The 144,179-nt window shown below is 45.4% G+C and overlaps 1 protein-coding gene and 2 long non-coding RNA genes across 3 annotated transcripts; 1 reads left to right on the top strand and 2 right to left on the bottom strand.

Annotated features, from left to right (window-relative positions):
* Nucleotides 1-38,139: 38,139 nt before the first annotated feature.
* LOC116966214 (CD276 antigen homolog) lies at nucleotides 38,140-106,568 on the bottom strand. Its single transcript, XM_033012362.1, has 5 exons — nucleotides 106,512-106,568; nucleotides 69,359-69,602; nucleotides 69,023-69,280; nucleotides 40,409-40,524; nucleotides 38,140-38,305 (listed from the first exon to the last, which is right to left on the bottom strand). Exons 1-5 carry the CDS (start codon nucleotides 106,566-106,568, stop codon nucleotides 38,195-38,197), a joined length of 786 nt encoding a protein of 261 aa, XP_032868253.1. The 3' UTR covers nucleotides 38,140-38,194.
* LOC116966286 lies at nucleotides 59,197-61,910 on the bottom strand. Its single transcript, XR_004409972.1, has 3 exons — nucleotides 61,790-61,910; nucleotides 60,121-60,164; nucleotides 59,197-59,334 (listed from the first exon to the last, which is right to left on the bottom strand). It is a non-coding gene; the product is annotated as an uncharacterized LOC116966286 (long non-coding RNA).
* Nucleotides 106,569-109,802: 3,234 nt separating the features above from the next.
* Nucleotides 109,803-114,781, top strand: LOC116966254. The gene is made up of 3 exons (XR_004409943.1): nucleotides 109,803-109,880; nucleotides 113,666-113,765; nucleotides 114,723-114,781. It is a non-coding gene; the product is annotated as an uncharacterized LOC116966254 (long non-coding RNA).
* The last annotated feature ends 29,398 nt before the right edge of the window (nucleotides 114,782-144,179 follow it).

Raw genomic sequence — 144,179 nt, 5'->3', positions numbered from 1 at the left:
ATTCAGATTTAGATTCATATTAGTTTATTGTCATATACATTTGGGTAAAACACATTCATTGTTCAGATAAAGTCAATTATAATAAAAGGTACATTAAAAAATGCAACAAAAGCAAAAGAGCAGAATGGTGCAAGTTCAAGTTCAAGTGAGTTTATTGTCATGTGTCCCTGTATAGGACAATGAAATTCTTGCTTTGCTTAAGCACACAGAACATAGTATGCAGAGATTGCAGTCTGAAGTAATGCAAAATAAAACTAACCTTTATCAAAATGCCCCAGGGGATGATGAGTGTTTGTGGCTCTGGGCTTGGACTAGCTGGAGTTTAGAAGGATGAGGGGTGGGTCTAGGTTTTCAGTTGAGGTGAGATTGAGCCCAGTCATTGGACTTGTCCAAACCACTACTCACTCTGAATCTCATTGATCTGTTCTGTATTGATGCCTACAATATTCTGTTGTGCTGCAGCAAGCAAGAATGTCATTGTCCTATCTGGGACTAGACGTATAAACCACTACTCACTACAGGAGCCTGAAATCTGCAACATCCAGGTTCAGGAACAGCATCTTCCCAACAGCCATCAGACTATTAAACACAACTTCAAACAAACTCTGAACTATAACAGTCTATTGTACTTTATCTGTTTATTTATGTGTGTATATATAAATATTCTATGGTATATGGACACACTGATCTGTTCTGTATTGATGCCTACATTATTCTGTTGTGCTGCAGCAAGCAAGAATGTCATTGTCCTATCTGGGACTAGACTTGTACAAACCACTACTCACTCTGAATCTCATTGATCTGTTTTTCACAGTTGAGGCAAGTCCACAGAGGCCTCTGCTGGGCAGTGACGTTACACTCAGCTGCACCATCTCCAGACTCTCACATACAGTCAGTCTTCACTGGAGACCCATGGACTCATCCCAGCAGAACAGGGGCAACACTGATCAGATCCGCCTGGATAACACGGTCTATCTGATGGTTCGACACGTTACAGTGGAGGATGGGAAGCTGTATGTGTGTGAAGTGCGGGAAAACGGAAACATTCTTCACACAAGTAACGGAGAATTTACTGTAAACAACGGTGAGTGTGTAAACCTCCCATTGGGTATCAAGTAGACACTTGTATCACGGTGCTTCTTGTAATATTATATGTGCGCTCTGTGAAGAACTGTGGCAGTGACCAACTGCTCTCCAGTATAAAATGCTGCAATGATCAGGGAGAAGTTTCCAGAAAGTCTCTGTGTGGAGCAGCTGCCTGCTTGTCTCTGTGTGACAGACACACAGCACAGGAGGGGGATGTATTTCTGTAACCATTGTTCAGTAAAGTATTTTGTCAGTTTATCTTGTCATCAATGCCCCAGTATCTGAGACTGAGATACAGATACAGGGCTCATCTTGCCATCAATGCTCCAGTATCTGAGACTGAGATACTGATACAGGGCTCATCTTGCCATCAATGCTCCAGTATCTGAGACTGAGATACAGGACTCATCTTGCCATCAATGCTCCAGTATCTGACACTGAGATACAGGGCTCATCTTGCCATCAATGCTCCAGTATCTGAGACTGATATACTGATACAGGACTCATCTTGCCATCAATGCTCCAGTATCTGAGACTGAGATACTGATACAGGGCTCATCTTGCCATCAATGCTCCAGTATCTGAGACTGAGATACAGGAGTCATCTTGTCATCAATGCTCCAGTATCTGAGACTGAGATACAGATACAGGACTCATCTTGCCATCAATGCTCCTGTATCTGAGACTGAGATACTGATACAGGGCTCATCTTGTCATCAATGCTCCTGTATCTGAGACTGAGACTGATACAGGACTCATCTTGTCATCAATGCTCCAGTATCTGAGACTGAGATACTGATACAGGACTCATCTTGCCATCAATGCTCCTGTATCTGAGACTGAGATACTGATACAGGACTCATCTTGTCATCAATGCTCCAGTATCTGAGACTGAGATACTGATACAGGACTCATCTTGTCATCAATGCTCCAGTATCTGAGACTGAGATACTGATACAGGGCTCACATCAAAGTGTCAGATAGAAAGTGTAGTCACCAGCACTTGCTGCTCACACACACACTGGGGGTCCCGACCCACACATCAACACTGAACAACAATCCATCCCCTCTCCCCCACACTGACCCTTCTCTCCGAGTCTGGTGTTGCTTGAAGTGATTCCAGCTGCTGCAGACTCGGGCTTGGGATCAGCATTCAGCTGGGAGCAGGACCCGGGAACAGGGAAGGACAGGGAATCAATGGGTGTGAATGGGAGAGGGATGGTGGGAATAATGGGAATGAGCCTGTCCACTTGAAGTGCCAACGTGTCCGGATCTGTACCCGTTCAGGCATCCTCTGGGCTGCTTCTGTCCACAGCCTGAACCAGAACCTGAACCTGAACCTGAACCACCTCCTGCAGACTGACAGAGACATTCACCTCCCACACCGGTCTCGGGAGTCTCCGGGAGGTTTTATTCCATCCCGGGACATTCCCGGACAGTCCGGGTGTGGGGGCCAACCTCATGTTGAAATGTAGAGTGGAATATCCAAACTTCACTGCAACTTACTGCCGTACAGCACATTGTATTTTATAAAGATCTGATGAGTTTAGTGCGGCATTCATGAAAGATGTTACATTTGAAACATGATCAGTTGAACAAAACACCACAAATGTTTATAAGAATACGGTTGAGAATCTGTGTATGGCACAGTAACTGTAATACTGAAAGGAGTTATCCTCTGTCTCTCTGATACAGATTTACATGATGGGAGATACACACTTTACCGCTCCAGCACCGATCACAGTGAACTTCACCTGGTTTGTTCTGGGAGTTATGGTCGTAACTATTCCCGTGCTCAGTGGACCTGGACACCTCATCACCTTCAACAGCAGAAATTAATAGCATCTGCAGCACGTTCTCAGCCCATCACCATCAATGTCAATGGGACCAACTTCGTGAATCGACTGGTGACCTCAGGGAAACTCTACAATGGCAAGGATTTCAATGTGAGGATTGTCCCCGTTGTGTTTCAAGATGCCGGAGTTTACACCTGTTTTCTGGAACGAAATCGATTTTCCACCATTGATCTAATCACAGTGAAAGGTAGGAGTCAGAATGTTGCCACTGAGTTTACTGATGAACTTATTGTTTAAAATGTAAACAACCTGCTTGTTTCCACAGTCACAGCTGAACCGTCTGATGCAGTGACTGAGGGAGACACCGTTACCCTGACCTGCTCTGTGTCTCATGTCATTTGATCAATGAGACTGGTTTGGATCAATGCCGATGGCAAACGTGTTGGAGAAAAGACACTGACTGAGGAAGAGAAATCACCGAGTCTGGTTATTCAGAAAGCTGAGAGAGGCAGAGGGAACTGGAGATGTGTTTTGTTTGATCAAGACCTGCCCCGGCTTTTTGTCCCGTATCAGGAGCCCCGTGGTAAGTGATAAGGGTTTGTTCTTCATACTTAGAGTCATGATTGAGTTTTGTTGTCCTGACATTTGATAGGGGAATATAGTTGTACCTTGACTGTATTAAATACTTGACATTAGAGGCATTTCCAAACAAAATTCTAACCGCAGATTTCACAAGGACCAATAACAACCTTCAACCACTGCTGGAATATTAATTCTACTTTTTCCTGTATCTTCTTCTTCTTGCGTGTGGCGTGCACAGCCTAAAGTTGTTGGACAACTTGTTCTATTTGATCTTCCGTTTGTACACGTCCAGTTGATTGCATTAGTTGAAACAGGGCGGACCATGTGAAGGTTGCAAACTTCCAACCCCTTTTCCCTGTATAATCCTAAATAAAACCATTTCTCTCAAAGTCTCCCATATTTCCATCAATGCCCAATGCTACAGATCAAAGTGTAACTTCACTGGAGCCTGGCAATTGATGGCATAATGTTATATCAGTGAATAAAGCAACAACAAATATGAAGTATTTTGTGTTTACATGTTACAGAGACACAGATCTTTCAAACCCATACATGAGGGTAACATTGAAGCAAGATTACACCTTTATAAAATGGACATTTCTTTAAATAAACCCAAGTGAATGAGACATGCCTCTCACACCTCACTGGGTAATGGATAGAACAGGTTTGTAGGGATATGGACCAAGCTTGGGGGAGGTGGGACTAGTGTAACTGGGACATGTAAGTTGGGCTGACAGATTTGTTTCCACACTGTATCACTCTATGACTCTATTAGCTCCTCAGGCAATACGGCCCAGAGTAAGAATTCAGATCCTGCAGAGTCTCAGCTGTGAATCTGTATCCACGCCCTCTTGTGTAGACACTGGTTGACATCAGTTTAGATAATGGATCAACCTATTTTGTGTATATTCAGACCCAAAACATATTCACAATGTTCCAAAAGTAATGAAGCAGAAACTATCAAACAGAAGTACTCAGATGTTATGGACACGAAATAAAATGTCCCCTGGACTTAGACGTGGCACAAATATTTCTCACTGTCCCAGTGTCTAATTCAGAATGTTGTCACATCACAGACAGGAGTATTTAATTATGAAACACGGTGGAGAAAGGAAATTAAAATGTCAATTTTGTCCTTCACAGGATCATTAGACATTTCGTCCTTCACAGACATTAGGATCATCATAGTTCTGGGCTACTTGGTGATTAAACTGGCCGTTGCTCTTGGACTAATTTGCTGCTCGTGGAGGATGAACAGGGTGAGAATTTCATGAGCTTTTCAATATATCAGAAACCAATGGCGGGCTGTCTCTGACATTGAGGAAATGGATGTTCACAGAACATATTAGAGTGATGACAATCTGTATTTTAGTGTTTTTGTATCGAACAGTGCAGCACAGAAATAGTGTGTGGACGTGGCATCGAAGGATGAGAATCTGAAGCAAAGAAGTCGAAGACAAATAACCGAATGGAAACAAAGCTGAAACGCCAACTCACCGAATGACCACTCTGCCGAAAAGTCAAATAATGGCTTGTGTGTGTGAAAATGACCCCCACCCTCCCGTCTCCACCGGCCAGTGATGTGGTGGACTCGGGGCGTCTGGAACAATTGCTGACAAGTCCCGACCCCCGGCGACATCATGTCCATTATTTAACGTTTCAGCAGAGCGGTCATTCAGTTCGTTGGCGTTTGGGCGACGCAGCCTTTCGGGATATTGGAGTTTCCGCTTCGTATACTTTCGGTTATTTGGCGTTTCGGTTTTGTTTCCATTCGGTTATTTGGCTTCGACTTCTAGTCCTTCGATGCCACATCCGGATACCACAGAATTAGGCCCTTTTGGCCCATAATGTCGATGTTGATCATGATGCTAATTTATACTAATTCCTTTTGCCTGCTCATGATCTAAATCTCTCCATTCCCTGCATATTAATGAGCCTATCTAAAAACCTCTTAAACTAATTCCTTTTACCTACTCATAGAAACATAGAAACATAGACAATAGGTGCAGGAGTAGAGGCCATTCGGCCCTTCGAGCCTGCACCGCCATTCAATATGATCATGGCTGATCATCCAACTCAGTATCCTGTACCTGCCTTCTCTCCATACCCCCTGATCCCTTTAGCCATAAGGGCCACATCTAACTCCCTCTTAAATATAGCCAATGAACTGTGTGGCCTCAACTACCTTCCGTGGCAGAGAATTCCACAGATTCACCACTCTCTGTGTGTGAAAAAAAAATGATTTTCCCATCTCGGTCCTAAAAGATTTCCCCCTTATCCTTAAACTGTGACCCCTAGTTCTGGACTTCCCCAACATCGGGAACAATCTTCCTGCATCTAGCCTGTCCAACCCCTTAAGAACTTTGTAAGTTTCTATAAGATCCCCCCCTCAATCTTCTAAATTCTAGCGAGTACAAGCCGAGTCTATCCAGTCTTTCTTCATATGAAAGTCCTGCCATCCCAGGAATCAGTCTGGTGAACCTTCTCTGTACTCCCTCTATGGCAAGAATGTCTTTCCTCAGATTAGGAGACCAAAACTGTACGCAATACTCCAGGTGTGGTCTCACCAAGACCCTGTACAACTGCAGTAGAACCTCCCTGCTCCTATACTCAAATCCTTTTGCTATGAAATCATGATCCAAACCTCTCCACTCCCTGCATATTAATGAGCCTATCTAACTATCTAAAAACCTCTTAAATGCCACTCTCTGAGCTGTTTCTACCACAACCCTTCATAAAACTTCATAAATGTTGCATTTTATTCCCACTCAAATGCAGACGACATCCTGGTAAATCTCTTCTGCATCTTCTCCAAAGCCTTCACATCCATCCTTCAATGGGGCTACAGAACTCCTCGTTCTCCTAATGAGTGTTTATGTTTACATGAAATGGCCATGTAAATGTTCCCAACTTTGTCTCCAAACTCCCTCTTACCTATCACTTCCAGCCTATTGTTTATCATTGCAGTATAAACGGTGGAGGCGGAGGCGCTGTCCTGAACGGCTGCCTGTCCTGCAGCTGTCCGTTTTTTCCCCTTTTTTATTATTTTGAGTTCGTTAAATGTACAGTCAGGGGGTCTAAATCTTTTATGTGTGGGGGGTGGTGGAGGGGAAGGGGGAAACTGCTTTTCTAAGTCCCTACCTGGTCGGAGGGGTTGCCTTCCTCCGTGCAGCGTCTTCGACCTGTCCTCGCGGCCTACCAGCGGGTCCTGGAGCGACGTTTCCCTGAGGGGACCTGGCCAGAACATCGGCTTTGGCGGCGGCGCAGGGCGTTGGCGGCGGCGCCGGCGGCGCAGAACATCGGCTTTGGCGGCAGTGCAGCGCTGGAGCGCTATTGCGGAGCGGGCGATGCCTTTCCTGGGTCGCCGCGCTGGGACTCCAGTATGCTTGGTACCGCCGAGGAAAACATCGTGGAGCCGCGGTTCTGCGGAGCGGCCAGCTGCGACGTTGAACTTACATCTCGCCGAGATCGCCAGTGTGCGGAGCTCCGTCTGGCGTGGTCTGTTGGCTTGGAAGCCGCAGGCTCCGGTGGGAAGGCGGCCGTTCCTGGCACCCCAAGCTGCTGGGGGTTCTCCCGACGCCGGAGTACCATCACCCGGCGAGAACATCGGGCGCCGTGGCGGCGACTGTGGAGGCCTCAATTGGGCCCGACTTTGGGTGGACAAGGTGGACAAGGGGATGGGGACTGGACTTTGTGCCTTCCCCCACAGTGGGAATCACTGTGGGGGGATGTTTTGGTGTTGAATTTCTTTACGAATACTGTGTTGTATTTTTTATTAGTGTGCTGCATGGACATCAGAATTTCCCCTGAATAAGGGGATTAATAAAGTATTTATCTATCTATCTATCTTTATTTAAAGCATATTTGTTGCTCTTGTTTGATACAGAGCTGCAGAAATCCACGGGAAGTTACAGGAAATGTCACGAACAATTCAAACAAAGCTGTCGCAATGCAGACCCTGAATTCTGACCCAGATCTGAGGGATCAGAATGAATGACCCAGCGCAGAAGAGTCCGTTCAGCCCATCAGGCTCATGTCCAAGGAAATCTGTATTCCTACAAAAATATTGAGACCGAACGGAGACTTTGGAAATAGATTTGTGGGTTTATTGTGCATTTGCTTTGTGCTTGTTTGGTTGTCATCTCTCCGAACTGTCGTAAGTCTGTCTTGTACACAGACCCCAAATTAAGGAGACTCCCCCCTCCTAATCATGTCGTGGAGTCTGTCCCAACCCCATCTCTTTTTTCCAGCTTTCTCCCCCAACTCCATCAGTCCAACGAAGGGTCCAGACCCGACACGTCACCTGTCCATTCCCCACCAAAGTGCCGGTAGAACTCAGCAGGTCAGCCATCCGTGGTGGGAAACGGATGGAGAAGTGTTCCTATTACAAGCTCTCCTTGGCCCTGTCAAGAATGTGGTGTCCATTCTTGGGATGGGATACAAGGTCTGAGCTGACCAGTCATCGACAGCCCCCCTTCCCTTCCCTTCCCTTCCCTCCCCTCGTGGGCCATCTCTTTGTCATTCCTCTGTCTTCTTCTCACTGGATGACAAACAAAACCATCTTGGTTTAACAGTAGATGTATCTTCTTCTCACTGGATGACAAGTAGAACCATCTTGGTTTAACAGTAGATGTATCTTCTTCTCACTGGATGACAAGCAGAACCATCTTGGTTTAACAGTAGATGTATCTTCTCACTGGATGACAAGCAGAACCATCTTGGTTTAACAGTAGATGTATCTTCTTCTCACTGGATGACAAGCAGAACCATCTTGGTTTAACAGTAGATGTACCTTCTTCCTTTTGGCCTTTCGTTTCTGCAGGTATTTACAGCTGAAACAAAACTACCTCCCTTAGGTCCTGATCTTCCTTTTGTTTTAGTAAAGGTAGAGCCTTTGACAGTTGCGATTGGTTTAGGATCTTGAATACTCCCACAGTGTAAATTTGACATGAACCGTACTTGCTTTTCTATAAAGTTCCCCAGATCAGGAAGCATGGCCTCTCCATTCTCATATTCCTCTAACAGACCAGCTTTATCTTTTCTCTAAGTCTATAGGACAGTTTTAGAGTGATCATTTTCATATTGCCAACAACATTCATTTCTTGCATGTGGTCTAAGAGTGTAGTCATTTCTTTCATACTTGTAAGAAATATCGCCAACTCCCGCAATGCTTTCGCATCTTCTGGCTGGATAGCTGTCCAAGCGTAGGCCTTCTTCATGAGGATGTCTTTGGATCATGGAAGTTTAAAGGGACTTTTATGTCGTGTGTCGGCCAGCAGTGAGTGAGCGGAGACTGCGGAGGGTTCAACAGCCCCGACCGACCACGGGTGAACAAAAGGGGAAGATGATTTAATTTTATTACCTTCCATCACAGTGAGGAATGGGGATTCCACTGTGGTGGATGTTGATGTTAGATTTTATTTTATGTGGCTGTGTGTCTTGTTGCTTTTTACTCAGTGTGGCTGTGTGGTAACGCAAATATCACTGGTCCTTAATTGGTGCATGTGACAATACATTCCAACTTGTTATTTGAATTTATTATGTTTATTAGAAGCAAACACTTCATGTATATCAGTCACACATTGTTAATATTATCAGTTGTGGATTGGTTCTGCTTCTAGTTTGTTTTTTAAGATAGAAAGTAAGAGAGAAAGGAAAACCCCACAAATGTCAAGATAAATAAAAGAATGGAATGATTTACTAATAATACATCATTGGAGATAGGTTTGTGGATTATAAAGTATAACTTTCATCTAATCCTGAGTTCAAGCTTCGATTAGGTTCCCGTGCTGGACCGATCTACCCCTTCAAATAGTCAATGAATGGAGACCATATTCTAACAAAAAGTTCTTGTTTGTCCATTAAGACAAATCTGATTCTTTCCAGGTGTAGGGTCTCCGACATTCCCATAATCCACATTTTAATTGTGGGGGTTATAGGGCCTTTCTAAAATTTTAGTATTAATTTTTTTCCAGTTATTATACTGTGGTCAAGAAAGTCTCTTTGGTTTGTTGTGAGTGTTAGACTTTGTTCTGGTATGCCAAGTATTTTTAGTTTTGAATTGGGATCTAATTTAGTATTAATAACCTGAAATTATTCTAAAAATATCAATCCAGAAATGTTTGATTTTTATACAGTTTACAAAAGTATGTGCTAGGTTAGCCTCTAGATGCTGACATTTATCACAGATAGGAGAGATATGTGGGAAAATTCTTATTTAGTTTTGTTTTGGAGTAATGTAATCTGTGTAATACTTTAAATTGTATTCAAGCATGTCTGGCATTTAACGAGTATTGATGTATATGTTGTAGACTTTCACCCCAGATATCTTTTGTTATAGGATGGCCTAATTCATTTTCCCATGTGTGTCTATATAATTCCATCGATGGGACCTCGCTGTCTAACAGGATGTTATAAATATAAGCTATTGATTTTTTTGTATTAGGATGTTTGGTCAAACATTCATCAAGGATTTCTGGTTCCTTAGTCCTATAATCTTGTGTATTAGATTTAACATAATCTCTAAATTGTAGTGCCTTTCCTATAAAGATGTCGCAACTTTTTAATTCCACAATTTTTCCATTGTGTAAAACCTTTATCCAATATGGATGGTTGAAATAAAGGATTGTTTACAATGGGGGAACAGAGTGATATATTATCCAATTTTAAAGCCTTTTTTAATTGTTTCCAGATTCGTATACCACTATGTATTATAGGGTTTCCCCTATAGGTTTTTTTGTGCCGTTTTGTGGGAGCAAATATAATCGAACCAATTTCAAAAGGCAAACAGTCTTCCTTTTCCATTCTTAACTAATCTGGTTGCTGATCCATTTCTTCCAGCCAGAAATTCATGTTTTTAATATGGACTGCCCAAAAATAAAACAAAACATTTGGTAAGGCTAAACCTCCATTTGTCTTTGATTTACATACAAGTTTTTTGCTTATTCTATGATTTTTTATAATCCCAGATGAAGCTTGTAACAATAGAATCGACCTTGTTAAAAAGATATATCGGAATTGATTGAAATAGGTACAGTAATTACGGTAAAAAGATCATTTTTATAGCATTAATTCTACCAAACATTGAAATTGGAAGTGTTTTCCAATACTGAATATTCTTATGTAGTTTATTCAGTAAAGGTGGGAAGTTTAATTTAAATAAAGAAGTATATGTCTTAGTTACATAAATTCCTAAATATTTAAATTTTTCCTTCACTGTTTTAAAAGGGCGTTATTGTAATGTATGTAAATTGAGTTCCGTTATTGGCATGATTTCGCTTTTATTCCAATTAATTCTATATCCCGAAAACTGACCAAATTGAGTTATTAGATTTAATAGGTTTGGAAAACTAGTTTCTGGCTTTGTAATATATATTAATACATCATTCGCATATAAAGAGATTTTATTCATTGTGTCTTTAGTATTATACCCGTGTATTTCTGGATGGGCTCTAATACTTTCTGCTAGTGGTTCAATTGTAAGAGCAAATAATGATGGGGATAGCGGGCATCCTTGTCTACAACCTCTAGAAAGATTAAATTTAGTTGAAAACATTTGGTTTGTTAATATTCTAGCTGTTGGGTTAGAATATAAAAGTTTAACCCATGTGCAGTATTTCTCCCCCAGTTGAAATGTTTCCATCACCTAAAATAAATATGACCATTCTACCTGGTCAAATGCTTTTTCAGCATCTAACAAAATGATTGCTAGGTCTGCATTAGCAATTCTATTTGAGTATATAACATTGAATAGTTGTCTCAGATTATAAAATTAGTAACGTTTTGGAATAAAACCTGTTTGGTCGGGGTGTATTAATTTGTTAATCACTAAACTCAATCTATGAGATAGGATTTTGGTTCATATTTTCTGATCAGTATTTACGAGAGCTATTGCTCTATATGAACCTGGGTCTTCAAGATCCTTATCAGTTTTTGGTATAAGTGTTATTGTGGATTCATTTAAAGTTTCTGGCAGTTTCTGTTGAGTGTAGGCGTATTTATACAGTGTCTGTAAGCGTGGAGAAATCAGATCATAAATGTTTTAATAAAATTCAGAACTTAGGCCATCAGGACCTGCGGCCTATCCGTTTTTTAAACATCTAATTGACTCTTCGATATGTTTTACCGTTATTTCAACACCTAGTGATTCTCTCTCTTTGAGATCTAAACCCGTAAGATTACATTTCTGTAGAAATGCTTCCATTCCTGCTGATAGTTCTGTCACTTTAGTTGAGTAATGTGTTTGATAGTATTGTAAGAATTTGTCATTGATATATTTGGGCAGTGTTAATATCTGATCTGATCTAATTTTGTAAACTGTTTTTCCCTGTCTAGTTTACAAAGTTGACGTGCTAATAGTTTTTGTGGTTTATCACCGAATTCAAAATGTAATTGTTTTGTGTGTTGATAAAGTTTTATAACTTGGTCTGAGTATATTTTATTTAACTTGTGCTCCCCGGGCAACACAATCTTGCACTGTTCTGCACTGGATATAGATATAATTAGATAGATATAATTTATTGCCACACAACCAGGGTTGGTGGAATTTGGGTTGTCAGCAGCAGTACAATAATAAAGAACACACAACCACAATAAAACTGTAACACAAACATCCACCACAGCATTCATCACTGTGGTGGAAGGCACAACATTTGGCCAGTCCTCCTCCATTTCCCCCCCGTGGACAGGACCAGAGTCCAGAGTCAGTCCAGGATCGGCTCTTCCTCACCGGAGACCGCGGCTTTAAGATGGTGTAGGCCGCAGGCCGGCGGTCAAGATTTAAAGTCCCCGCCGCAGCCAGAAGCACCGTAGACTGCAGGGCCGGCGCTCGAAGCTCCCCTCCAGGGGTGATGGTAAGTCCATGCCGGACCCGCGGTAGAAGTTGGCCGTGGGCCGGCGGTGGAAGCTTCTTCTTCCCCCGGGTCCCCAACGTGAGATCCCGGGCTGTAGACGCCGCACCAGCTGGAGCTCTGCAGACCGCGGCTTCAGGCTGCGACTTCAGGCTGCCGGCTGCCCCGGGCCAGCGAAACGGAGCGCTCCCCTCCAGCGAGGGCTCACCCGCTCCACATCGAGACTCCACGCTGCGCCCGCCGCTAAAGCCCCGGGCGCGTCTCCGGGAAAGGCCGCGTCGATCCTTGATGTTAGGCCACGGGGGAGGCGACCTGGAAAAAGTCGCCTCTCCATGGAGGAGGCGACCGAAGCGGTTTCCCCCTTACCCCCCCACACCACCCCCCACACACCCCCCCCCCACACAAAACACACAAGGGAACATTAAATACATACTTAAAAACATACAAAAAAATTTAAAAAAGTTGAAAAAACTAACGCGCTGCTGACATGTATTTATTACAACGTTTGTCATCACTGTATGTACACTGTTCTGTACTGGATATTACATTTATTACAGCGTTTGTCACCACTGTATGTACACTGTTCTGTACTGGATATTGTATTTATTACAGCGTTTGTCACCACTGTATGTACACTGTTCTGTACTGGATATTACATTTATTACAGCGTTTGTCACCACTGTATGTACACTGTTCTGCACTGGATATTGTATTTATTACAGCGTTTGTCATCACTGTATGTACACTGTTCTGCACTGGATATTGCATTTATTACAGCGTTTGTCACCACTGTATGTACACTGTTCTGCACTGGATATTACATTTATTACAGCGTTTGTCACCACTGTATGTACACTGTTCTGTACTGGATATTACATTTATTACAGCGTTTGTCACCACTGTATGTACACTGTTCTGCACTGGATATTACATTTATTACAGCATTTATCACCACTGTATGTACACTGTTTGCTCTGGCGGCTGCGTGTGAACGGGAGATTTCATCGCCTCCCGATCGATGTACAGAACAACAAACTAATGAAGCATCTGGAACACAGTTCTCCTGGGTTGCTGCAGGCTGAAGCATCAAACTACTACCCTGTTGAGCCCCGTCAGTCAGTCCCACAGCACAGAAACACACAGCTATGCCTATCGAAGCTAGTCCCACATGCCCACCTCTGGCCACTCACCCTCTTGCCTTTCCCACTCACGCCTTTAGACAGGAGATGAGGAGGAATTTCTGTAGCCGGAGGGTGGTGAATCTGTGGAATTCATTGCCACAGAGGGCGGTGGAGGCCAAGTCACTGGGTATTGTTTAGATTTTAGAGATACTGCACGGAAACAGGCCCTTCGGCCCATCGAGTCATCGTCGACCAGTGATCACCCCGTATACTAGCTCCATCCTACACAGATTAGGGACAATTTTACAGAAGCCAATTAACCTACAAACCAGCAGGTCTTTGGAACACCCGGAGAAAACCCGCGCAGGTCACGGGCAGAACGTGCAAACTCCGTACAGACAGCACCCGTATTCAGGATGGAACGCGGGTCTCTGGCGTTGTGAGGCAGCAACTCTACCGCTCCACCACTATCTATCATTTCATTTATTACTCACACCAGCAGAGTTGTGTACAAATGGTTCACATTAATAATGTCAATCTGAGGGGCAACGTTTCCACACAGAGGGTGGTGGGTGTATGGAATGAGCTGCCAGAGGAGGTCGTTGAGGCAGGGACTATCTCAACGTTTAAGATATACTTGGATAGGACAGGTTTGGAGGGACATGGGCCAAACGCGGGCAGGTGGGATTAATTTAGATGGGGCATGTTGGTCAGGGTGGGACTAGTGTAGACGGGGCATGTTGGTCGGGGTGGGACTAGTGTAGATGGGGCATGTTGGTCGGGGTGGGACTAGTGTAGATGGGGCATGTTGGTCGGGGTGGGACTAGTGTAGATGGGGCATGTTGGTCGGGGTGGGACTAGTGTAGATGGGGCATGTTGGTCGGGGTGGGACTAGTGTAGATGGGGCATGTTGGTCGGGGTGGGACTAGTGTAGATGAGACATGTTGGTCGGGGTGGGACTAGTGTAGACGGGGCATGTTGGTCGGGGTGGGACTAGTGTAGATGGGGCATGTTGGTCGGGCAGGGACTAGTGTAGATGGGGCATGTTGGTCGGGGTGGGACTACTGTAGATGGGGCATGTTGGTCGGGGTGGGACTAGTGTAGATGGGGCATGTTGGTCGGGGTGGGACTAGTGTAGATGGGGCATGTTGGTCGGGGTGGGACTTGTGTAGATGGGGCATGTTGGTCGGGGTGGGACTAGTGTAGATGGGGCATGTTGGTCGGGGTGGGACTAGTGTAGATGGGGTATGTTGGTCGGGGTGGGACTAGTGTAGATGGGGCATGTTGGTCGGGGTGGGACTACTGTAGATGGGGCATGTTGGTCGGGGTGGGACTAGTGTAGATGAGGCATGTTGGTCGGGTGGGACTAGTGTAGATGGGGCATGTTGGTCGGGGTGGGACTAGTGTAGATGGGGCATGTTGGTCGGGGTGGGACTAGTGTAGATGGGGCATGTTGGTCGGGGTAGGACTAGTGTAGATGGGGCATGTTGGTCGGGGTGGGACTAGTGTAGATGGGGCATGTTGGTCGGGGTGGGACTAGTGTAGATGGGGCATGTTGGTCGGGGTGGGACTAGTGTAGATGGGGCATGTTGGTCGGGGTGGGACTAGTGTAGATGGGGCATGTTGGTCGGGGTGGGACTAGTGTAGATGGGGCATGTTGGACGGGGTGGGACTAGTGTAGATGGGGCATGTTGGTCGGGGTGGGACTAGTGTAGATGGGGCATGTTGGTCGGGGTGGGACTAGTGTAGATGGGGCATGTTGGTCGGGGTGGGACTAGTGTAGATGGGGCATGTTGGTCGGGGTGGGACTAGTGTAGATGGGGCATGTTGGCCAATTATTGTCCCACAGACAACTATTGCCCCAGGTGGATATCATGATGTGTGCAACAAACAATGATTGGCCACTGGTGGGCGAAGGGTTAATGTGGCCATTGGCTTGAATGGAGCTGATTAGAAAATTGTCAGCTGCTGTGTATAAAAGGCGGAGTTGTGGAGTGTCTGAGTGTAGTTGTCCTGGGCTGTGGATGGATGGGAGCAGTGGTCCTGGGCTGTGGATGGGAGCAGTGGTCCTGGGCTGTGGATGGATGGGAGCTGTGGTCCTGGGCTGTGGATGGATGGGAGCAGTGGTCCTGGGCTGTGGATGGGAGCCGTGGTCCCGGGCTGTGGATGGGAGCAGTGGTCCTGGGCTGTGGATGGGAGCAGTGGTCCTGGGCTGTGGATGGATGGGAGCTGTGGTCCTGGGCTGTGGATGGGAGCTGTGGTCCTGGGCTGTGGATGGATGGGAGCTGTGGTCCTGGGCTGTGGATGGATGGGAGCTGTGGTCCTGGGCTGTGGATGGGAGCTGTGGTCCTGGGCTGTGGATGGATGGGAGCAGTGGTCCTGGGCTGTGGATGGATGGGAGCAGTGGTCCTGGGCTGTGGATGGATGGGAGCTGTGGTCCTGGGCAGTGGATGGATGGGAGCAGTGGTCCTGGGCTGTGGATGGGAGCAGTGGTCCTGGGCTGTGGATGGGAGCTGTGGTCCTGGGCTGTGGATGGATGGGAGCAGTGGTCCCGGGCTGTGGATGGATGGGAGCTGCGGTCCTGGGCTGTGGATGGATGGGAGCAGTGGTCCTGGGCTGTGGATGGGAGCTGTGGTCCTGGGCTGTGGATGGATGGGAGCAGTGGTCCTGGGCTGTGGATGGGAGCTGTGGTCCTGGGCTGTGGATGGATGGGAGCTGTGGTCCTGGGCTGTGGATGGGAGCTGTGGTCCTGGGCTGTGGATGGGAGCTGTGGTCCTGGGCTGTGGATGGGAGCTGTGGTCCCGGGCTGTGAATGGATGGGAGCGGTGGTCCTGGGCTGTGGATGGGAGCTGTGGTCCTGGGCTGTGGATGTGTGGGAGCTGTGGTCCCGGGCTGTGGATGGATGGGAGCTGTGGTCCTGGGCTGTGGTTGGATGGGAGCAGTGGGCCCGGGCTGTGGATGGATGGGAGCAGTGGTCCTGGGCTGTGGATGGATGGGAGCAGTGGTCCCGGGCTGTGGATGGATGGGAGCTGTGGTCCCGGGCTGTGGATGGATGGGAGCTGTGGTCCTGGGCTGTGGATGGATGGGAGCTGTGGTCCCGGGCTGTGGATGGATGGGAGCAGTGGTCCTGGGCTGTGGATGGATGGGAGCAGTGGTCCTGGGCTGTGGTTGGATGGGAGCAGTGGTCCCGGGCTGTGGATGGATGGGAGCTGTGGTCCCGGGCTGTGGATGGATGGGAGCAGTGGTCCTGGGCTGTGGATGGGAGCTGTGGTCCTGGGCTGTGGATGGATGGGAGCTGTGGTCCTGGGCTGTGGATGGATGGGAGCTGTGGTCCTGGGCTGTGGATGGATGGGAGCAGTGGTCCTGGGCTGTGGATGGGAGCAGTGGTCCTGGGCTGTGGATGGATGGGAGCTGTGGTCCTGGGCTGTGGGTGGATGGGAGCTGTGGTCCTGGGTTGTGAATGGGAGCTGTGGTCCTGGGCTGTGGATGGATGGGAGCAGTGGTCCTGGGCTGTGGATGGGAGCAGTGGTCAGTGTAGAGACAGGGAGTCTCCCCTTGTGTCTGATGTGGATCTACATCTCCAGGGCATGAGGTCGGTGAGAACACTATCGCTTTCTACTGAATTGTGTTTGCTTCTTTGATTAATTCTGCTGACTTTTACTTTCAATTGTTGCCATTTGAAGTGTCCAGGGTTTTTAATGATGATTTTTTTCTGGTGTAACTGGAATTGTGTTGTTTCTGTGCTCTAACTCCAAACTAAACGGATGTTTCCACTAGTGGGAGAGTCTCGCACCAGAGGGCACAGTGTCAGAATAAAAGGATGTAACTTTGGAATCTTATTTGTGGGATTCCCTGCCACAGAGGGCAGTGGAGGCCAAATCACTGGATGGATTTAAGAGAGAGTTAGATAGAGCTCTAGGGGCTAGTGGAGCCAAGGGATATGGGGGGAGGCAGGCACGGGATATTGATTGGGGACGATCAGCCATGATCGCAATGGATGGTGGTGCTGGCTCGAAGGGCTCGAATGGCCTCCTCCTGCACCTATTTTCTATGTTTACCAAAGTGATGATGCCATAACCTTATCACAACTGAAATTGAATCTGGCTGATGTAAATGTGGAAACAAAGACTTGTAGATGCTGGTTTATACCAAAGATAGACACATTGCTGGAGTAACTCAGTGGGTCAGGCAGCATCTCTGGAGAAACAAGAGATTTTGGGATGGGACAAAAGGGTTCTTACCCAAAATATCACCCATCCTTTTCCTCCAGAGATGGTGCCTGGCCTGCTGAGTTTCTCCAGCACTCTTATCATGGTCTCCTCTATACCCCACAGCTCTGCTCTTATTCCCCCATCCCCCTACTTGTAACAAGGACAGAGTCCCCATGTCCCCCATTGCAGGCAGTGAAGAAAGCCAATGGCATGTTGGCCTTTATAACAAGAAGAATCGAATATAGGAGCAAAGACGTCCTTCTGCAGTTGTACAGGGCCCTGGTGAGACCACACCTGGAGTATTGTGTGCAGGTTTGGTCCCCTAATCTGCGGAAGGACATTCTTGCTATTGAGGGAGCCCAGCGTAGGTTCACCAGGTTAATTCCTGTGATGGCGGGACTGTCACATGCTGAGAGATTGGAGCAGCTGGGCTTGTACACTCTGGAGTTTAGAAGGACGAGAGGGCATCTCATTGAAACATATAAGATTATTAAGGGCTTGGACACATTAGAGGCAGGAAACATGTTCCCGATGTTGGGGGAGTCCAGAAACAGGGGCCACAGTTTAAGAACGGAGATGAGGAAACACTTTTTCTCACAGAGAGTTGTGAGTCTGTGGAATTCTTTGCCTCAGAGGGCGGTGGAGGCCTGTTCTCTGGATGCTTTCAAGAGAGAGCTAGATAGGGCTCTTAAAGATAGTGGAGTCAGGGATATGGGGAGAAGGCAGGAACGGGGAACTGATTGGGGATGATCAGCCGCGATCACATTGAATGGTGGTGCTTGCTCGAAGGGCCGAATGGCCTCTACTCCTGCACCTGTTGTCTATTGTCCTCACCGTCCACCGTCACATACAACAGATAATCCTCCAACATTTCGCCACCTCCAACAGGATCCCAACATTGGCCACATCTTCCAATTCCAGTGTTTTCTCCCTCCTTCCCCTTCCCAGCTCTCCCACAGCCGGCTGTCTCTGCCTCTTCCCTCCTCTATCCCGCACCCCCCACCCCAACATCAGTCTGAAGAAGGGTCTCCACCTGAAACGTCACCTATTCCTTCTCTCCATAGAGGCTGCCTCACCCGCTGAGTTACTCCAGCATTTTTGTCCACCTTTGATTCTTCCAACATCTGCAGTTCTTTCTTAATCCACACGGTGGGAGTGTTGACCACAAACTGGATGGGCCTGCAGTGCGGGGGATCACCACATGGTGGGAGTGTTGACCACAAACTGGATGGGCCTGCAGTGCGGGGGATCACCACATGGTGGGAGTGTTGACCACAAACTGGATGGGTCTGCAGTGCGGGGGATCACCACACGGTGGGAGTGTTGACCACAAACTGGATGGGCCTGCAGTGCGGGGGATCACCACATGGTGGGAGTGTTGACCACAAACTGGAGCGACCTGTTGTGTGAATTCACTGCATATTGGGAGTTGTTGTCTACAAATTAGATAGAAACACAGACAATAGGTGCAGGAGTAGAGGCCATTCGGCCCTTCGAGCCTGCACCATTCGCCATTCAATATGATCATGGCTGATCATCCAACTCAGTATCCTGTACCTGCCTTCTCTCCATACCCCCTGATCCCTTTAGCCACAAGGGCCACATCTAACTCCCTCTTAAATATAGCCAATGAACTGTGGCCTCAACTGCCTTCTGTGGCAGAGAATTCCACAGATTCACCACTCTCTCTGTGTGAAAAAAAAATGTTTTTCTCATCTCGGTCCTAAAAGACTTCCGCCTTATCCTGAAACTGTGACCCCTTGTTCTGGACTTCCCCAACATCAGGAACAATCTTCCTGCATCTAGCCTGTCCAACCCCTTAAGAATTGTGTACGTTTCTATAAGATCCCCCCTCAATCTTCTAAATTCTAGCGAGTACAAGCCGAGTCTATCCAGTCTTTCTTCATATGAAAGTCCTGACATCCCAGGACATCTGGTGAACCTTCTCTGTACTCCCTCTATGGCAAGAATGTATTTCCTCAGATTAGGAGACCAAAACTGTACGCAATACTCCAGGTGTGGTCTCACCAAGACCCTGTACAACTGCAGTAGAACCTCCCTGCTCCTAGACTCAAATCCTTTTGCTATGAATGCTAACATACCATTGGCTTTCTTCACTGCCTGCTGCACCTGCATGCCTACTTTCAATGACTGGTGTACCATGACACCCAGGTCTCGTTGCATCTCCCCTTTTCCTAATCGGCCACCATTCAGATATTGTGCCCTTTACTGCAAAATGGTTCTTTGTTGGTCTGTGACCCTTTACCTTTCACCGTAAAGCACCCGTTGCCCAGATGCCAAACTTAGTAAAATCCCTGAAACCAGGGAAGATTTGGTATGAAAATCAAGGAACTGCAGGTGCTGGTTTACAAAACAAGACACAGAGTGCTGGAGTAACTTAGCGGGTCAGGCAGCATCTGTGGAGAACATGGATAGGTGATGTTTCACAGAGTGCTGGAGTAACTCAGCGGGTCAGGCAGCATCTGTGGAGAACATGGATAGGTACAAAGTGCCTCCATCCATCTACCAGTTGCAAGGTTAGGCCCACCTCCTCTCTTCAGCATTCTCCCCATCTACATATTCAATCTGAAGAAGGGTCCTGATCTAAATGATGCTTGTCCATTCACTTTGTGGTGACAAAGATGCTGCCTCATCTGCTGAGAACCGCCCGCTCTTTGTTTTTAGACTTCGTTATATTCCCTAATTGGGTCTGGTGATGGGAACCCCCTCTTTCCCTGCACCCCCCCCCCTGGTGATGGGAACCCCCTCTTTCCCTGCACCCCCCTGGTGATGGGAACCCCCTCTTTCCCTGCACCCCCCCCCCCCTGGTGATGGGAATCCCCTCTTTCCCTGCACCCCCCCTGGTGATGGGAATCCCCTCTTTCCCTGCACCCCCCCCCTGGTGATGGGAACCCCCTATTTCCCTGCACCCCCCCTGGTGATGGGAACCCCCTCTTTCCCTACATCCCCACCCCCTGGTGATGGGAACCCCCTCTTTCCCTGCATCTCCCCCCCCCCTCTGGTGATGGGAATCCCCTCTTTCCCTGCATCCTCCCCCCCTGGTGATGGGAACCCCCTCTTTCCCTGCACCCCCCCCCTGGTGATGGGAACCCCCTCTTTCCCTGCATCATCCCCCCCCCCCCTGGTGATGGGAACCCCCTCTTTCCCTGCATCCCCCCTGGTGATGGGAAACCCCTCTTTCCCTGCATCCCCCCTGGTGATGGGAATCCCCTCTTTCCCTGCATCCCCCCTGGTGATGGGAACCCCCTCTTTCCCTGCATCCCCCCTCCACCCTGGTGATGGGAACCCCCTCTTTCCCTGCATCCCTCCCCCCGCCTGGTGATGGGAACCCCCTCTTTCCCTGCATCCCCCCTGGTGATGGGAACCCCCTCTTTCCCTGCATCCCCCCCCACCCTGGTGATGGGAACCCCCTCTTCCCTGCATCCCCCCCCCTGGTGATGGGAACCCCCTCTTTCCCTGCATCCCCCCTGGTGATGGGAACCCCCTCTTTCCCTGCATCCCCCCCCTGGTGATGGAACCCCCTCTTTCCCTGCATCCCCCCTGGTGATGGGAACCCCTCTTTCCCTGCATCCCCCCCCTGGTGATGGGAACCCCCTCTTTCCCTGCATCCCCACCCTGGTGATGGGAACCCCCTCTTTCCCTGCATCCCCCGGTGATGGGAATCCCCTCTTTCCCTGCATCCCCCCCTGGTGATGGGAACCCCCTCTTTCCCTGCATCCCCCCCCCCTGGTGATGGGAACCCCCTCTTTCCCTGCATCCCCCCCCCCCTGGTGATGGGAACCCCCTCTTCCCTGCATCCCCCCCCTGGTGATGGGAACCCCCTCTTTCCCTGCATCCCCCCCCCCTGGTGATGGGAACCCCCTCTTTCCCTGCATCCCCCCCCCCCTGGTGATGGGAACCCCCTCTTTCCCTGCATCCCCCCCCCCCCTGGTGATGGGAACCCCCTCTTTCCCTGCATCATCCCCCCTGGTGATGGGAATCCCCTCTTTCCCTGCATCCCCCCCCCTGGTGATGGGAATCCCCTCTTTCCCTGCATCCCCCCCTGGTGATGGGAACCCCCTCTTTCCCTGCATCCCCCCTGGTGATGGGAATCCCCTCTTTCCCTGCATCCCCCCCCCTGGTGATGGGAACCCCCTCTTTCCCTGCATCCCCCCTGGTGATGGGAATCCCCTCTTTCCCTGCACCCCCCCCCTGGTGATGGGAACCCCCTCTTTCCCTGCATCCCCCCCCCCCTGGTGATGGGAACCCCTCTTTCCCTGCATCCCCTTGGTGATGTGAATCCCCTCTTTCCCTGCACCCCCCCCCCGGTGATGGGAACCCCCTCTTTCCCTGCATCCCCCCCCCCCTGGTGATGGGAACCCCCTCTTTCCCTGCACCCCCCGCCCTGGTGATGGGAACCCCCTCTTTCCCTACACCCCCCCCTGGTGATGGGAACCCCCTCTTTCCCTGCATCCCCCCCGGTGATGGGAACCCCCTCTTTCCCTGCATCCCCCCCTGGTGATGGGAATCCCCTCTTTCCCTGCATCCCCCCCTGGTGATGGGACCCCCCTCTTTCCCTGCACCCCCCCTGGTGATGGGAACCCCCTCTTTCCCTGCACCCCCCCCTGGTGATGGGAATCCCCTCTTTCCCTGCATCCCCCCCTGGTGATGGGAACCCCCTTTCCCTGCATCCCCCCCCTGGTGATGGGAATCCCCGGACCTCGGTCGCTGCCGGCCGCCGGCACTACACATGCGCACTGATCATCCCGACCTCGCTCGCTGCCGGCCGCCGGCACTACACATGCGCGCTGATCACCCGGCCGGCCGCCGGCACTGCACATGCGCGATGACCACCCCGGACCCCGTTCACTGCCGGCCGCCGGCACCACGCGGGGGAGGGTGACGGGTGCCGGCTGGTTGCCGCGCGCCTGCGCACTGCCGGGGGGGGGGGCACCCGGGGAAGAGAAGTCCCGGACACAGATGGTTTAAAAATAAATGAAGATTAATTAATGTCCAGAACGGGTCGTAAACGGGGTCGTTGCAGCGGGAGGAGCGGGGTGCGGGTGGAATGCAGGCACGGCTCACTCATGCATGGGTTTTTACCATTGCACAGTGGGATATTAACTTTAAACTGGACATATAAACATTGCATCACTCCACACTGGGGCATGGTTGCAATGCAGCGGGAGGAGCGGGGTGCGGGTGGAATGCAGGCACGGCTCACTCATGCATGGGTTTTTACCATTGCACAGTGGGATATTAACATTAAACTGGAGATATAAACATTGCATTAGGGTCAAATTCACTGCACACAGGGCTGCAATCACAGATCTTTGCTATGGGATATTTGGTTGCAATGCAGGGAGTCCTGACATGCACATAGATTATACACTTCAAATTGGGTATTTAGAGAGATATTAATATTAAATGCTGTGGTATAGATGTGATGCAAAGAGTCCTGGCTGATGCACAGAAATTATACACTAAACTGGACATATAAACATTGCATTAGGGTCAAATTCACTGCACACTGGGGAATGGGCTCAATGCACAGAGTCCAGGCCGATGCACAGAGATTATACACTTTAAACTGGGTATTTAGAGCGATATAAACATTAAATAATGGGGCATGGATGCAATGCACAGAGTCCTGACTCGTGGTTGCAATGCAGAGAGTCCTCACTGATGCACAGAGGGATATTCACTTTAAACAAGACATATAAATATTGCATTAGGGTCAAATTCACTGCACACTGGGGGCATGCGTGCAATGCAGAGAGTCCAGGCTGATGCACAGAGATTGTACACTTTAAACTGGGTATAAACATTGCATCAGGGTCAAATTAACTGCGCGCTGGGGCATGGTCGCAATCAAAGATCCTATAGCAAGAATATAGGATCTTTGCTATATCTTTGGTTGCAATGCAGAGAGTTCAGACTCATGCACAGATATTATACACTTTAAACTGGATATAAACATTGCACGGAGGGATATTAACTTTAAACTGGACATATAAACATTGCATTAGGGTTAAACTCACTGCACACTGGGGGCATCGGCTAAATGCAGAGAGGTCAGGCTGATGCACAGAGATTATACACTTTAAACTGGGTACAAACATTGCACGGAGGGATATTAACTTTAAACTGGACATATAAACATTGCATCAGGGTTAAATTCACTGCACACTGGGGGCATGGTTGTAATGCATAGAGTCCTGACTGATGCACAGAGATTATACACTTTAAACTGGGTATAAACATTGCACAGAGGGATATTAACTTTAAACTGGGCGTTTAAACATTGTATTAGGGTCAAATTCACTGCACACTGGGGCATGCTTGCAATGCACAGAGTCCAGGCTGATGCACAGAGATTATACACTTTAAACTGGGTATTGAGCGCCCTGGAGAGGAAAAGATTACAAAAAGTAGTAAACACTGCCCAGTCCATCATCGGCTCTGACCTTCCTTCCATCGAGGGGATTTATCGCAGTCGCTGCCTCAAAAAGGCTGGCAGTATCATCAAAGACCCACACCATCCTGGCCACACACTCATAGAAACATAGAAACATAGTAAATAGGTGTAGGAGTAGAGGCCATTCGGCCCTTCGAGCCTGCACCATTCGCCATTCAATATGATCATGGCTGATCATCCAACTCAGTATCCTGTACCTGCTTTCTCTCCATACCCCCTGATCCCTTTAGTCACAAGGGCCACATCTAACTCCCTCTTAAATATAGCCAATGAACTGTGTGGCCTCAACTACCCTCTGTGGCAGAGAATTCCACAGATTCACCACTCTCTGTGTGGGAAAAAAAATGTTTTCCTCATCTCGGTCCTAAAAGATTTCCCCCTTTTCCTTAAACTGTGACCCCTTGTTCTGGACTTCCCCAACATCAGAAACAATCTTCCTGCATTTAGCCTGTCCAACCCCTTAAGAATTTTGTAAGTTTCTATAAGATCCCCCCTCAATCTTCTAAATTCTAGCGAGTACAAGCCGAGTCTATCGAGTCTTTCTTCATATGAAAGTCCTGACATCCCAACTCATCTCCCTGCTACACAGACACGTCCAGCAGCACAGGTCCAGTCCTTGGAGATCCTGGGTGGAAACAAATACAAATTATTCAGAGCAAGCAGATTGCAGCAACGCAGACACTCGCCAAACCAAATATAGATTTAGACCAACTCTAAAGAACTACATTAGGGTGAATGGAAGGGGCAGGATTCGTAAATTGTAATAAGACCCAAGAGCCATGACTATTAAACTCACTTTCCCTCAGATAACTTTAACCAAGGAATAACTAGGTCAGAAACAGTGCTGGAGGTACTCAGTGGGTCAGGCACCATCTTCCCGACTGCAGAGGAATGGACAGATGTTTCAGATCAGGACCTTTCTTCAGTCTGATGGAGTTGGGAGAAAGCTGGAAAGAGATGGAAGCAGGATAAAGCCTGGTGAGTGATGCTGGATACAGTTGGGGGCTGATTAGCAGATAGGAGAGTAGTGATAAAGGCTAGAGGTGAAGAGGAGACAAGTGTCAGACAAGAAGAGGTGTGACATGCAAAGCCAGAGAGAGGGAACTGGGAAAGAGGGGAATGTGGGACAGGGATGAGCGTACATTAGAGGGGAAAGGAGTAGGGTGACCAGAGTGTTGAGTGAGGTGCACCAGGGTGGGGAGTGTAGGGAAAGAGGGGGTGTCCCTTCATCAGTACACTCATCCCCATCTCCAAATCACATTCCCTTTTATCCCTTCTGGTCCCACTGCACCAGGATACCCGGCCCATTGCATCCGGCCCATTGCACCCGGCTACCCAGCCCATTGCACCCGGCCCACTGCACCCGGCCCATTGCACCCGGCCCACTGCACCCGGCGCACTGCACCCGGCTACTCGGCCCATTGCACCCGGCCCACTGCACCCGGCCCATTACACCCGGCCCACTGCACCCGGCCCACTGCACCCGGCCCACTGCACCCGGCCCACTGCACCCGGCCCCACTGCACCCGGCCCCACTGCACCCGGCCCCACTGCACCCGGCCCACTGCACCCGGCCCCACTGCACCCGGCTACCCAGCCCACTGCACCCGGCCCACTGCACCCCGCGACCATTACACCCGGCCCACTGCACCCGGCCCATTACAACCCGGCCCCACTGCACCGGCCCACTGCACCCGCCCACTGCACCCGGCCCATTACACACCCGGCCCACTGCACCCGGCCACTGCACCCGGCCCATTACACCCGGCCCATTACACCCGGCCCACTGCACCCGGCCCACTGCACCCGGCCCATTACACCCGGCCCACTGCACCCGGCCCACTGCACCCGGCCCATTACACCCGGCCCATTACACCCGGCCCACTGCACCCGGCCCACTGCACCCGGCCCACTGCACCCGGCCCACTGCACTCGGCCCATTACACCCGGATACCCGGCCCATTACACCCGGCCCATTGCACCCGGCCCACTGCACCCGGCCCACTGCACCCGGCCCACTGCACCCGGCCCACTGCACCCGGCCCATTGCACCCGGCCCACTGCACCCGGCCCACTGCACCCGGCCCACTGCACCCGGCCCATTGCACCCGGCCCACTGCACCCGGCCCATTGCACCCGACCCACTGCACCATGTCCATTGCACCCGGCCCACTGCACCCGGATACCCGGCCCACTGCACCCGGCCCACTGCACCATGTCCATTACACCATGCCCATTACACCCGGCCCACTGCACCCGACCCACTGCACCCGTATATCCGGCCCACTGCACCCTCATACCTCGCTCCAGGTTTACATTTCACACCTCTGGAATGTTTTGTCATCTTTTCAACTCTAGCCTTTGTCCTTTTCTCCACCATCTGCCCATCATTCCTTCACCTGTATCCACCCATCACTTGCCAAGCTTTGCCCCATTTCCCTTTTCCGACCTTCTCCCACTACTCCAGTCTGAAGGCTTCCAAGCTGATGTCATCTGTCCATTTCCCCCACAGATGTTGCCTGACCCGCTGAATTCTGCCAGCACTGATTATTTGTTCCATGGCATGGTTAAAGCCCAGAATAAACCCCTGTTAGGATGAAGCCCAAGACAATGAGGAAGTGGGGAGCCTAATGAAGGCAAGTGGATTTGGACAAGGGTAATGATCACATGGGCCAGTCCAAAGTGGCCGTTCCCCAGTCAAGACCTCAGATTGGACGAGTCTTCAGGTCACCGTATCCTCAAGCACAAGTACACACCACGCAAAGCCCAGAGACAGAAGGCAGCGCCATCCAGTCAAGTGGTGTCAGGAGAAGGTGATCACTGGTATCGTGCTGGCGGAGGTGGTATGTGGAACCAATATCTCACCCCTCCCCCATACAACCCCCTCTGTCCCGACCCCCACCCCCCATACATCCCCCTCACAGTCCCCACCCCCCCATACATCCCCCTCACTGTCCCCCACCCCCCATACACCCCCCCCCCACTGTCCCCACCCCCCCACACATCCCCCTCACTGTCCCCACCCCCCCCATACATCCCCCTCACTGTCCCAACCCCCCATACATCCCCCTCACTGTCCCCACCCCCCTCACTGTCCCCACCCCCCCATACACCCCCCTCACTGTCCCCACCCCCCCATACACCCCCCTCACTGTCCCACCCCCCATACATCTCCCACACTGTCCCCACACATCCCCAACACTGTCCCCACCCCCCCCATACAGCCCCCCCTCACTGTCCCCACCCCCCATACATCCCCCCTCACTGTCCCACCCCCCATACATCCCCCTCACTGTCCCCACCCCCCCCCCCCCATACACCCCCCTCACTGTCCCCACCCCCCATACACCCCCCTCACTGTCCCCACCCCCCATACATCCCCCTCACTGTCCCCACCCCCCCCATACATCCCCCTCACTGTCCCCACCCCCCCATACATCCCCCTCACTGTCCCCACCCCCCCACACATCCCCCTCACTGTCCCCACCCCCCCATACATCCCCCTCACTGTCCCCACCCTGACCAACAGCCCCAGGTACAGGCAGAAACTCACTACTAAATAGAGACACAAGTACATACAAGTGATCCCTGTTAAACTCCTTCAAGTAGGCCCAGACCACAACTTTAGTGAATAAACCCTAATGAGGGGAGGGGGCAATGTAATCTTTAAACTAAAGTGGGTCCCAAGCTGAGACAGGCTGAGCCCAATTAGAGAAAACAATTGTTAATCTTTCCCAAACCTTCATCCACACTGAAGCCCAAGAGAAGGTTCTAAACAGGGGCCTTGCCTTTGTACCAACTCCATAACCATATTCACATAGAACAAGTTATATACATAACAAACCAATGTCACGTTAGTGATTTGAAGTCTGCCGACATCCTCCTTCACACTGGACACCTAGAGAGGAAGAGATTCCAATTGAAATTAAATGTCACGAGAAACAGGATCAGCCATTGAAAGGATTGTAGTGAATCCTACAGGGTAGCAGAATACATCGACTACTGTAATTCACTGGCACAGCAACATAGAAACATAAACAATAGGTGCAGGAGTAGAGGCCATTCGGCCCTTCGAGCCTGCACCATTCGCCATTCAATATGATCATGGCTGATCATCCAACTCAGTATCTGTACCTGCCTTCTCTCCATACCCCCTGATCCCTTTAGCCCCAAAGCCACATCTAACTCCCTCTTAAATATAGCCAATGAACTGTGGCCTCAACTACCTTCTGTGGCAGAGAATTCCACAGATTCACCACTCTCTGTGTGTGAAAAAAAATGTTTTTCTCATCTCGGTCCTAAAAGTTTTCCCCCTTATCCTTAAACTGTGTGTGTGGCCCCTAGTTCTGGACTTCCCCAACTTCAGGAACAATCTTCCTGCATCTAGCCTGCCCAACCCCTTAAGAATTTTGTAAGTTTCTATAAGATCCCCCCTCAATCTTCTAAATTCTAGCGAGTACAAGCCGAGTCTATCCAGTCTTTCTTCATATGAAAGTCCTGACATCCCAGGAATTAGTCAGGTGAACCTTCTCTGTACTCCCTCTATGGCAAGAATGTCTTTCCTCAGATTAGGAGACCAAAACCATACGCAATACTCCAGGTGTGGTCTCACCAAGACCCTGTACAACTGCAGTAGAACCTCCCTGCTCCTAGACTCAAATCCCTTTGCTATGAATGCTAACATACCATTCGTTTTCTTCACTGCCTGCTGCACTTTCATGCCTACTAGAGCTCGGTCTAACTCTCTCTTAAATCCATCCAGTGATTTGGCCTCCACTGCCCTCTGTGGCAGGGAATTCCACAAATAAGATTCCAAAGTTACATCCTTTTATTCTGACACTGTGCCCTCTGGTGCGAGACTCTCCCACTAGTGGAAATATCCTTTTAGTTTGGAGATAGAGCACAGAAACAACACAATTCCAGTTGCACCAGAAAAAAATCATCATTAAAAACCCTGGACACTTCAAATGGCAACAATTGAAAGGAAAAGTCAGCAGAATTAATCAAAGATGCAACACAATTCTGTAGAAAGCGATAGTGTTCTCACCGACCTCATGCCCTGGAGATGTAGATCCACATCAGACACAAGGGGAGTCTCCCTGTCTCTACCCTGAGCTCTGCTCCCATCCACAGCCCAGGCCAACGACACTCAGACGCTCCACAACTACACCTTTTATACACAGCAGCTGACAATTTTCTAATCAGCTCCAATCAAGCCAATGGCCACATTAACCCTTCGCCCACCAGTGGCCAATCAATGTTTGTTGCACACATCATGACATCCACCTGGGGCAGTAGTTGTCTGTGGGACAATAATTGGCCAACATGCCCCATCTACACTAGTCCCACCCCGACCAACATGCCCCATCTACACTAGTCCCACCCCGACCAACATGCCCCATCTACACTAGTCCCACCCCGACCAACATGCCCCATCTACACTAGTCCCACCCCAACCAACATGCCCCATCTACACTAGTCCCTCCCCGACCAACATGCCCCATCTACACTAGTCCCACCCCGACCAAAATGCCCCATCTACACTAGTCCCACCCCGACCAACATGCCCCATCTACACTAGTCCCACCCCAACCAACATGCCCCATCTACACTAGTCCCACCCCGACCAACATGCCCCATCTACACTAGTCCCACCCCGACCAACATGCCCCATCTACACTAGTCCCACCCCGACCAACATACCCCATCTACACTAGTTCCACCCCGACCAACATGCCCCATCTACACTAGTCCCACCCCGACCAACATGCCCCGTCTAGACTAGTCCCACCCCGACCAACATGCCCCTTTTACACTTGTCCCACCCCGACCAACATGCCCCATCTACACTAGTCCCACCCGACCAACATGCCCCGTCTACACTAGTCCCACCCCGACCAACATGCCCCATCTACACTAGTCCCACCCCGACCAACATGCCCCATCTACACTAGTCGCACCCCGACCAACATGCCCCATCTACACTAGTCCCATCCCGACCAACATGCCCCATCTACACAGGTCCCACCACGACCAACATGCCCCATCTACACTAGTCCCACCCCGACCAACATGCCCATCTACACTAGTCCCACCCCGACCAACATGCCCCATCTACACTAGTCCCACCTGACCAACATGCCCCATCTACACCAGTCCCACCCCGACCAACATGCCCATCTACACTAGTCCCACCCCGACCAACATGCTCCATCTACACTAGTCCCTCCCCGACCAACATGCCCCATCTACACTAGTCCCACCCCGACCAACATGCCCCATCTAGACTAGTCCCACCCCGACCAACATGCCCCGTCTACACTAGTCCCACCCCGACCAACATGCCCCGTCTACACTAGTCCCACCCCGACCAACATGCCCCATCTACACTAGTCCCACCCCGACCAACATGCCCCTTCTACACTAGTCCCACCCCGACCAACATGCCCCATCTACACTAGTCCCACCCCGACCAACATGCCCCATCTACACTAGTCCCACCCCGACCAACATACCCCATCTACACCAGTCCCACCCCGACCAACATGCCCCATCTACTCTAGTCCCACCCCGACCAACATGCCCCGTCTAGACTAGTCCCACCCCGACCAATATGCCCCTTTTACACTTGTCCCACCCTGACCAACATGCCCGATCTACACTAGTCCCACCCCGACCAACATGCCCCGTCTACACTTGTCCCACCCCGACCAACATGCCCGGTTCTACACTAGTCCCACCCCGACCAACATGCCAATCTACACTAGTCCCATCCCGACCAACATGCCCAGCTACACTAGTCCCACCCCGACCAACATGCCCCATCTACACCAGTCCCACCCCGACCAACATGCCCCATCTATACTAGTCCCACCCCGACCAACATGCCCCATCTACACGAGTCCCACCCCGACCAACATGCCCCATCTACACTAGTCCCACCCCGACCAACATGCCCCATCTACACTAGTCCCACACCAACCAACATGCCCCATCTACACTAGTCCCACCCCGACCAACATGCCCCATCTACACTAGTCCCACCCCGACCAACATGCCCCGTCTACACCAGTCCCACCCCGACCAACATGCCCCATCTACACTAGTCCCACCCCGACCAAAATGTCCCATCTACACTAGTCCCACCCCGACCAACATGCCCCATCTACACTAGTCCCACCCCGACCAACATGCCCCATCTACACTAGTCCCACCCCGACCAACATGCCCCATCTACACTAGTCCCACCCCGACCAACATGCCCCATCTGCACCAGTCCCACCTGCCCACGTTTGGCCCATGTCCCTCCAAACCTATCCTATCCAAGTGTCTCTTAAACGTTGAGATAGTCCCTGCCTCAACGACCTCCTCTGGCAGCTCATTCCATACACCCACCACCCTCTGTGTGGAAAAGTTGCCCCTCAGATTGACATTATTAATGTGAACCATTTGTACACAACTCTGCTGGTGTGAGTAATAAATGAAATGATAGATAGTGGTGGAGCGGTAGAGTTGCTGCCTCACAGCACCAGAGACCCGGGTTCCATCCTGAATACGGGTGCTGTCTGTACGGAGTTTGCACGTTCTGCCAGTGACCTGCGTGGGTTTTCCAAAGACCTGCTGGTTTGTAGGTTAATTGGCTTCTGTAAAATTGTCCCTAATATGTGTAGGATGGAGCTAGTATACGGGGTGATCACTGGTCGACGATGACTTGATGGGCCGAAGGGACTGTTTCCGTGCAGTATTTCTAAAATCTAAACAATACCCGGTGACTTGGCCTCCACCGCCCTCTGTGGCAATGAATTCCACAGATTCACCACCCTCCGGCTACAGAAATTCCTCCTCATCTCCTGTCTAAAGGCATGAGTGGGAAAGGCAGAGAGGGTGAGGGGCCAGAGGTGGGCATGTGGGACTAGCTTCGATAGGCATGGCTGTGTGTGTCTGTGCTGTGGGACTGACTGACGGGGCTCAACAGGGTAGTAGTTTGATGCTTCAGCCTGCAGCAACCCAGGAGAACTGTGTTCCAGATGCTTCATTAGTTTGTTGTTCTGCACATCGATCGGGAGGCGATGAAATCTCCCGTTCACACGCAGGCGCCAGAGCAAACAGTGTACATACAGTGGTGACAAATGCTGTAATAAATGTAATATCCAGTGCAGAACAGTGTACATACAGTGGTGACAAACGCTGTAATAAATGTAATATCCAGTACAGAACATTGTACATACAGTGATGACAAACGCTGTAATAAATGCAATATCCAGTACAGAACATTGTACATACAGTGATGACAAACGCTGTAATAAATGTAATATCCAGTACAGAACAGTGTACATACAGTGGTGATAAACGTTGTAATAAATACATGTCAGCAGCGCGTTAGTTTTTTCAACCTTTTTTTTATTTTTTAGTATGTTTTAAAGTATGTATTTAATGTTGCTTCGTGTGTTTTGTGTGGGGGGCGGTGTGTGTGGGGGGGCGGTGTGTGTGGGGGGGCGGTGTGTGGGGGGCGGTGTGTGGGGGGGTGTGTGTGGGGGATGGTGTGTGTGGGGGGCGGTGTGTGTGGGGGGTGGTGTGTGGGGGGGGGGGTGTGTGGGGGGGTGGTTTGTGGGGGGCGGTGTGTGGGGGGTGGTGTGTGGGGGGCGGTGTGGGGGGGGTGTGGTGTGTGGGGGGTGTGTGGGGGGGGGGGGGGGTGGGGGGGTGTGGGGGGTGGTGTGTGGGGGGTGGTGTGTGGGGGGTGGTGTGGGGGGGGGTGAGGGGGAAACCGCTTCGGTCGCCTCCTCCACGGAGAGGCGAGTTTTTCCAGGTCGCCTTCCCCGTGGCCTAACATCAAGGATCGGCGCGGCCTTTCCCGGAGACGCGCTGGTGCTTTAGCGGCGGGCGCAGCGTGGACCCTCGTTGTGGAGCGGGTGAGCCCTCGCTGGGGCTCGCTGGAGGGGAGCGCTCCGTTTCGCTGGCCCGGTGCAGCCGGCAGCCTGAAGTCGCAGCCTGAAGCCGCTGTCTGCAGAGCTCCAGCTGGTGCGGCGTCTACAGGCCGGGATCCCTCGTGTGGGACCCGGGGGAAGAAGAAGCCATCACTGCCGGTCCGCGGCCAACTTCTACCGCGGGGCCGGCATGGACTCAGCATCACCCCTGGAGGGGAGCTTCGACCGCCTGCCCTGCAGTCTACGGTGCTTCTGGCTGCGGCGGAGACTTTAAATCTTGACCGCCGGCCTGCGACCTACAACAACTTAAAGCCGCGGTCTCCAGTGAGGAAGATCCGATCCTGGACTGACTCTGGACTCTGGTCCTGTCCACGGGGGGGAAATGGAGGAGGACTGGCCAAATGTTGTGCCTTCCACCACAGTGATGAATGCTGTGGTGGATGTTTGTGTTACATTTTTATTGTGGTTGTGTGTTCTTTATTATTGTATCGCTGCTGACAACCCAAATTCCACCGACCCTGGTTGTGTGGCAATAAATTATATCTATCTAATTATATCTATATCCAATGCAGAACAGTGCAAGATTGTGTTGCCCGGGGTAGCACAAGTTAAATAAAATATACTCAGACCAAGTTATAAAACTTTATCAACACACAAAACAATTACATTTTGAATTCGGTGATAAACCACAAAAACTATTAGCACGTCAGCTTTGTAAACTAGACGGGGAAAAACAGTTTACAAAATTAGATCAGATCCGATATTAACACTGCCCAAATATATCAATGACAAATTCTTACAATACTATTAAACACATTACTCAACTAAAGTGACAGAACTATCAGCAGGAATGGAAGCATTTCTACAGAAATGTAATCTTACGGGTTTAGATCTCAAAGAGAGAGAATCACTAGGTGTTGAAATAACGGTAAAATATAACGAAGAGTCAATTAGATGTTTAAAAAACGGAAAGGCCACAGGTCCTGATGGCCTAAGTTCTGAATTTTATTTAAAAAATTATGATCTGATCTCTCCACGCTTACAAACACTGTATAAATACGCCTACATTCAACAGAAACTGCCAGAAACTTTAAATGAATCCACAATAACACTTATACCAAAAACTGATAAGGATCTTGAAGACCCAGGTTCATATAGAGCAATAGCTCTCTTAAATACTGATCAGAAAATATGAACCAAAATCCTATCTCATAGATTGAGTTTAGTGATTAACAAATTAATACACCCCGACCAAACAGGTTTTATTCCAAAACGTTATTCATTTTATAATCTGAGAAGACTATTCAATATTATATACTCAAATACAATTGCTAATGCAGACCTAGCAATCATTTCGTTAGATGCTGAAAAAGCATTTGACCAGGTAGAATGGTCATATTTATTTTAAGTGATGGAAACATTTCAACTAGGGGAGAAATACTGCACATGGGTTAAACTTTTATATTCTAACCCAACAGCTAGAATATTAACAAACCAAATGTTATCAACTAAATTTAATCTTTCTAGAGGTTGTAGACAAGGATGCCCGCTATCCCCATTATTATTTGCTCTTGCAATTGAACCACTAGCAGAAAACATTAGAGCCCATCCAGAAATACACGGGTATAATACTAAAGACACAATGAATAAAATCTCTTTATATGCGGATGATGTATTAATATATATTACAAAGCCAGAAACTAGTTTTCCAAACCTATTAAATCTAATAACTCAATTTGGTCAGTTTTCGGGATATAGAATTAATTGGAATACAAGCGAAATCATGCCAATAACGGAACTCAATTTACATACATTACAACAATGCCCTTTTAAAATAGTGAAGGAAAAATTTAAATATTTAGGAATTTATGTAACTAAGACATATACTTCTTTATTTAAAATAAACTTCCCACCTTTACTGAATAAACTACATAAGAATATTCATTATTGGAAAACACTTCCCATTTCAATGTTTGGTAGAATTAATGCTATAAAAATGATCTTTTTACCGCAATTACTTTACCTATTTCAATCAATTCCGATATATCTCCCAAAATGTTATTTTAAAAAGGTCGATTCCATTGTTACAAGCTTCATCTGGGATTATAAAAATCATAGAATAAGCAAAAAACATGTATGTAAATCAAAGACAAATGGAGGTTTAGCCTTTCCAAATGTTCTGTTTTATTTTTGGGCAGTCCATATTAAAAACATGAATTTCTGGCTGGAAGAAATGGATCAGCAACCAGATTAGTTAAGGATGGAAAAGGAAGACTGTTTGCCTTATGAAATTGGTTCGATTATATTTGCTCCCACAAAACTGCACAAAAAACCCTATAATACATAGTGGTATACGAATCTGGAAACAATTAAAAAAAGCTTTAAAATTGGATAATATATCACTCTGTTCCCCCATTGTAAACAATCCTTTATTTCAACCATCCATATTGGATATAGGTTTTACACAATGGAAAAATTGTGGAATTAAAAAGATGCGACATCTTTATAGGAAAGGCACTTTTCTCTCATTTCAGGAGTTACAACAAATCTACGGTTTACACTCAAATAACCTTTTCAGATATCTACAATTTAGAGATTATGTTAAATCTAATACACAAGATTATAGGACTAAGGAGCCAGAAATCCTTGATGAATGTTTGACCAAACATCCTAATACAAAAAAATTAATAGCTTATATTTATAACATCCTCTTAGACAGCGAGGTCCCATCGATGGAATTATATAGACACACATGGGAAAATGAATTAGGCCATCCTATAACAAAAGATATTTGGGATGAAAGTCTACAACATATACATCAATACTCGTTAAATCCCAGACATGCTTGAATACAATTTAAAGTATTACACAGATTACATTACTCCAAAACAAAACTAATTAGAATTTTCCCACATATCTCTCCTATCTGTGATAAATGTCAGCATCTAGAGGCTAACCCAGCACATACTTTTGTAAACTGTATAAAAATCAAACATTTCTGGATTGATATTTTTAGAATAATTTCAGGTTATTAATACTAAATTAGATCCCAATTCAAAACTAAAAATACTTGACATAACAGAACAAAGTCTAACACTCACAACAAACCAAAGAGACTTTCTTGATTACAGTATAATTACTGGGAAAAAATTAATACTAACATTTTAGAAAGGCCCTATAACCCCCACAATTAAAATGTGGATTATGGAAATGTCGGAGACCCTACACCTGGAAAGAATCAGATTTGTCTTAATGGACAAACAAGAACTTTTTGTTAGAATATGGTCTCCATTCATTGACTATTTGAAGGGGTAGATCGGTCTAGCACGGGAACCTAATCGAAGCTTGAACTCAGGATTAGATGAAAGTTATACTTTATAATCCGCAAACCTATCTCCAATGATGTATTATTAGTAAATCATTCCATTATTTTATTTATCTTGACATTTGTGGGGGGTCTTTCCCCTTTCTCTCTTACTTTCTATCTTAAAAAAACAAACTAGAAGCAGAACCAATCCACAACTGCTAATAACTGATATACATGAAATGTTTGCTTCTAATAAAAATAATAAATACAAATAACAAGTTGGAATGTATTGTCACATGCACCAATTAAGGTCCAGTGATATTTGCGTTACCACACAGCCACGCTGAGTAAAAAGCAACAAGACACACAGCCACATAAAATAAAATCTAACATCAACATCCACCACAGTGGAATCCACATTCCTCACTGTGATGGAAGGTAATAAAATTCAATCATCTTCCCCTTTTGTTCACCCGTGGTCGGTCGGGGCTGTTGAACCCTCCGCAGTCGCCGCTCGCTCACTGCCGGCCGACACACGACATAAAAGTCCCTTTAAACTTCCATGATCCAAAGACATCCTCATGAAGAAGGCCTACGCTTGGACAGATATCCAGCCAGAAGATGCGAAAGCATTGCAGGAGTTGGCGATATTTTATACAAGCATGAAATAAATGACTACACTCTTAGACCACATGCAAGAAATGAATGTTGTCGGCAATATGAAAATGATCACTCTAAAACTGTCCTATAGACTTAGAGAAAAGATAAAGCTGGTCTGTTAGAGGAAAATGAGAATGGAGAGGCCATGCTTCCTGATCTGGGGAACTTCATAGAAAAGCAAGTGCGGTTCATGTCAAATTTACACTGTGGGAATATTCAAGATCCTAAACCAATCGCAACTGTCAAAGGTTTTACCTTTACTAAAACAAAAGGAAGATCAGGATCTGAGGGAAGTAGTTTTGTTTCCGCTGTAAATACCTGCAGAAACGAAAGGCCAAAAGGAAGAAGATACATCTACTGTTAAACCAAGATGGTTCTGCTTGTCATCCAGCGAGAAGAAGATACATCTACTGTTAAACCAAGATGGTTCTGCTTGTCATCCAGTGAGAAGATACATCTACTGTTAAACCAAGATGGTTCTGTTTGTCATCCAGTGAGAAGATACATCTACTGTTAAACCAAGATGGTTCTGTTTGTCATCCAGTGAGAAGATACATCTACTGTTAAACCAAGATGGTTCTGCTTGTCATCCAGCGAGAAGATACATCTACTGTTAAACCAAGATGGTTCTACTTGTCATCCAGTGAGAAGAAGACAGAGGAATGACAAAGAGATGGCCCACGAGGGAAGGGAAGGGAAGGGAAGGGGGGCTGTTGATGACTGGTCAGCTCAGACCTTGTATCCTATCCCACGAATGGACACCACATTCTTGACATGGCCAAGGAGAGATTGTAATAGGAATACTTCTCCATCCGTTTCCCACCACAGATGGCTGACCTGCTGAGATCTACCGGCACTTTGGTGGGGAATGGACAGGTGACGTGTCGGGTCTGGACCCTTCTTTGGACTGATGGAGTCGGGGGAGAAAGCTGGAAAAAAGAGATGGGGCTGGGACAGACTCCACGACTTGATTAGGAGGGGGGAGGTCTCCTTAATTTGGGGTCTGTGTACAAGACAGACTTACGACAGTTCGGAGAGATGACCAAACAAGCACAAAGCAAATGCACAATAAACCCACAAATCTATTTCCAAAGTCTCCGTTCGGTCTCGATATTTTTGTAGGAATACAGATTTCCTTGGACATGAGCCTGATGGGCTGAACGGCCTCTTCTGCGCTGGGTCATTCATTCTGATCCCTCAGATCTGGGTCAGAATTCAGGGTCTGCATTGTGACAGCTTCGTTTGAATTGTTTGTGACATTTCCTGTAACTTCCCGTGGATTTCTGCAGCTCTGTATCAAACAAGAGCAACAAATATGCTTTAAAATAAAGAGTTTATCCTGCAATGATAAACAATAGGCTGGAAGTGATAGGTAAGAGGGAGTTTGGAGACAACGTTGGGAACATTTACATGGCCATTTCATGTAAACATAAACACTCATTAGGAGAACGAGGAGTTCTGTAGCCCCATTGAAGGATGGATGTGAAGGCTTTGGAGAAGATGCAGAAGAGATTTACCAGGATGTCGTCTGCATTTGAGTGGGAATAAAATGCAACATTTATGAAGTTTTATGAAGGGTTGTGGTAGAAACAGCTCTGAGAGTGGCGTTTAAGAGGTTTTTAGATAGTTAGATAGGCTCATTAATATGCAGGGAGTGGAGAGGTTTGGATCATGAGCAGGTTTTTAAGATAGGCACATTATTTAGATAGGCACATTATTTAGATAGGCACATTATTTAGATAGGCACATTATTTAGATAGGCACATTATTTAGATAGGCACATTATTAGATAGGCACATTATTTAGATAGGTACATTATTTAGATAGATAGGTACATTATTTAGATAGGCACATTATTTAGATAGGCACATTACTTAGATAGATAGGCACATTATTTAGATAGGCACATTATTTAGATAGGTACATTATTTAGATAGGCACATTATTTAGATAGATAGGCACATTATTTAGATAGGCACATTATTTAGATAGGCACATTGTTTAGATAGGCACATTATTTAGATAGATAGGCACATTATTTAGATAGGCACATTATTTAGATAGGCACATTATTTAGATAGATAGGCACATTATTTAGATAGGCACATTATTTAGATAGGCACATTATTTAGATAGGCACATTATTTAGATAGGCACATTATTTAGATAGATAGGCACATTATTTAGATAGGCACATTATTTAGATTGGTGTATTATTTAGATAGGCACATTATTTAGATAGATAGGCACATTATTTAGATAGGCACATTATTTAGATAGGCACATTATTTAGATAGGCACATTATTTAGATAGGCACATTATTTAGATAGGCACATTATTTACATAGGCACATTATTTAGATAGGCACATTATTTAGATAGGCACATTATTTAGATAGGCACATTATTATGCAGGGAACGGAGAGATTTGGATCATGAGTAGACAAAAGGAATTAGTATAAATTAGCATCATGATCAACATCGACATTATGGGCCAAAAGGGGCTAATTCTGTGGTATCCGGACGTGGCATCGAAGGACGAGAAGTCGAAGCCAAATAACCGAATGGAAACAAAATCGAAACGCCAAATAACCGAAAGTATACGAAGCGGAAACGCCAATAAACCAAATGGCCGCTCTGCCGAAACATCAAATCATGGACATGATGTCGCCGGGGGTTGGGACTTGTCAGCAATTGTTCCAGACCCCCAGCGTCCATCACATCACTGGCCGGTGGAGACGGGAGGGTGGGGGTCATTTTCACACACAAGCCATTATTTTACTTTTCGGCAGAGCGGTCATTTGGTGAGTTGGCTTGTAGGTGACGCAGCCATTCGGATCGTTGGCGTTTCAACTACGTTTCCATTCGGCTATTTGGCATTTCAGCTTCGTTTCCATTCGGTTATTTGGCATTTCAGCTTCGTTTCCATTCGGTAATTTGGCGTTTCAGCTACGTTTCCATTCGGCTATTTGGCATTTCAGCTTCGTTTCCATTCGGTTATTTGGCATTTCAGCTTCGTTTCCATTCGGTAATTTGGCGTTTCAGCTACGTTTCCATTCGGTTATTTGGCGTTTCAGCTACGTTTCCATTCGGTTATTTGGCGTTTCAGCTACGTTTCCATTCGGTTATTTGGCATTTCAGCTACGTTTCCATTCGGCTATTTGGCGTTTCAGCTACGTTTCCATTCGGTTATTTGTCTTCGACTTCTTTGCTTCAGATTCTCATCCTTCGATGCCACGTCCACACACTATTTCTGTGCTGCACTGTTCGATACAAAAACACTAAAATACAGATTGTCATCACTCTAATATGTTCTGTGAACAGCCATTTCCTCAATGTCAGAGACAGCCCGCCATTGGTTTCTGATATATTGAAAAGCTCATGAAATTCTCACCCTGTTCATCCTCCACGAGCAGCAAATTAGTCCAAGAGCAACGGCCAGTTTAATCACCAAGTAGCCCAGAACTATGATGATCCTAATGTCTGTGAAGGACGAAATGTCTAATGATCCTGTGAAGGACAAAATTGACATTTTAATTTCCTTTCTCCACCGTGTTTCATAATTAAATACTCCTGTCTGTGATGTGACAACATTCTGAATTAGACACTGGGACACAGTGAGAAATATTTGTGCCACGTCTAAGACCAGGGTACATTTTATTTCGTGTCCATAACATCTGAGTACTTCTGTTTGATATTTTCTGCTTCATTACTTTTGGAACATTGTGAATATGTTTTGGGTCTGAATATACACAACATAGGTTGATCTATTATCTAAACTGATGTCAACCAGGTGTCTACACAAGAGGGCTTGGATACAGATTCACAGCTCAAACTCTGCAGGATCTGAATTCTTACTCTGGGCCGTATTGCCTGAGGAGCTAATAGGGTCATAGAGTGATACAGTGTGGAAACAAATCTGTCAGCCCAACTTACATGTCCCAGTTACACTAGTCCCACCTCCCCCAAGCTTGGTCCATATCCCTACAAACCTGTTCTATCCATTACCCAGTGAGGTGTGAGAGGCATGTCTCATTCACTTGGGTTTATTTAAAGCAATGTCCATTTTATAAAGGTGTAATCTTGCTTCAATGTTACCCTCATGTATGGGTTTGAAAGATCTGTGTTTCTGTAACATGTAAACACAAAATACTTCATATTTGTTGTTGCTTTATTCACTGATATAACATTATGCCATCAATTGACAGGCTCCAGTGAAGTTACACTTTGATCTGTAGCATTGGGCATTGATGGAAATATGGGAGACTTTGAGAGAAATTGTTTTATTTAGGATTATACAGGGAAAAGGGGTGGAAGTTTGCAACCTTCACGTGGTCCGCCCTGTGTCAACTAATGCAATCAACTCGACGTGTACAAACGGAAGATCAAATAGAACAAGTTGTCCAACAACTTTAGGCTGTGCACGCCACACGCAAGAAGAAGAGAATACAGGAAAAAGTAGAATTAATATTCCAGCAGTGGTTGAAGGTTGTTATTGGTCCTTGTGAAATCTGCGGTTAGAATTTTGTTTGGAAATGCCTCTAATGTCAAGTATTTAATACAGTCAAGGTACAACTATATTCCCCTTTCAAATGTCAGGACATCAAAACTCAATCATGACTCTAAGTATGAAGAACAAATCCTTATCACTTACCACGGGTCTTCTGATAGTACGGGACAAAAAGCCGGGGCAGGTCTTGATGAAACAAAACACATCTCCAGTTCCCTCTGCCTCTCTCAGCTTTCTGAATAACCAGACTCAGTGAATTCTCTTTCCCAGTCAGTGCCTTTTCTCCAACACGTTTGCCATCACCATTGATCCAAACCAGTCTCATTGGCCCAGTGACGTGAGACACAGAGCAGGTCAGGGTAACGTTGTCTCCCTCAGTCACTGCATCAGACGGTTCAGCTGTGACTGTGGAAACAAGCAGGTTGTTTACATTTTAAACAATAAGTTCATCAGTAAACTCAGTGGCAACATTCTGACTCCTACCTTTCACTGTGATTAGATAAATTCTGGGAAATAGATTTCGTTCCAGAAAACAGGCGTAAACTCCGGCATCTTGAAACACAACGGGGACAATCCTCACATTGAAATCCTTGCCATCGTAGAGTTTCCCTGAGGTCACCAGTCGATTCACGAAGTTGGTTCCATTGACATTGATGATGGGCTGAGAACGTTCTGCAGATGCTATTAATTTCAGCTGTTGTTGGGGATGAGGTGACCAGGTCCACTCAGCACGGGAATAGCCATCACCATAACTACCAGAACAAACCAGGTGAAGTTCACTGTGACCGGTGCTGGAGCGGTAAAGTGTGTATATCCCATTATATAAATCTGTATCAGAGAGACAGAGGATAACTCCTTTCAGTATTACAGTTACTGTGCCATACACAGATTCTCAACCGTATTCTTATAAACATTTGTGGTGTTTTGTTCAACTGATCAAGTTTCAAATGTAACATCTTTCATGAATGCCGCACTAAACTCATCAGATCTTTATAAAATACAATGTGCTGTACGGCAGTAAGTTGCAGTGAAGTTTGGATATTCCACTCTACATTTCAACATGAGGTTGGCCCCCACACCCGGACTGTCCGGGAATGTCCCGGGATGGAATGAAACCTCCCGGAGACTCCCGAGAGCGGTGTGGGAGGTGAATGTCTCTGTCAGTCTGCAGAAGGTGGTTCAGGTTCAGGTTCAGGTTCAGGTTCGGGTTCAGGTTCAGGTTCGGGTTCGGGTTCAGGTTCGGGTTCGGGTTCAGGTTCAGGTTCAGGTTCAGGTTCAGGTTCAGGTTCAGCTTCAGGTTCGGGTTCAGGTTCGGGTTCAGGTTCAGGTTCAGGTTCGGGTTCAGGTTCAGGTTCAGCTTCAGGTTCGGGTTCGGGTTCAGGTTCAGGTTCAGGTTCGGGTTCAGGTTCGGGTTCGGGTTCAGGTTCGGGTTCAGGTTCAGGTTCAGGTTCGGGTTCAGGTTCGGGTTCAGGTTCGGGTTCAGGTTCGGGTTCAGGTTCGGGTTCAGGTTCAGGTTCAGGTTCGGGTTTAGGTTCGGGTTCGGGTTCAGGTTCAGGTTCAGGTTCAGGTTCAGGTTCAGCTTCAGGTTCGGGTTCAGGTTCGGGTTCAGGTTCAGGTTCGGGTTCAGGTTCAGGTTCGGGTTCAGGTTCGGGTTCAGGTTCGGGTTCAGGTTCGGGTTCAGGTTCGGGTTCGGGTTCAGGTTCGGGTTCAGGTTCAGGTTCGGGTTCGGGTTCGGGTTCAGGTTCAGGTTCAGGTTCGGGTTCAGGTTCAGGTTCGGGTTCAGGTTCGGGTTCAGGTTCAGGTTCAGGTTCGGGTTCAGGTTCGGGTTCAGGTTCGGGTTCAGGTTCAGGTTCAGGTTCAGGTTCGGGTTCAGGTTCAGGTTCGGGTTAAGGGTCGGGTTCGGGTTCAGGTTCAGGTTCAGGGTCAGGTTCGGGTTCAGGTTCAGGTTCGGGTTCAGGTTCAGGTTCGGGTTCAGGTTCGGGTTCGGGTTCAGGTTCAGGTTCAGGTTCGGGTTCAGGTTCAGGTTCGGGTTCAGGTTCAGGTTCGGGTTCAGGTTCGGGTTCAGGTTCAGGTTCGGGTTAAGGTTCGGGTTCGGGTTCAGGTTCAGGTTCAGGTTCGGGTTCAGGTTCAGGTTCAGGGTCAGGTTCAGGTTCAGGCTGTGGACAGAAGCAGCCCAGAGGATGCCTGCACGGGGACTGACCCGGACAAGATGGCACTTCAAGTGGGTCGGCACATTCCCATTATTCCCACCATCCCGCTCCCATTCACACCCATTGATTCCCTGTCCTTCCCTGTTCCCGGGTCCTGCTCCCAGCTGAATGCTGATCCCAAGCCCGAGTCTGCAGCAGCTGGAATCACTTCAAGCAACACCAGACTCGGAGAGAAGGGTCAGTGTGGGGAGAGGGGATGGATTGTTGTTCTGTGTTGATGTGTGGGTCGGGACCCCCAGTGTGTGTGTGAGCAGCAAGTGCTGGTGACTACACTTTCTATCTGACACTTTGACGTGAGTCCTGTATCTGTATCTCAGTCTCAGATACTGGAGCATTGATGACAAGATGAGTCCTGTATCTCAGTCTCAGATACTGGAGCATTGATGGCAAGATGAGTCCTGTTTCTCAGTCTCAGATACTGGAGCATTGATGGCAAGATGAGCCCTGTATCAGTATCTCAGTCTCAGATACTGGAGCATTGATGGCAAGATGAGTCCTGTATCTCAGTCTCAGATACTGGAGCAATGATGGCAAGATGAGTCCTGTATCAGTATCTCAGTCTCAGATACTGGAGCATTGATGACAAGATGAGTCCTGTATCTCAGTCTCAGATACTGGAGCATTGATGGCAAGATGAGTCCTGTTTCTCAGTCTCAGATACTGGAGCATTGATGGCAAGATGAGTCCTGTATCAGTATCTCAGTCTCAGATACTGAAGCATTGATGGCAAGATGAGCCCTGTATCAGTATCTCAGTCTCAGATACAGGAGCATTGATGACAAGATGAGTCCTGTATCAGTATCTCAGTCTCAGATACTGGAGCATTGATGGCAAGATGAGCCCTGTATCAGTATCTCAGTCTCAGATACTGGAGCATTGATGGCAAGATGAGTCCTGTATCTCAGTCTCAGATACTGGAGCATTGATGACAAGATGAGTCCTGTATCAGTATCTCAGTCTCAGATACTGGAGCATTGATGGCAAGATGAGTCCTGTATCAGTATCTCAGTCTCAGATACTGGAGCATTGATGGCAAGATGAGCCCTGTATCAGTATCTCAGTCTCAGATACTGGAGCATTGATGGCAAGATGAGTCCTGTATCTCAGTCTCAGATACTGGAGCATTGATGACAAGATGAGTCCTGTATCAGTATCTCAGTCTCAGATACTGGAGCATTGATGGCAAGATGAGTCCTGTATCTCAGTCTCAGATACTGGAGCATTGATGACAAGATAAACTGACAAAATACTTTACTGAACAATGGTTACAGAAAGACATCGCCCTCCTGTGCTGTGTGTGTGTCTGTCACACAGAGACAAGCAGGCAGCTGCTCCACACAGAGACTTTCTGGAAACTTCTCCCTGATCATTGCAGCATTTTATACTGGAGAGCAGTTGGTCACTGCCGCAGTTCTTCACAGAGCGCACATATAATATTACAAGAAGCACCGTGATACAAGTGTCTACTTGATACCCAATGGGAGGTGTGAACACTTACACTTGTCTACAGTAAAACCTGTGTTACTTGTGTGAAGAATGTTTCCGTTTTCCCGCACTTCACACACATACAGCTTCCCATCCTCCACTGTAACGTGTTGAACCATCAGATAGACCGTGTTATCCAGGCGGATCTGATCAGTGTTGCTCCTGTTCTGCTGGGACGAGTCCATGGGTCTCCAGTGAAGACTGACTGTATCTGAGAGTCTGGAGATGGTGCAGCTGAGTGTAACGTCACTGCCCAGCAGAGGCCACTGTGGACTTGCCTCAACTGTGAAAAACAGATCAATGAGATTCAGAGTGAGTAGTGGTTTATACAAGTCTAGACCCAGATAGGACAATGACATTGTTGCTTGCTGCAGCACAACAGAATATTGTAGGCATTAATACAGAACAGATCAATGTGTCCATTACCATAGAATATTTATATATACACACATAAATAAACAGATAAAGTACAATAGGCTGTTATAGTTCAGAGTTTGTTTGAAGTTGTGTTTAATAGTCTGATGGCTGTGGGGAAGATGCTGTTCCTGAACCTGGATGTTGCAGATTTCAGGCTCCTGTAGTGAGTAGTGGTTTATACGTCTAGTCCCAGATAGGACAATGACATTCTTGCTTGCTGCAGCACAACAGGATATTGTAGGCATCAATACAGAACAGATCAATGAGATTCAGAGTGAGTAGTGGTTTGGACAAGTCCAATGACTGGGCTCAATCTCACCTCAACTGAAAACCTAGACCCACCCCTCATCCTTCTAAACTCCAGCTAGTCCAAGCCCAGAGCCACAAACACTCATCACCCCCTGGGGCATTTTGATAAAGGTTCGTTTTATTTTGCATTACTTCAGACTGCAAACTCTGCATACTATGTTCTGTGTGCTTAAGCAAAGCAAGAATTTCATTGTCCTATACAGGGACACATGACAATAAACTCACTTGAACTTGAACTTGCACCATTCTGCTCTTTTGCTTTTGTTGCATTTTTTAATGCACCTTTTATTATAATTGACTTTATCTGAACAATGAATGTGTTTTACCCAAATGTTATGACAATAAACTAATATGAATCTAAATCTGAATGTGATATTGTTCAGACTACACAGACATAGTGTTATTGATCCTCACGTTGGCAGTGTTCACACATTGTGTACACATAACACTCTAGACACTCATGCTGCATCCTGAGATTCAAGTGTTTCAGAGGTTTGTACATTAGATTTAGCACGGTGGGGTCTAGTGGCAGGAGGTCCATGGACTGTAGTTTTATTCCACAATGCCTTTGCTTTGTCTGCACTGATCTTCAGTGTGTCCCTCAGCACGTACTCCTGCAGCCTAGAATATTCTGCAATGGAGATTTCGCTGGGGAAAACATGAAGATCAAAGTCGTTGGATCCAACCTCATTCACTGTATCTCAGCAAACGTTAGAGCAATGACCAAATCCCAATCCCTTTCCACCTGTGGAGAATTATCTATAGGAGGCAAAGGCCTTGTTCATCCTCTGCTAAAGCTCCCAAGCTGTTGGAATGGTTCTGAGTGGCACCAACTTTTAGAAGTAAACTTCATTTATTAATATTGAATATTTCATTTTTGTTTATCATGAAAGAGTTTAATTCTACAATAAGGATTAGTTTTGATTCCTGAAGAATCTCCACCCCTGCAGGCCCCGGATCCTGGAACAGTTTTCCCAGTGCCAGTGTTGGGGAATATCAGCATATTCCTGCTCCAGTCCTGGTCTCCACATGGAGAAGTGAAGGGGAGCGCTGGCAGATTCACCGCAAGAACTGTCAGCAAGTTGTGGAGTTCCTCGTTGTGAAACACATGGGTGGCAGTCCTGAAGCTGTTCATATTCACACAGGTAAATGCCGGCTGTTCACTGTGACACTGCTGGTGCAACCGGCAACACTCTGACCAGTGAATGAAAACAATGTTTAGATGTAACTGGATTGATACGTTTGTCCATTTGTCCCTGTCCTGTCTCCCCCGATCGCCCTCAAGGTGGGAACTCTCCCACCAGTGTAAGTTCCACAGATGATGGACTTCCTCTGGGATCACAACCAAGTGAGGCATGGACCTGGTTCACTGGGTAACATTGAGCAGCAGTGTCACTCACTCGACAATCTCACCCCAAGGCCCACAGAATCAATGAAGACAAATCTTTCCCCCAATTGTTTCATTGGGAGATTCATCAGGTGAAAGAAGTCTCACAATTCCCGCCATATTTCATCATTACATGTGACATTATTTACAGAGAAACATATTGTTGATCCATGTCTCACCCACTCACCTTTCATCCCATATATTTCATATTGTTTCAGGATCTGGTTCCTCGGATGAGTTTCAGTCAAAGTGAACAATCCTGACCATTTAAATCTGGGTTTTGTTATTGCCAGATTACCAGTATGGTCATCCACATCCACCTCCTGGTTCTTGTCTGTGTTTACCCAGCCATTGCCCCACTGTTTGCTCCACGTGCCGTTGTACTGGACGCGGAGAGTTATCACTGTCTGTTTTCCCCGCCCTGAGTGTGGTTCCCATTCCCAGACAACAGTGTCACTCCCAGGATTGTCCGGTCCGTTTAACACAATGTCGCCTTCATTATCCAAGAAATAAATCTGATTTCTGATTCCTGTTGAAATAGGAAAATTGTAGGAATGAACATTTTAAGCACATTTCCTCCACTCCATGCCTGTAATTATTCATTTTGAATTTCATTTATTTCCAGAATCCAGTTTTGATCTCCCACAGAACCTCCAGTGAGACGGACACAGCTGGCTGGAATAACCTGGCCTGATCCAGGGATACTTCATGACATGAGAAGAGTGAGTGGGAGAAAGACAAAGGGCGTTTGTGACGGTGTTCCCTGTGACGGGGTTTCCTGATGTGGGTGGAGATCAGGCCGATCCTGTACACACCGCATCCCCGGCCCTTGTCGGACAGACCTGGGACAGAATAAACATGTTCCTGCCTCCCTGCCTGCTCCTCATTCCACAGTGAATTACAACATGGAACAGTTCAGCACCTGAACAAGCCCCTCGGCCCACAAGGTCTATGTCGAGCATAATGCCACAACCAACTCTTATCTACCTACACATAATCCATATCTCTCCATTCCCTGCATGTCCATGTGCTTATCCAATAGTCTCTTAAATCCCATTCACACATCTCCCTCCATCACCACCAGCAGCAACGTTCCAGCCACTCACCACTCTGTGTTAAATACTTGTCCTTCACATCTCCTTCACACTTTGCCTCTCTCACCTAAAAGCCCCCCATGCCCTCTTGTATTTGATATTTCCATCCTGGGGAAAAGATTCTGACTGTCTACATTGACCTTGCCGCTCATAATATGGTATCATTCTATCATGCCACACTTCAATGTCTAACATTCCAGAGAAAACAATCCAAGTCTATTCAACCTCTCCCTGGAGCTAATATCCAGTAACACAGGCATCATTCTTGTCAACCTTCTCAGCCCTGTCTCCAAAGCCTCTGCATCTGCATTTTTGGGGCATCCAGAACTGCATGTAATGCTTGAAATCCAGCCTAACCAAAGTCCTACAAAGCTGCATCACATCCTGACTTCCTGACTCTTATACCCAATGATCCAACCAAAGGCATGCCATCTGCCTTCTTTGCCACTCTATCTGCCTGTATTACCATTTTCACAGAGTTTGGGACTTGGATCCCAAGGTCCCTCTGTACATCAATGCTGTTAAGGGCCTTGCCATTAATTGTATATCTTCCCCTTATATTCAACCTCCCAAAGTGCAACACCTCGCAGATGCTTGGATTAAATTTGATCTGTCATTTGTCCACCCATTTCTGTAGCTGGTCTAAGTCCCATTCATTACTTTACAACAGACTTTGATACTTTGACATCATTGTTCACAGTGCAGCAATCTTGTTCTCATCTGCTAATGTACTAACCAACCCATCTACATTTAAATTCATTGTATAAATGATGACCGACAGTGGTCCTGGCAGAGATCCATATAGATCTCCACTGGTCACGGAATTCCTGCCTGAATATTGCCTTTTCCTCTGTTTTCTAGTCTGCCCATTCTGAATCCAGACAAACAATTCAATGTTAATGCCATGTTTATTAATCTTCAGCATCAGTCTATCATGGGGGACTTTACCAAGTGCCTTATTAAAATCACTGTAGACAATGCCACGTAAACATCATGCCCTCTTTAGTCCCCTCATCTATTTTGTTCCAAATGGGAATCAATTCTATCCCAAAGAATCCTTTCCAATTGTTTCCTGCTGTTGTCATGTGAGTCACAGCTCTTTAATTCGCTGAATTCTCTCTCTAAACAAATAAACCATTTAACTCCCATTCCCATACTGATCTTTCTGTCCTTGGCCTCCTCCATTGCCAGTGAGACCACATGCAAACTGAAGAAATCTCACTTCATATTTCCCTTGGGTATCTGACAACCTCATGAACATTGAATTCTTGACTTTCAGGCAACAAATCCCTAAACAATCCACCCCACCTTTTTACTGACATTTTTTCCTTTTCCCTTGTTCCTCTCATTCCTGGAGTTATCTGACACCTCACCTACATCCCCTAACTCCAGTTTCAGTTTCCTTCATTTATCCTTGTTCACCTTCTCCTTGTCTACCGTCTTGATTTTAATGTAAGTATAAGAAGCCTTGGAACTTTCTTTACTCCAAAACACCACAGCCATTTAGTGGCCTATGTTCTCCCTTCTAATCACCCACTTGAGTTCTTTCCTCCTTGCTTTATATTCCTCAATAGCCATCTCTGCTTTCATATTCTTCAACCTTGCATGTGTTTCCTTTCTATTTTTGACCAAATTTACAAATGTATTTGGTCATCTCAGGTTCCCTTACTTTGCCAGTCTTATCTCTCCTCCTTACTGGAGCTTGCCGGTCTTGAGTTTGGATCAACTGACCTTCAGACAATTCACAATCTCAGACTTGGAGTAACTTAATAACAACTGCTCTGAGTGTACCTTCCAAGCTCCTGCCTAATAATGGTGTCATTTGCCTTGCCTTGTCGTACAGGCCAGACTTATCCCTATTCAAACCAATCTTAAAACTTATGGAGTTGTATTCACTATCTCCAAAATACTCTTTCACTAAAACATCAGTCACCTGGCCAGACTCATTTCCCAACACAAGGTTCATTTTGGATTCCTTTCTCACATTGCACTATTCACAATTGTTATAAAAGATCCTATTGGATATACCATTAGTCACCCCCCAAGACAGACAGACAGACAGACAGACAGACACAGACAGACAGACAGACAGACAGACAGACAGATAGATAGATCCTTTAATAATCCTTTACAGGAAATTACAGTGCCACAACAGCTTCAAGACAGACATAACACCACACATTTCCTCAGATAACTTCCATACTTAATAAGTTAAAATACAATGAATGAATACTAACAAAGTGCAAAGTTATTTTTGTGCATTGTAAAACCTTATAGCAGCTGGTACACAAGACTTCCTATATCTCTCAGTTTTGCACATTGGTGCAATCAGTCTCTGACTGAAGGTGCTGCTCTTGATCACCTTCAGGGCGTGGAGTGGGTTGAGTGGGGTTGGTCATTATTGAACCCAGTTTGTTCAGAGTTCTGGCCCTCTGCCACCTGCTGGACCGTTAGTTGCTCAGCCCCGCGACCACTGAGCCGGCCTTCCTGGTCAGCTTGTCCAGTCTGTTTTTGTCCGCTATGCGGGCGCCTTCTCCCCAACAGGCCACAGCAGAAAAACAGAGCACTGGCCACCACTGAATGGTAGACACTGCACAGCAATACATCCATTTGTGTAATCTTTCAGTAATCTGTGTCCACATCTGTTCCTCTATTTCCTGCTCACTCTTGGGAGACCTCTCATACAATTCCGTTGGATTGCTTGCACCTTTCTTATTTTCACATGGCTCTACCCATATCACCTCAATGGACAAACCATCCAGAGTCTCCACTCTGAGTGCCAACAAGATCGTTTCCCTGATTAATAGAGCAATCCCCCCATCTTTATCCCATAGAAACATGGAACATTGAGCTGTTAGTCATGTCCCTGTCACAACCATAATTCCACAATGACCACAACATCATATTCCACCAACAGCGATCTGGGCTCAAAGTTCATCTACTTTGCCCACAATACTCCTTGCATTGAAATGAACATACCTCCACCCATCAGTCTCACTATATAACTTCACCTCTCTCTGTCTGTCCTTCCTTTGAGACTTACTTATCTTCATCTCCACTGCCTCAAACTGCCTCTCCAGTTTAGCCCTCTTGGTAACACCTCCCTGCAAACATATTGGTCCCCTCCATTTCAGATACAAACTATCCCTCTTGTAGAGGTGACGTCTGCCCCAGAAGAGATGCCAATGACCAAAAGATCTGAATCTGAATCTCTGCCCCCTGCACCAAGTCCTGAGCCATACATTCATCTGTCCTTTCTTCCTATTCCTACCTTCACTAACACATGACACCGGGAGGAATCTGGAGATGACGAACCCAGCGAGCCTTGATAAAGATCTGTGTGTGTTCTCTGGCCACAGGTGGGATTGTGGAAGGGTTGGAGAGTTGTTAATCTAGTGAGACTCATGTCAGTGGTACTTACAGAACACTGTGTGTGTGGTCTAGACTACACTACACTATATTGACCAGTTCCACACACACACGTGTTCTGTACTACACTACCCTACACAACACTGTAACTGTACTATATATTTATATATATTGACCACAGACACACACATTTACAACATTTACAACATTATTTACCCCAGCTCTGTCTGTCTAGGTACAGTACAGTGTAGTTACAGAACTACACTACACAATATTGACCAGTTCCACACACACACTACACTACACTGCACTGTACTATATTTATACTGTACTATATATTTATATATATTGACCACACACACACGTGTTCTGTTCTGTACTGTACTGTACTACACTATATATGACTACACTATACTACACTACACTACACTACACTGCACTGTACTATATTTATACTGTACTATATATTTATATATATTGACCACACACACACGTGTTCTGTTCTGTACTGTACTGTACTACACTATATATGACTACTCTACACTACACTGCACTATATATGACTACACTACACTACCCTACACTGTAACTGTACTATATATTTATATATATTGACCACACACACATTTACAACATTTACAACATTGTTTACCTCAGCTCCGTCTGTCTAGTTACAGTACAGTGTAGTTACAGAACTACACTACACTATATTTAGGTATGTTGCAAAGCCTACCTGAAGCGTCGCTGAAAATCTGTCGCTGCAAGTGTGCGCGATTTTGGCGCCGTTTAGAGGGGGCGGGTTTAAAACGCGATTTTCTCTAAGCTATTCCAATCGAAAATGTTCAGCCTAGTTAATTATTAACGAAAAATCGCTGAAAGACCCCGTCGCAAAAGCTATTATTAGGTTTAAAGGCCTTGAATAATAGTTATAGTAGTTTAAAAATCAATCTCTAAACCCGCGACCACCAGCAACCGCAGGGTCTCATAAAGCAAAGAGTTGAAGTTAGGCGGTATATTTTTACATTAAAAAGGGCTTCTTAAGATCCCTTTATACAAAGTTTAATATTGCGAGTAGCTCATTTTGGGCCCATTATATCGCGCAGTATTTTTCTGGGCATTTGGGGCACAAATCTACCGCAATGTGAACGTTCTAAACCAGCGCGTTCCACAGGGACCCACTGGAAAGCTGATTTAAATGGGCATTTATTTACAGCAATTAAACACTAAATTCCTTCCATTTGGTCTATAAATTAATGTAAATGAGATTTAAAAATCATGTTTTATTGTGAATTATTTGTGAATATTATTTGGACATTTAGGCTATTTAAAAATGTTAATCATTTATTAAGAAATGGATAGATGATTAGATCTTGTAATTGAAGTCTGAAATTAGCTACAATTAGGTAACTAACTAATTATATGCTTTAATTTCAGGTCATCCAAGTAAGATTATTTTATATTTGTTTCAGAATGCTTCAATCTATGATAACTGAAAATTTCATTCAGTTCTCTTAATTTTTAAGAAAGTTATGGGCTTTTGACTGTTCACGATCACAGCTTTTTTGTTATGTCCATAGAAAATCAATAGGGAACAAGATGCTCATTTCCCAGTATGAAAATGGCCATAACTTTTTAAATACTTGAGATATGAAAGTGAATTAGGTGTCAAATTGAACTTATTTTTATGCTTTATCTGATGGGATAAATTGCAGACTTGATTTTTTAAATCTCAAAATTTTGTAACATTGCTATGTACTGTACTGTAGATTATGTGGTCATTGACCTCACTACACTGTGTGTGTTGTCTACACTAGACTACACTGTATTGTCCACACACACAGTGTACTAGACCACACTAGACTAGACTGTACTACACTGTACTATATATAGACACTAAACTAAACTACAACTACAACTACAACGACAACTCCACATCTACAACAACTACACGATATGGAGACAACATTATTTACCTCAACTCTGTCCGTCCGCGGGAACCGCCGCTTCTTCTCCGCCGCCATTTTGATGCGGTCGATGGGGCGGGCGGAAGAACGGCCATCTTGGTGAGGTCGTCAGCCGGCGGCCATCTTGGTGAGGTCGTCAGCCGGCGGCCATCTTGGTGAGGTCGTCAGCCGGCGGCCATCTCGGTGAGGGGGTTGTGTTCAAGAAGGAACTGCAGATGCTGGAAAATGGAAGGTTGTTTCAGCCCCGAGACGATCCACAGAAGCTGCTGCTGCTGCTGCTGCGCCCGCACCGTGTAAATCAAAGATCCTATAGCGGAACTCTGCTATAGGATCTTTGGTCTAAATACGGCGTTGACGGTGGCCATCTTGGTGAGGGCAGGTGAGGTCGGCGGCCATCTTGGTGAGGGCAGGTGAGGTCGGCGGCCATCTTGGTGAGGGCAGGTGAGGTCGGCGGCCATCTTGGTGAGGGCATGTGAGGTCGGCGGCCATCTTGGTGAGGGCAGGTGAGGTTGGCGGTTGGCGGTTGGCGGTTGGCGGTTGGCGGTTGGCGGTTGGCGGTTGGCGGTTGGCGGTTGGAGCTTTGGGCGGGAACAAGATGGAACCCGGACCCTGATGACGGAGATGGCGGTGGCGGCTGTAACTGTGGGATAAACATAGAAACATAGACAATAGGCACAGGAGTAGAGGCCATTCGGCCTTTCGAGCCTGCACCATTCGCCATTCAATATGATCATGGCTGATCATCCAACTCAGTATCCTGTACCTGCCTTCTCTCCATACCCCCTGATCCCTTTAGCCACAAGGGCCACATCTAACTCCCTCTTAAATATAGCCAATGAACTGGCCTCAACTACCTTCTGTGGCAGAGAGTTCCACAGATTCACCACTCTCTGTGAGGGAAAAAAAATGTTTTTCTCATCGGGAGGGTGAGTGAGGGTGGTTTCGGGCGGGTGAGGGTGGTTTCGGGCGGGAGAGGGTGGTTTCCAGTTGGTGTGGGTGGTTTCGATGGGTGTGGGTGGTTTCGGGCGGGTGTGGGTGGTTTTGGGCGGGTGTGGGTGGTTTCGGGCGGGTGAGGGTGGTTTCGGGCGGGTGAGGGTGGTTTCGGGCGGGTGAGGGTGGTTTCGGGCGGGTGTGGGTGGTTTCGGGCGGGTGAGGGTGGTTTTGGGCGGGTGTGGGTGGTTTCGGGCGGGTGAGGGTGGTTTCAGGCGGGTGTGGGTGGTTTCGGGCGGGTGTGGGTGGTTTCGGGCGGGTGAGTGTGGTTTCGGGCGGGTGAGGGTGGTTTCGGGCGGGTGAGGGTGGTTTCGGGCGGGTGAGGGTGGTTTCGGGCGGGTGAGGGTGGTTTCGGGCGGGTGTGAGAAACAAAATCACAAACCAAACGTAAGTAGGTAAATGTTATTTATATAGCACGTTTAAATCAACTTGCGTTTAAACCAAAGTGCTTTACATAAAAGAAATAATTAAGTTTCTGTACATCCATAGAAAAAATTAAAAATAAGAAAAAATGACAACACATTATAGAATTCAACATGAACGTCCCCTCACAACAGAATCAACGTTTTCCACTTTGGGGCAAGGCATCAAAAAGTTAAGTCCTCGTCCTCTGTGAATCACCCGAGGTCGGGGCTGATTTGTGGCCTCCGTAGCCAGTCCGATGTTTTCAGGACTCTTGCCGGGAAGCTGGAACTCCGGCGTCTGGTGAACACTCCTCAGCGGCTTGGAAATGTCTGGAGCGGCCGCTCCCTCCCTGGAGACCGAGGTACCCGAAGTCGACAGGCCGCGCTGGCTGGAGCTCCGTCTCTGGCGATCTCGGCAACAGATCCCAGACTCCGCGGTGTTTTAAATCTAGCGCCGCCCACCTGCGGCTGGACGCTCCGCAGACCGCAGCTCCTCGGATGTTGGAGTCGGCAGCCACAGCACTCCAGAGCTCACCGCACGGCGACCCGGTAAGGCATCGCCCGCTCAATGATGGTGTCCCAGCGCTGTGCCGCCGCCGAAGCTGTAGTCCCGGCCGTTCCCAACACGAAACGCCGCTCCAGTCCGATGGTAGGACGTGGGTTTTGAATTACATTTTACTCAGATGCAAGCCAAGGAATGGCATCATTGTTAATTGTTAATTGGACATAATCAACCTCAGCAAATTGACAATATCCTATTGAAAGACAGTGGGTGTTTAAGCTGTCAGGCTATTTTATTATTTGCCAAAATATACATCTCCATAGCATAATGATAGAAAACTTTTCTACACATCACTCATAAGTCTGGAGATTTTTTTAATGATACATTTAGCTTCAAAAGCATTTACCTTTTGCATGTACAAACCCACTTCAGAACCAATGGCGATTTAAAAATTTACAGCCAGATTTATCACTTCTGAAACTTTTTAGATACCAAAGGAACCAAGAAAAAACACAAATAATGCCTCGCTGTTGATGAAATGCAGTGAGCAAAGGCAATAATTCCCAATATTTGCAATCTCGATATCTGCACGGCCAATGTTCACCAAGCACTTTAGCTGTTGTTGACCCTTCAGCTCTCGCTTCTCTTTACCTTCATTTCGCTTCACTTTTGGAATTCTGAAGAAGGATAGAAGTCTCTCACGGTTACCCCGACTTCCACAATTATTTACAGCACAGAAATTCACAATTTTGGCAGTTGTTAACAGGTAGGAAAGTAGGCGTTTCATGTATTAACAACATATACTGGAAGCTGCGATGTATAGAGCGGCTTCATGCGTCATGCCCTTTGACCCGGTGACCTTGCGTGCAACCCCCCTATACACACACACACACTCTCAGACACACACACACTCTCTGATACACACGCACTCTCAGACACACACACACACACACTCTGACACGCACGCACTCTCAGACACACACGCACTCTCTGATACACACGCACTCTCAGACACACACACACATTCTCAGACACACACACTCTCAGACACACACGCACTCTGACACGCACGCACTCTCTGACACGCACGCACTCTCAGACACACACACACTCTCACACACACACTCTCACACACTCTCTCACTCACACACACACACACACTCTCAGACACACACGCACTCTCTGACACACACTCACTCTCTGACACGCACGCACTCTCAGACACACACACACACACTCACACACACGCACACTCTCACACACACACACTCTCAGACACACGCACACTCAGACATGCACGCTCTCTCAGTCACGCACGCACACTCACGCACACACAGACTCACACACAGATTCACTCACTCACCTACACACAGACTCATTCACACAGGCTCACTCACACAGGCTCACTCACATAGTCACACACACAGTCACACACACATACACACACACAGTCAGATTCAGATTATTTAATGACCACACAGTCAAGCTGGTGGAATTCATATTCAGTACAGGATGTTACACATTAGGCTGATTCCCGTCAAACATAACATAAAACACAAACAACATACAGTATACAGAACATGCACGAGTTGGCTTTGTGATATTCGCATAGAGTGTTCAGAGTTCGAATTGCATATGGATAGAAACTGTTTTTAAATCGTGATGTTTTGGCAGGCAGTGAGCTGTAGCGCCTTCCTGAGGGCAGCAGGTGGAAGATGTGGTGAGCTGGGTGGGAGGGATCAGAAATGATTTTCTTCACCCTTGACATGGACCGTTTGAGATTGAGTGATTCTATTGATGGGAGGGGGGTGCTGATGATTTTGGATGCTTTGTTGACAATGCGCTGTAGTTTATTACGGGAGTGAGTGTCTAAACTGCTGTACCAGACTGCTATTGATGAAGTGAGCATGCTTTGGATGATGGCCGTTAATTTGTGGAAGAGTTTGACCTGGTTGATGGAGTTGAATGCAGAACTGAAGTCCATGAACAGGATGCGGGCGTAAGTGTTGGCGGTTTCCAGGTGTTGCAGAGTGTGATGGATGGCCAGGTTGACTGTGTCTTCTACTGACCTGTTGGCTCTATATGAGAATTGATGTGGGTCCATGTTGGAGGAAATGCTGGTTTTGAGGTGAGCGAGAATAATGCGCTCAAATGACTTAATGGCCACAGATGTAAGGGCAATCGCACACACATACACAGTCAAACACACACACAGTCATACACACACACTCATTCACACACACACAGTCACACACTCTCACACACACACACACACACAGTCACACACACAGTCACACACACACACAGTCACACACACACACAGTCAAACACACACACACACACAGTCACACACACAGTCACACACACAGTCACACACACACACAGTCACACACACAGTCACACACACAGTCACACACACACACAGTCACACACACACAGTCAAACACACACACACACATTCACTCACACACAGTCACACACACACACAGTCACACACACACAGTCACACACACACACAGTCACACACACACACAGTCGCACACACACAGTCAAACACACACACACACATTCACTCACACACAGTCACACACACACATATTCACTCACACACTGACTCACGGTCACACACACACAGTCACACACACACAGTCACACACACACAGTCACACACACACAGTCAAACACACACACACACATTCACTCACACACTGACTCAGTCACACACACACAGTCACACACACACAGTCACACACACACAGTCACACACACACACAGTCACACACACACAGTCACACACACACAGTCACACACACACATTCACACACACACAGTCAAACACACACACACACACACACACACAGTCACACACACACAGTCACACACACACACAGTCACACACACACACAGTCAAACACACACACACACACAGTCACACACACACACACACACACAGTCACACACACACAGTCACACACACACACACACACACACACACACACACACACACTCACACACACACACACACACAACCAATACTAAAATGCCAAGTAACTTCAGGACATGGTAAACATAGTGTGGAAACTGAATGAATCAAATGTTTAAAGTCTCCAAATTTGCACACACTTTACAACCAATACATTTTCTGAAAACCCCCCACACACACACACACTCACACACTCACACACTCACACACTCACACACTCACACACTCACACACTCACACACACACACACACACACACACACACACACACACACACACACACACACACACACACACACACACACACACACACACACACACACACACACAAACACAAACACACACACACACACACTCACACACACTCACAACCAATACTAAAACATTAACAACTCCCTGATTTTCCATCGATGGGGAAAAAGCCTCTGGTCCAGCTCAGCGGAGGGGGACCCCGAGCGAGGTGGCCAAAAATCACGGCCGTAAGTGGCGGCGTTCTTTCAGAAATCACGAAATAGAAAGTCAGAAATTGATCAAGATCTTAGTTTTAGTAATATAGATGAAGTAAAAAATTCAATTCCAAAAATGGCAACGTTGCGCTTGTCAAAGTCCAAGCCTTTACTTTCCACTCTCTTCATGTTTATGTTTTTGCTGTTTCAGCATAGATAACAGACTCATCTTCCTTTGAAGAAACAAGGTTCTGAAAGAGAAAGATATACCAATTGTATTTAAGACCGTTGCTGTTGTCGCTGTTTAGATCAGTAAACAGATTACAGCTTTAATTCATAGAAACATAGACAATAGGTGCAGGAGTAGAGGCCATTCGGCCCTTTGAGCCTGCACCATTAGCCATTCGATATGATCATGGCTGATCATCCAACTCAGTATCCTGTACCTGCCTTCTCCCCATACCCCCTGATCCCTTTAGCCACAAGGGCCACATCTAACTCCCTCTTAAATATAGCCAATGAACTGTGGCCTCAACTACGTTCTGTGGCAGAGAATTCCACAGATTCACCAATCTCTGTGTGTGAAAAAAAATGTTTTTCTCATCTCGGTCCTAAAGGATTTCCCCCTTATCCTTAAACTGTGTGTGTGGCCCCTTGTTCTGGACTACCCCAACATCGGAGACAATCTTCCTGCACCTAGCCTGTCCAACCCCTTAAGAATTTTGTAAGTTTCTATAAGATCCCCCCTCAATCTTCTAAAGTCTAGCGAGTACAAGCCGAGTCTATCCAGTCTTTCTTCATATGAAAGTCCTGCCTTCCCAGGAATCAGTCTGGTGAACCTTCTCTGTACTTCCTCTATGGCAAGAATGTATTTCCTCAGATTAGGAGACCAAAACTGTACGCAATACTCCAGGTGTGGTCTCCCCAAGACCCTGTACAACTGCAGTAGAACCTCCCTGCTCCTAGACTCAAATCCTTTTGCTATGAAACATACTTGTACGATCTGGGATTTCAACAACAAGAATCAATATACATACAGTGCCTGATGCTTGATTGGAGGACAGTGTATTATCGCTGTTGCCTGTAATAAATGCAAACATCACAATTAAAAATGACACTGGTGGATGATGTTGACAAAGGAAACGACAAATGGAATATAAACGTCTAAAGCTTACTACATTTTGCTCTTCCTGACAGTGGATCAACAAGACATTGAATTCCAGAAAACCCATCTGTCATACCTCTGCATTTACAGTGAGCTGCAGGAATGGTCACCATGAACAAGACATCCTTATATTGCTACAGAAGGAATCGATTATGAACAAGAGAACTAGTACAGCAATTGACAGAGCAGCAGCCCTGGCAGGACATAAGCTACGAAGCTGCATCTGTGACTGGGAAAAGATAACATCAGAGAAGGGTCTCAAGATCCACCAGGGCAGGGAAAAGTGCCTGGGAGAGCTTGGTGTGGGGCCTCGCATTGACCATGACCTTCTAAGAGGAAGGCCAAACCAGTCGAGTGAAGCCCAGTGGCAGGTTGACCACCACAGTCCACAGGGTATCAGCACCCCAGGTGAAGCTCAACCAAGTACTGTCCCACCAACGGACACGAGTCCAGAGCCCAACCGGCCACAGTCAGCGGTAGAGAGGAAGATGGAAGGATAAAAGCAAAATGGAGCAGTCACTGGCTGTGGCTGAAGAGAAAAGATGCTGTCTGGGCTGCCACGTGACTGACCATCTAGAGGCTAACCATTAGACACACACCCAGGGCTGATCACCCTGCGGTGGGCCTGCCTCGACTGAGGGTGGACGTCTTGTGATAAAAGGCCGAAATACCCAGTGACGTTGAGGTACACAACTGAAGATGTGTCTGGTTGGTAGCAAAATCACCTAGTGGTCACCCCCCAGAATATCGGGTGTCAGATGTGGTGAAGAACCTTAGGGATTGTAACATCCAGCCCTACTAATCAATATCAAAAATATATTGTAATTCAAGGAAGATTGTGCTGATCACTTCGAGCTCAGTCAGGAGTTGTGCAGAAGAATGTTCTTCAGATGGACATAAATGGTGTCTTGGTTTCACTCCCCATCACCAACGCCAATGCACAACAGTGTTGTAACAGTGGCCTGGATGTCACTGGTTGGATCTCTGGAGTGGCTATTGTACCCATTCAGAGTAAGCTAGGGGACCAGAGCCCACAGAGTAGGTTAGAGGACCAGAACACACAGAGTAGGTTAGGGGACCAGAACCCACAGAGTAGGCTAGAGGACCAGAACACACTTAGAGTAGGTTAGAGGACCAGAACCCACTTAGAGTAGGTTAGGGGACCAGAACACACTTAGAGTAGGTTAGGGGACCAGAACACACTTAGAGTAGGTTAGGGGACCAGAACACACAGAGTAGGTTAGGGGACCAGAACACACTTAGAGTAGGTTAGGGGACCAGAACACACAGAGTAGGTTAGGGGACCAGAACACACTCCCTGTAGTTTAGGGGACCAGAACACACTCGGAGAAGGTTGGGCTCCTAACTGAGCCTCAGCTGACTGTCCCACTTCATGTTGATGAGCAGGGTGAGGGACTTTATCCCAGGAATGCCTGATGCTGTTGTAAGGTGGACAAAGACAGCAGGGTTTCAGACTACTCTGTGCCAATAATCCTCACTGTGATAAAAGATTCAAACATATTTAAATAAAGCCATTTTACCACCAGTTGCTTTAGGCTGGAAGGAGATGGATCCATAATGAATACCTTCCTCTGTATCTGTGGAAATAAGTTGGAAACAAAGAATTTATTTGTATTTGAAAAATGATGATTTAAGTCAATGCAGGGTCACGATATGAAACGCTGATCATTGTTTTCCCTCCATAGATGCTGATCGACCCACAGAGTACCTCCAGCAGTTTGAAAAAACCCTCCATGAAAAGTCACATCTCCTAACCTCCTTGTTTTGACTTCTTCCTGGGACGGTGGAAATTACAAAGAGAATTTGAGTTAATTTGGCTCATGGAGTTTAGAAGAATGACAATGGCTCTCATGGAAACATAGACAATTCCAACAGGTAGAGACCAGTCTGGATGGAGGAAGATGTTCCCTGTTGGGGGGAGACCATGACCAAGGGTAAAGGTTTAAGACAAGAGACAATAAGGATTAAGATGAGGAGAACAAAGAATCTGTTACATTCTCCACCACAGATTTGACTGGAGCCAAATCATTCAGTACATTTTAGGAGTTGTTGAATTCATTGACAGATACACAACAATGGCGAGATACAGGAACAGATACAATGACAATGTTGCCTGCAGCAGCAGCAGCATCAGAGGCATTTGGACTAAGGCAACACAACACATAAATGAAGCATAAATTGCAAAGACCACTGGTTAGTGGAAAAAAAAAGACTCCAAAACATAGTCATATGTGGACTAAGATCAAGGAATATGGGGAGATATGATCAGCTGAGGTTCAGTTTAGTTTAGTGTCATGTGTGCCCAGGTTCAGGGAAAAGCTTTTGTTACATCAGCAGAAAGACAATATATGAATACAATCGATGCCTTTACAGTGGAACACAGTGGAACACAATTGCTCCATACTGTGGGACAAGGTAAGGAATTTATATTTTTCTCATTAAAACACGAGCAATGTCTGATTTATTGAAAGGTTCCTTCAGATTTTTCAAGAAAGATTACTCTGTTGTTCATCAGATTCATGAGAAATGTGGTCTAAATTCTGACAAAAACAATACTGTCCACCATTTGACCAGCACTGCAGAGGTACTCCAGATGGCCAGCCCTGCCGGCAGTCTGTTCGTTTTTTCATATTTTTGTTATTTTAGCGTTTGTTTAAAGTTTGTTTTAATGTTCTTCAGTTTTGTTTTATGTGAGGAGAGGGGGGAAACTTTTTTATTCAGGTTCTTACCTTCCCGGAGAGGTGATCATTTTTCAGATCACATTCTCCTGGGTTGGGCTCTGCGGCCTACCATCGATGGAGTTGAAAAGCTGCCTTGGACTGTGGGGCGCGGACTTAACACTGGAGCGGATCCCTTGCCTGGGATCGCTCCCACCGTGGCCTGCGGACTTACCTTCAATGGCTCGCAGTCTCAGGAGAGGCTATTCTGGAGCTCCAACGCCGTGGAAGGTTCAACCAGCCCTGACACAAGGTTTAAACGCCCGGCGTGGGGGAGCTGACATCCCCCCCGATGCAGGAGCTGAACGCCTCGACATGGAGGGCCTGAACACCACCGGCTACGGGAGTTAAGATCGTCCCGTTAACGGAGGCTCGAGGCCCATGACCGAGGAAGAACACTAGTGAAGGACTTGAACTTTATTTCTCCTTCCATCACAGTGAGGAATGTGTAGGAGTCACTGTGGTGGATGTTCATGTTAAAATGTGTTTTTGGGTGATCTGTTGCTTTTTAATTGTATGACTGACCTGGCCAATGAAATTCATCGTATGCTGCAAAACATACTTGGCGAATAAAACCTGATTCTGATTCTGTCTGAGGTGGAAACAAAGAACTGCAGATGCTGGTTAATACACAAAGGGACACAAAGTACTGGAGTACTTCTGCAGGTCAGGCAGCATCTCTGGAGGACATGTATAGGTGAGGTTTCAGGTCGTGACCTTTCTTCAGACTCACAAGAAGGGTCTCGATCTGAAACATCACCTATCCACCATCTATTAATGATGCTCAAACCATTCTGAAATGTTGTTGTTATTTTCACTTTAGAATAAAACCTGAACTAGTGGCAAAGTGAATTGGAGGCATTTCATGCTAGATGATATTTTGTGAAAGGGATGGTGACTTTTGGAAGGGCAAGTGTTGTCCATTCTTTAGAGAGCCACTAACCAAGCTGTTAATCAGGATCAACAATAAATTAGGAGTGTGAATATGTTGTTCATGGTGATGTCTCAACATTGATGGGTTGACCATGATAGTCCAGTGAAAGTTAGTCAATTGACCAATGCATAGTCCAGTGAAAGTTAGTCAATTGACCAATGCAGAGTAAGACCTGCAGTTGGATGAGGAAGATTGGGGCTGAGGGGTGAATTGACACAAGAGAGAGAGACTGTTGAATTGATCAATTAGTTTGTGTGTTACAAGAGGTTCCCTTCTTGTAACATTCTTGTTACAAAACTGTGAAATGTGAAATAGGTTGCTTCATCAAATACAACACCTGTACAACTAGAGATTCATTGACAGAGTCATCTATTTACCTTGTTGCTTTGTGTTCCTACTCACAGACATATATTCAGTAACACGGCTCATGTCAGGTACTGGGGTCACATTGATTTCTGGAAAATAAGTATTATTTTCTGATTAAGACTTTAATTCGGTTTGATTTTAAAGAAGCAACAATCCAGTGTTTAAACTGTACCCCATTAATAATGAGATCCACCAGAATGACCAGGAACATGACTTCAGATGTACGTCAGATACATTTAATTGTGGGATAAGACCTTGTGTATAAAATCAGAGTCCATGGAAACACAGTGTTCCTTAAATTATGACCCATGGTACACAAGGCAAAGTTTTCCCTTGAAGTTTGAACCACGAAAGTGCAGTGGAGATACATACCTTGGTCTCCTGGTTTAGTGGTGTTAGGTAAATTGAATGGATTAAAGGCCGATAAATCCCCAGGGCCAGATAGGCTGCATCCCAGAGTACTTAAGGAAGTAGCCCCAGAAATAGTGGATGCATTAGTGATAATTTTTCAAAACTCTTTAGATTCTGGAGTAGTTCCTGAGGATTGGAGGGTAGCTAATGTAGCCCCACTTTTGAAAAAGGGAGGGAGAGAGAAAACAGGGAATTACAGACCAGTTAGTCTAACGTCGGTAGTGGGGAAACTGCTAGAATCAGTTATTAAAGATGGGATAGCAGCACATTTGGGAAGTGGTGAAATCATTGGACAAAGTCAGCATGGATTTATGAAAGGTAAATCATGTCTGACGAATCTTATAGACTTTTTCGAGGATGTAACTAGTAGAGTGGATAAGGGAGAACCAGTGGATGTGTTATATCTGGACTTTCAGAAGGCTTTCGACAAGGTCCCACATAAGAGATTAGTATACAAACTTAAAGCACACGGTATTGGGGATTCAGTATTGATGTGGATAGAGAACTGGCTGGCAAACAGGAAGCAAAGAGTAGGAGTAAACGGGTCCTTTTCACAATGGCAGGCAGTGACTAGTGGGGTACCGCAAGGCTCTGTTCTGGGACCCCAGCTATTTACGATGGATAGTTATATGGATGGGAAAGGAATGGAGGGTTATGGTCTGAGCGCAGGTATATGGGACTAGGAGAGATTATGTGTTCGGCACGGACTAGAAGGGTCGAGATGTCCTGTTTCCGTGCTGTAATTGTTGTATGGTTATATGGTTATATGGTTATATTAATGATTTGGACGAGGGAATTGAATGCAACATCTCCAAGTTTGCGGATGACACGAAGCTGGGGGGCAGTGTTAGCTGTGAGGAGGATGCTAGGAGGCTGCAAGGTGACTTGGATAGGCTGGGTGAGTGGGCAAATGCATGGCAGATGCAGTATAATGTGGATAAATGTGAGGTTATCCACTTTGGTGGCAAAAACAGGAAAGTAGATTATTACAGAATGGTGGCCGATTAGGAAAGGGGGAGATGCAACGAGACCTGGGTGTCATGGTCCACCAGTCATTAAAAGTAGGCATGCAGGTGCAGCAGGCAGTGAAGAAGGCGAATGGTATGTTAGCATTTATAGCAAAAGGATTTGAGTATAGGAGCAGGGAGGTTCTACTGCAGTTATACAGGGTCTTGGTGAGACCACACCTGGTGTATTGCGTACAGTTTTGGTCTCCTAATCTGAGGAAAGACATTCTTGCCATGGAGGGAGTACAGAGAAGGTTCACCAGACTGATTCCTGGGGTGTCAGGACTTTCATATGAAGAAAGACTGGATAGACTCGGTTTGTACTCGCTAGAATTTAGAAGATTGAGGGGGGATCTTATAGAAACTTACAAAACTCTTAAGGGGTTGGACAGGCTAGATGCAGGAAGATTGTTCCCGATGTTGGGGAAGTCCAGAACAAGGGGTCACAGTTTAAGGATAAGGGGGAAATCTTTTAGGACCGAGATGAGGAAAACCTTTTTCACACAGAGAGTGATGAATCTCTGGAATTCTCTGCCGCAGAAGGTAGTTGAGGCCAGTTCATTGTCTATATTTAAGAGGGAGTTAGATGTGGCCCTTGTGGCTAAAGGGTTCAGGGGGTATGGAGAGAAGGCAGGTACAGGATACTGAGTTGGATGATCAGCCATGATCATATTGAATGGCGAATGGTGCAGGCTCGATGGGCCGAATGGCCTCTACTCCTGCACCTATTGTCTATGTTTCTATGTTTACTGGCCCATATTTATCCCTCAGTAAATAGGAACATATTGAGGGCAAATTGGAGACCATATTTTCTACATGACTACACTAGCTATACTTCAACTTCTGGCATGTTTATTTGATATTGGTTTAAACCGGGGATGGTGACACAATCACCACATGGTCAGATCATTGCAGAACACCACCTGAACAGCATCATACAGCAGACTCCTCATGGCAACGCAGGTACACAGGACAACCCACATTGCATAAATAATGCTTCAATTGACCACAACAAGTCTGAAATCAATTTCTCAACAACATAAGCACAAACAGATACTTTTCTTATCCAAAATATATTGTTCTTTTCTCCTTGTAACAAAGATAACATGGTCATTGATAATTTGGGGGAATCTGTGCTGCATTAAGGATGTCTTCATGTACTTTACCTGTAGGCTTGTGCCTTCTTTGATACCACACCACTGCCAGTACAATGACGAGGAGAAGAGCCAGCCCTCCGATAATCACAACAAATCTGATAATGAAAGTGTAATTCCCTGTCAAAGTAATAAACACAGAGTTCACATTTGTAGAATAAATGGACATCATTCAAAAGCTCCCCCAAAGACCAGGCATTAACCACACTGACTAATTTAGATCAGAAGTCTTGAGTTTAACTTGTGATCCAGATTAACTGAGACACAAGGTACTGCAGATGATAGTTTACCAATAAAAGACACAATGTGTTGGAGAAACTCAGCAGGTTAGGTAGGTGACATTTCAGGTCACAGCCCTTTAGTCTGAAGTAGGGTCCCAACCCAAAACCTCACCTATCCATGTTCTCCAGAGATTCCGCCTGACCCGTTGAGTTACTCCAGCATATTGTGTCTTTTTTCCCCAGATTAATTGACCTTACTTAAAAACATAGAAACATAGAAATATACAAAATAGGTGCAGGAGTAGAGGCCATTCGGCCCTTCGAGCCTGCACCATTTGCCATTCGATATGATCATGGCTGATCATCCAACTCAGTATCCTGTACCTGCCCTCTCCACACCCCCTGATCCATTTAGCCGCAAGGGCCACATCTAACTCCCTCTTAAATATAGCCAATGAACTGGCCTCAACTACCTTGTGTGGCAGAAAATCAGTCTTGGCAGTTGTAGTAATACCGATGTCCACATAATGTTGAAAGCATCCGTCCTTAACTGGAGTTTAGCTGTTATACTTTCCATCATATATACACTTTTCAATCTTTCCCTCCACTGTTGAACATTTGGTGACTTTACATTTCTCCATGACTCTGTAATCATCTTCTTTGCAATCAACAGCAACAGCCCAAGCAAGCATGTCTGACACGCTAGAATTTAGAAGATTGAGGGGGGATCTTATAGAAACGTACAAAATTCTTAAGGGGTTGGACAGGCTAGATGCAGGAAGATTATTTCCGATGCTGGGGAAGTCCAGAACTAGGGGTCACAGTTTAAGGATAAGAGGGAAGTCTTTTAGGACCGAGATGAGAAAAACATTTTTTTTCACACACAGAGAGTGGTGAATCTGTGGAATTCTCTGCCACAGAAGGTAGTTGAGGCCACAGTTCATTGGCTATAATTAAGAGGGAGTTAGATGTGGCCCTTGTGGCTAAAGGGATCAGATGGTATGGAGAGAAGGCAGGTACAGGATACTGAGTTGGATGATCAGCCATGATCATATTGAATGGCGAATGGTGCAGGCTCGAAGGGCCGAATGGCCTCTACTCCTGCACCTATTTTCTATGTTTCTATGTTTTGGTATCTATATTTTCTGGAGTCTCTCCTAGTATGAAGCATGCCGGCTCCAGAGGTAGATCCACCCCCAAGATTAGCTTGATCTCCTCCTGAATGTCTCTCCAATATTGATACAATTTGGGACAATCCATAAAATCTGGGTATGATCACCAATCTTCCCGCATTGTCTCCAGCATAAATCTGAGGTGTTGCTATATCTTGCTAACATAAGAGGAGTCTGAAATACTCTCATTCTAGTTTTCCATTCAAACTTCCTCCAGGCGGGGCTGTTTAACGTATGAACAAAAGACATGTCTTTTCCCACATTTCATCAGTAATAATAATATTCATTTCCAATTCCCATTTCTGTTTTGTTTCTGTAGTGTTTCCTTTTACATAATCTTGAAGTCCTTTATATAAATCCTGGTTCAACCAGATGAGTGTTTGAGTACACAGCGGCATGCAGTAAAACATGACATAGATCAGGTCAACTAATACTGACTGATCTACAGTCAGATCAGTAACAGAGGGAGGGATATGGGTGGAAGTGGAGCAAGAACATAAAAGGAAAACTGCAATTGGAAGGGGTGGGAAATGAGTTGAAAGAGGAAGGGAAGAGAATAGGATCACTGGGTGGTGGGATAAATGCGTGCACAATGAAGGGGGGGGGAGTGGTGTTCAGGAAGTGTTATTTGAAATTTGAGAATTCATTGATCATAACAGAGTTAGACAACTCAAACTGGAAGAAAATATTCCACTCAAATTTCAGGACCAATAAGCGACATCAAAACTCAATCATGACTCTAAGTATGAAGAACAAACCCTTATCACTTACCACGGGGCTCCTGATACGGGACAAAAAGCCGGGGCAGGTCTTGATGAAACAAAACACATCTCCAGTTCCCTCTGCCTCTCTCAGCTTTCTGAATAACCAGACTCGGTGATTTCTCTTCCTCAGTCAGTGCCTTTTCTCCAACACGTTTGCCATCGCCATTGATCCAAACCAGTCTCATTGACCCAATGACGTGAGACACAGAGCAGGTCAGGGTAACGTTGTCTCCCTCAGTCACTGCATCAGACGGTTCAGCTGTGACTGTGGAAACAAGCAGGTTGTTTACATTTTAAACAATAAGTTCATCAGTAAACTCAGTGGCAACATTCTGACTCCTACCTTTCACTGTGATTAGATCAATGGTGGGAAATCGATATCGTTCCAGATCACAGGCGTAAACTCCGGCATCTTGAAACACAACGGGGACAATCCTCACATTGAAATCCTTGCCATCGTAGAGTTTCCCTGAGGTCACCAGTCGATTCACGAAGTTGGTCCCATTGACATTGATGATGATGGGCTGAGAACGTTCTCCAGATGCTATTTCTATCCACGGTTGAAGGGGACGAGGTGACCAGGCCCACTGAGCACGGGAATAGCCATCACCATAACTCCCAGAACAAACCAGGTGAAGTTCACTGTGATCGGTGCTGGAGCGGTAAAGTATGTATATCTCATCATGTAAATCTGTATCAGAGAGACAGAGGATAACTCCTTTCAGTATTACAGTTACTGTACCATACACAGATTCTCAACCGTATTCTTATAAACATTTGTGGTGTTTTGTTCAACTGATCAAGTTTCAAATGTAACATCTTTCATGAATGCCGCACTAAACTCATCAGATCTTTATAAAATACAATGTGCTGTACGGCAGTAAGTTGCAGTGAAGTTTGGATATTCCACTCTACATTTCAACATGAGGTTGGCCCCCACACCCGGACTGTCCGGGAATGTCCCGGGATGGAATGAAACCTCCCGGAGACTCCCGAGAGCGGTGTGGGAGGTGAATGTCTCTGTCAGTCTGCAGGAGGTGGTTCAGGTTCAGGTTCAGGTTCAGGTTCAGGTTCAGGTTCGGGTTCGGGTTCGGGTTCGGGTTCGGGTTCGGGTTCGGGTTCGGGTTCGGGTTCGGGTTCGGGTTCGGGTTCGGGTTCGGGTTCGGGTTCGGGTTCAGGTTCGGGTTCGGGTTCAGGTTCAGGTTCAGGTTCAGGTTCGGGTTCGGGTTCGGGTTCAGGTTCAGGTTCAGGTTCAGGTTCAGATTCAGGTTCAGGTTCGGGTTCGGGTTCGGGTTCCGGTTCGGGTTCCGGTTCAGGTTCAGGTTCAGGTTCAGGTTCAGGTTCAGGTTCAGGTTCAGGTTCAGGCTGTGGACAGAAGCAGCCCAGAGGATGCCTGAACGGGGACTGACCCGGACACGTTGGCACTTCAAGTGGATCGGCTCATTCCCATTATTCCCACCATCCCTCTCCCATTCATACCCATTGATTCCCTGTCATTCCCTGTTCCCGGGTCCTGCTCCCAGCTGAATGCTGATCCCAAGCCCGAGTCTGCAGCAGCTGGAATCACTTCAAGCAACACCAGACTCGGAGAGAAGGGTCAGTGTGGGGAGAGGGGATGGATTGTTGTTCTGTGTTGATGTGTGGGTCGGGACCCCCAGTGTGTGTGTGAGCAGCAAGTGCTGGTGACTACACTTTCTATCTGACACTTTGACGTGAGTCTTGTATCAGTATCTCAGTCTCAGATACTGGAGCATTGATGGCAAGATGAGTCCTGTACCAGTATCTCAGTCTCAGATACTGGAGCATTGATGACAAGATGAGCCCTGTATCAGTATCTCAGTCTCAGATACTGGAGCATTGATGGCAAGATGAGTCCTGTATCTGTATCTCAGTCTCAGATACTGGAGCATTGATGGCAAGATGAGTCCTGTATCAGTATCTCAGTCTCAGATACTGGAGCATTGATGACAAGATGAGTCCTGTATCTCAGTCTCAGATGCTGGAGCATTGATGACAAGATAAACTGACAAAATACTTTACTGAACAATGGTTACAGAAAGACATCCCCCTCCTGTGCTGTGTGTGTGTCTGTCAAACAGAGACAAGCAGGCAGCTGCTCCACACAGAGACTTTCTGGAAACTTCTCCCTGATCATTGCAGCATTTTATACTGGAGAGCAGTTGGTCACTGCCACAGTTCTTCACGGAGCGCACATATAATATTACAAGAAGCACCGTGGTACAAGTGTCTACTTGATATCCAATGGGAGGTGTACACACTTACTGGTGTCTACAGTAAAACCTGCGTTACTTGTGTGAAGAATGTTTCCGTTTTCCCGCACTTCACACACATACAGCTTCCCATCCTTCACTGTAACGTGTCGAACCATCAGATAGACCGTGTTATCAATGCGGATCTGATCAGTGTTGCCCCTGTTCTGCTGGGATGAGTCCATGGGTCTCCAGTGAAGACTGACTGTATCTGAGAGTCTGGAGATGGTGCAGCTGAGTGTAACGTCACTGCCCAGCAGAGGCCTCTGTGGACTTGCCTCAACTGTGAAAAACAGATCAATGAGATTCAGAGTGGGTAGTGGTTTGTAAAAGTCTAGTCCCAGATAGGACAATGACATTCTTGCTTGCTGCAGCACAACAGAATATTGTAGGCATCAATACAGAACAGATCAATGAGATTCAGAGTGAGTAGTGGTTTATACAAGTCTAGTCCCAGATAGGACAATTACATTCTTGCTTGCTGCAGCACAACAGAATATTGTAGGCATCAATACAGAACAGATCAGTGTGTCCATATACCATAGAATATATATATATACACACATAAATAAACAGTTAAAGTACAATAGACTGTTATAGTTCAGAGTTTGTTTGAAGTTGTGTTTAATAGTCTGATGGCTGTGGGGAAGTAGCTATTCCTGAACCTGGATGTTGCAGATTTCAGGCTCCTGTACCTTCTACCTGATGGCAGTGGAGAGATGAGTGTGTGGCCAGGATGGTGTGGGTCTTTGATGATACTGCCAGCCTTTTTGAGGCAGCGACTACGATAGATCCCCTCGATGGGAGGGAGGTCAGAGCCGATGATGGACTGGGCAGTGTTTACTACTTTTTGCAGCCTTTTCCGCTCCTGGATGCTCAAGTTGCCGAACCAAGCCACGATGCCACTGGTCAGCATGCTCTCTACTGTGCCCCTGTAGAAGTTAGAGAGAGTCCTCCTTGACATACCGACTCTCCGTAATCTTCTCAGGAAGTACAGGAGCTGATGAGCTTTCTTTATAATTGCACCAGTGTTCTGGGACCAGGAGAGATCTTTGGAAAGATGCACGCCCAGAAATTTGAAGCTCTTGACCCTTCCCACCATCGACCCGTTGATATAAACGGGACTGTGGGTCCCCATCCTACCCCTTCCAAAGTCCACAATCATTTCCTTGGTTTTGCTGGTGTTGAGGGCCAGATTATTGTGCTGGCACCATATGGACAGTTGCTCGATCTCTCTTCTATACTCTGACTCATCTCCATCTGTGATACGTCCCAACAACAGTGGTGTTGTCGGCGAACTTGATGATGGAGTTCGCACTGTGACTGGCTACACAGTCATGAGTATAGAGTGAGTACAGCAGGGGGCTGAGCACGCAGCCTTGAGGTGCTCCCGTGCTGATTGTTATTGAGGCTGACACATTTCCACTAATACGAACAGACTGTGGTCTGTGGATGAGGAAGTCGATGATCCAATTGCAGAGGGATGTGCAGAGACCCAGTTCTGCGAGTTTGGTAACCAGCTTGGAGGGGATGATTGTGTGAAATGCCGGCTGTTCACCGTGGGACTGCAGGTGGAACCGGCAACATACAGGCGTTGTTATATTTACACATTCTCTGTTTCAAATATTCACAAACTGTTGAATATGCATCTATTTCCACTCCTTCTAGGTGTATCTGATTGGTCTCAAGAGGTGAACTCTATGGCAGAGCCCATGTTCCACAGGTGATGGATGGACTTCCATCCACCTGGTCACAGGGTAACATTAAGTAGCAGTGTTACCCCGGGACCACTACACGGACACATTGGTTCCATACCACCTTGCTTGCCGCGATCACCTTACCGTGTGCCGGCAAGAAGACCATGGTATTCGCTGCGGCTAGATCATTGATTTGCTGTTCCCAGTGAAGTCATCAAACTATTATCACCCATCCCTGCTGATCATTACAGAATCAATGAACAAAATCACTTCCCCAGTTGTTTGACTTTTCACCGGGTGGAAGAAGTCTCACAATTCCCGCCATCTCTCATCATTCATTATAGGTGACAATATTTACAGAGATTAATTCAACATTATTGATCCTTATCGCATCCACTCACCTTTCATCACAAATATTTTATATTGTTTCAGGATTTGCTTTATCGGTTCTGTTTGATTCAAAGTGAAAATTCCCGCCAATTTAAATGTGGGTTTATGAATTATTAGTTCAAGGGTATAGGGATTCACATACATCCCCGGGTACAAGTTGCCAGCGGCGTTATCTTTGATCCAAGAGTTCTCCGTTCTTCTAAAAGTCGTCAATTTTCCGATTTCCTTCCCTGAGTGTGGTTTCCATTCCCAACAGTGTATTTCTCAGCATTGTCCGGTCCGTTTAACACAAAGCCGTCTCCATCATCCAAGAAATACATTCGATTTCTGTTTACTGTTGCGAATACGAACAATGAAGAATTAACATTTAAAACACATTTCCCCCACCCACCCCATATCTGTAATCATTAATTTTGAACAGAATTTAATTCCAGACAGTTGTGATCTTCCTTGGAAACCCCAGCGAGGCAGTCACGGTTTGTGAAGAGATGTGTGTGTGGAATAACCTGGCCTGATTGATGCAGGGATATTTCATCACATGAGTGAGTGAGTGGGGGGGAGGGAGGGAGGGAGGTGGGGATAGAGGGTTGTGTTGGGGTTAGTGGAGGAACTACACCTGGTTTTGAAGGGACTTTGTGGGAGCGTGAAGTGAAGACATTGCGTCTGGTTCTCGGGCTGCGACTGGATCGATAAGTCGATGGCAGAACCACCCACATGGACTGTGGTGAGGAGATGTTGGGGAGGATGGTGTGGATAACCGTGTCAAAGGCTGCAGAGGCTGAGCGGAATGAGGAGGGAGAGTTTAACTCTGCAACACGTTCACAGGAGGCCATTTCTGACTTTGATAAGGACCGTGTCGGTGCAGGAGAAGGAGAGAGAGTTGATGGGATGGGCTCAGAAATGGAGGTCCAGCAAGGATGGTGTGGATTTGTGAGGCAGCAACACATTCAGGGATGTGGAATGGAGGTCCAGCAAGGATGGTGTGGATTTGTGAGGCAGCAACACATTCAGGGATGTGGAGAGGAAAGTGAGATTGACAATAGGGTGTGGGTTTACACGGACAATGATAATTAATGCAAGGTGATTGTGACCGGTGAAGAGAAAGTACTTACTCTGTGTGGAAACTGGTTGAAGCAGGAAAACAAAGAAACCCAACATCAAACCTGCAGGCAAACTGTTGCAGAGAAACCTGGGCCTCATTTTGTACATTCTCTGTTTGGAAATAAGGTTCAGTTTTAGACTAAGGATCAGTAAATTGGTAGTTGGAAAGTGTTGTATTGAGTACAGCCAGTTTCAAACCCCTGACCCTGGGGCATTTTAGAATTGGCCACACACAATTACACGGGGAAATTACATTCACTTGGAGGACTCTGCTGCTGGAATATTGTCACTTCAGTAATCTGGGATTTCACCACCATATTCAACCGCTATCGGTTTGCCTTGTCCCAAATCATTCATCTGCACTCCGCCTTTTTAATGTTTGACTCAATTACCTCCTACCACTGGTAAAATGTTCTCAACTTAATCAGACCTCGCTAGTGAGTTAATGAACAGAGAAGACAACACAATGACAAGGGACATTCAATATTCTCAAACGGTCCCAGGACGTTGCCGGCGAAAAGGGAACAAAAGTATTCAATTTAGATTTACTAGGAAACGGAGACGAGGAAATACTTATTCTCACAGAGAGTTGTGAGTCTGTGGAATTCTCTGCCTCAGACGGGCGGTGGATAGGGTTGTGTTGATAATGTGGATAGGTATTGTGTTGATAATGTTTGCGTCAGATTAAAAGTCGTCTTGTAAACGTTAATTTGGACAAAACAAATTGGGAATTTCCTGAGGTCACAAAAACATTGGATAAGTTTAGACGTGGAACCTTCTTATATTAAATGCTATTAGTGGGTGGCAAATGTCTAAGAAAATGGCAAACGAGGGATTCTGCTGTTCTGTAACGAAGGGAACATGGTCAATATTCACGACTTGCAGCTATGTTAGAGCTTTAGCTCAACTTCAAGTTCAAGTGAGTTTATTGTCATGTGTCCCTGATAGGACAATGAAATTCTTGCTTTGCTTCAGCACAACAGAACAGTAGGCATTGACAACAAAACAGATCAGTGTGTCCATCTACCATTATATGTCCATATACCATTATAGCAGTTTAAATCTATATCCAAATGTAGCACATCACGGTGGGTTTAGGGGGTTACAAATGAGGTACATTTGAGAATCAGGATCATACATTATTTTCAAACTTAGTACAATATTGAATGTAAATTTTCTCCCGAGCTTTTAATTTCATTCAAGGAGGAACCTGCAGCCAATATTTTCATTAGCATCCAAATAGTTCCTGCAGCTTGCAATGTTCTCCAAGTTCAACCTCACAGAGTGCACCAAGACCTTCACAGCCTCTGTGAATAACCCACATAACCATCTTGCAGTGTTCTCCAAGCCCAACATCACACAGTGCACCAAGACCTTCACAGCCTCTGTGAATAACCCACATAACCATCTTGCAGTGTTCTCCAAGTTCAACATCACACAGTGCACCAAGACCTTCACAGCCTCTGTAAATAACCCACATAACCACCTTGCAGTGTTCTCCAAGTTCAACATCACAGAGTGCACCAAGACCATCACAGCCTCTAGTTGGCAAGTGTTGTATTGAGCACAGCCACTTTGAAAACCCTGGGCCAGGACCATTTGAGAATTAACCGCACACAACTACACGGGGAAGGACCATTCCTCTGTGGAATCTGCCACTGGAATATTATCACTGCTGTCATCTGGGATTTCACAGCCACATTCAGTCGCTTTGCCTTGACTGAAACGACTGATCTGTACGTCGACAGTTTCATTCTTGACCCACTTCCTTCCTGCTTCCCGGTAGAATGGTTTTAACTCATTTGTACCTCACTAGTCAGTCAATTAATTGAGCGAGCGGGCAACAGAACGGCGAGGACGTTGAACATCCTCAATCAGTCCCAGAGGATTGCCGGAGAAATGGGAAAAATAAAATCCACATGAGCAGCGATACATTAGATTGACCAGAAAGCCCAAATGGGAAAAATGGCAGATGCTGATAATTTAGTTTCATTAAGTTTCTAGTGGAAATAATGGAGACAGAAATACATTGATAAAGTTTTGTGTTGGAAGGAACTGCAGATGCTGCTTTATACCGAATATAGACAAGTAACTGGGCGGGAATAACTGGGCGGGACAGGCAGCATCTCTGGAGAGAAGGAATGGGTGACGTTTCGGGTCAAAGAAGTCTGGATCTGAAGAAGGGTCTCGACCCGAAACATCACCCATTCTTTCTCTCCAGATGCTGCCTGTCCCGCTGAGTTAGTCCAGCATTTTGTGTCTCTCTTCATTATTCAATACGTTTCTATGTCCTTGTAAAATCTAAAGCAGAACAGACTGGTACAGTCTAATAAATGGTTGTAGGAGTCGAATATCACACGTTAGAAATTTAAAACCTTACATAGACTATATTACTCAAAAACTAAAATAAGTAAACTTTTTCCAAATGTCTCCCCCATCTGTGATAAATGTCTATCCCATGAAGCAACTATAGCACATTCCTTTGTTTTTTGTAGAAAAATCCAAACATATTGGAATGAAATTTTTGAAATATTTATAAAATTATTTCAAATAAAACTGAAACCGAACGCAGAATTGATTATTTTTGGAACCATGGAAGGCAGCCCTGAGGTAACTGTGTCCCAAAAGAGCCGACTTAATTACGGTTTAATAATGGGAAAAAAACTCATACTTAAATTCTGGGGAAATGCCCCAACACCAACAATAAATATGTGGATTTCAAATATGTCCGAAACGTTACACCTGGAAGATATGAGACTCCTTCTAGCAGGCAAACCAGACCATTTCCAAATGATTTGGTCTCCATTTATCGACTTACTACAAGTATAAGGTGCAACAGAATTCTGAAAATAAATGGTTTCAGGACCTGGTGAGGGGGGAGGAAAAATACAAAGTTGGTTTATCCCTTTTAGCTCTTTTTTCTACTTTTAATATATCTTCTGTTTTCTTTTTCTCTTTTTCTTTTTCTATGGCTTGCTTCTTAACTCTTTTTCGAACTTTTCATGTCTAAGGGTCTCTTTTGATCACTCTTTCACATACTTACTATCCTATTTAACTCTCTTTACTTTTCTTCTTTTCAAAGTTTAAAATATAAAGTGGTACAGGAAATGTATTATGTTATTTTTGGCTTATAACCATATAACCATATAACAATTACAGCACGGAAACAGGCCATCTCGGCCCTACAAGTCCGTGCCGAACATCTTTTTTCCCTTAGTCCCACCTGCCTGCACTCATACCATAACCCTCCATTCCTTTCCCATCCATATGCCTATCCAATTTATTTTTAAATGATACCAACGAACCTGCCTCCACCACTTCCACTGGAAGCTCATTCCACACAGCCACCACTCTCTGAGTAAAGAAGTTCCCCCTCATGTTACCCCTAAACTTCTGTCCCTTAATTCTCAAGTCATGTCCTCTTGTTTGAATCTCCCTACTCTCAGTGGGAAAAGCTGATAGTCAACTCTGTCTATCCCTCTCATCATTTTAAAGACCTCTATCAAGTCCCCCCTTAACCTTCTGCGCTCCAGAGAATAAAGACCTAACTTGTTCAACCTTTCTCTGTAACTTAGTTGTTGAAACCCAGGCAACATTCTAGTAAATCTCCTCTGTACTCTCTCTATTTTGTTGACATCCTTCCTATAATTGGGCGACCAAAATTGTACACCATACTCCAGATTTGGTCTCACCAATGCCTTGTACAATTTTAACATTACATCCCAGCTTCTATACTCAATGCTCTGATTTATAAAGGCTAGCATACCAAAAGCTTTCTTTACCACCCTATCTATATGAGATTCCACCTTCAAGGAACTATGCACGGTTATTCCCAGATCCCTCTGTTCAACTGTATTCTTCAATTCCCTACCGTTCACCATGTACGTCCTATTTTGATTTGTCCTGCCAAGGTGTAGCACCTCACATTTATCAGCATTAAACTCCATCTGCCATCTTTCAGCCCACTCTTCCAACTGGCCTAAATCACTCTGTAGACTTTGGAAATCCTCTTCATTATCCACAACATTATCTTGGTATCATCTGCATACTTATTAATCCAATTTACCACACCTTCATCCAGATCATTGATGTACATGTACATATTATTGTAATGTACACTACTAATAAATAAAATTATATTTTAAAAATGAATAAATTAAAAAAAGAAAGTATTGAACACAGAGTTCCGTTTCTAGATCCCATTTAAACCACACCTTTACCTGAAGTGAACCTGTAGTAAGGTCGCCTACCTTGTGGGAAGAGACTGATGGTGAACGAGTCCAGAGACAAGGCAGCAAAGCTCCAAGCACGGTGACACACTGACTTCCCCAGTCTCACGCTGTGTCTTATGTACCTACAGGACCTTCCTCTTCCTCTTCTACTCAGGGTTCAGACATCACTTCTGTTGAAAGTGTTTGTGTCAGTGTAAAACACATCTTGTCAAACCTTATTCGGCAAAGGAAAATGGGAATTTACTGAGCTCAAACATGCATTGGATGCGTTGAGACATGGAACCTCATCTTTCTAAATGGGAAGGGGGGAAAGGGGAAGTACAACGTGATCTTGGGATCCTTGTTCATCAGTCTATGAAAGTAAGCATGCAGGTACAGCAGGCAGCGAAGAAAGCCAATGGCATGTTGGCCTGCATAACAAGAGGAATCGAATATAGGAGCAAATATGTCCTTCTGCAGTTGTGCAGGGCCCTGGTGAGACCACACCTGGAGTATTGTGTGCGGTTTTGGTCCCCTAATTTGAGGAAGGACATTCTTGCTATTGAGAGAGCCCAGCGTAGGTTCACCAGGTTAATTCCCGGGATGGCGGGACTGTCATATGCTGAGAGAATGGAGCGGCTCGGCTTGTACACTCTGGAGTTTAGAAGGATGAGAGGGCATCTAATTGAAACATATAAGATTGTTAAGGGCTTGGACACGCTAGAGGCAGGAAACATGTTTCCAATGTTGGGGGAGTCCAGAACCAGGGGCCACAGTTTAAGAATAAGGAGTAAGCCATTTAGAACTGAGACCAGGAAACACTTTTTCTCACAGAGAGTTGTGAGTCTGTGGAATTCTCTGCCTCAGAGGTCGGTGGAGGCAGGTTCTCTGGATACTTTCAAGAGAGAGCTGGATAGGGCTCTTAAAGATAGCGGGGTCAGGGGATATGGGGAGAATGCAGGAACGGGGTACTGATTGGGGATGATCTCTCAGTGGGAAAAGCTTATCCACGTCAACTCTGTCTATCCCTCTCATCATTTTAAAGACCTCTATCAAGTCCCCCCTTAACCTTCTGCGCTCCAAAGAATAAAGACCTAACTTGTTCAACCTTTCTCTGTAACATAGTTGCTGAAACCCAGGCAACATTCTAGTAAATCTCCTCTGTACTCTCTCTATCTTGTTGACATCCTTCCTATAATTAGGTGACCAAAATTGTACACCATACTCCAGAATTGGCCTCACCAATGCCTTGTACAATTTTAACATTACATCCCAACCCAAAAGAATGTGGTCTCTATTTCACCAGCATCCTCAAGGAGAGACAACCTGCTATCCTTATATAGTCTGTGATGTACATGACCAGGGGGCACAATAATGTGGGTGACTGTGAAGTGACTCACAATTGGATCAGTTGCAGGATAATTCAGGATGGCACGAAAATGTCCACATTTAGTGGAAATATTAAAACAATGGGAAATGTTCAACTGTTTTTGTTTACCAGTCCTATAGAGCTGCATTCTGACATACCATACACATTATTTTCCACCCTGTCTACTAAGCACAATCCATACCCAGAATTGTTTGGTCATGTTAGTGGAGTGACACAAATTGACCCAGTTATTCACCATCATAACTTGGAAATACATTGCTGGTCCTTCATCATCTGTAGGGCCTACTCCTATCATTTACATCATTTACTAGACACCTCATTTACTAAACACTCGAAATTTAGTTGAGATAAAAAATAGCCCAGAGCTGAGAATAAACAAATCATTGTGGTGAAATTGCAAGACAGATCTTCCTGCAGCTTTGACCATTGTTCTGAATGATTCAGGATATGATGCAACATTCAGAGCAATGGTCAAAGCTGCAGGAAGATCTGTTGCAATTTAACCACAATGATTCGTCTATTCGGCCCTGCTGAGTGTCCCCCCCCCTGGACTGTTCTACCTCCCTCGGATGGTCACGTCCCACACACACATCTGCACTTTAGTCTGTTTGAACTGTTTTGACTATTTCACTGTTCTTTTACAATCCATGTTCTCTAGGTATCTAAATCTAAATCTAAAACTTATCAGTTATTTAAGTTGTGACATCGGATGGAAGCTGCAAACCAAATCTTGTTGCACTTATGTGTAATGACAATAAAATATATTATTATTGAAGTGTATAATCTCTGTGCATCAGTGGGGGCTCTCTGCATTACAACCATGCCCTGGTGTGCAGTGAATTTGACCCTGTTGCAATATTTATACCCAGTTCAAAGTGTACAATCTCTGTGCATTAGTGAGCTCTCTGCATTGCAACCAAAGATATAGCAAAGATCCTATATTCTTGTTATATGATCTTTGATTGCAACCATGCCCCAGTGTGCAGTGAATTTGACCCAAATGCAATGTTTATATGTCCAGTTTAAAGTTAATATCCCACCCCTCCCCTCTCCTCTCCTCTCCTCTCCTCCCCATCCCCTCTCCTCTCCTCTCCTCTCCTCTCCTCTCCTCTCCTCCCCTCTCCTCCCCTCCCCTCTCCTCCCCTCTCCCCCCCTCACCTTGAACCTGTGCAGTTGTGTTTAGTGAAGAGATGATTCTGTCCATGTGGGAGCTTCACGCTGACCCTGTGGCCACAGAGTCCAGTTGTCCAGTGGCCACAGTGTGAACTGGTTCACTAACGGGCAGATGTTGAGGAACAGCTGGCTTGACCCACGCCCACTGATTGCCCACAGCTGGTGATGTTGGGGGAGTCCAGAACCAGGGGCCGCGACACACACAGAGAGTTGTGTGAATCTGTGGCCATTTGGGACTGAGATGAGGAGAAACTTTTCCACCCAGAGAGTTGTGTGAATCTGTGGAATTCCCTGCCACAGAGGGCAGTGGAGGCCAAGTCACTGGATGGATTTAAGAGAGAGTTAGATAGAGCTCTAGGGGCTAGTGGAGTCAAGGGATATGGGGAGAAGGCAGGCACGGGTTATTGATTGGGGACGATCAGCCATGATCACAATGAATGGCGACTGGTGCTGGCTCGAAGGGCCGAATGGCCTCCTCCTGCACCTATTGTCTATGTTTCTAATCTCTGCATCACATCTATACTACAGGATTTAATATTTATACCTCTCTAGATTCAAGATTCAAGTGAGTTTATTGTCATGTGTCCAGGATAGGACAATGAAATTCTTGTTTTCTTTCAGCACAACAGGACATAGGCAACATGAATACAGAACAGATCAGTGTGTCCATATACCATTATATAAATATATACACACATGTATAAATAAACTGATAAAGTGCAAATATACAGATAATGGGCTATTAATGTTCAGAGTTTTGTCCGAGCCAGGTTTAATAGCCTGATGGCTGTGGGGAAGTAGCTATTCCTGAACCTGGTCGTTGCAGTCTTCAGGCTCCTGTACCTTCTACCTGAAGGTAGCAGGGAGATGTGTTGGGATGTCAGGACTTTCATATGAAGAAAGACTGGATAGACTCGGCTTGTACTCGCTAGAATTTAGAAGATTGAGGGGGGGATCTTATAGAAACTTACAAAATTCTTAAGGGGTTGGACAGGCTAGATGCAGGAAGATTGTTCCTGATGTTGGGGAAGTCCAGAACTAGGGGTCACAGTTTAAGGATAAGGGGGCAATCTTTTAGGACCGAGATGAGGAAAACATTTTTTTTCACACATAGAGTGGTGAATCTGTGGAATTCTCTGCCACAGAGGGTAGTTGAGGCCACACAGTCCATTGGCTATATTTAAGAGGGAGTTAGATGTGGCCCTTGTGGCTAAAGGGATCAGGGGGTATGGAGAGAAGGCAGGTACAGGATACTGAGTTGGATGATCAGCCATGATCATATTGAATGGCGAATGGTGCAGGCTCGAAGGGCCGAATGGCCTCTACTCCTGCACCAATTGTCTATGTTTCTCTGAGTATGTGGCCAGGATGGTGTGGGTCTTTGATGATGCTGCCAGCCTTTTTGAGGCAGCAACTGCGATAAATCCCCTCGATGGAAGGAAGGTCAGAGCCGATGGTGAACTGAACAGTGTTTACTACTTTTTGTAGTCTATTCCTCTCCTGGGCGCTCAATACCCAGTTTAAAGTGTATAATCTCTGTGCATCAGCCTGGACTCTCTGCATTACAACCATGCCCCCATTATTTAATATTATATCTCTCTAAATACCCAGTTTAAAGTGAATAATCTCTGTGCATCAGCCTGGACTCTGTGCATTGCAACCATGCCCCCATTATTTAATATTATATCTCTCTAAATACCCAGTTTAAAGTGTATAATCTCTGTGCATGAGTCAGGACTCTGTGCATTGCAACCAAAGATATAGCAAAGGTCCTATAGTCTTGCGATAGGATCTTTGATTGCAACCATGCCCCAGTGTGCAGTGAATTTGACCCTAATGCAATGTTTATATGTCCAGTTTAAAGTTAATACCCCTCTGTGCATCAGTGGGGGCTCTCTGCATTACAACCATGCCCCAGTGTGCAGTGAATTTGACCCTGCTGCAACAGCATTTAATATTTATATCTCTCTAGATACCGTGGTTAAAGTGTATAATCTCTGTGAATGAGTCAGGACTCTCTGCATTGCAACCAAAGATCCTATAGCAAAGATCTTTGATTGCAACCATTCCCCCAGTGTGCAATGAATTTTACCTAATGCAATGTTTATATGTCCAGTTTAAAGTTGATAACCCACCGTGCAATGTTTACACCCAGTTTAAAGTGTATAATCTATGTGCATCAGTCTGTACTCTCTGCATTGCAACCATGCCCCAGTGTGCAGTGAATTTGACCCTAATGCAATGTTTATATGTCCAGTTTAAATTTAATATCCCACCCCTCCCCCCCTCTCCTCTCCTCTCCTCCCCTCCCCTACCCTCCCCCCTCCTCCTCTCCACTCCCCTCCCCTCCCCTCCCCTCCCCTCTTCTCCCCTCTCCTCCCCTCCCCTCTCCTCCCCTCCCCTCGCCCACTTTCACCTTGAACCTGTGCAGTTGTGTTTAGTGAAGAGATGACTCCGTCCATGTGGGAGCTTCACGCTGACCCTGTGGCCACAGAGTCCAGTTGTCCAGTGGCCACAGTGTGAACTGGTTCACTAACAGGCAGATGTTGAGGAACAGCTGGCTTGACCTACGCCCACTGATTGCCCACAGCTGGTGATGTTGGGGGAGTCCAGAACCAGGGGCCGCGACACACACAGAGAGTTGTGTGAATCTGTGGCCATTTGGGACTGAGATGAGGAGAAACTTTTCCACCCATAGAGTTGTGTGAATCTGTGGAATTCCCAGCCACAGAGGGCAGTGGAGGCCAAGTCACTGGATGGATTTAAGAGAGAGTTAGATAGAGCTCTAGGGGCTAGTGGAGTCAAGGGATATGGGGAGAAGGCAGGCACGGGTTATTGATTGGGGATGATCAGCCATGATCATAATGAATGGCGAATGGTGCTGGCTCGAAGGGCCGAATGGCCTCCTCCTGCACCTATTGTCTATGTTTCTAATCTCTGCATCACATCTATACTACAGCATTTAATATTTATATCTCTCTAGATTCAAGATTCAAGTGAGTTTATTGTCATGTGTCCAGGATAGGACAATGCAATTCTTGTTTTGTTTCAGCACAACAGGACATAGGCGACATGAATACGGAACAGATCAGTGTGTCCATATACCATTATATAAATATATACACACATGTATAAATAAACTGATAAAGTGCAAATATACAGATAATGGGCTATTAATGTTCAGAGTTTTGTCCGAGCCAGGTTTAATAGCCTGATGGCTGTGGGGAAGTAGCTATTCCTGAACCTGGTCGTTGCAGTCTTCAGGCTCCTGTACCTTCTACCTGAAGGTAGCAGGGAGATGTGTTGGGATGTCAGGACTTTCATATGAAGAAAGACTGGATAGACTCGGCTTGTACTCGCAAGAATTTAGAAGATTGAGGGGGGATCTTATAGAAACTTACAAAATTCTTAAGGGGTTGGACAGGCTAGATGCAGGAAGATTGTTCCCGATGTTGGGGAAGTCCAGAACAAGGGGTCACACATACAGTTTAAGGATAAGGGGGAAGTCGAGATGAGAAAAACATTTTTTTTCACACACAGAGAGTGATGAATCTGTGGAATTCTCTGCCACAGAAGGTAGTTGAGGCCAGTTCATTGGCTATATTTAAGAGGGAGTTAGATGTGGCCCTTGTGGCTAAACGGATCAGGGGGTATGGAGAGAAGGCAGGTACAAGATACTGAGTTGGATGATCAGCCATGATCATATTGAATGGCGAATGGTGCAGGCTCGAAGGGCCGAATGGCCTCTACTCCTGCACCTATTGTCTATGTTTCTATGTTTCTATGAGTGTGTGGCCAGGATGGTGTGGGTCTTTGATGATGCTGCCAGCCTTTTTGAGGCAGCGACTGCGATAGATCCCCTCGATGGAAGGAAGGTCAGAGCCGATGATGGACTGGGCAGTGTTTACTACTTTTTGTAGTCTCTTCCTCTCCAGGGTGCTCAATACCCAGTTTAAAGTGTATAATCTCTGTGCATCAGTCAGGACTCTCTGCATTACAACCATGCCCCCATTATTTAATATTATATCTCTCTAAATACCCAGTTTAAAGTGTATAATCTCTGTGCATCAGCCTGGACTCTCTGCATTGCCACCATGCCCCAGTGTGCAGTGAATTTGACCTTGATGCAATATTTATACCCTGTTTAAAGCTGATATCCCTCCGTGCATCAGTCTGGACTCTCTGCATTGCATCTATACCACAGCATTTAATATGTTAATCCCTCTAGATACCCAGTTTAAAGTGTATAATCTTTGTGCATCAGTGGGGACTCTGTGCATTGCAACCAAATATCCTATAGCAAAGATCTTTGATTGCAACCATGCCCCAGTGTGCCGTGAATTTGACCCTAATGCAATGTTTATATGTCCAGTTTAAAGTGTATAATCCCTGTGCATCAGCCTGGACTCTGTGCATTACAACCATGCCCCCAGTGTGCAGTGAATTTGACCCTAATGCAATGTTTATATGTCCAGTTTAAAGTTAATATCCAACCCCTCCCCTCCCCTCCCCTCTCCTCCCCTCTCCTCCCCTCCATCCTCCCCTCCCCTCTCCTCCCCCTCTCACCTTGAACCTGTGCAGTTGTGTTTAGTGAAGAGATGACTCTGTCCATGTGGGAGCTTCACGTTGACCCTGTGGCCACAGAGTCCAGTTGTCCAGTGGCCACAGTGAGAACTGGTTCACTAACGGGCAGATGTTGAGGAACAGCTGGCTTGACCCACGCCCACTGATTGCCCACAGCTGGTGATGTTGGGGATGTCCAGAACCAGGGGCCGCGACACACACAGAGAGTTGTGTGAATCTGTGGCCATTTGGGACTGAGATGAGGAGAAACTTTTCCACCCAGAGAGTTGTGTGAATCTGTGGAATTCCCTGCCACAGAGGGCAGTGGAGGCCAAGTCACTGGATGGATTTAAGAGAGAGTTAGATAGAGCTCTAGGGGCTAGTGGAGTCAAGGGATATGGGGAGAAGGCAGGCACGGGTTATTGATTGGGGACGATCGGCCATGATCACAATGAATGGCGAATGGTGCTGGCTCGAAGGGCCGAATGGCCTCCTCCTGCACCTATTGTCTATGTTTCTAATCTCTGCATCACATCTATACTACAGCATTTAATATTTATATCTCTCTAGATTCAAGATTCAAGTGAGTTTATTGTCATGTGTCCAGGATAGGACAATGAAATTCTTGTTTTGTTTCAGCACAACAGGACATAGGTGACATGAATACAGAACAGATCAGTGTGTCCATATACCATTATATAAATATATACACACATGAATAAATAAACTGATATAGTGCAAATATACAGATAATGGGCTATTAATGTTCAGAGTTTTGTCCGAGCCAGGTTTAATAGCCTGATGGCTGTGGGGAAGTAGCTATTCCTGAACCTGGTTGTTGCAGTCTTCAGGCTCCTGTACCTTCTACCTGAAGGTAGCAGGGAGATGTGTTGGGATGCCAGGACTTTCATATGAAGAAAGACTGGATAGACTCGGCTTGTACTCGCTAGAATTTAGAAGATTGAGGGGGAATCTTATAGAAACTTACAAAATTCTTAAGGGGTTGGACAGGCTAGATGCAGGAAGATTGTTCTTGATGTTGGGGAAGTCCAGAACAAGGGGTCACACAGTTTAAGGATAAGGGGGAAGTCGAGATGAGGAAAAAAATTTTTTTCACACACACAGAGTGGTGAATCTGTGGAATTCTCTGCCACAGAAAGTAGTTGAGGCCACACAGTCCATTGGCTATATTTAAGAGGGAGTTAGATGTGGCCCTTGTGGCTAAAGGGATCAGGGGGTATGGAGAGAAGGCAGGTACAGGATACTGAGTTGGATGATCAGCCATGATCATATTGAATGGCGAATGGTGCAGGCTCGAAGGGCCTCTACTACTACACCTATTTTCTATGTTTCTATGAGTGTGTGGCCAGGATGGTGTGGGTCTTTGATGATGCTGCCAGCCTTTTTGAGGCAGCGACTGCGATAGATCCCCTCGATGGAGGGAAGGTCAGAGCCGATGATGGACTGGGCAGTGTTTACTACTTTTTGTAGTCTTTTCCTCTCCAGGGTGCTCAATACCCAGTTTAAAGTGTACAATCTCGGTGCATCAGCCTGGACTCTCTGCATTGCAACCATGCCCCCAGAGTGCAGTGAATTTTACCCTAATGCAATGTTTATACCCAGTTTAAAGTGTACAATCTCTGTTCATCAGTCAGGACTCTCTGCAATGCAACCATGCCCCATTATTTAATATTATATCTCTCTAAATACCCAGTTTAACGTGTATAATCTCTGTGCATCAGTCTGGACTCTCTGCATTGCAACCATGCCCCCAGTGTGCAGTGAATTTGACCCCAATGCAATGTTTACATCCTGTTCGAACTACTTCCCTCCGGCAGGCAGACGTTACAAGGCCTTCTATGCCCGAACCTCCAGACTCAGGAACAGCTTAATTCCCAGAGCTATAGCTGCTCTGAACCGGCCCTGCTGAGTGTCCCCCCCACCCCCCTGGACTGTTCTCCCTCCCTCGGATGGTCACGTCCCACACACACATCTACACTTTAGTCTGTTGAACTGTTTTGACTATTTCACTGTTCTTTTACGATCCATATTCTCTAGGTATCTAAATCTAAATCTAAATTTATCAGTTATTTAAGTTATGACATCGGATGGAATCTGCAAACCAAATCTTGTTGCATTTATGTGTAATGACAATAAAATATATTATTATTGAAGTGTATAATCTCTGTGCATCAGTCAGGACTCTCTGCATTACAACCATGCCCCAGTGTGCAGTGAATTTGACCCTAATGCAATGTTTATATGTCCAGTTTAAAGTTAATATCCCTCTGTGCATCAGTGGGGGCTCTCTGCATTACAACCATGCCCCCAGTGTGCAGTGAATTTTACCTAATGCAATGTTTACGTCCAGTTTAAAGTGCATAATCTCTGTGCATCAGTCAGGACTCTCTGCATTACAAACCATGCCCCAGTGTGCAGTGAATTTGACCCTGTTGCAACAGCATTTAATATTTATATCTCTCTAGATACCGTGGTTAAAGTGTATAATCTCTGTGAATTAGTCAGGACTCTGCATTGCAACCAAAGATCCTATAGCAAAGATCTTTGATTGCAACCATTCCCCCAGTGTGCAGTGAATATTACCTAATGCAATGTTTATATGTCCAGTTTAAAGTTAATATCCCACCCCTCTCCTCCCCTCCCCCCCTCCCCTCTGCTCCCCTCCCCCCTCCTCCCCTCTGCTACCCTCCCCTCCCCTCTCCTCCCCTCTCCTCCCCTCTCCTCCCCTCCCCTCGCCCCCTCTCACCTTGAACCTGTGCAGTTGTGTTTAGTGAAGAGATGACTCCGTCCATGTGCGAGCTTCACGCTGACCCTGTGGCCACAGAGTCCAGTTGTCCAGTGGCCACAGTGTGAAATGGTTCACTAACGGGCAGATGTTGAGGAACAGCTGGCTTGACCCACGCCCACTGATTGCCCACAGCTGGTGATGTTGGGGGAGTCCAGAACCAGGGGCCGCGACGCACACAGAGAGTTGTGTGAATCTGTGGCCATTTGGGACTGAGACGAGGAGAAACTTTTCCACCCAGAGAGTTGTGTGAATCTGTGGAATTCCCTGCCACAGAGGGCAGTGGGGCCAAGTCACTGGATGGATTTAAGAGAGAGTTAGATAGAGCTCTAGGGGCTAGTGGAGTCAAGGGATATGGGGAGAAGTCAGGCACGGGTTATTGATTGGGGACGATCAGCCATGATCACAATGAATGGCGAATGGTGCTGGCTCGAAGGGCCGAATGGCCTCCTCCTGTACCTATTGTCTATGTTTCTAATCTCTGCATCACATCTATACTACAGCATTTAATATTTATATCTCTCTAGATTCAAGATTCAAGAGAGTTTATTGTCATGTGTCCAGGATAGGACAATGAAATTCTTGTTTTGTTTCAGCACAACAGGACATAGGTGACATGAATACAGAACAGATCAGTGTGTCCATATATCATTATATAAATATATACACACATGTATAAATAAACTGATAAAGTGCAAATAAACAGATAATGGGCTATTAATGTTCAGAGTTTTGTCCGAGCCAGGTTTAATAGCCTGATGGCTGTGGGGAAGTAGCTATTCCTGAACCTGGTTGTTGCAGTCTTCAGGCTCCTGTACCTTCTACCTGAAGGTAGCAGGGAGATGTGTTGGGATGTCAGGACTTTCATATGAAGAAAGACTGGATAGACTCGGTTTGTACTCGCTAGAATGTAGAAGATTGAGGGGGGATCTTATAGAAACTTACAAAATTATTAAGGGTTTGGACAGGCTAGATGCAGGAAGATTGTTCCCGATGTTGGGGAAGTCCAGAACAAGGGGGCTCAGCCCCCTGCTGTACTCACTCTATACTAATGAGTGCTCAGCCCCCTGCCGTACTCACTCTATACTAATGAGTGCTCAGCCCCCTGCTGTACTCACTCTATACTAATGAGTGCTCAGCCACCTGCCGTACTCACTCTATACTAATGAGTGCTCAGCCCCCTGCTGTACTCACTCTATACTAATGAGTGCTCAGCCCCCCTGCTGTACTCACTCTATACTCATGACTGCGTAGCCAGTCACGGTGTGAACTCCATCATCAAGTTTTAAGGATAGGGGGGAAATCCTTTAGGACCGAGATGAGAAAAACATTTTTTTTCACACACAAAGAGTGGTGAATCTCTGGAATTCTCTGCCACAGAAGGTAGTTGAGGCCACACAGTTCATTGGCTATATTTAAGAGGGAGTTAGATGTGGCCCTTGTGGCTAAAGGGATCAGGGGGTATGGAGAGAAGGCAGGTACAGGATACTGAGTTGGATGATCAGCCATGATCATATTGAATGGCGAATGGTGCAGGCTCGAAGGGCCGAATGGCCTCTACTCCTGCACCTATTGTCTATGTTTCTATGTTTCTATGAGTGTGTGGCCAGGATGGTGTGAGTCTTTGATGATGCTGCCAGCCTTTTTGAGGCAGCGACTGCGATAGATCCCCTCGATGGAGGGAAGGTCAGAGCCGATGATGGACTGGGCAGTGTTTACTACTTTTTGTAATCTTTTCCGCTCCAGGGCGCTCAATACCCAGTTTAAAGTGTATAATCTCTGTTCATCATGTTCAGCATGAGTGAGCCGTGCCTGCATTCCACCCGCACCCCGCTCCTCCCGCTGCAACGACCTCGTTTACGCCCCGTTCTGGACATTAATTAATCTTCATTTATTTTTAAACCATCTGTGTCCCGGGACTTCTCTTCCCCGGGAGCCCCCCCCCGGCAGTGCACAGGCGCGCGGCAACCAGCCGGCACCCGTCACCCTCCCCCGCGTGGTGCCGGCGGCCGGCAGTGAACGAGGTCCGGGGTGGTCATCGCGCATGTGCAGTGCCGGCGGCCGGCGGGGTGATCAACGCGCATGTGTAGTGCCGGCAGCCGGCAGCGAGCGGGGTCGGGATGATCAGTGCGCATGTGTAGTGCCGGCGGCCGGCAGCGAGCGAGGTCCGGGGATTCCCATCACCAGGGTGGGGGATGCAGGGAAAGAGGGGATTCCCATCACCATGGGGGGGGGGTGCAGGGAAAGAGGGGGTTCCCATCACCAGGGGGGGGGGGTGCAGCGAAAGAGGGGGTTCCCATCACCAGGGGGGGGGAATGCAGGGAAAGAGGGGATTCCCATCACCAGGGGGGGGGGGGATGCAGGGAAAGAGGGGATTCCCATCACCAGGGGGGGGGGATGCAGGGAAAGAGGGGGTTCCCATCACTAGGGGGGGGGGTGCAGGGAAAGAGGGGATTCCCATCACCAGGGGGGGGGATGCAGGGAAAGAGGGGGTTCCCATCACCAAGGGGGGCAGGGAAAGAGGGGGTTCCCATCACCAGGGGGGTGTGCAGGGAAAGAGGGGGTTCCCATCACCAGGTGGGGATGCAGGGAGAGAGGGTGTTCCCATCACCAGGGGGGGGTGCAGGGAAAGAGGGGGTTCCCATCACCAGGGGGGGGGGAATGCAAGGAAAGAGGGTGTTCCCATCACCGGGGGGGGGTGCAGGGAAAGAGGGGGTTCCCATCACCAGGGGGGGGGGGAATGCAGGGAAAGAGGGGGTTCCCATCACCAGGGGGGCAGGGAAAGAGGGGGTTCCCATCACCAGGGGGGTGTGCAGGGAAAGAGGGGGTTCCCATCACCAGGGGGGGATGCAGGGAGAGAGGGGGTTCCCATCACCAGGGGGGGGGTGCAGGGAAAGAGGGGGTTCCCAACACCAGGGGGGGGGAATGCAAGGAAAGAGGGTGTTCCCATCACCGGGGGGGGGTGCAGGGAAAGAGGGGGTTCCCATCACCAGGGGGGGGGGAATGCAGGGAAAGAGGGGGTTCCCATCACCAGGGGGGGGTGCAGGGAAAGAGGGGGTTCCCATCACCAGGGGGGGGATGCAGGGAAAGAGGGGATTCCCATCACCTGGGGGGGATGCAGGGAAAGAGGGGGTTCCCATCACCAGGGGGGGGATGCAGGGAAAGAGGGGGTTCCCATCACCAGGGGGGTGCAGGGAAAGAGGGGATTCCCATCACCAGGGGGGGGGGTGCAGGGAAAGAGGGGGTTCCCATCACCAGGGTGGGGGGATGCAGGGAAAGAGGGGGTTCCCATCACCAGGGGGGGGGGTGCAGGGAAAGAGGGGGTTCCCATCACCATGGGGGGGGGATGCAGGGAAAGAGGGGGTTCCCATCACCAGGGGGGGTGCAGGGAAAGAGGGGGTTCCCATCACCTGGGGGGTGCAGGGAAAGAGGGGGTTCCCATCACCAGGGGGGGGTGCAGGGAAAGAGGGGGTTCCCATCACCAGGGGGGGATGCAGGGAAAGAGGGGGTTCCCATCACCAGGGGGGTGCAGGGAAAGAGGGGGTTCCCATCACCAGGGGGGGGGATGCAGGGAAAGAGGGGGTTCCCATCACCAGGGGGGGATGCAGGGAAAGAGGGGGTTCCCATCACCAGGGTGGGGAGGGGGGGGTGCAGGGAAAGAGGGGATTCCCATCACCAGGTGGGTGCAGGGAAAGAGGGGGTTCCCATCACCAGGGGGGTGCAGGGAAAGAGGGGGTTCCTATCACCAGGGGGGGTGCAGGGAAAGAGGGGGTTCCCATCACCAGGGGGTGCAGGGAAAGAGGGGGTTCCCATCACCAGGGGGGTGCAGGGAAAGAGGGGGTTCCCATCACCAGGGGGGGGAATGCAGGGAAAGAGGGGGTTCCCATCACCAGGGGGTGGGTGTGGGGGGGTGCAGGGAAAGAGGGGGTTCCCATCACCAGGGGGGGATGCAGTGAAAGAGGGGGTTCCCATCACAAGGGGGGTGGGAGGGGGTGCAGGGAAAGAGGGGGTTCCCATCACCAGGGGGGGGGGTGCAGGGAAAGAGGGGGTTCCCATCACCAGGGTGGGGGGGGTGCAGGGAAAGAGGGGGTTCCCATCACCAGGGGGGTGCAGGGAAAGAGGGGGTTCCCATCACCAGGGGGGGGGGGTGCTGGGAAAGAGGGGGTTCCCATCACCGGGGGGGGGTGCAGGGAAAGAGGGGGTTCCCATCACCAGGGTGGGGGATGCAGGTAAAGGGGGGGTTCCCATCACCAGGGGGGATGCAGGGAAAGAGGGGGTTCCCATCACCAGGGGGGATGCAGGGAAAGGGGGGGTTCCCATCACCAGGGGGGAAGCAGGGAAAGAGGGGGTTCCCATCACCAGGGGGGGGATGCAGGGAAAGAGGGGGTTCCCATCACCAGGGGGGGATGCAGGGAAAGAGTGGGTTCCCATCACCAGGGGGGGGGTGCAGGGAAAGAGGGGGTTCCCATCACCAGGGGGCGGATAGATTAGATTAGATTAGATAGCCTTTATTGTCATTCAGACCGAGGTATGAACGAAATTGAAGCAGTCATACATACAATACAATACAATAAAAAACAACAATAAACACATATTAACATCCACCACAGTGAGTCCACCCAACATCTCCTCACTGTGATGGAGGCAAAAGTCTTAGGTCTCCAGTCTCTTCCCTCCTCTTCTCCCTCTGCGCTGAGGCGATACCCCCCGGGCGATGTTAAAAACTGTCCCGCGGCTCAATCACCGCGGCCCGGGGTGGTCGAAGCTGCCGCTCACCAGTCCTGCTGACGCAGCCGCTGGCCCGCGGCCGAACCCCGGACTCAGGCCACCGCCGCCAGAACACCGTGCAAGCCACCGGAGCATCGTTCCAGCCCCGAGCCGGATCGCCCTCACGTGAGTGCCGTTACCGTCTCAGCCTCGGGCTGGGCCGCCCCGACTGGGCGCCGCTCCCCCCTCGGGCTGGGAACGCCGTACCTCCCCGAGCTCGGCCACTCCGACGGGAGCACCGTTCCTTCCTCGGGTCGGCCGTCCTCACGGTAGCGTCACAGTCCCTCACGGGAGCGTCACAGTCCCTCACGGGAGCGCTGTTCCAGCCCCGAGCCGGGCCGCCCTCACGAGAGCGAGCCCAGGGCGAGTCCTGGCGGGCTCTGCCTCCTGAGCCTCGAGGTCGCCAGCTCCGCCATTAGGCCTCAGCGCAGACGGAGGCAGAGAAGGGGAATACGACATAAAAGTCGCATTCCCCCGCAGGGAGAGACAGCAAGCCCCGTTTCAACCCCCGTTTCAACCCCCCCCCCCCCCCAAAACACAAACTAAAAACCAAAACTAGACTAACCAAAACGAAAATAAACAACCAAAAAACACAAAACAAACAGGACTGCCGGAGAGCTGCTGCCGCCACTGGGGTATGGCGGAGGAAACCGTTATATAATTATGCGCGGCACAGCGGTAGAGTTGCTGCCTCACCGCCAGAGACCCGGGTATGATCCTGACTATGGGTGCTGTCTGTGCGGAGTTTGCACGTTCTCCCCTTGACCTGTGTGGGTTTTCACTCTGGGTGCTCCGGTTTCCTCCAACATTTCAAAGACGTTCAGGGTTGCAGATTAATCGGCCTCCGCAAAATTGTTAAATTGTCCCTAATGTGGTAGGATAGTACTAGTGTACGTACGGGGTGATCGCCGGTCGGCGCGGACTCCGCGGGCCGAAAGACCTGTTTCCGCGCTGCATCTCTAAACTAAACTAAACTAAACCAAAGAAGGGACTCGACCCAAAATGTCACCCATTCAATCTCTCCACAGATGCTGCCTGACCCGCTGAATTACTCCAGCACTTTGTGTCTATCTTCTCCATAGATGCTGCCTGACCAGCACTTTGGCATAGATTCATAGAGTGATACAGCTTTGGAAAGAGGCCCTTCGGCCCAACTCGTACTTTCACTCCCAGATCCCTCGGCTCCACACATTTGCCCCAGCGCCCCGCCATTCACAGTGAAGACCCTGCCCTGGTTTGACTTCCTAAACTGCAACACCGTCCCCACCCCCAAACAATGTGACCTCCTTCATACCCCTGCCGCCTCCTGCTCCTTAACCCCCTTTGCTCCGTCCCCCCTCCTCCCCACCCCCAAACAATGTGAACCCACCTTACCCCACCTGGCTCCATACCCCCTTCCTGGGGTCACTTGATCCCTCTCTCCCCACTCCCCCCCCCCAGTTCCCTGCCTCCCCCATTCATCCCCCTCGGCACCAAACCCACTCCCCCTTGAATCCTCCCCCCTCCCTTTGCTCCCTGTTTCCCCCCGCTACTCACTTCACCCCCATTTCACCTCCAGCCTCTCACCCCTCTCCTCCCTCCCTCCCTCCCTCCCTCCACTCTCCCTCTCTCTCTGTCTCTCTCTGACAGAAGCAATTCTGTTCCTCAGACGTTATTAATACATTTTAGGTATGTACTTTTGTAGCAAACTTAACTACCTAGGCATTTACTTTTAATTTCTATTGCACATGAGATTTATTTTGTTATAATTTAGCCGTTTAGCTCAGACCTGTGCCCTTGGTTTAATACATTTTGGAGTAATGCTTTTATAATTTTTACTTAATTCAATGGCATTTTAATTTTGTCCTGGTCCTTTCTGTCATTTTGTTTTCTTTTAGCATAATGAATTATGGTTTTTATTTCAAGAATAAACATTTATAAAAAAGCCACAATAGCACAGCTACAACCTTTAGGCTCAAAACTTTATGGACATGGATTGAAAAGGCAGCCTGATGATTCCTGTGGTTCTTATGAAATGTCAACTTGTGTAATGTCATCACAGCAGATTTAGAATTATTTTACCGAGGGGTCGGGGTCGGATGTTTTTGGAACGACTCCACAGCCCCGTTTATTCCGCTCCCCTGTGTGTTTATAACAGTATTTACCCCAGTTTTACCCCAGACCGGGTTTATTCCACTCCCCTGTGTGTTTATAACATTATTTACCCCAGATTTACCCCAGATTTACTGGGTTTATTCCCCCAGACGTATTGTTTATTTGGTGATTTATTGATTATTTACAGAGGGGGGGGGGGGGGTTAAGAGCCAGAGAGAGGGAGATAGATGTTTATAACGTGTTTTATCTCAGGACGCTGCTCCAGACGGTGAGTTTATATTATTGACCCCAGTTTTATTCCCCCAGACGTGTAGTTTATGTGGAGATTGACCTCTGCTCTCTCTCTCTCCCCCAGATTTACCGGGTTTATTTATTTCACTGATTCCGCTGCTGATTTATTTATTTATTTATTTATTTATAACCTCGGTTATTGACATGAGTGAATAAGACAGAGGGTGGAGGCTGGTTTATTTATAACCAGTCCCCCCCCCCCCCCCCCCCCACACACACACACACACTCGTGTACTGTACTGTAGATTATGTGCTGATATTAACAACATTGACCACAGACAGTACCCGCTCATTTTAAACATTATTCACCTCACTAATTCCCCCACACACAGTGTTCTGCACTGGACTACACTATGCTGTACTATAACTGTATTTATGTGGTGATATTGACAATATTGACCCCACAGACTATACTGTACACTACACTGTACTGTACTAATATATATATATTAACCACACACACACACACACGTGTACTGCACTGTAACTGTATTTATATTTATTGACCACACAGTTCCCGCTCATTTACAACATTATTCACCTCACTAATTTCCACACACACACACACACGCACAGTTCTCTGTACTATACTACACTATACTGTAACTGTAACTGTATTTATATATTTATTAACCCCACACACACATTGTTCTGTACTACACTGTACTGGACTGTAACTGCACTATATTTATATATATATTGACAATATTGACCAGACAGTTCCCGCTCATTTACAACATCATTTACCCCACTAATTTCTCCACACACACATAGAGTTCTGTACTACACTACACCACACTACACTACACTGTAACTATATATTTATATTTATTGACCACAGACACACACATTTACAACATTATTTACCTCAGCTCCATCCGTCTAGTTTATTGACTATACTGTATTTATGTGGTCATTGACCCATATTGACCACACACACGTGTACTACACTACACTATATTAACAATACTGACCCCACACACAGTGTACTACACTACACTATATTAACAATTATGACCACACACACGTGTACTAGACTACACTATATTAACAACATTGACCCCACACACACGTGTACTACACTACACTATATTAACAATATTGACCCCACACACACGTGTACCACACTACACTATATTAACAATATTGACCCCACACACACACACACACGTGTACTAGACTACACTGCACTGTAACTATATATTTATATTTATTGACCACAGACACACACATTTCCCGCTGATTTACAACATTATTTATGTGGTCATTGACCTCACACACGTGAACTGTACTGTATATATATATATATATATATATATCTCCACCATTTTGACCACACACACACACACGTGTACTAGACTGAACTATACGTGTATACACTACACTGTAACTGTTCTGTACTGTACTACACTGTAACTATAACTATATATTTACACTAGACTAAACTACAAAGACAATTCCCGCTCATTTACACCATTATTTACCTCAGCTCCGTCCGTCTAGTTTATTGACCACACATAGTGTTCTGTACTACACTACACTACACATGTACTGCTGTACTGTAACTGCACTATATATGACTACACTATAACTGTACTGTACTGTACTACACTACACTGTACTATATATGACTACACTATAACTGTTCTGTACTACACTACACTACACTACACTATAACTGTACTGTACTACACTACACTACACTATAACTATACTGTACTACACTACACTACACTATAACTGTTCTGTACTACACTACACTACACTACACTATAACTGTACTGTACTACACTACACTACACTATAACTGTACTGTACTACACTACACTACACTACACTATAACTGTTCTGTACTACACTACACTACACTATAACTGTTCTGTACTGTACTACACTACACTACACTATAACTGTTCTGTACTACACTACACTACACTACACTATAACTGTTCTGTACTGTACTACACTACACTACACTATAGCTGTTCTGTACTACACTACACTACACTACACTATAACTGTACTGTACTACACTACACTACACTATAACTGTACTGTACTACACTACACTACACTATAACTGTACTGTACTACACTACACTACACTATAGCTGTTCTGTACTACACTACACTACACTACACTATAACTGTACTGTACTACACTACACTACACTATAACTGTACTGTACTACACTACACTACACTATAACTGTACTGTACTACACTACACTACACTATAACTGTTCTGTACTACACTACACTACACTATAACTGTTCTGTACTGTACTACACTACACTATAACTGTTCTGTACTGTACTACACTACACTACACTATAACTGTACTCTACTACACGACACTACACTACACTATAACTGTACTGTACTACACTACACTACACTACACTATAACTGTTCTGTACTACACTACACTACACTATAACTGTTCTGTACTGTACTACACTACACTACACTATAACTGTTCTGTACTACACTACACTAAACTACACTACACTATATATCTACACTACACTAGACAAAGACAATTCCCGCTGATTCACAACATTATTTACCTCAGTAATTTCTCCAGTCTGTACATTATATGGTGATATTGACCCATATTGACCCCACACACACAGTGTTCTACACTACACTACACTACATATGACTACACTACACTATAACTATATTTACACTAGACAGACATTTCCCGCTGATTTTCAACATTATTTACCTCACTAATTTCTCCACCATGTTGACCACACGTGTACCACACTACTGTAACTGTTGTGTACTGTACTAGACTGTAACTACAACTATATAACTATATCTACACTACACTACACTATACGTGTACCACACTACTGTAACTGTTCTGTACTGTACTACACTGTAACTACAACTATATAACTATATCTACACTACACTATACGTGTACCACACTACTGTAACTGTTCTGTACTGTACTAGACTGTAACTACAACTATATAACTATATCTACACTACACTACACTATACGTGTACCACACTACTGTAACTGTTGTGTACTGTACTAGACTGTAACTACAACTATATAACTATATCTACACTACACTATACGTGTACTACACTGTAACTGTTCTGTACTGTACTAGACTATAACTACAACTATATAACTATATCTACACTAGACTAAACTACACAGACAGTTCCCGCTGATTTACAACATTATTTACCTCAATAATTTCTCCACAAACACAGTGTTCTGTACTAGACTACACTACACTGTAACTATATTTACACTATACTAGACATTATTTACCTCAGCTCTGTGTGTGTGTGTGGTCTACACTAGACTGTAGCTGTACTATATTGACCACACACACAGTGTTCTGTACTGTACTACACTAGACCACACTACACTATATCTACACTGCACTATATTTATACTATAACTACAACTACAACTACACGATATCTAGACAATATTATTTACCTCAGCTCTGTCCGTCTAGTTACATTGTAGTGTATTGACCAGTTACACACACAGTGTTCTGTAACTACACTAGACCACACTACATTGTATCTGTACTGTAATATATATTTACACTATAACTACACTACACTACACTAGACCACACTATAACTATATAGCTATACTACACTACACTACCCTACACTATATATTTACACTACACTACATATTTACACTACACTACCCTACATATTTACACTACACTACACTACACTACACTGTACTACATATTTACACTACACTACATACTTACACTACACTACACTACATATTTACACTACAGTACATATTTACACTACACTACACTACATATTTACACTACACTACACTGTACTACATATTTACACCACACTACATATTTACACTACACAACACTACATATTTACACTACACTACATATTTACACTACACTACACTACACTACACTACACTGGACTACATATTTATACTACACTACATATTTACACTACACTACACTACACTGTACTACATATTTACACTACACTACATATTTACACTACACTACACTGTACTACATATTTACACTACACTACACTACATATTTACACTACACTACACTACACTACACTACACTGTACTACATATTTACACTACACTACATATATACACTACACTACACTACACTGCCCTGAAGAAGGGTTTCAGCCTGAAACGTTGCCTATTCCTTCACTCCATAGATGCTGCCTCACCCGCTGAGTTTCTCCAGCAGTTTGTGTACTACCCTACACTACATATTTACACTACACTACACTGTACTATATATTTACACTACAACTACAACTACAACTATATATTTACACTACACTACATTGACTACACTAGACTATACTAAACTACACTATAACTACAACTATATCTTTACACTACAACTACACTAGACTAGACTAGACTACACTGCAACTACAACTATATATTTACACTACACTACATTGACTACACACTACCCTAAACTACACTATAACTACAACTATATATTTACAACTACACTACATTGACTACACTAGACTATACTATACTACACTATACTATACTACACTATACTATACTACACTAGACTACAACTACATATTTACAACTACACGATATCTAGACCACACTACACTATAACTACACTACACACTACACTACACTACACTACAACTACAACTATATATTTACACTACACTACATTGACTACACTACACTACACTACAACTACAACTATATATTTACACTACACTACATTGACTACACTACACTACACTACAACTACAACTATATATTTACACTACACTACACTACAACTACACTAGACTATATTACACTAGACTACATTACACTAGACTACAACTACAACTATATATTTACAACTACACGATATCTAGACCACACTACACTACACTACAACTACACTACACTACACTGCACTACACTACACTACACTACACTACACTACACTGTACTACACTACACTACACTACACTACAACTACAACTATATATTTACAACTACAACTACATATTTACACTACAACTACACTAAACTACACTAAACTACATTAAACTACAACTACAACAACGACAACTACATATTTACACTACAACAACAACGACAACTACATATTTACACTACACTACACTACACTAAACTACAACGACAACTACATATTTACACTACAACTACACTAAACTACATTAAACTACAACGACAACTATATATTTACACTACAACTACATTAAACCACATTAAACTACAACTACATATTTACACTAAACTACATTAAACTACAACAACGACAACTATATATTTACACTACAACTACATATTTACACTAAACTACACTAAACTACATTAAACTACAATGACAACTACATATTTACACTAAACTACAACAACAACTACAACTACATATTTACAACAACTACACGATATCTAGACCACACATAGAAACATAGAAACATAGAAAGTAGGTGCGAGAGTAGACCACCAGGTCCGTCGAGCCCGCACCGCCATTCGCTTATGGCTGAACACTAAACAGACACACTTACCCACAAACAGTAGACACAAGACACAGAACACAAGACACTACCCTCCCCTTTATACCGCTATCACCCCTCTCCACCCCAAGAACCTCGTGATCTCCTGGGGGAGGCAAAAAACCGGATAAAAACCCAGGTCCAATTCGGGAAAAAAATCCGGGAAATTCCTCTCCGACCCCAATCCAGGCGATCGACACTTGTCCAGGAGATCACTCAGGTCTTACTATACTAACCATACCTAGGTCCATATCCCTGCCCTCTCCCCGTAGCCCCTTATCCCCTTGGCAGCTAAAAAAACATCTATTTTAGTCTTAAATATATTTAAAGTTTCTGCTTCCACTGCTCCCTGGGGCAGTGAATTCCATAAATTAACCACCCTCTGGGTGAAGAAATTCTTCCTCATCTCAGTTTTAAAAGAGCCCCCCCTTATTCTGCAACTATGTCCTCTAGTTCTAGTTTCCCCGATCATTGGGAACATCCTCGGTGCATCCACCCGATCAAGGCCCCTCACGATCTTATATGTTTCAATGAGATCGCCTCTCATTCTTCTAAACTCCAAAGAGTAGAGTTCCAGCCTACTTAACCTTTCCTCATATGTCAATCCCCTCATTGCAGGAATTAATCTTGTAAACCTTCGCTGCACTGCCTCCAGGGCTAGTACATCCTTTCTTAAGTATGGACCCCAGAACTGTACACAGTATTCCAAATGTGGTCTCACTAATACTGTGTACAGCTGCAGCAAGACCTCCGTGTTTTTATACTCAATCCCCCTAGCAATAAATGCCAAAACTCCATTGGCCTTCCTGATTGGTTGCTGCACCTGCATACTAACTTTTAGTGATTCATGTACTAATACCCCTAGATCCCTTTGCGTTGCATTACAACGCAGCTCCTCCTCATTTAGAAAATAACTTGCCCTATCATTTTTTTTCCCAAAGTGAATGACTTCACATTTATTAGTATTAAATTTCATCTGCCAAGTTGTTGCCCACTCACCTAGCTTATCTATATCCTTTTGCAGACTCTTCCTATCCTCCTCATCCCCTACTTTTCCTCCCATTTTTGTATCGTCCGCAAATTTTGATATATTACACTTGGTTCCCTCCTCCAAATCATTTATATAAATTGTGAACAACTGGGGTCCCAGCACCGACCCTTGCAGAACCCCGCTAGTTACCGGTTGCCATCCCGAGTATGAACAATTTATCCCCACTCTCTGCTTCCTATTTGTTAGCCAATCCTCTACCCATGCTAATATATTACCCCCAATCCCATAATTTTTTATTTTTAGCAATAGTCTCTTATGTGGCACCTTGTCAAAAGCCTTTTGGAAGTCCAAGTATACCACATCCACCGGTTCCCCTTTATCCACCCGGGTTGTTACTTCCTCAAAGAATTCGAGCAGATTCGTTAAACAGGACTTCCCCTTCACAAAACCATGCTGGTTCTGTCCGATGAAGTCATGTTTATCCAAGTGCCCCGTTAGTGTTTCTTTAATAATTGTCTCTAACATTTTACCCACCACTGATGTTAGACTAACCGGTCTATAGTTACCCGCCTTCTGTTTACTTCCTTTTTTAAATATAGGTGTTACATTGGCCATTTTCCAATCCACTGGGACCGTTCCTGCCTCCAGGGAGTTTTGGAAAATTATCACCAATGCATCCACAATCCCCACCGCTATCTCCCTCAAGACCCTTGGATGTAATCCATCAGGCCCAGGGGATTTATCCTCCTTCAGTCTCATTAATTTCCCTAATACCACCTCCTTGGTGATCTTAATAGTATTTAGCTCCTCCATTCCTACCGCCCCCTGTTTATCCAGCGTTGGGATATTTTTTGTGTCTTCTATGGTGAAGACTGATACAAAATACTCGTTTAATGCCTTTGCCATTTCCATGTTCCCCACCAACAACTCTCCAGTCTCACCCTCCAATGGACCAACGTTCACCTTAGCCACCCTTTTACTTTTTATATAGCTATAAAAACTCTTACTATTAGTTTTTATGTTGTTCGCTAAATTCCTTTCATAGTCTATTTTCCCCGTCTTAATTAATCTCTTAGTTATTTTTTGCTGACCTTTAAATGCTTCCCAATCCTCTACCCTCCCACTATCTCTGGCTACCTTATATGCCCTTGCCTTCAGCCGAATACTATCCTTTATAGTTTTACTGAGCCATGGCTGACTGTTCTTACCCTTACCCCTTTTTTTCTTCATAGGAATACATTTTTCTTGAAGGTTATACAGTATACCCTTAAACGTACACCACTGCTCATGTACCGTCTTATTCTTGAGTCTGCTATCCCAGTCAACTTTGATCAGCTCAGTCCTCATACCTTCATAATCCCCCTTATTTAGACTAAGCACCCTAGCCTGAGTTTCAACCTGCTCCCCTTCTATTTGAATATGGAATTCGACCATATTGTGGTCACTTGTTCCCAACGAGTCCCTAACTATGACATTTTTAATTAATCCTGCTTCATTACACAGGACCAGATCCAAGATTGCCTCCCCCCTTGTCGGTTCTGTGACATACTGTTCTAGGAACCCGTCTCTAATACTTTCTATAAACTCTTCCTCTAGTCTACCCTGCCCAGTTTGGTTTGCCCAATTAATATGAAAATTGAAGTCCCCCATGATTACAGCAGTTCCCTTTTTACATGCGTCAACTATTTGCAGATTTATGTTCTGACTAACAGCGTCACAGCTATTTGGAGGTCTATAAATTACACCCACTAGTGTTTTTTTCCCCTTATTATTCTCTATCTGTACCCAAGCTGTTTCACTATCCTGATCCTTCAACGCAATATCCTTCCTCTCTATTGCCGTTATTCCCTCCCTTATTAAAAGGGCCACCCCTCCTCCCTTTCTTTCCTGTCTATCTTTCCTAATTGTCGAGTACCCCTCTATATTTAACTCCCAGTCCTGATCCCCTTGCAGCCATGTCTCCGTAATGGCCACGATATCATAACTATATATACTTAATTGCACCGTTAATTCATTTATCTTATTACGAATACTCCGTGCATTTAGATAAAGCACTTTCAGATGATTTTTACTACCCTTCCTTTCCGTTTTTGCCCCTTTTACATCTAGAGCTTTATCTTCACACATTCTGTCTCCTGTCTCATTTTGACTTACCGCTTCCCCACTGATACCCTGCTCTATTTCCTCTACCCCTGCCGTTATTACCCCCCTTGATACCTCCCCCCCGCTACTTAGTTTAAAGACCTCTCTACTGCCCTAGTTATATGATTTGCCAGGACCCCAGTCCCAGCACCGTTCAGGTGAAGTCCGTCCTTACAGAACAGATCCCCCCTGTCCCAGTACTGGTGCCAGTGGCCCAAGAAACCAAACCCATTATTCCCACACCAGTCTTTGAGCCACGCATTTAGCTTTTTAATTTTACGTACCCTCGCCGATTTGGCCCGTGGCTCAGGTAGCAATCCGGAGATCAGTACCCTCGAGGTTCTGCTTTTTAATTTATTCCCTAACTGCTCAAACTCCTTCAGCAGATCCTCCTTCCTCGTCCTTCCTATGTCATTGGTCCCCACATGGACCTTGACCACTGGATCCTCCCCCTCCCACTGCAAATTTCTCTCCAGCATCGCAGAGATATCCTTAACCCTAGCACCGGGTAGGCAACACAGCCTTCGGGACATGTTCTGCTGGCCACAGAGAACCTTATCTACCCCCCGAATAATACTATCCCCTATCACTACAGCATTTCTTCTAACTCCCCCCTCTTGAATGGCCTCCTGATCCACGGTGCTGCAGCCAGGTTGCTCATCCCTCCCACAGCCCCTGATCCCGTCCTTACATTGAGTAAGAGCCTCGGTCATGCTCGTCAGGGACAAGGGCTGTGGCTCCTGCCGCATCTCCTCCTGGTTCCCCCTACCTGCCTCGCTTATGGCCACACCTTCCTTTCCTTGCTCACTGCCTACTGAATTAGTTAAACTGGTCGGTGTGACCATCCCCTGGCACAAAACATCCAGGTAATACTCCCCCTCCCTGATGTACCGCAGCGTATGAAGTTGGGTCTCCAGCTCATCAATGCGGAGCTGGAGTTCCTCTAGCCTCAAACACTTACTGCAGCTGTAGGGATCTTCTACATCAATGGTGTCGACAAATTCCCACATCTCGCAGTATTGGCACATCTCCTGACCGCCCATCTTATATAAGTAATTAACTGGTCCTATTTAAGAATCCCCTACTGTATTGATACACCCCTTATTTATATAATCCTACCTCCTATAAATGGGAAAGTACTCACCCCAGCCGTAAATTACCTACTGGTTTGGCTGTCTAGTGGTAATTCCTTCCGCTCTTCCTATCTGGTCCACTGCTCCCTTGCAGTGCGTGGCAAACCTCTTTGCCTCTGTTAGTCTCTGTTAGTCTCTCGAGTCTCTCGAGCCGCGGCTCCGTCCGTCCTCCCTCGGCGACAGCACCTGTGGCACCGCGGTCGTGACGTCCCTAGTTATATGATTTGCACACTACACTACACTAGACTAAACTACATTAAACTACAACAACAACAACGACAACTACATATTTACACTAAACTACAACAACAACTACAACTACATATTTACAACAACTACACGATATCTAGACCACACTACACTACACTACACTACACTAGACTAAACTACATTAAACTACAACAACAACAACGACAACTACATATTTACAACAACTACACGATATCTAGACTACACTACACTACACTACAACTACACTAAACTACAACAACTACAACTACAACGACAACTACATATTTACACTACACTACACTATAACTATAACTACTACAACTACAACTACAACTATATATTTACACTAAACTACAACTACAACAACAACTACACGACATATTTACAACTACACTACACTACAACTACAACTACAACTACAACTACATTAAACTATAACTACAACTACAACAACTACAACTATATATTTACACTAAACTACATTAAACTACAACAACAACGACAACTACATATTTACAACTACACTACAACTACAACAACAAAAACTACAACTACAACTACATATTTACAACTACACTACAACTACAACAACAACAACTACAACTACAACTACATATTTACACTAAACTACAACTACAACAACTACATTAAACTCCATATTTACAACAACTACACGATATCGAGACAACATTATTTACCTCAACTCTGTCCGTCCGCAGCGACGTCACCAACCGCCGCTTCTTCTCCGCCGCCATTTTGATGCGGTCGATGGGGCGGGCGGAAGAACGGCCATCTTGGTGAGGTCGTCAGCCGGCGGCCATCTTGGTGAGGTCGTCAACCGGCGGCCATCTTGGTGAGGTCGTCAGCCGACGGCCATCTTGGTGAGGTCGTCAGCCGGCGGCCATCTCGGTGAGGGGGTTGTGTTCAAGAAGGAACTGCAGATGCTGGAAAATGGAAGGTTGTTTCAGCCCCGAGACGATCCACAGAAGCTGCTGCTGCTGCTGCACCTGCACCGTGTAAATCAAAGATCCTATAGCGGAACTCTGCTATAGGATCTTTGGTCTAAATATAGCTCTGCATTCAATACGGTCATCCCCACCAAGCTCACCACCAAACTCCACCAGCTAGGCCTCAGCTCACCGATATGCGCTTGGATCCTGAACTTTCTCACGGAGCGACCGAAGGCAGTGAGACTGGGCCCGCACCTGTCCTCCACCATCACCCTGAGCACCGGCACACCACAGGGTTGTGTACTAAGCCCCATGCTCTACTCCCTCTTCACTCACGACTGTGTCCCTGCATTCGACACCAACACCATCGTGAAGTTTGCAGACGACACAACAGTGATTCGGCTGATCACCAACGGTGATGAAACAAAATACAGAGCGGAGGTGCAGAACCTGGCGGACTGGTGCGCCAATAACAACTTGGCACTAAACACCTCCAAAACCAAGGAGCTGATTATTGACTTCAGGAGGTCCCATTCTGGAGAATACGCCCCAATCTCCATTTACGGGGAAAGTGTGGAGAGAGTGTCCAGCTTTAAGTTTCTGGGCACTCACATTTCAGAAGACCTCACATGGTCCACAAACACCGCTGCGCTGGTCAAGAAGGCACAGCAACGACTGTTCTTCCTGAGGACATTAAAAAAGACTGGTCTGCCCCAACAGCTGCTGACAACGTTCTACCGCTGCACCACAGAGAGCATACTAACGTATGGCATCTCTGTGTGGTATCTCAGCTGCACGGAGGCGGAGAGGAGAGCTCTTCAGCGCGTCGTCAACAGAGCGCAGAGGATCATCGGGACAGAGCTACCAGCCTTGGAGGGCATCCACCACACGCGGTGCCTCAGGAAGGCCCTCAGCATCCATAAGGACTCATCACACCCCTGCCACGGTCTGTTTCAACTACTTCCCTCCGGCAGACGTTACAAGGCCTTCTACGCCCGAATCTCTAGACTCAGGAACAGTTTTATCCCAAGAGCTATAGCGGCTCTGAACCGGCCCTAATGAGTGCCCCCCCCCCCACCCACCCCCCTGTGGATAGTCTCCCTCAGATGGTCACGTCAATCAATTCAGCTTGTTTATTTATGTATTGTATTTATTTACCTTTCTTGTACATCAGTGGAGCTGCACACTAAATCTCGTTGCACTCACGTGCAATGACAATAAAAGATATATTATATTATTATATGGGGTTGACGGTGGCCATCTTGGTGAGGGCAGGTGAGTTTGGCGGCCATCGTGGTGAGGGCAGGTGAGTTCGGCGGCCATCTTGATGAGGGCAGGTGAGGCCGGCGGCCATCGTGGTGAGGGCAGGTGAGGTCGGCGGCCATCTTGGTGAGGGCAGGTGAGGCCGACGGCCATCATGGTGAGGGCAGGTGAGGTCGGCGGCCATCTTGGTGAGGGCAGATCATTCAGAGCAATGGTCAAAGCTGCAGGAAGATCTGTTGCAATTTAACCACAATGATTCATCTATTCTCAGCTCTGGGCTGTTTCACTTCCTGTTTTTTATCTGACTAAATTTCACAATGTGTAAATAAACATCAGAATGGTGAAGGACAAAGACAACATCAAACTATCCCAAAACCTATTGAAACATGCAAAAGAGAATCAGGGGTGGATTATTTGTCACTTTGAGCCTGTTCAATCATTCAAAACATTCTCATATTCCAATTCTCTCCCGATAAATGTTGATGCATTTTATATCAAATAAATCTATCCCCTACTTAACAAGATTCAGTGACCTGCCATCTACCATTTTCTGTGGGGTGAATTTCAATGGCTCACCATATTCACAATGAAGAAATGTCTCAGCCCTAAATGTTTCACCCCTTATCTTGAGTCCAAAACCCCTTGTTCCAGATCCTACATTCACTGGAAATATCTTTATGTATCGAGTCTGTCTAGCTCTGCTTTGAATGTTGTTTAATTTAGAGAGGTCATGCTTAAGTCTTCCAAACTCCAGTGACTACTGGCTCAGTCAGCTCCTCCTCTCATTACACATGAGTCCTGCCATTCCAGGAATCAGTCTGGTCAGCCTTGGCTGCATTACATGTGTGGCTGAAAAACCCTTTCTCCGGTAAGGAGAGCACAAAGACATGTTTGGAGAGACATGGGCCAGGGACAGCCAATTGTGATGGGGTCAGTTGGACATCTTGGTCAGCATGTGTGTGTTGGGTTGATGTGTCTATTTCCATGCTCTACAGCTCTATGACTCTCTGCTGCATCTGTGTATATTTGACAAGTAACTCAACTGACTGACATCACCTGGAAACCTCTTTGCATCCTCTTTGCTTCTCCTGTTTACTCTCAGTTTCATGTCATCAAACTTAGAAATATTATGTTTGTTTCCTTGTCAATACCATTGATGAACATTTAAAATAACAGACTCAAGAACTGGCTTGATGCTGGATCATTCATCACCACCTGCCACCCTAACAAAGTCTCCTCTCTGTTTCCTGTCTGCCAAATAATTTTCAATTCATGCCTGTTTAATATTGCCTAATCCACATATTTAAAATTCAAAGACCTTCTGAAAATTGGACACATCGACTTGTTCTCCCTGAAACAAACAAAAACAATCTGCTGGAGGGACTCCAGGTGTGGTCTCACTAGGGCCCTGTACAACTGCAGAAGGACCTCTTTGCTCCTATATTCGATTCCTCTTGTTATGAAGGCCAACTTCTTGGCTTTCTTCACTGCCTGCTGTACCTGCATGCTTACTTTCATAGACTGATGAACAAGGACCCCCAGATCCCGTTGTACTTCCCCTTTTCCCCCTTCCCATTTAGAAAGATGAGGTTCCATGTATCAACGCATCCAATGCATGTTTGAGCTCAGTAAATTCCCATTTTCCTTTGCCGAATAAGGTTTGATAAGATGAGTTTTACACTGACACAAACACTTTCAACAGAAGTGATGTCTGAACGCTGAGTAGAAGAGGAAGAGGAAGGTCCTGTAGTTTCGTAAGACACAGCACGAGACTGGGGAAGTCAGTGTGTCACCGTGCTTGGAGCTTTGCTGCCCAGTCTCTGGACTCGTTCACCATCAGTCTCTTCCCACAAGGTAGGCGACCTTACTACAGGTTCACTTCAGGTAAAGGTGTGGTTTAAATGGGATCTAGAAACGGAACTCCGTGTTCAATACTTTCTTTTTTAAATTTATTCATTTTTTTAATATAATTTTATTTATTAGCAGTGTACATTACAATAATATAAGCCAAAAATAACATAATACATTTCCTGTACCACTTTATATTTTAAACTTTGAAAAGAAGAAAAGTAAAGAGAGTTAAATAGGATAGTAAGTGTGTGAAAGAGTGATCAAAAGAGACCCTTAGACATGAAAAGTTCGAAAAAGAGTTAAGAAGCAAGCCATAGAAATAGAAGAAGAGAAAAAGAAAACAGAAGATATATTAAAAGTTAAAAGAAGAGCTAAAAGGGATAAACCAACTTTGTATTTTTCCTCCCCCCTCACCAGGTCCTGAAAACATTTATTTTCAGAATTCTGTTGCACCTTATACTTGTAGTAAGTCGATAAATGGAGACCAAAGCTTTTGGAAATGGTCTGGTTTGCCTGCTGGAAGGAATCTCATATCTTCCAGGTGTAACGTTTCGAACATATTTGAAATCCACATATTTATTGTTGGTGTTGGGGCGTTTTTCCAGAATTTAAGCATGAGTTTTTTTCCCATTATTAAACCGTAATTAAGTCGGCTCTTTTGGGACACAGTTAGCTCAGGGCTGCCTTCCGTGGTTCCAAAAATAATCAATTCTGCGTTCGGTTTCAGTTTTATTTGAAATAATTTTGTAAATATTTCAAAAATTTCATTCCAAAATGTTTGGATTTTTCTACAAAAAACAATGGAATGTGCTATAGTTGCTTCATGGGATAGACATTTATCACAGGTGGGGGAGACATTTGGAAAAAGTTTACTTATTTTAGTTTTTGAGTAATACAGTCTATGTAAGGTTTTAAATTTCTAACGTGTGATATTCGACTCCTACAACCATTTATTAGACTGTACCAGTCTGTTCTGCTTTAGATTTTACAAGGATATAGAAATGTAATGAATAATGAAGAGAGACACAACATGCTGGAGTAACTCAGCGGGACAGGCAGCATCTGGAGAGAAAGAATGGGTGATGTTTCGTGTCGAGACCCTTCTTCAGATCCAGACTTCTTTGACCCGAAACGTCACCCATTCCTTCTCTCCAGAGATGCTGCCTGCCCCGCCCAGTTACTCCCGCCCAGTTACTTTAGTGTCTATACTCGGTGTAAAGCAGCATCTGCAGTTCCTTCCTACATGAAACTTTATCAATGTATTTTTGTCTCCATTATTTCCACTAGAAACTTAATGAAACTAAATTATCAGCATCTGCCATTTTACCCATTTGGGCTTTCTGGTCAATCTAATGTATCGCTGCTCATGTGGATTTTATTTTTCCCATTTCTCCGGCAATCCTCTGGGACTGATTGAGGATGTTAAACGTCCTCGCCGTTCTGTTGCCCGCTCGCTCAATTAATTGACTGACTAGTGAGGTACAAATGAGTTAAAACCATTCTACCGAGAAGCAGGAGGGAAGTGGGTTAAGAATGAAACTGTCGACGTACAGATGAGTCATTTCAGTCAATGCAAAGCGACTGAATGTGGTTGTGAAATCCCAGATGACAGCAGTGATAATATTCCAGTGGCAGATTCCACAGAGGAATGGTCCTTCCCCGTGTAATTGTGTGCGGTTAATTCTCAAATGGTCCTGGGCCAGGGTTTTCAAAGTGGCTGTGTTCAATACAACACTTGCCAACTAGCTATTCACTGCAGCATTTCCTTTGCAAATTATTTAGTGCCCCTGTTCCGTGCAAGATCACACGACCATCAAACATTCTTCAGTATGATTTTACAGATCATCACCACTTCAAATGGTGACATTTGTTTTAGAGAAATGCAAGGTGGTTATGTGGGTTATTTACAGAGGCTGTGAAGGTCTTGGTGCACTCTGTGATGTTGGGCTTGGAGAATACTGCAAGGTGGTTATGTGGGTTATTCTCAGAGGCTGTGAAGGTCTTGGTGCACTCTGTGAGGTTGAACCTTGGAGAACACCGCAAGGTGGTTATGTGGGTTATTTACAGAGGCTGTGAAGGTCTTGGTGCACTCTGTGATGTTGAACTTGGAGAACACTGCAAGATGCAGGAACTATTTGGATGCTAATGAAAATATTGGCTGCAGGTTCCGCCTTGAATTAAATTAAAAGCTCGGGAGAAAATTTACATTCAATATTGTACTAAGTTTGAAAATAATGTATGATCCTGATTCTCAAATGTACCTCATTTGTAACCCCCTAAACCCACCGTGATGTGCTACATTTGGATATAGATTTAAACTACTATAATGGTATATGGACATATAATGGTATATGGACACACTGATCTGTTTTGTAGTCAATGCCTACTGTTCTGTTGTGCTGAAGCAAAGCAAGAATTTCATTGTCCTATCAGGGACACATGACAATAAACTCACTTGAACTTGAAGTTGAGCTAAAGCTCTAACACAGCTGCAAGGCGTGAATATTGACCATGTTCCCTTCATTACAAAACAGCAGATTCCCTCGTTTGCCATTATCTTAGACATTTGCCACCCACTAATCGCATTTAATATAAGGAGGTTCCAAGTCTAAACTTATCCAATGTATTTGTGACCTCAGGAAATTCCCCATTTGGTTTATCCAATTAGCTTTTACAAGATGATTTTTAATCTGACTCAAACATTATCAACACAAATGGTGTGTGAATCCTGAGCTGGATAGAAAGAGGAAGGGTGTTTGCCCTTCCAAAGAAACTGTGTGAGACTGTGAATCTCAGTGTGTCGCCGTGCTTGGAGCTTTGTCACTCAGTCTCTGTACTCGTTCACCATCAGTCTCTTCTCACAAGGTAGGTGACCTCACTGCAGTCTCACTTCATGTCAAAGAGTGGTTTAACAGGTATCCACAAACTGAACAATGTTGGATGTCCTGTAAACTGTGATTTATCACTCATTCAATCATGTTTGTTCCACTTTAGATTTGACAAGGGCATACAAACTTTATTAATTTCGTTTTGTCTCCTTTATTTCCCACAGCTAAATGACTATCATATGCCATTTTCCTACTGGTGTCAATAGACAATAGACAACAGGTGCAGGAGTAGAGGCCATTCGGCCCTTCGAGCCAGCACCGCCATTCAATGTGATCATGGCTGATCAACCACAATCAGTTCCCCGTTCCTGCCTTCTCCCCCATATCCCCTGACACCACTATCTTTAAGAGCCCTACCTAGCTCTCTCTTGAAAGCATCCAGAGAACCGGCCTCCACCGCCCTCTGAGGCAGAGAATTCCACAGACTCACAACTCTCTGTGAGAAAAAGTGTTTCCTCATCTCCGTTTCCTAGTCAATCTAAATTGAATACTTTTGTTCCCGTTTCGCCGGCAACATCCTGGGACCGTTTGAGAATATTGAATGTCCCTTGCCATTGTGTTGTCTTCTCTGTTCATTAACTCACTAGCGAGGTCTGATTTAGTTGAGAACATTTTACCAGTGGTCGGAGGTAATTGAGTCAAACATAGAAAAGGCGGAGTACAGATGAATGATTTGGGACAATAGAGGTTGAATATGGTGGTGACATCCCAGATTACTGAAGTGACAATATTCCAGCAGCAGAATCCACCAAGTGAATGTATTTTCCCCGTGTAATTGTGTGCGGCCAATTCTAAAATGCCCCAGGGTGAGGAGTTTCAAACTGGCTGTACTCAATACAACATTTGCCAACTACCAATTTACTGATCCTTAATCTAAACCTACACATTGTTTCCAAACAGAGAATGTACAAAATGAGGCCGAGGTTTCTCTGCAACAGTTTGCCTGCAGGTTTGATGTTGGGTTTCTTTGTTTTCCTGCTTCGACCAGTTTCCACACAGAGTAAGTACTTTCTCTTCACCGGTCACAATCACCTTGCATTAATTATCATTGTCCGTGTAAACCCGCACCCTATTGTCAATCTCACTTTCCTCTCCACATCCCTGAATGTGTTGCTGCCTCACAAATCCACACCATCCTTACTGGACCTCAATTCCACATCCCTGTATGTGTTGCTGCTTCACAAATCCACACCATCCTTGCTGGACCTCCATTCCACATCCCTGTATGTGTTGCTGCCTCACAAATCCATTCCATCCTTGCTGGACCTCCATTCCACATCCCTGTATGTGTTGCTGCCTCACAAATCCACCCCACCCTTGCTGGACCTCCATTCCACATCCCTGTATGTGTTGCTGCTTCACAAATCCACACCATCCTTGCTGGACCTCCATTTCTGAGCCCATCCCATCAACTCTCTCTCCTTCTCCTGCACCGACACGGTCCTTATCAAAGTCAGAAATGGCCTCCTGTGAACTTGTAGCAGAGTTAAACTCTCCCTCCTCATCCCACTCAGCCTCTGCAGCCTTTGACACAGTTGTCCACACCATCCTCCCCAACATCTCCTCACCACAGTCCATGTGGGTGGATCTGCCCTCGACTAATCGATCCAGTCGCAGCCCGAGAACCAGACGCAATGTCTTCACTTCACGCTCCCACAAAGTCCCTTCAAAACCAGGTGTAGTTCCACCACTAACCCCAACACAACCCCCTAACCCCACCTCCCTCCCTCCCTCCCCCCCACCCACTCACTCATGTGATGAAATATCCCTGCATCAATCAGGCCAGGTTATTCCACACACACATCTCTTCACAAACCGTGACTTCCTCGCTGGGGTTTCCAAGGAAGATGACAACTATCTGGAATTAAATTCAGTTTAAATTAATGATTACGGATATGGGGTGCGTGGGGAAAATGTGTTTTAAATGTTAATTCTTCATTGTTCGTATTTGCAACAGAAAACAGAAATCGAATGTATTTCTTGGATAATGGAGACGGCATTGTGTTAAACGGACCGGACAATGCTGAGAAAGACACTGTTGTTGTCTGGGAATGGAAACCACACTCAGGGAAGGAAATCGGAAAATTGTCGACTTTTAAAAGAATGGGAAACTCTTGGATCAAAGAGAAGACCGATGGCAACTTGTACCCGGAGATGAATGTGAATACCAGTACCCTTGCTCTAACAATTGATAAACCCACATTTAAATTGGCGGGAATTTTCACTTTGAATCAAACAGAACCGAGAAAGCAAATCCTGAAACAATATGAAATATTTGTGATGAAAGGTGGGTGGATGCGATAAGGATCAATAATGTTGAATTAATCTCTGTAAATATTGTCACCTATAATGAATGATGAGAGATGGCAGGAATTGTGAGACTTCTTCCACCCGGTGAAAAGTCAAACAACTGGGGAAGTGATTTTGTTCATTGATTCTGTAATGATCAGCAGGGATGGGTGATAATAGTTTGATGACTTCACTGGGAACAGCAAATCAATGAATCTAGCCACAGCGAATACCATGGTCTTCTTGCCGGCACACGGTAAGGTGATCGCGGCAAGCAAGGTGGTATGGAACCAATGTGTCCGTGTAGTGGTCCCGGGGTGACACTGCTACTTAATGTTACCCTGTGACCAGGTGGATGGAAGTCCATCCTTCACCTGTGGAACATGGGCTCTGTCATAGAGTTCACCTCTTGAGACCAATCAAATACACCGAGAAGGAGTGGAAATAGATGAATATTCAACAGTTTGTGAATATTTGAAACAGAGCATGTGTAAATACAACAATGCCTGTATGTTGCCGGTTCCACCTGCAGTCCCACGGTGAACAGCTGGCATTTAATAAAATCATCCCCTCCAAGCTGGTTACCAAACTCACAGAACTGGGTCTCTGCGCATCCCTCTGCAATTGGATCCTCGACTTCCTCGTCCACAGACCACAGTCTGTTCGTATTGGTGGAAATGTGTCAGCCTCAATAACAATCAGCACGGGAGCACCTCAAGGCTGCGTGCTCAGCCCCCTGCTGTACTCACTCTATACTCATGACTGTGTAGCCGGTCATAGTGCGAGCTCCATCATCAAGTTCACTGACGACACCACTGTTGTGGGACGTATCACTGATGGGGAGAGTCAGAGTATAGAAGAGAGATCGAGCAACTGTTCATATGGTGCCAGCACAATAACCTGGCCCTCAACACCAGCAAACCCAAGGAACTGATTGTGGACTTTGGAAGGAGTAGGAGGGAGACCCACAGCCCCATTTATATCAGGGAGAGGGTCAAGAGTTCAAATCCCTGGGCGTGCATCTTTCCAAAGATCACTCCTGGTCCCAAAACACTGATGCAATTATAAAGAAAGCTCATCAACGCCTCTACTTCCTGAGAAGATTACGAAGAGTCGGTTTGTCAAGGAGGACTCTCTCTAACTTCTACAGGGGCACAGTAGAGAGAATGCTGACCGGTTGCATCGTGGCTTGGTTCAGCAACTTGTGCGTCCAGGAGTGGAAAAGGCTGCAAAAAGTAGTAAACACTGCCCAGTCCATCATCGGCTCTGACCTACCTTCCATCGAGGGGATTTATCGCAGTCGCTGCCTCAAAAAGGCTGGCAGTATCATCAAGGACCCACACCATCCTGGCCACACACTCATCTCTCCACTGCCTTCAGGTAGAAGGTACAGGAGCCTGAAATCTGCAACATCCAGGTTCAGGAACAGCAGCTTCCCCACAGCCATCAGACTATTAAACACAACGTCAAACAAACTCTGAACTATAACAGCCTATTGTACTTTATCTGTTTATTTATGTGTGTATATATAAATATTCTATGGTATATGGACACACTGATCTGTTCTGTATTGATGCCTACAATATTCTGTTGTGCTGCAGCAAGCAAGAATGTCATTGTCCTATCTGGGACTGGACTTGTATAAACCACTACTCACTCTGAATCTCATTGATCTGTTTTTCACAGTTGAGGCAAGTCCACAGTGGCCTCTGCTGGGCAGTGACGTTACACTCAGCTGCACCATCTCCAGACTCTCAGATACCGTCAGTCTTCACTGGAGACCCATGGACTCATCCCAGCAGAACAGGAGCAACACTGATCAGATCCGCCTGGATAACACGGTATATCTGATGGTTCGACACATTACAGTGGAGGATGGGAAGCTGTATGTGTGTGAAGTGCGGGAAAACGGAAACATTCTTCACACAAGTAACGCAGGTTTTACTGTAAACAAGTGTAAGTGTAAACACCTCCCATTGGGTATCAAGTAGACACTTGTATCACGGTGCTTCTTGTAATATTATATGTGCGCTCCGTGAAGAACTGTGGCAGTGACCAACTGCTCTCCAGTATAAAATGCTGCAATGATCAGGGAGAAGTTTCCAGAAAGTCTCTGTGTGGGGCAGCTGCCTGTTTGTCTCTATGTGACAGACACACACAGCACAGGAGGGGGATGTCTTTCTGTAACCATTGTTCAGTAAAGTATTTTGTCAGTTTATCTTGTCATCAATGCTCCAGTATCTGAGACTGAGATACAGGACTCATCTTGTCATCAATGCTCCAGTATCTGAGACTGAGATACTGATACAGGACTCATCTTGCCATCAATGCCCCAGTATCTGAGACTGAGATACTGATACAGGACTCATCTTGTCATCAATGCTCCAGTATCTGAGACTGAGATACAGGACTCATCTTGTCATCAATGCTCCAGTATCTGAGACTGAGATACTGATACAGGACTCATCTTGCCATCAATGCTCCAGTATCTGAGACTGAGATACTGATACAGGACTCATCTTGCCATCAATGCTCCAGTATCTGAGAGTGAGATACAGATACAGGACTCATCTTGCCATCAATGCTCCAGTATCTGAGAGTGAGATACTGATACAGGACTCACGTCAAAGTGTCAGATAGAACGTGTAGTCACCAGCACTTGCTGCTCACACACACACTGGGGGTCCCGACCCACACATCAACACTGAACAACAATCCATCCCCTCTCCCCACACTGACCCTTCTCTCCGAGTCTGGTGTTGCTTGAAGTGATTCCAGCTGCTGCAGACTCGGGCTTGGGATCAGCATTCAGCTGGGAGCAGGACACGGGAATAGGGAAGGACAGGGAATCAATGGGTGTGAATGGGAGAGGGATGGTGGGAATAATGGGAATGTGCCGATCCACTTGAAGTGCCAACGTGTCCGGGTCAGTCCCCGTGCAGGCATCCTCTGGGCTGCTTCTGTCCACAACCTGAACCTGAACCTGAACCCGAACTCGAACCCGATCCCGAACCTGAACCTGAACCTGAACCTGAACCCGAACCTGAACCTGAACCCGAACCTGAACCCGAACCCGAACCCGAACCTGAACCCGAACCTGACCCTGAACCACCTCCTGCAGACTGACAGAGACATTCACCTCCCACACCGCTCTCGGGAGTCTCCGGGAGGTTTCATTCCATCCCGGGACATTCCCGGACAGTCCGGGTGTGGGGGCCAACCTCATGTTGAAATGTAGAGTGGAATATCCAAACTTCACTGCAACTTACTGCCGTACAGCACATTGTATTTTATAAAGATCTGATGAGTTTAGTGCGGCATTCATGAAAGATGTTACATTTGAAACTTGATCAGTTGAACAAAACACCACAAATGTTTATAAGAATACGGTTGAGAATCTGTGTATGGCACAGTAACTGTAATACTGAAAGGAGTTATCCTCTGTCTCTCTGATACAGATTTACATGATGGGAGATACATATTTTACCGCTCCAGCACCGGTCACAGTGAACTTCACCTGGTTTGTTATAATAATGGTAATGGTGATGGCTATTCCCGTGCTGACTGGGCCTGGTCACCTCATCACCTTCAACCGCAGAAAGTAATAGCATCTGCAGCACGTTCTCAGCCCATCATCATCAATGTCAATGGGACCAACTTCGTGAATTGACTGGTGACCTCAGGGAAACTCTTCGATGGCAAGGATTTCAATGTGAGGATTGTCCCCGTTGTGTTTCAAGATGCCGGAGTTTACACCTGTGATCTGGAATCAAATCGATTTCTCACCATTGATCTCATCACAGTGAAAGGTAGGAGTCAGAATGTTGCCACTGAGTTTACTGATGAACTTATTGTTTAAAATGTAAACAACCTGCTTGTTTCCACAGTCACAGCTGAACCGTCTGATGCAGTGACTGAGGGAGACAACGTTACCCTGACCTGCTCTGTGTCTCACGTCACTGAGTCAATGAGACTGGTTTGGATCAATGGCGGTGGCAAACGTGTTGGAGAAAAGACACTGACTGTGGAAGAGAAATCACCGAGTCTGGTTATTCAGAAAGCTGAGAGAGGCAGAGGGAACTGGAGATGTGTTTTGTTTCATCAAGACCTGCCCCGGCTTTTTGTCCCGTACTATCAGAAGAACAGTAGTAAGTGATAAGGGTTTGTTCTTCATACTTAGAGTCATGATTGAGTTTTGATGTCGCTTATTGGTCCTGAAATTTGAGTGGAATATTTTCTTCCAGTTTGAGTTGTCTACCTCTGTTATGATCAATGAATTCTTAAATTTCAAATAACACTTCCTGAACACCACCCCCTCCCCCTTCATTGTGCACGCATTTATCCCACCGCCCAGTGATCCTATTCTCTTCCCTTCCTCTTTCAACTCATTTCCTACCCCTTCCAATTGCAGAGTTTTCCTTTTATGTTCTTGTTCCACTTCCACCCATATCCCTCCCTCTGTTACTGATCTGACTGTAGATCAGTCAGTATTAGTTGACCTGATCTATGTCATGTTTTACTGCATGCCGCTGTGTACTCAAACATTCATCTGGTTGAATCAGGATTTATATAAAAGGACTTCAAGATTATGTAAAAGGAAACACGTTAGAAACGAAACAGAAATGGGAATTGGAAATGAATATTATTATTACTGACGAAATGTGGGAAAAGACATGTCTTTTGTTCATACATTAACAAACAGGGATAAATATGGGCCAGGAAACCAGGAGACCAAGGTATGTATCTCCACTGCACTTTGGTGGTTCAAACTTCAAGTGAAAACTTTGCCGTGTACCATCCTGGTCATAATTTAGGGAACACTGTGTTTCCATGGACTCTGATTTTATACACATGGTCTTATCCCACAATTAAATGTTTCTGACGTACATCTGAAGTCATGTTCCTGGTCATTCTGGTGGATCTCATTATTAATGGGGTACAGTTTAAACACTGGATTGTTGCTTCTTTAAAATCAAACCGAATTAAAGTCTTAATCAGAAAATAATACTTATTTTCCAGAAATCAATGTGACCCCAGTACCTGACATGAGCCGTGTTACTGAATATACGTCTGTGACTAGGAACACAAAGCAACAAGGTAAATAGATGACTCTGTCAATAAATCTCTAGTTGTACAGGTGTTGTATTTGATGAAGCAACCTATTTCACATTTCACATATTATTACTGATGAAATGTGGGAAAAGACATGTCTTTTGGGTCATACGTTAACAAACAAGTTTCTTATAGAAACTTACAAAATTCTTAAGGGGTTGGACAGGCTAGATACAGGAAGATTGTTCCCGATGTTGGGGAAGTCCAGAACAAGGGGTCAGAGTTTAAGGATAAGGGGGAAATCTTTTAGGACCGAGATGAGGAAAATATTTTTCACACAGAGAGTGGTGAATCTCTGGAATTTTCTGCCACACAAGGTAGTTGAGGCCAGTTCATTGGCTATATTTAAGAGGGAGTTAGATGTGGCCCTTGCGGCTAAAGGGATCAGGGGGTGTGCAGAGGGCAGGTACAGGATACTGAGTTGGATGATCAGCCATGATCATATCGAATGGCAAATGGTGCAGGCTCGAAGGGCCGAATGGCCTCTACTCCTGCACCTATTTTCTATGTTTCTATGTTTTTAAGCAAGGTCAATTAATCTGGGAAAAAAAGACACAATGTGCTGGAGTAACTCAACGGGTCAGGCGGAATCGCTGGAGAACATGGATAGGTGAGGTTTTGGGTTGGGACCCTACTTCAGACTAAAGGGCTGTGACCCGAAATGTCACCTGCCTAACCTGCTGAGTTTCTCCAACACCTTGTGTTTTTTATTGGTAAACTATCATCTGCAGTACCTTGTGTCTCAGTTAATCTGGATCACAAGTTAAACTCAAGACTTCTGATCTAAATTAGTCAGTGTGGTTAATGCCTGGTCTTTGGGGGAGCTTTTGAATGATGCGCATTTATTCTACAAATGTGAACTCTGTGTTTATTACTTTGACAGATATTTACGTTTTGATATTCATCATTGTTGGAATTATCGGGAGTCTGGCTCTTCTCCTCGTCATTATACTGGCAGTGGTGTGGTGTCAAAGAAGGCGCAAGCCTACAGGTAAAGTACATGAAGACATCCTTAATGCAGCACAGATTCCCCCAAATTATCAATGACCATGTTATCTTTGTTACAAGGAGAAAAGAACAATCTATTTTGGATAGAAAAGTATCTGTTTGTGCTTATGTTGTTGAGAAATTGATTTCAGACTTGTTGTGGTCAATTGAAGCATTATTTATGCAATGTGCATTGTCCTGTGTACCTGCGTTGCCATGAGGAGTCTGCTGTATGATGCTGTTCAGGTGGTGATCTGCAATGATCTGACCATGTGGTGATTGTGTCATCATCCCCTGTGTAAACCATTATCAAATATACATGCCAGAAGTTGAAGTATAGCTAGTGTAGTCATGTAGAAAATATGGTCTCCAATTTGTCCTCAATATGTTCCTATTTACTGAGGGATAAATATGGGCCAGGAAACATAGAAACATAGACAATAGGTGCAGGAGTAGAGGCCATTCGGCCCTTCGAGCCTGCACCATTTGCCATTCAATATGATCATGGCTGATCATCCAACTCAGTAACCTGTACCTGCCTTCTCTCCATACCCCCTGATCCCTTTAGCCACAAGGGCCACATCTAACTCCCTTTTAAATATAGCCAATGAACTGGCCTCAACTACCTTCTGCGGCAGAGAATTCCAGAGATTCATCACTCTCTGTGTGAAAAAGGTTTTCCTCATCTCGTCCAAATCATTAATATATATCGTAAATATATATCGTGCATATAACGGACACCTTAAACTGGTCCACAAACATTACATCTCTGGCAAAACGGGCACAGCAGCGGTTGTACTTCCTCCGCAGGTTGAGAAGTTTACACCTCCACCCTCCCATCCTCGCCACTTTCTACAGAAGCACAATTGAGTCGGTCATGACCAGCTGCATCTCTACGTGGTGCGGCAGCTGTACAGCTGCGGACTGGAAGTGCCTTCAGAGAGTGGTGAGGACAGCGGAAAAAATCATTGGGACTTCTCTTCCTTCCATCATGGACATGGGGTACAAGCGCTGTCTGATTAGAGCTAAGGGCTTTACCAGAGCCCCCACACACCCACAATTTGGACTGTTTATACTGCTTAACTCTGGGAGGAGGTACCGCAGCATGAAGAGCGGGACAACCAGGTTCTGCAACATCTTCATCCCCCAGGCCATAAGATTACTGAACAATCAACCAAACCGAGGCTAGAACTTTTAAATATCGACACTTTTTAAAAACTGTTTATATATATTTATTTTACAGAACCATGCTCATGAGGCATTTTTATGGACGCACCTAGCACTTTTACTTTTACTATTTACCTGATTTGGAGAGTCAAATGCAACGAAATTTCGTTCAAGGTGCACTGTGTCTAGGTGTATATCTGAATGACAATAAAGTTTTCATTCATTCATTTCTTGGCTTGCATCGGAGTAAAATGTAATTCAAAACCCACGGCCTACCATTGGACTGGAGTGGAGTTTCCTGTCGGGACCGGCTGGGATAACAGCTTCGGTGGCGGCACAATGCTGGGACACCATCATGGAGCGGGCGATGCCTTACCGGGTCGCCGTGCGGTGAGCTCTGGAGTGCTGTGGCTGCCGACTCCAACATCCGAGGAGCTGCGGTCTGCGGAGCTTCCAGCCGCGGGTGGGCGGCGCTGGATTATAAACACCGCGGAGCCTGGGATCTGTTGCCGAGATCACCAGAGTCGGAGCTCCAGCCAGCGCGGCCTGTCGACCGGGTGCCGCGGTCTGCGGAGCGTCCAGCCGCGGGTGGGCGGCGCTGGATTTAAAACACCGTGGTGCCTGGGATCTGTTGCCGAGATCACCAGAGTCGGAGCTCCAGCCAGCGTGGCCTGTCGACTTCAGGTGCCTCGGTCTCCAGGGAGGGAGCGGCCGCTCCAGACATTTTCAAGCCGCTGAGGAGTGTTCACCAGACGCCGGAGTTCCAGCTTCCCGGCAAGAATCCTGAAAACATCGGACTGGCTACGGAGGCCACAAATCAGCCCCGACCTCGGGTGTTTCACAGAGGACGAGGACTTTTTGATGCCTTTCCCCAAAGTGGAAAATGTTGATTCTGTTGTGAGGGGACGTTCATGTTGAATTCTATAATGTGTTGTCATTTTTTCTTATTTTTAATTTTTTCTATGGATGTAAAGCACTTTGGTTTCAACGCAAGTTGATTTAAACGTGCTATATAAATAAAATTTACTTACTTACTTACGTATGGTTTGTGATTTATTTACCCACACCCGACCCAAAACCACCCTCACCCACCCGAAACAACCCTCACTGGCCCCAAACCACCCACACCCACCCGAAACCACCCTCACCCGCCCAAAACCACCCTCACCCGTCCCTAACCCACCCACACCCACCCGAAACCACCCTCACCCGCCCGAAACCACCCTCATCCGCCCCTAAACCACCCTCACCCATCCGAAACCACCCTCACCCACCCGAAACCACCCACACCCACCCGAAACCACCCTCACCCGCCCGAAACCACCCTCACCTGCCCGTACAGGGTCTTGGTGAGACCACACCTGGAGTATTGCGTACAGTTTTGGTCTCCTAATCTGAGGAAAGACATTCTTGCCATAGAGGGAGTACAGAGAAGGTTCACCAGACTGATTCCTGGGATGTCAGGACTTTCATATGAAGAAAGACTGGATAGACTCGGCTTGTACTCGCTAGAATTTAGAAGATTGAGGGGGGATCTTATAGAAACGTACAAAATTCTTAAGGGGTTGGACAGGCTAGATGCAGGAAGATTGTTCCCGATGTTGGGGAAGTCCAGAACAAGGGGGCTCAGCCCCCTGCTGTACTCACTCTATACTAATGAGTGCTCAGCCCCCTGCTGTACTCACTCTATACTAATGAGTGCTCAGCCCCCTGCTGTACTCACTCTATACTAATGAGTGCTCAGCCCCCTGCTGTATTCACTCTATACTAATGAGTGCTCAGCCCCCTGCTGTACTCACTCTATACTCATGACTGCGTAGCCAGTCTTCTTCTACTTCTTCTATGTGGTGTTTTTTGGCGGTTGGCAAACAACTTTTTTGGTGCATTACCGCCACCAACTGGCATGGAGTGTGGATCAAACAACACCATTACTATACTATACTATACTAATAACCTATATCCTTCCGAACAAATTGGTTACCCTAAGAAAATGCAACAGGATTTGATAGCACTTATATGAACTTCCTTGCAAAATATCTACCAAATCAAATTGTATTCTTTCTTTTCTGAACTGCTCACTCATCCGTTCTCTCTCCTCCTCATACCTCTCACAATGTACAATGACATGCTCTATTGTCTCTTCTTGCCCACAGTATTCACATCTACCTGTATTATGCTTGCCTATTATAAAAAGTGTACTGTTCAGACCAGTGTGTCCAAATCTAATTCTTGAGATTACTGTCTCCTCTTTTCAGTTTTTTCCTGCACATCTCATTTCTCCCACTTTCCTCTGGACTCTGTAGAACCACCGTCCTTTCCGCTCTTCATCCCATTGCTTTTGCCATCTTTCCTTCAGTCTTTCCTTAATAATGTCTTTGATTTCAGTTTTACCTATGTTAATACTTAAATCAATTTTACTTCTTTTTGCTACCTCTTTTGCTACCTAATCTGCCATTTCGTTTCCTCTAATGCCAATGTGTGCTGGTACCCATAAAAATATGACTGTAAGCCCCATCATTTGAATTCTGAATAGTGTTTGTTGTATTTCAATCAAAATGTCTGGTCTACTGTCTGAATGGCTGTGCTGTAAACTCTTTATTGCTAAACCTGAATCTGAACAAATAACTGTCCTTAAAGGCCTAGTATCCTCGACCCACTGTACCGCTAACAATATTGCAATCATTTCACCTGTGTATACTGAGACCTCATTATTGATCCTCTTCCCTACTTTGATGTGAAATTCTGGTACGTAGCCAGTCACAGTGTGAACTGCATCATCAAGTTTTAAGGATAAGGGGGAAATCTTTTAGGACCGAGAAGAGAAAAACATTTTTTTTCACACACAGAGAGTGGTGAATCTGTGGAACTCTCTGCCACAGAAGGTAGTTGAGGCCATAGTTCATTGGCTATATTTAAGAGGGAGTTAGATGTGGCCCTTGTGGCTAAAGGGATCAGGGGGTATGGAGAGAAGGCAGGTACAGAATACTGAGTTGGATGATCAGCCGTGATCATATTGAATGGCGAATGGTGCAGGCTCGAAGGGCCGAATGGCCTCTACTCCTGCACCTATTGTCTATGTTGTCTATGTTTATCCCACAGTTACAGCCGCCACCGTCGTCATCTCCATCATCAGGGTCCGGGTTCCATCTTGTTCCCGCTCAAAGCTCCAACCGCCAACCGCCAACCGCCAACCGCCAACCGCCAACCGCCAACCCCCAACCGCCAACCGCCAACCGCCAACCCTGCCCTCACCAAGATGGCCGCCGACCTCACCTGCCCTCACCAAGATGGCCGCCGACCTCACCTGCCCTCGTCAAGATGGCCGCCGTCAACCCCATATTTAGACCAAAGATCTTATAGCAGAGCTCCGCTATAGGATCTTTGATTTACACAGTGCAGGCGCAGCAGCAGCAGCAGCAGCAGCTTCTGTGGATCGTCTCGGGGCTGAAACAACCTTCCATTTTCCAGCATCTGCAGTTCCTTCTTGAACACAACCCCCTCACCAAGATGGCCGCCGGCTGACGACCTCACCAAGATGGCCGCCGGATGACGACCTCACCAAGATGGCCCCCGGCTGACGACCTCACCAGGATGGCCGTCCTTCCGCCCGCCCCATCGACCGCATCAAAATGGCGGTGGAGAAGAAGCGGCGGTTCCCAGGTCAATGACCACATAATCTACAGTACAGTACACGTGTGTGTGGTCAATATGTAGCAATGTAACTAGTGTAGTGGAGTTATAGTGTAGTGTGGTGTAGTGTGGTCTAGTGTAGTTATAGTGTGGTCTAGATATCATGTAGTTGTAAATAATAGTGTAGTTATAGTGTAGTTTAGTGTGGTTTAGTTATAGTGTAGTCTAGTGTAGTTGTAAATATATAGTTGTAGTATAAATATAGTTGTAGTCTAGTGTAGTGTAGTGTAGTACACTGTGTAAATGTAGTGTAGTCTAGTACACTGTGTAAATGTAGTGTAGTCAATGTAGTGTAGTGTAGTTATAGTGTAGTGTGGTCTAGATATCGTGTAGTTGTAAATATGTAGTTATAGTGTAGATATATAGTACAGTGTAGTGTAGTGTAGTCTAGTGTAGTCAATATAGTGTTGTGTAGTCTAGACCACACAGTGTTCTGTAACTACACTGTACTGTGTATAATGTAGTGTAAATATAGTGTAGTGTAGTTACAGAACACTGTGTGTGTGGAACTGGTCAATATAGTGCAGTGTAACTAGACGGACGGAGCTGAGGTAAATAATATTGTCTAGATATCGTGTAGTTGTTGTAAATATATAGTTGTAGTTGTAGTGTAGTTATAGTGTGGTCTAGTGTAGTTTAGTTTAGTGTAGTCAATGTAGTACAGTGTAGTGTAGTCTAGTACATTGTGTGTGTGGTGAATACAGTGCAGTCTAGTGTAGACAACACACACAGTGTAGTGAGGTCAATGACCACATAATCTACAGTACAGTACACGTGTGTGTGGTCAATATGTAGCAATGTAACTAGTGGAGTGGAGTATAGTTTAGTGTAGTGTGGTCTAGATATCGTGTAGTCTAGTGTAGAGTAGTGTAGTTATAGTGTAGATATAGTGTAGTGTAGTTATAGTGTAGTGTAGTGTAGTATAGATATCGTGTAGTTGTTGTAAATACATAGTTGTAGTTGTAGTTTAGTTGTTGTGTAGTTGTGTAGATATCGTGTAGTTGTAAATATATCGTTATAGTGTGAATATAGTGTAGTGTGTAGTGTAGTTATAGTACAGTGTAGTGTAGTGTAGTCTAGTGTAGTTATAGTGTAGTGTGGTCTAGATATCATGTAGTTGTAAATATATAGTTATAGTTGTAGTATAGTCCAGTGTAGTTATAGTGTAGTGTAGTGTAGTGTAGTTGTAAATATATAGTTGTCGTAGTTAACCATATAACCATATAACCATATAACAATTACAGCACGGAAACAGGCCATCTCGGCCCTACAAGTCCGTGCCGAACAATTTTTTTCCCTTAGTCCCACCTGCCTGCACTCATACCATAACCCTCCATTCCCTTCTCATCCATATGCCTATCCAATTTATTCTTAAATGTTACCAACGAACCTGCCGCCACCACTTCCACTGGAAGCTCATTCCACACCGCTACCACTCTCTGAGTAAAGAAGTTCCCCCTCATGTTACCCCTAAACTTCTGTCCCTTAATTCTGAAGTCATGTCTGAACCTCCTTGTTTGAATCTTCCCTATTCTCAAAGGGAAAAGCTTGATCACATCAATTCTGTCTATCCCTCTCATCATTTTAAATACCTCTATCAAGTCCCCCCTTAACCTTCTGCGCTCCAGAGAATAAAGACCTAACTTATTCAACCTATCTCTGTAACTTAGTTGTTGAAACCCAGGCAACATTCTAGTAAATCTCCTCTGTACTCTCTCTATTTTGTTGACATCCTTCCTATAATTGGGCGACCAAAATTGTACACCATACTCCAGATTTGGTCTCACCAATGCCTTGTACAATTTTAACATTACATCCCAGCTTCTATACTCAATGCTCTGATTTATAAAGGCTAGCATACCAAAAGCTTTCTTTACCACCCTATCTATATGAGATTCCACCTTCAAGGAACTATGCACGGTTATTCCCAGATCCCTCTGTTCAACTGTATTCTTCAATTCCCTACCATTTATCATGTACGTCCTATTTTGATTTATCCTGCCAAGGTGTAACACCTCACATTTATCAGCATTAAACTCCATCTGCCATCTTTCAGCCCATTTTTCCAAATGGCCTAAATCACTCTGTAGACTTTGGAAATCCTCTTCATTATCCACAACACCCCCTATCTTGGTATCATCTGCATACTTACTAATCCAATTTACCACCCCTTCATCCAGATCATTGATGTACATGACAAACAACAAAGGACCCAACACAGATCCCTGAGGCACCCCACTAGTCACCTGCCTCCAACCCGACAAACAGCCATCCACCATTACCCTCTGGCTTCTCCCATTCAGCCACTGCTGAATCCATCTTGCTATTCCTGCATTTATACCCAACAGTTTAACCTTCTTAACCAACCTTCCATGAGGAACGTTGTCAAAGGCCTTACTAAAGTCCATATAGACAACATCCACTGCTTTACCCTCGTCAATTTCCCTAGTAACCTCTTCAAAAAATTCAAGAAGATTAGTCAAACATGACCTTCCAGGCACAAATCCATGTTGACTGTTCCTAATCAGACCCTGTTTATCCAGATGCTTATATATATTATCTCTAAGTATTGTAGTTGTAGTATAGTGTAGTGCAGTTATAGTGTAGTGTAGTTGTAAATATATAGTTGTCGTTGTAGTTGTAGTATAGTGTAGTGTAGTTATAGTGTAGTGTAGTGTAGTTGTAAATATATAGTTGTCGTTGTAGTTGTAGTATAGTGTAGTGTAGTTATAGTGTAGTGTAGTGTAGTTGTAAATAAATAGTTGTCATTGTAGTTGTAGTATAGTGTAGTGTAGTGTAGTTGTAAATATATAGTTGTCGTTGTAGTTGTAGTATAGTGTAGTGTAGTTATAGTGTAGTGTAGTGTAGTTGTAAATATATAGTTGTCGTTGTAGTTGTAGTATAGTCTAGTGTGGTCTAGTGTAGTGTAGTGTAGTTGTAAATATATAGTTGTAGTTATAGTGTAGTGTAGTCTAGTGTAAATATATAGTTGTAGTGTGAATATAGTGTAGTTGTAGTGTAGTGTAGATATCGTGTAGTTGTAAATATATAGTGTAGTTGTAGTTTAGTGTAGTCTAGTGTAGTGTAGTGTAGTTGTAAATATATAGTGTAGATGTAGTGTGGTGTGGTTACAGAACACTGTGTGTGTAACTGGTCAATACACTACACTGTAACTAGACGGACGGAGCTGAGGTAAATAATATTGTCTAGATATCGTGTAGTTGTAAATATATAGTTGTAGTTATAGTATAGTTTAGTGTAGTCAATGTAGTGTAGTGTAAATATATAGTTGTAGTTGTAGTTGTAGTATAGTGTGTAGTCAATGTAGTGTAGTGTAAATATATAGTGTAGTGTAGTGTAAATATGTAGTATAGTGTAGTACACAAACTGCTGGAGAAACTCAGCGGGTGAGGCAGCATCTATGGAGCGAAGGAAATAGGCGACGTTTCGGGCTGAAACCCTTCTTCAGTGTAGTGTAGTGTAGTGTAGTATAAATATGTAGTGTAGTGTAAATATGTAGTGTAGTGTAAATATGTAGTACAGTGTAGTGTAGTGTAAATATGTAGTGTAGTGTAAATATATAGTACAGTGTAGTGTAGATATGTAGTGTAGTGTAAATATATAGTACAGTGTAGTGTAGATATGTAGTGTAGTGTAAATATATAGTACAGTGTAGTGTGTAGTTGTAGTGTAGTGTACATATATAGTACAGTGTAGTGTAGTGTAGATATGTAGTGTAGTGTAGTATAGTATAGCTATATAGTTATAGTGTGGTCTAGTGTAGTGTAGTTATAGTGTAAATATATAGTACAGTGTAGTGTAGTATAGCTATATAGTTATAGTGTGGTCTAGTGTAGTGTAGTGTAGTTATAGGGTAAATATATAGTACAGTACAGATACAATGTAGTGTGGTCTAGTGTGGTTACAGAACACTGTGTGTAACTGGTCAATACACTACACTGTAACTAGACGGATGGAGCTGAGGTAAATAATATTGTCTAGATATCGTGTAGTTGTAGTTGTAGTATAAATATAGTGTAGGGTAGTACAGTGTAGTGTGGTCTAGTGTAGTACAGTACAGAACACTGTGTGTGTGGTCAATATAGTACAGCTACAGTCTACTGTAGACCACACACACACACAGAGCTGAGGTAAATAGTGTCTAGTAATGTGTAAATATAGTTACAGTGTAGTGTAGTCTAGTACAGAACACTGTGTTTGTGGAGAAATTAGTGAGGTAAATAATGTTGTAAATCAGCGGGAACTGTCTGTGTCTAGTCTAGTGTAGATAAAGTTATATAGTTGTAGTTACAGTCTAGTACAGTACACAACAGTTACAGTAGTGTGGTACACGTATAGTGTAGTGTAGATATAGTTATATAGTTGTAGTTACAGTCTAGTACAGTACATAACAGTTACAGTAGTGTGGTACACGTATAGTGTAGTGTAGTGTAGATATAGTTATATAGTTGTAGTTACAGTCTAGTACAGTACACAACAGTTACAGTAGTGTGGTACACGTGTGGTCAACATGGTGGAGAAATTACTGAGGTGAATAATGTTGTAAATCAGCGGGAAATGTCTGTCTAGTGTAGATATAGTTATAGTGTAGTGTAGTCATATATAGTGTAGTGTAGTGTAGTGTAGAACTGTGTGTGTGTGGGGTCAATATGGGTCAATATCACCATATAATGTACAGAATGGAGAAATTACTGAGGTAAATAATGTTGTGACTCAGCGGGAATTGTCTTTGTCTAGTGTAGTGTAGATATATAGTGTAGTGTAGTGTAGTTCAGTACAGTTATAGTGTAGTGTAGTGTAGTACAGTACAGTTATAGTGTAGTGTAGTGTAGTACAGTACAGTACAGTTATAGTGTAGTGTAGTACAGTACAGTTATAGTGTAGTGTAGTGTAGTACAGTACAGTTATAGTGTAGTGTAGTGTAGTACAGTACAGTACAGTTATAGTGTAGTGTAGTGTAGTACAGTACAGTTATAGTGTAGTGTAGTACAGTACAGTACAGTTATAGTGTAGTGTAGTGTAGTACAGTACAGTTATAGTGTAGTGTAGTGTAGTACAGTTATAGTGTAGTGTAGTGTAGTACAGTACAGTACAGTTATAGTGTAGTGTAGTGTAGTACAGTACAGTTATAGTGTAGTGTAGTGTAGTGTAGTACAGTACAGTTATAATGTAGTGTAGTGTAGTACAGTACAGTTATAGTCTGGTGTAGTGTAGTACAGTACAGTTATAATGTAGTGTAGTGTAGTACAGTACAGTTATAGTGTAGTGTAGTACAGTACAGTACAGTTATAGTGTAGTGTAGTACAGTACAGTTATAGTGTAGTGTAGTGTAGTACAGTACAGTTATAGTGTAGTGTAGTACAGTACTATTAATGTCTATGATATAGTTGGGATCACGGAGACATGGCTCCAGGGTGACCAAGGCTGGGATCTGAACATCCAGGGATATTCAATATTCAGGAGGGATAGAGAGAAAGGAAAAGGAGGTGGGGTAGCGTTGCTGATTAGAGAGGAGATTAACGCAATGGAAAGTAAGGACATTAGTTTGCAGGATGTGGAATCGGTATGGGTAGAGCTGCGAAACACTAAGGGGCAGAAAACGCTGGTGGGTGTTGTGTACAGGCCACCTAACAGTAGTAGTGAAGTTGGAGATGGTATCAAACAGGAAATTAGAAATGCGTGCGACAAAGGCAAAACCGTTATAATGGGTGACTTCAATCTACATATAGATTGGGTGAATCAAATTGGCAGGGGTGCTGAGGAAGAGGATTTTTTGGAATGTATGCGGGATAGTTATCTAAATCAACATGTAGAGGAACCAACGAGAGAGCAGGCTATTTTAGACTGGGTATTGAGTAATGAGGAAGGGTTAGTTAGCAGTCTTGTTGTACGTGCCCCCTTGGGCAAGAGTGACCATAATATGGTTGAGTTCTTCATTAGGATGGAGAGTGACATTGTTAATTCAGAAACAATGGTTCTGAACTTAAAGAAAGGTAACTTTGAGGGTATGAGACGTGAATTGGCCAAGATTGACTGGCAATTAATTCTAAAAGGGTTGACGGTGGATATGCAATGGAAGACATTTAAAGACTGCATGGATGAACTACAAAAATTGTTCATCCCAGTTTGGCAAAAGAATAAATCAGGGAAGGTAGTGCATCCGTGGATAACAAGGGAAATCAGGGATAGTATCAAAGCGAAGGATGATGCGTACAAATTAGCCAGAAAAAGCAGCATACCGGAGGACTGGGAGAAATTCAGAGACCAGCAGAGGAGGACAAAGGGCTTAATTAGGAAAGGAAAAATAGATTATGAAAGAAAACTGGCAGGGAACATAAAAACTGACTGCAAAAGTTTTTATAGATATGTGAAAAGAAAGAGATTAGTTAAAACAAATGTAGGTCCCTTGCAGTCAGAAACGGGTGAGTTGATCATGGGGAACAAGGATATGGCGGACCAATTGAATAACTACTTTGGTTCCGTCTTCACTAAGGAAGACATAAATAAGCTGCCGGAAATAGCAGGGGACCGCGGGTCAAAGGAGTTGGAGGAATTGAGTTAAATCCAGGTTAGCCGGGAAGTGGTGTTGGGTAAATTAAATGGATTAAAGGCCGATAAATCCCCAGGGCCAGATAGGCTGCATCCCAGAGTACTTAAGGAAGTAGCTCCAGAAATAGTGGATGCATTAGTAATAATCTTTCAAAACTCTTTAGATTCTGGAGTAGTTCCTGAGGATTGGCGGGTAGCAAACGTAACCCCACTTTTTAAGAAGGGAGGGAGAGAGAAAACGGGGAATTACAGACCAGTTAGTCTAACATCAGTAGTGGGGAAACTGCTAGAGTCAGTTATTAAAGATGGGATAGCAGCACATTTGGAAAGTGGTGAAATCATTGGACAAAGTCAGCATGGATTTACAAAATGTAAATCATGTCTGACGAATCTTATAGAATTTTTCGAGGATGCAACTAGTAGCGTGGATAGGGGAGAACCAGTGGATGTGGTGTATCTGGACTTCCAGAAGGCTTTCGACAAGGTCCCACATAAGAGATTAGTTTACAAACTTAAAGCACACGGCATTGGGGGTTCAGTATTGATGTGGATAGAGAACTGGCTGGCAAACAGGAAGCAAAGAGTAGGAGTAAACGGGTCCTTTTCACAATGGCAGGCAGTGACTAGTGGGGTACCGCAAGGCTCAGTGCTGGGACCCCAGCTATTTACAATATATATTAATGATCTGGATGAGGGAATTGAAGGCAATATCTCCAAGTTTGCGGATGACACTAAGCTGGGGGGCAGTGTTAGCTGTGAGGAGGATGCTAGGAGACTGCAAGGTGACTTGGATAGGCTGGGTGAGTGGGCAAATGTTTGGCAGATGCAGTATAATGTGGATAAATGTGAGGTTATCCATTTTGGTGGCAAAAACATGAAAGCAGACTATTATCTAAATGGTGGCCGACTAGGAAAAGGGGAGATGCAGCGAGACCTGGGTGTCATGGTACACCAGTCATTGAAAGTGGGCATGCAGGTGCAGCAGGCAGTGAAGAAAGCGAATGGTATGTTAGCTTTCATAGCAAAAGGATTTGAGTATAGGAGCAGGGAGGTTCTACTGCAGTTGTACAGGGTCTTGGTGAGACCACACCTGGAGTATTGCGTACAGTTTTGGTCTCCAAATCTGAGGAAGGACATTATTGCCATAGAGGGAGTGCAGAGAAGGTTCACCAGACTGATTCCTGGGATGTCAGGACTGTCTTATGAAGAAAGACTGGATAGACTTGGTTTATACTCTCTAGAATTTAGGAGATTGAGAGGGGATCTTATAGAAACTTACAAAATTCTTAAGGGGTTGGACAGGCTAGATGCAGGAAGATTGCTCCCGATGTTGGGGAAGTCCAGGAGAAGGGGTCACAGCTTAAGGATAAGGGGGAAATCCTTTAAAACCGAGATGAGAAGAACTTTTTTCACACAGAGAGTGGTGAATCTCTGGAACTCCCTGCCACAGAGGGTAGTCGAGGCCAGTTCATTGGCTATATTTAAGAGGGAGTTAGATGTGGCCCTTGTGGCTAAGGGGATCAGAGGGTATGGAGAGAAGGCAGGTACGGGATACTGAGTTGGATGATCAGCCATGATCATATTGAATGGCGGTGCAGGCTCGAAGGGCCGAATGGCCTACTCCTGCACCTAATTTCTATGTTTCTATGTTTCTATGTTTCTAGTACAGTACAGTTATAGTGTAGTGTAGTACAGTACAGTTATAGTGTAGTGTAGTGTAGTACAGTACAGTTATAGTGTAGTGTAGTACAGTACAGTACAGTTATAGTGTAGTGTAGTACAGTACAGTTATAGTGTAGTGTAGTGTAATGTAGTACAGTACATATATAGTGTAGTCATATATAGTGTAGTGTAGTACAGTACAGTACAGTTATAGTGTAGTCATATATAGTGTAGTGTAGTTACAGTACAGTAGTACACGTGTGGTACAGAACACTGTATGTGAGGTCAATAAACTAGACGGAGGTAAAGAATGGTTATAGTTACAGTGTAGTGTAGTCCAGTACACGTGTGTGTGTGCGGGGTCAATATTGTTAATATTGTAAATATATATCGTTAGAGTGTAGTGTAGTATAGTGCACATGTAGTACAGTCCAGTACAGAACACTGTGTGTGTGTGGGCTCAATATTGTTAATATAGTGTAGTGTAGTAAACGTGTGTGTGGGGACAATATTGTTAATGTAGTGTAGTGTAGTACACGTGTGTGTATGGTCAGTATTGTTAATATAGTGTAGTGTAGTACACGTGTGTGTGGGGACAATATTGTTAGTGTAGTGTAGTGTAGTACACGTGTGTGTGTGGTCAGTATTGTTAATATAGTGTAGTGTAGTACACGTGTGTGTGGTCAATATGGGTCAATGACCACATAAATACAGTATAGTCAATAAACTAGACAGACAGAGCTGAGGTAAATAATGTTGTAAATGAGCGGGAAATGTGTGCGTCTGTGGTCAATAAATATAAATATATAGTACAGTTACAGTGTAGTGTAGTCTAGTACAGAACTCTGTGTGTATGTGGAGAAATTAGTGGGATAAATGATGCTGTAAATGAGCGGGAACTGTTTGGTCAATATTGTCAATATATATAAATATAGTGCAGTTACAGTCCAGTACAGTGTAGTACAGAACAATGTGTGTGTGTGGGGTTAATATATATATTAGTACAGTTACAATGTAGTGTACAGTATAGTCTGTGGGGTCAATATTGTCAATATCACCACATAAATACAGTTATAGTACAGTGTAGTGTAGTCCAGTACAGAACACTGTGTGTGTGGGGGAATTAGTGAGGTGAATAATGTTTTAAATGAGCTGGAACTGTCTGTGGTCAATGTTGTTAATATCAGCACATAATCCACAGTACAGTACACGTGTGTGTGTGTGTGTGTGTGTGTGCGTGCGTGCGTGCGTGCGTGTGTGATAAATAAACCAGCCTCCACCCTCTGTCTTATTCACTCAGGTCAATAACCGATGTAATAAATAAATAAATAAATCAGCAGCGGAATCAGCGAAATAAATAAACCCGGTAAATGTGGGGGAGAGAGAGAGAGCTGAGGTCAACCTCCACATAAACTACACGTCTGGGGGAATAAAACTGGGGTCAATAATATAAACTCACCGTCTGGAGCAGCGTCCTGAGATAAAACACGTTATAAACATCTATCTCCCTCTCTCTGGCTCTTAACCCCCCCTCCCCCCCCCCCCCACTGTAAATAATCAATAAATCACCAAATAAACAATACGTCTGGGGGAATAAACCCAGTAAAACTGGGGTAAATAATGTTATAAACACACAGGGGAGCAAAATACACCCGGTCTGGGGTAAATAAGTACGTTTATTGGAATAAACGCGGTCTGGGGTAAATCTGTGGTGAATAATGTTATAAACACACAGGGAAACAAAATACACAAACAGCCCCACAACCATCAGGCTATTGAACTCAACTCAAAAAAACCTCTGAACATTAATAGCCCATTATCAGTTTATTTGGACTTTATCTGTTTTATTTATTGATGTGTGTATATTCACACAATGGTATATAATATTGTCTAGATATCGTGTAGTTGTAGTTGTAGTTATAGTATAAATATAGTGTAGTGTAGATATAGTGTAGTGTGGTCTAGTGTAGTACAGTACAGAACACTGTGTGTGTGGTCAATATAGTACAGCTACAGTCTAGTGTAGACCACACACACACAGAGCTGAGGTAAATAATGTCTAGTATAGTGTAAATATAGTTACAGTGTAGTGTAGTCTAGTACAGAACACTGTGTTTGTGGAGAAATGAGTGAGGTGAATAATGTTGTAAATCAGCGGGAACTGTCTGTGTAGTTTAGTCTAGTGTAGATATAGTTATATAGTTGTAGTTACAGTGTAGTACAGTACAGAACAGTTACAGTAGTGTGGTACACGTATAGTGTAGTGTAGTGTAGATATAGTTATATAGTTGTAGTTACAGTGTAGTACAGTACACAACAGTTACAGTAGTGTGGTACACGTGTGGTCAACATGGTGGAGAAATTACTGAGGTAAATAATGTAAATCAGCGGGAAATGTCTGTCTAGTGTAGATATAGTTATAGTGTAGTGTAGTCATATATAGTGTAGTGTAGAACACTGTGTGTGTGTGGGGTCAATATGGGTCAATATCACCATATAATGTACAGAATGGAGAAATTACTGAGGTAAATAATGTTGTGAATCAGCGGGAATTGTCTTTGTCTAGTGTAGTGTAGATATATAGTGTAGTGTAGTTTAGTGTAGTGTAGTGTAGTGTAGTATAGTGTAGTGTAGTGTAGTACAGAACAGTTATAGTGTAGTGTAGTGTAGTGTAGTACAGTACAGTTATAGTGTAGTGTAGTGTAGTGTAGATATATAGTGTAGTGTAGTGTAGTATAGTGTAGTGTAGTGTAGTACAGTACAGTTATAGTGTAGTGTAGTGTAGTGTAGATATATAGTGTAGTGTAGTGTAGTTTAGTGTAGTGTAGTGTAGTGTAGTACAGAACAGTTATAGTGTAGTGTAGTGTAGTGTAGTGCAGTACAGTACAGTTATAGTGTAGTCATATATAGTGCAGTTACAGTGCAGTAGTACACGTGTGGTGCAGTACAGAACACTGTATGTGAGGTCAATAAACTAGACGGACGGAGCTGAGGTAAATAATGTTGTAAATGAGCGGGAATTGTCTTTGTAGTTTAGTCTAGTGTAAATATATAGTTATAGTTACAGTGTAGTACAGTACAGAACAGTTACAGTGTAGTGTATACACGTATAGTATAGTCTAGTACACGTGTGTGTGTGGGGTCAAAATGGTGGATATATATATGTATATATATATACAGTACAGTTCACGTGTGTGAGGTCAATGACCACATAAATAATGTTGTAAATGAGCTGGAAATGTGTGTGTCTGTGGTCAATAAATATAAATATATAGTTACAGTGTAGTGTAGTGTAGTACATGTGTGTGTGTGTGTGGGGTCAATATTGTTAATATTGTAAATATATATCGTTATAGTGTAGTGTAGTATAGTGCACGTGTAGTACAGTCCAGTACAGAACACTGTGTGTGTGTGGGGTCAATATTGTCAATATATATATACAGTACAGTACAGAACACTGTGTGTGTGTGTGGTCAATATTGTCAATATATATATATAGTACAGTACAGAACACTGTGTGTGTGGGGTCAATATTGTTAATATAGTGTAGTGTAGTACACGTGTGTGTGTGATCAATATTGTTAATATAGTGTAGTCTAGTACACGTGTGTGTGGTCAATATGGGTCAATGACCACATAAATACAGTATAGTCAATAAACTAGACAGACGGGGCTGAGGTAAATAATGTTGTAAATGAGCGGGATATGTGTGTGTCTGTGGTGAATAAATATAAATATATAGTACAGTTAGTGTAGTGTAGTGTAGTCTAGTACAGAACTCTATGTGTGTGTGGAGAAATTACTGGGGTAAATGATGTTGTAAATGAGCGGGAACTGTCTGGTCAATATTGTCAATATATATAAATATAGTGCAGTTACAGTCCAGTACAGTGTAGTACAGAACAATGTGTGTGTGTGGGGTTAATATATATATTAGTACAGTACAGTGTAGTGTACAGTATAGTCTGTGGGGTCAATATTGTCAATATCACCACATAAATACAGTTATAGTACAGTGTAGTGTAGTCCAGTACAGAACACTGTGTGTGTGGGGGAATTAGTGAGGTGAATAATGTTTTAAATGAGCGGGAACTGTCTGTGGTCAATGTTGTTAATATCAGCACATAATCCACAGTATAGTACGTGTGTGTGTGTGTGTGTGTGTGTGTGTGTGTGTGCGTGCGTGCGTGTGTGCGTGTGTGTGTGTGTGTGTGTGTGTGTGTGCGTGTGTGCGTGCGTGTGTGTGTGCGTGCGTGCGTGCGTGCGTGTGTGCGTGCGTGCGTGCGTGCGTGCGTGCGTGCGTGCGTGTGTGTGTGTGTGTGTGTGTGTGTGTGTGTAGAGAGACTGGTTGTCTTTGTCTAGTTTAGTGTAGATATATAAGTGTAGTGTAGTGTAGTGTAGTACTGAACAGTTATAGTGTAGTCATATATAGTGCAGTTACAGTACAGTAATACATGTGTGGTGCAGTACAGAACACTGTATGTGAGGTCAATAAACTAGACGGACGGAGCTGAGGTAAATAATGTTGTAAATGAGCGGGAATTGTCTTTGTAGTTTAGTCTAGTGTAAATATATAGTTATAGTTACAGTGTAGTACAGTACAGAACAGTTACAGTGTAGTGTATACACGTATAGTATAGTCTAGTACACGTGTGTGTGTGGGGTCAAAATGGTGGAGATATATATATATATATATATATATATATATATATATATATATATATATATATATATAGTACAGTTCACGTGTGTGAGGTCAATGACCACATAAATAATGTTGTAAATGAGCTGGAAATGTGTGTGTCTGTGGTCAATAAATATAAATATATAGTTACAGTATAGTGTAGTCTAGTACATGTGTGTGTGTGTGGGGTCAAGGGTAAGGAAAAGAAGAGGAGGGCAATTGTAATAGGGGACTCTATAGTTAGGGGGTCGGATAGGCGATTCTGGACGCAGACAGGAGACCCAGATGGTAGTTTGCCTCCCTGGTGCCAGGGTCAGGGATGTGTCTGAACGTGTCCAAGAAATCCTGAAATGGGAGAGAGAGGAGCCTGAGGTTGTGGTACATATAGGTACAAACGACATAGGTAAAAAAAGAGAAGAGGTCCTGAAAGAAGACTTTAAACTAGTATGGTTGGGGGGAGGGACTCAAATTGGGAAAGCTAGCAGTCAGTGTGTGAGGCAGGAGGCAGAGAATGGTAGCACTCTGACCCAAAATGTAGGGGAGAGAGAAGAAAAAGACAATAAACAGAGAATAAGAGAGGGTGGGTTTCTTAAATGTGTATATTTTAATGCTAGGAGCATTGTAAGACAGGTGGATGAACTTAGAGCCTGGATAGACACCTGGAAGTATGATGTTGTGGCGATCAGTGAAACATGGTTGCAGGAGGGCTGTGATTGGAAACTAAATATTCCAGGATTTCGTTGCTTCAGGTGTGATAGAATTGGAGAGGCAAGAGGTGGAGGTGTTGCATTGCTAGTCAGGGAAGATATTACAGCAGTGGTTTGGCAGGATAGATTAGAGGGCTCGTCTAGGGAGGCTATTTGGGTGGAACTGAGAAATGGGAAAAGGGTAGCAACACTTATAGGGGTGTATTATAGACCACCACATGGGGAGCGAGAATTGGAAGAGCAAATATGCAAGGAGATTGCAGATATTAGTAGTACGCACAAGGTAGTGATTGTGGGAGATTTCAATTTTCCACACATAGACTGGGAAACACATTCTGTAAATGGGCTGGATGGTTTGGAGTTTGTAAAATGTGTGCAGGATAGTTTTTTGCAGCAATACATAGAAGTACCTACTAGAGAAGGGCAGTACTGGACCTCCTGTAAGGAAATGAGACGGGTCAGGTGGCAGAGGTATGCGTTGGGGAACAGTTCGGGACCAGTGATCACAATACCATTAGTTTCAATATAATTATGGAGAGGGTCAGAACTGGACCTAGGGTTGAGATTTTTGATTGGAGAAAGGCTAACTTTGAGGAGATGCGAAAGGATTTAAAAGGAGTAAATTGGGACAGTTTGTTTTATGGGAATGATGTGGAAGAGAAATGGAGGACATTTAAAGATGACATTTTAAGAGTACAGAATCTTTATGTCCCTGTTCGGTTGAAAGGAAATAGTAAAAATTGGAAAGAGCCATGGTTTTCAAGAGAAATTGGACACTTGGTTCGGAAAAAGAGATCTACAATAATTATAGGCAGCATGGAGTAAATGAGGTGCTTGAGGAGTATAAAGAATGTAAAAAGAATCTTAAGAAAGAAATTAGAAAAGCTAAAAGAAGATATGAGGTTGCTTTGGCAAGTAAGGTGAAAGTAAATCCAAAGGGTTTCTACAGCTATATTAATAGCAAAAGGATAACGAGGGATAAAATTGGTCCATTAGAGAGTCAGAGTGGACAGCTATCTGCAGAGCCAAAAGAGACGGGGGAGATATTGAACAATTTATTTTCTTCGGTATTCACCAAGGAGAAGGATATTGAATTATGTGAGGTAAGGGAAACAAGTAGAGTAGCTATGGAAACTATGAGATTCAAAGAAGAGGAAGTACTGACACTTTTGAGAAATATAAAAGTGGATAAGTCTCCAGGTCCGGACAGGATATTCCCTAGGACATTGAGGGAAGTTAGTGTAGAAATAGCAGGGGCTATGACAGAAATATTTCAAATGTCATTAGAAACGGGAATAGTACCGGAGGATTGGCGTACTGCGCATGTTGTTCCATTGTTTAAAAAGGGGTCTAAAAGTAAACCTTGCAATTATAGACCTGTTAGTTTGACGTCAGTGGTGGGCAAATTAATGGAAAGGATACTTAGAGATAATATAAATAAGCATCTGGGTAAACAGGGTCTGATTAGGAACAGTCAACATGGATTTGTGCCTGGAAGGTCATGTTTGACTAATCTTCTTGAATTTTTTGAAGAGGTTACTCGGGAAATGGATGAGGGTAAAGCAGTGGATGTTGTATATATGGACTTCAGTAAGGCCTTTGACAAGGTTCCTCATGGAAGGTTGCTTAAGAAGGTTCAATGGTTGGGTATTAATGGTGGAGTAGCAAGATGGATTCAACAGTGGCTGAATGGGAGATGCCAGAGAGTAATGGTGGATGGTTGTTTGTCAGGTTGGAGGCCAGTGACTAGTGGGGTGCCACAGGGAACTGTGTTGGGTCCACTGTTGTTTGTCATGTACATCAATGATCTGGATGATGGTGTGTTAAATTGGATTAGTAAGTATGCAGATGATACTAAGATAGGGGGTGTTGTGGAAAATGAAGTAGATTTTCAAAGTCTACAGAGAGATTTATGCCAGTTGGAAGAGTGGGCTGAAGATGGCAGATGGAGTTTAATGCTGATAAGTGTGAGGTGCTACATCTTGGCAGGACAAGTCAAAATAGGATGTACATGGTAAATGGTAGGGAATTGAGGAATGCAGGTGAACAGAGGGATCTGGGAATAACTGCACAGTTCCCTGAAAGTGGAATCTCATGTAGATAGGGTGGTAAAGAAAGCTTTTGGTGTGCTGGCCTATATAAATCAGAGCATTGAGTATAGAAGTTGGGATGTAATGTTAAAATTGTACAAGGCATTGGTGAGGCCAATTTTGGAGTATGGTGTACAATTTTGGTCGCTTAATTATAGGAAGGATGTCAACAAAATAGAGGAGATTTACTAGAATGTTGCCTGGGTTTCAGCAACTAAGTTACAGAGAAAGGTTGAACAAGTTAGGGCTTTATTCTTTGGAGCTCAGAAGGTTAAGGGGGGACTTGATAGAGGTCTTTAAAATGATGAGAGGGATAGACAGAGTTGACGTGGATAAGCTTTTCCCACTGAGAGTAGGGAAGATTCAAACAAGGGGACATGACTTGAGAATTAAGGGACAGAAGTTTAGGGGTAACATGAGGGGGAACTTCTTTACTCAGAGAGTGGTAGCTGTGTGGAATGAGCTTCCAATGGAAGTGGTGGAGGCAGGTTCGTTTTTATCATTTAAAAATAAATTGGATAGTTATATGGACGGGAAAGGAATGGAGGGTTATGGTCTGAGCGCAGGTAGATGGGACTAGGGGAGAATACGTGTTCGGCACGGACTAGAAGGGTCGAGATGGCCTGTTTCCGTGCTGTAGTTGTTATATGGTTATATGGAGGAGAGGGTTGAGAGGCTGGAGGTGGAATGGGGGTGAAGTGAGTAGCGGGGGAAACAGGGAGCAAAGGGAGGGGGGAGGATTCAAGGGGGAGTGGGTTTGGTGCCGAGGGGGATGAATGGGGGGGGCAGGGAATTGGGGGGGGGGGGTAGAGAGGGGTCAAGTGACCCCAGGAAGGGGGTAGGGAGCCAGGTGGGGTAAGGTGGGTTCACATTGTTTGGGGGTGGGGAGGAGGGGGGAGGGAGCAAAGGGGGTTAGGAACAGGAGGCGGCAGGGGTATGGAGGAGGTCACATTGTTTGGGGGTGGGGACGGTGTTGCAGTTTAGGAAGTCAAACCAGGGCAGGGTCTTCACTGTGAATGGCGGGGCGCTGGGGCAATGTGTGGAGCCGAGGGATCTAGGAGTGAAAGTACGAGTTGGGCCGAAGGGCCTCTTTCCAAAGCTGTATCACTCTATGAATCTATGGCAAAGTGCTGGAGTAACTCAGCGGGTCAGGCAGCATCTATGGAGAAGATAGGCACAAAGTGCTGGAGTAATTCAGCGGGTCAGGCAGCATCTATGGAGAGATTGAATGGGTGACATTTTGGGTCGAGACCCTTCTTTGGTTTAGTTTAGTTTAGTTTAGAGATGCAGCGCGGAAACAGGTCTTTCGGCCCGCGGAGTCCGCGCCGACCAGCGATCACCCCGTACGTACACTAGTACTATCCTACCACATTAGGGACAATTTTGCGGAGGCCAATTAATCTGCAACCCTGAACGTCTTTGAAATGTTGGAGGAAACCGGAGCACCCAGAGTGAAAACCCACACAGGTCAAGGGGAGAACGTGCAAACTCCGCACAGACAGCACCCGTAGTCAGGATCATACCCGGGTCTCTGGCGGTGAGGCAGCAATTGTACCGCTGTGCCGCGCAGAATTATATAACGGTTTCCTCCACCATAAACGCACCCGATATGTGCTAGTAATGTCCTGTTTGCCAGCTTGTTGACCCTCTGTGTTCCCCTCCTGCAGGGTTTGGTAGGCGTTGCTGTGGACAGAGAGACCAGGGACGTGAGCGGCCATTGAGGGAGGCGAGGGTGCCGGAGAGCACCCCCCCCCCCCGCCCCCAACTGCTCGGTGTGTGGGCTGAGCTTCGAGGGGCTGAGCTTCGATGGAGGACCACATGACGGGGCAAAACAAGGAGAAGCGTTATGAGTGTGACGTGTGTGGCAAGGCCTGGCGGTGCCTGAGCCTGCTGGAGATTCACCGGCGGGTGCATACGGGAGAACGCCCCTTCACCTGCTCCGACTGCGGAAAGAGCTTCACCAGCTACGCCAACCTGCAGCAGCACAACCGCGTGCACACGGGAGAATGCCCCTTCGACTGCTCCGACTGCGGCAAGAGCTTCAAGACAGCGCTAAACCTGACGAGACACCGGCGGTTGCACACGGGCGAGAAGCCCTATGGCTGCTCCACCAGAGGCAAGAGCTTCGCCAGCTACGACAACCTGCAACAGCACAACCGCGTGCACTCTGGTGAGAGGCCCTTCACCTGCTCCACCTGCGACAAGAGCTTCGCCAGCTACGCCAGCCAACAGCAGCACAACTGTGTGCACAAGGGAGAAAGCCCCTTCACCTGCTCCGACTGTGGCAAAAGCTACAAGTCGTCGCAGGACCTAAAGAGGCACAGGCTCGTGCACACCGGCGAGCGCCCCTTCACCTGCGCCCAGTGCGGCAAGGGCTTCCCCCATTCGAGCAACCTGCTGCTGCACCAGCGCACCCACACCAGCGAGCGCCCCTTCACCTGCGCCCAGTGCGGCAA

The sequence above is a fragment of the Amblyraja radiata genome, chromosome 36 (genome assembly GCF_010909765.2).
Source record: "Amblyraja radiata isolate CabotCenter1 chromosome 36, sAmbRad1.1.pri, whole genome shotgun sequence".
Classification (NCBI taxonomy): domain Eukaryota; kingdom Metazoa; phylum Chordata; class Chondrichthyes; order Rajiformes; family Rajidae; genus Amblyraja; species Amblyraja radiata.
The sequence above is the reverse complement of the archived record's forward strand: the minus strand, read 5'-3'. Positions and strand labels throughout refer to the sequence as shown.

What these genes read in the sequence shown, in the direction of transcription:
- LOC116966214 (XM_033012362.1), bottom strand. Translation starts at nt 106,568, where the DNA reads ATGGCGGCGGAGAAGAAGCGGCGGTTGGTGACGTCGCTGCGGACGGAC. An exon ending in CCCGTATCAGGAGCCCCGTG is followed by an intron (nt 40,525 to 69,022) that starts GTAAGTGATAAG and finishes TGTCCTTCACAG; the next exon opens with GATCATTAGACATTTCGTCC. An exon ending in GCTCGTGGAGGATGAACAGG is followed by an intron (nt 38,306 to 40,408) that starts GTGAGAATTTCA and finishes TGTTTGATACAG; the next exon opens with AGCTGCAGAAATCCACGGGA.